Genomic DNA, 144,179 nt, shown 5'->3' on the forward strand with positions numbered 1-144,179 from the left:
CACCTGATCACAGCGTGTACACAAAGAAAACTAATCTTAGTTTACTAAGTTTACAGCTCAAATTGTTCTGCGAGTCGTTTCCACATGCATGCTGCACCGCTACATGGTTCTCCCGGTGTTCTTAGAGCCAGCCCAGTCATAATTTGACCCCTATATTCTGTATGTGTTAGGAGGTGCTTAGAATAAAGAGGAGGCAAGGCTTTCAGTTTTTGCAGAATTCTGCAGAACACGGCCTCAACACGGCAGATTACTGATCAACAACTTGTTGTTGTTGTTAATACCTGGCAAAGTTTTGCAGTAGGGCTAAAAGTGCTTCCTTGTTCTGATATTGTTTGCTCTACAACCATCAAAGTACAATGAATCACACTTCTCCCACTTACATGTGCTGCACGTGACACCTGACATGCCAGGTAAAGATAAGACCATACAGATTCCGCACAGTGGAAAAAGACAATAACACCATTTATCTTGGAAAGCTTCCAGGGGCTTTTATTTATTTTCTATTTATATAGCTGGGACTCTGGAAAGTACTGCACTCTCTGAGTAAACACTGGTAAATCCCAAATACTGTAAACTGAAACTTGAGAACACTGCACGTAGTTACAATCTATTAAATTATCAGAAAACATAAACATTCCTCCTTCCGGTGGACTCTGGTCAGTGATTACACAAACTCTATAGTGAGGAGAATGGCCTCATGGTTACCAGTAAGTATGAATGCATAATTACCTTTTACTTTTGCTTCGGACTCAGCTGCCCCAAGATCAGAGTAGTAAACAACCTCCACCTGTACCTCCATCAGCACTGCAGCGTTTCATTTCTGCCCTCTGCTGGTGGATACAGGAAAAAGAAAATGATATCGAGGGAAATTTAAAGGAGAAGATGTTTATGTCAAATAAAAATAAGAACATGTCCACAGTTTGATAATCACATTAACTAAGATAGCAACAAATGTTATAAGCAGCCCTGTAGTTATGAAAAAAGCATTCCTAATACTGAAACATGTGTTTAAGGTTTAAACCAACCTCTTGATCAAATGAGTCACACAAAGATCCTTTAATTTATTTTAATCTTTAATTGCAATGGAGGAAGGGTTATCCTGTGTGGTATATATGGTGCATTCACTGGATTTAACCAAAACCTGCTGTTCAAATATAGAAAAATGATTTTGGCTTTATTTTATTTTATTTTTACAATACAACATCATATGCTACTATATCCTTTGTCTCTTTTGCCAAATTTGTTGAGCATTAAAAGAAAGGACAAAAACCATATTTTTTGCTTGTGTTTTTAAAGCAGACGTTAATCTGCAATCACAAACAAGAAACAAATCACCACTGAGCCCAATATAAAAAAATAAAACTGAACTGAGGAAGAGTTATCGGTGAAGAAAAACCACAAACCAGGTCAAATAATAATAATAATAATAATAATAATAATAATAATAATAATAATAATAATAATAATAATAATAATAAAACAAATAAATACATACATACATTAGAAAACAAAGCACAATAAAGAATCAAAACAAAGATAAAGAGTAGAAATGATTACCAATCCAAATAAAAGCCAGGAGGACTACCCCTTCTGTTCTGACCTCTGTTTTTCACGCGTTGCACAAACACAGCTTTTCACCCAATGACTCACCCCATGAATACAGTGTCTGAACAGCAGTGACTTTAAATACAGGACGGAGACACTTTTCGACAAAAGCCGGTTTGATGAATGAATACGTCTTATTAATGACATGGCGTTTCACGTTTTCAGAAATAATTCACGTCTCTCAGTTGCTTGCACTACCAAGAGAACAAACCTTTGATGCGCTTCCTGTCCTGTTTGAATGCTAAACCTGTGGGTTTTTAGAAAATTTGTAATTATTTTTCATAATTCTTTCAAAGGAAGGAAACATTGTCTCTAGGAACCAAGTTTCCATTTCGGTTTCTATGGGAAGGGTTTCTTTGAAGCTCCCCACCTAAAGTTTGAGGAAGCGTAAACATGTATTTGTGGTGAGAAAAATCAGTCTTTTACTGCCGTTTTTGAGGATATAAGCAAACACGGTAAATCTTTAACCTTTTATTTTTCACTATTTTTGCTAATATGTGTCATTACTCTCTCAAACGGAACCGGCATTACTTTAGCAGAGTGTTTGATGCGCTTAGTTCACGTTTTGCTTTGTGTGAACGGAATATTTCACTCAGATAATTAAAACACAAAATGACTCATATCTGTTTTAGCTTTTGTCACTAAGGGTCTTGAACTCATTGTGAGCAGACATGCCCCGACGAACACAAATGTGAAACGACAACAGTACTTTTATTTTGAAACGTAAGCGGAATTGCTTCTTTTTTCAAACACTTTAAAAGGCTTTTCTTTATTGTACCAGACATCAAGTTCTCAGTATATATAGCTATTATTAACTCAATACTTACAAGGTAGGTAGGTAAAGACAGTTTTCCGGTTCTGTAGGAGTGTCTGCTGCTTAACGAGTTTATAGTCAGTGTGAGACATGTCAGAGCATGTTTGATCTGTGTGGAACAATAATCAGCGATTGTCAAAGGAGCTTGCAAAGAAAAGCGTCTGGACTTCTTTAAGTTACTTGAAGACGTTTCACCTCTCATCCGAGAAGCTTCTTCAGTTCTAAGGTCAAATGGTGGAGAGTCCCAGATATAAACCTAGTGGGAGTATCCCCCCACAAACCATCTGTCCTCTGTGTCCAAAATGTGAACATTGGCATCCTTGAAAGAGTGTCCTTTATCCTTAAGATGCAGATGGACAGCTGAGTCTTGTCCTGTGGAGGTGGCTCTTCTGTGTTGTGCCATGCGCTTGTGAAGTGGCTGTTTGGCCACCTCCACAGGACAAGACTCAGCAGTCCATCTGCATCTTAAGGATAAAGGACACTCTTTCGAGGATGCCAATGTTCACATTTTGGACAAAGAGGACAGATGGTTTGAAAGAGGAGTGAAAGAAGCCATCTATGTCCACTGTGAGCGACCATCTTTGAACAGAGGCGGTGGTTTACGACACCAACTCTCTGCCATCTATAATCCAGTTTTGAGATCCCTTCCCAGACGCCTTAACGCCCACTCACATCCTGGGCCATCGGACCTCAGGAATTCGCATGATAAGGGGGGGCCAGGTTTCACAATGAACACACCCGAAACTCTGGCTGATTGGGACCCACACCCAGTTTCACACCTTGGCTCAGGCGATTAGAGTATCATCAGGGGGTCCTTTTGTCCCTCTGTGGGGGGTTACTCCCACTAGGTTTATATCTGGGACTCTCCACCATTTGACCTTAGAACTGAAGAAGCTTCTCGGATGAGAGGTGAAACGTCTTCAAGTAACTTAAAGAAGTCCAGACGCTTTTCTTTGCAAGCTCCTTTGACTACGATGACCTGGATGACTGAGAACCTTCACAGACAAATAATCAGCGATTGTGCACCTGTAAACTTACAGTAGCAGTTAAGTCATTTTAAAATTTATTTTTACCCACAAGTATTTAGCAGTGGTTTAAGTTGATTGCTTATTTCTGAATTAAGTTTTATTTTGTAGTTGAGCTAAAAAAAAAAACTACAAAAAACAAGTTGTTAAAAACAAGTTGTTCTATTGAAAGTGAGAGAGAACAAATTATTATTATTATTAGCAGTAATATTATTATCATTATTATTACAAATGTGTTTTTATTTCAGCAATGTATTGCGCTTTTATAGTCATGCTTTATTCCAACTTATACCTTGGCTTTATATATTTGCTGATTTCAAGTACCAGTTAATACCGCTATCACATTAACATACTATTTCTCACTGTGATGAGAAGATGTGCAATCATTTTTTTATCACATGGTAGCAAGTGCATTTAGGCATGCACGCATGGTCAAGGTGACCTGCTGGAATTGAAACCAAGCATGGTAGGGTTAGAATTTGGTGAGGCCATGAATTCATCCTGCCTTGTACCAGTGGTTCAAGCTGGTGCTGATGGTGTAATAATGTAGGGGATATTTTCATGGCCCACTTTAGGCCCCATTGTTTAAACTCCACAGCTTATCTGAGTGTTATCACTGACCATGTCCATTAGTGATGGGCAGATGAAGCCCCATGAAGCACTGAAGCTTTTCATCCAATTGGTTCACCCCAACGCGAAGCTTCATGAAGCTTCATTTGCTCTAGCAGGACACCTACTGGACGTAAAAATAATAGCTGGCATGAATTTGAAGAGTGTGGCATTTTGCACACAGCCTGTAAATGTCAACAACAAAAGGAGTGTGTAAAACATGTATATTGTAGTGGTGGCAGTATACTGTGTATATTTATAGTGGCAGTATGGGAAATGATTATTTGGAAATGCTTAAAATGGAAATGATCATTTTACTGTGAGGTGAGGTGTGGTTGGGGTGTGGACAGTGGTTGTGCTTTTGTAACGTTGAGGTATGGACAGCTACACACTGAGCCTCAGTCCTGCCTGTTCACATTTTATTCTGTAAAAACTAAATTTTCACTGCTTTTATGACCTTTTTAGTGGGGAGAACATAGCTAGGATTTAATGATTTAACAAATCTTTTGAATCCTTTGTCCTCCACAATGCTAAATGGCTGGGAGTCCTCAATCACCATGCTAACCAGGTCTTCATCTATTTGAGATTGTTCTTCTGAGGAAAGACAATAAAGACAAAGCACAAATATAAATATCACACACGTAACTTATAACAGTTGTATAATATTGTTATATCATTTAGTAACATTACTGCATGCTATATTATCATGGCATTTGAAGGCTCACCTGGTCTTGCTCCACAATCGGTGTTCCCCTTATTCTCATGCAAAGCTCTGTAGTGCCTAAGCATGGATGAGGTTTTGTTGTTATATCCCAGCTCCTTGGCACATAGCAAACACTTCACCTTGTACAAAAGTAAAGCCGCTTAACATAAATTGTATTGCACCATCAGTATTATGAAAATACATCTTCTGTAGAAATTTACATACCTTGTTGGGAGGAATAAAATCAAAATGTTCCCACACAGGGGAGGACATCCTCCTCTTCTTAGCTGGCTCCATTCTCTCCTGACTTTCCTCACTCTCATAAACCTCCAAACGGTCTCCAAACTCTCACTAACCGCAACTCTCCATCAAACACCTACATTTTTGAATGAAGTCTGAGGGGTTTATATCGCTGTCATATCTCGCGGCAAAGTTCGAACCACTTCATGAACCAGTCACGTGGTACAGCCGGGCAGCGAGGCTTCGGACGTCATCATTTTGAGCTCCTCCCATAAATGAAGCAAGCCTCGATACGCGCTTCGCGGAAACGCCCCCTCCATTACTCGACACACGCTCCGAAGCCTCGATACAGAACGTCCCATCACTAATGTCCATCCCTTTATGACCACAATGTATCAATCTTCTGAATGCTGAATGCATCATCTCCAACTACTCAAATTGCCTTCATAGTCATCAGTCCCATCATGGATGTGCAGCCAAGAATTCTGTGATGCTATCAAGTCTAAACATGTTATCATAGCAAGTGCAAAAGATCTTTTAACTTTTGATCTTTTACTTTAATGACGAGTGGTGTAGTAAACATGGAATACCACAGGATGAAATGGAACAGTTTGGCTCATTATCACTGACATTCAGTGTTTTTTTTTGTTTTTTGTTTGTGTGTGTGTGTGTGTTGGACTTGTCAACATCTAGTCTAGATACTGGATTGTTGCGCTCCTGAGCATGTCAAGTCTTGGCTTCATCTTGTTTTGTCTGAATGTCTAAAAGTATATATTCAGCTTCACACAAAATGGGGAAAGCATTAAGTCCTCACATGTGGTACCAGATTTAATTCCCTCTTTTAAAGTTGTATTATTAAAAGAATCTGTTTCTTTTTGTTGTTGTTGTTGAATAACTAATTTCTCAAATGACTCATTTAATTTGTTAAATGCTGGTAAATAGAGGAATTCAAGGAAGGGCTAAACTGAGCAGACTTTTTCTTTCTTTTAACTGGTCTTACAGATTTCACCATGGACAGCACTTCCAAAACTGATGCTTCCAGTCAGTTATCTGTTGCTTCTCAGGTTCCTTTCCTTCACTTGTGTACCACATTAGAAAAAATTCAAAAGTCCAAACTCCGTCCAGAGAAATCCAAGATCCTTGGGTACTTCGTTGAGAAATGGCGGGAATTTCATTCTGCCCTCCACAAAGACAACTCCAAAACTACAGACTCTTTCTATCCTGCCATGCGCCTCATAGTCCCGCCTTTTGAACGAGAGCGAGTGGCATATGGCATCAAAGAGAGCATGCTGGCTAAACTCTACATTGATGTATTAGGCCTCCCAAAGAATGGCCCTGAGGCTAATAAGCTGTTGAATTACCGTGCACCGACCACGTCCCAAGGAGAAGCTGGAGACTTTGCTGGCATGGCGTATTTTGTGCTGAAGAAACGATGCACCAGCCAAGGAAATCTCAGTATTAAAGAGGTCAACGACTTCCTGGATTCAGTAGCCACCAGCAATGCCACCAAGCAGAAAGATCTTGTCAAAAAGAGTCTGCTGCACCTCATCACCCAGAGCTCAGCTCTTGAGCAAAAGTGGCTCATTAGAATGATTCTGAAGGACATGAAGCTCGGGATCAGCAAAGAAACCGTTCTCCAAGTTTTCCACCCAGATGCTGCTGAGCTCTACAACGTCAACACAGACTTGAACAAGGTGTGCCAGCAGTTACACAATCCAGCCGTGTCCTTAAGTGAAGTCTCTATTGGACTTTTTTCTGCTTTCAAACCTATGCTGGCAGCTGTGGCTAACATCCGCAACGTGGAGAAACAGATGGGAAACAGCACTTTTTACATTGAGACAAAGCTGGATGGAGAGCGCATTCAGCTGCACAAAGATGGGGATGTGTACAAGTACTTCAGCCGAAATGCTTTTGAGTACACGCAGCAGTTTGGAGGATCCCCGTTGGAAGGATCACTGACGCCTTATATCCACAATGTTTTTAAAAGCAATGTGGTGAACTGCATTCTTGATGGTGAGATGATGGCATACAACCCGGCAGCAGACACCTTCATGCAGAAAGGGAGCAAATTTGACATCAAGAGGCTGATGGATGACTCAGAGTTGCAGACATGCTTCTGTGTGTTTGACGTGCTTTTAATAAATGATCAGAAGTTAGGCAAAGAAACTCTCAAGAAGCGACATGAGATTCTTCAGACAGTTTTCACTCCAGCCAAGGGAAGGCTGCATCTGGTGCCAAAGGCTGAAGCCAGAACCATGCAGGAGGTGGTGAATGCTCTTAATGATGCTATTGACAGCAGAGAAGAGGGGATCATGGTGAAGGATCCTTTATCCATCTACAAACCTGACAAGCGAGGGGAAGGCTGGCTGAAGATAAAACCAGAATATGTGGATGGCTTGATGGATGAGCTTGACCTGCTGATTGTTGGTGGCTACTGGGGAAAAGGGAGAAGGGGTGGCATGATGTCCCATTTCTTATGTGCTGTGGCCGAAGCTCCAGAGCCTGGCGAGAAACCTTCAGTTTTCCATACCCTTTGCCGCATTGGCTCCGGCTACACCATGAAAGAATTGTATGACCTTGGTTTAAAGCTCACCAAACACTGGAAGGTCTACCGGAAAAACAACCCACCAGCATCCATCCTGTGTGGAACAGAGAAACCGGAAGTCTACATTGAACCCTGCAACTCCGTTATCATCCAGGTTAAAGCGGCTGAGATAGTCGGAAGCGACATGTATAAAACCAACTGTACTCTGCGCTTCCCCAGGATTGAGAAGATTCGAGATGACAAAGAATGGTACCAGTGCATGACACTGGCAGAGCTGGATCAGTTCCGCAGCAAGGCGTCTGGGAAACTTGCCTCTCGGCACCTTCACATTGACAACGATGAACCGCAAAAGAAGAAGCGCAAGCTCCCAGTCAAACCCAAGAAAGTGATCGGCGTCATTGACCAATTTAAGCCCCAGGACCTTTCCGGGGTGACCAAGGAAACAGATATGTTTGAGGACGTGGAGTTCTGCATCCTGAATGGCACCGAAGATCATCCCAAGTCTGAACTGGAAAAGGGTGTGGCCAGGTAACAGAAGTTATTTTTTTCTAGTAAAGTAAATGTTAGTTTGGTATTTTAGTTAAAGAAAAAAATATGACTGAATTAGAAATTTTGGGCAGACAACATTTTTCTTACGTATTTAGTATTTTAATGAAATTTTTATGATTAAGTCAATTCTATCTTAAAGTAAAGCGCTGATATCGTGGCTGAGTTCTCACTTTAATAAAGTTGTTAATAAATACATTTTATAATGTGTCTACAGGATGAAGACACATTGTAAGAAAATGTAAATGGATAAACTTTTAATAAATGTAAACATGTGACAGCCCTGGCAGAGATACAGCTTTACTGCTTTAGCTAACAGTAGGGACTTTAATGGTGTGTTAGCCAAGCCCTGTGAAGAAACAGGGAACATCTGTTTCAACTTTTGTTATTATGATCACTTTTTCTGTGTTTATGTTTGAGTAAACAACATCTGGATAAGTAGAACTGTGGCGGTGCAAGTGGCACTGGCATTCAGGAGGCACTTCCTCGCTTTCTTAAATGAATTGTAATTCCAAAAGGTTCTCAACCAGTTAGATGACTCCAATTCGACTATCTTGGACTATAGCTGGAAACAATATCATTTGTTCTGCTCTACAGCCATGGTAAGCTATAGCATAGCAGCACTAGCTTTCCATGTGTTTTAAGTTTGGTTAGAGAGGCAACAACAGGACAAGGACTTTCATTATCCACTGGATTCCAAGAGTTGGAGTCTATCCAGCTGTTGGAGGAAAGTCTCAAATGTTCTCTTTATATAGCGCTATATCACAACAATAATCACCTCAAGGTACTTTAACCCTTTCACGCATAGGGGTCACTCTTTTTTTCATGCCTAAAGATGAATAAAAATACTCAAGAAAAAAATCCTGATTGAGGTTGTCATAATTCATGCATGAAAGGGTTCATTTGGAAGCCAAAGACCCTAAAATACAGAGAATAGTGAGAACCCCGACGACCCCTTGTGAGCAAGCGATTGGTAAAACTGGTAAGGAAAAACTCCTTTTTAACAGGAAGAAACTTCAGGTGGTGGTTATGACTGAGTGTCTAATAATTAATAATTTTTTATGTAATTCCCACTTTAGGTGTGGAGGTTTTGTAGTTCAGAACCCTGGACGGGACACCTACTGCGTGGTTGCCGGTGTGGAGAACATGCGCGTGAAGAACCTGATTTCATCCAACCAGCATGACATAGTTTGGGCCACCTGGCTGCTGGAGTGCCTGGACCAGAAGGAGGTGGTTCCATGGCAACCCCGCCACATGATCCACATGTCGCCTTCCACCAGGGAGCACTTTGCCAAGGAGTACGACAACTATGGTGACAGCTACTTTGTTGACACAGACGAGCAGCAGCTGCGGGAAGTGTTCAACAGGATCAGCAGCGCAGACGCAGCAAACGAGGTGAATGTCACGCAGGTGGAGGGACGCTACGGCTGGGATGACCTTCCAACCAGCATGTTCAGACCGTTCACAGCATATATGGACAGATTTGCTGACATAGGAGACCCTAAAAGTGCCATACCTGCCACCTGCCTGGACACCAGGGCATTGGAGTTTCGTTACCATGGAGGAAAAGTGGTGGAAGAGCTGGAGGAAGGCGTTTCACATGTTATTATTGCAGAGGCAACAAGACTTCTGGATTTGAGAACTCTGAGGCGCTGCTTTAGGAGGAAGTTTAAGATAGTAAAAGAGACATGGGTGACTGATTCAATCAAAGCAGGGCATGTGATGAATGACACTGAATATCTGGCTTGAAGAGGCTCTAGTACATTTAAATGGGCACTCAGCATTTTTAATTTGTTCCTAATACGATTAGGAATAAACTCTTTAATAAAATCTACAGCATGAAAACTCCAACGACACTAATTCTCAGGGTTTTCAGTTTCTGTGAGTTTTGTCTTTTGTGTTCTTAACGAGACAGCTTATTATTAATTTTAAATGAATAGGCTGCTGACTGGTTTTTCAATTTCCAAACTCAGAATCATTATGAAGGGTTCAGATGCTTTTTGGGAGAATGGGGATGGGGGTCGGTCCTTCCTTCTTTCAGATTTTTAGCCAAGCAGTTATTAAAACTGTTTCTGCAGCAGAAAGGAGACTTGCCAATTAACCAGAAATGGAAGGTTTAATTCTGACAGTAATTTCGGTGAATGATCCACATTAGAGAGCAGCAGCAAGGGAATGCTCTGCCATAATAATCTGTCCATTGTGAAGGGGCGCTCCAGTGGTTTCATGTTTCACTTTAGCTAAGCTGACGGACTTGTGAGAGAGAGATTAAGAAAATAATGGTTCAAATTGAACCTGGAAAAACTGACTCGTGTTTCCCATGATTCCACAGTGTACTTGATTTGATCGACCTTAGCCTCTAAATATCCATTTTCTCCAAACCCATTGGGAAAACATCAAATCTGAGGTTGTTTAGCCAGTTACGTTTGGAGCTTTCCCTCCAGAGCCTAAGAAGACACTCAACATGATCATAGACTGTAAATGAAAGATGTGCATGGCCACTGCGATTTTTACTCATTGGTATCTAAAGTTCACAGCAAGCCACATTATTTTCCAGATAATAATATTGCTCCAAAAGGAACCAGCAGCAGGATTCTTTCAGTTACATACATGAATGAAGTTTTTGGCGATAGCTATATGTGTCACGTCTTACCCATATGGCTGGTGAGTTACTGAAACATTTACCTCCTGTTCAGTTGTCATAGAGGGAAAGAGTATCCATAGAGACCCAAACACTTTGTGCACCAGGCTGAAAGCATGATTTTTAATAATGTAGAGTTATAAATTTTAGATTTGAAGTTTATGGCGAGTTACCAAGAGGCAACATCCAGGGTTTAAAGATTAAGCTGGAGTGAAAATGCCGAAAACTACAGTTCCTCTAATGGCCATTTGATGCTGGCTCCAAAAGTCCACACTGACGCCCATGTTAAAATGCCCAACTTTACAGAATTACCACATCCTAGTAGAAAATTTTTATATAAATTTAATATAATCAATTCATTTGGATACTTGAATTAGAGGTGTCCAGATACAAGCCATCTGCTACCGTCTCACTTTCATTAATTGGACTTGTGTTTGCGTGTTACTGTCTGTGCCCTTTGTAATAGAAAGATGTGACAGGTAATACAACCTGCTCTGTGGTGCAAACTATCAAAGTTTGTGCTTCGGTTTTATTAGCCTGCTACTTGTGTGTTTGTGAATACAGCCTGCTACCATTAGCTAAAAACGTCTTCCTTTTGTCCAAGTACAGTAACTTCTGGCTCCACAAAAGTGATAGCCAGATGCTAATGTTGAGGCATCACAGCAGCTATATTCATCTTTGGGATTGATTTGCTTTTGGAACAAGTGCCACGTGGCTTTAGAGGAACTGTAGTTTTTGGCACTTTCACATGGCCTTCAATTTTCACCCTGGAGGTCGTTGCGTGTTCATGACAAGTGAAGACAATTTCACGTGGTGTCCTTTAATGTAAGAAAAATGTCTTGAACTGTTCCTGTTTTTTGTGCTCTTGTGTCATTATGTATGAAGTACGACTCTAATAAATAATCCTGAAGGGGTTTGAAATACAATTTGTTAATAATTTTCTTAAAGACAACATCTGTGTGAAGCGATGGCCTTTGCCTCAGCTCTTCAACAAGGGACCACACGGGGGGTACGTTAAAATTGGCTCAGCTCAAGGCCCTCCAACAAAGATGTGGCCATGTTTTCCTGCCTTCAAAAATGTCACTGATGAGTCTTGGGAGTCTTTGATATGTTCTAACCTTCATTAGCATCATCTCTAAGGTGCAGGCAGCTGCCTGTGGCGCCCTGGGCTTTGTTATGTGTAAATGCCGCATGAATACATTTTTAAAGTATAAGTGATGAGACACCTCTTCCTAATCATATACTGTGAATAATGGCCTGTTGTTAACACGTTGTTAGATTCCCTGTAGAGTTGTTGCATAGTTTTGCGATTAAAATTCTATGCTTAAGATATTGATAAAGATTAAGGCATGTTTTTCAGCAGTCTTCTGCCAAATTTGTCAAAATAAGAGATAAAAACTGTCTTCATTAGTAGTTAAAAAAATATTATGTACTTCAATGTGCACTCTGTAACCCAACGCCCACTCTGCACTATTTCCAGGTGATGCTGAGTGAGCGTTTGAGTGACAGGCTTTAATTAGAGGTACTCAACCAGCTCTTTTTCCTTGTGCAGTTTTGTGAGTACAAAGTGCTGCCGTTGGTCCCCTAAAAGGACTCACAGGAGCAGATTATCAGTCCCGACGATCTGGAGATGCAAACATCTGCTGTAAATCCAGCATTGCTGAAATATGATGTCCCTAATGGGATAAATGCTCTCATTAGGCTGGCTGCAGCTTTTGGAGAGCTGCTACCAGCAGCAGCACCCAGGACAGAAGCAGAAGACAAATGGTTTGGAAGCAACTCCTGGACCACCAGTACTGCACGCACTCAGGGGAAGTTAATGAGCTAGTAATAAGACCAAACAGAGGTTCACGGCTGCAGGGAGGGTTTGTATGAGTCTGCAATTAGTACGGCCTGCCCTCAGTGAAAGTAACAGCCAAACACGGCAGTAAATCAAGCTCGGGTTGGTGCTTCCTATGGATGGCATTTGACTGCTAGTAGGTAAATTAGGAGACACGCCTTGTGTCTGGACAAAGCATCCAGTGTAAAAGTCTGCCCAATCAAATGTGCACTGTGGTGAATCCTTGTGAATAAGGGAGCAGCCAAAATAGGTTTGGGTAAATACAAACTATAGAGCACAGAGTAATGTGTGGTTTGATTAAGAAGAAAAAAAATGTAGACACATGCGTATGATGTCATAGAAAGCAGATCCCTAATATGGTCAGGTCAAGCACACATACAGCTACAGCTGTGAGCACAGACGGTTTGCTGTTCTGACCAGGGCTGGACTGGGACAAAAAATCGGCCCGGGCATTTTGACTAGAGACCAGCCCACCAGGAAAATTATAGGAAAAGCCATAAAGCCTTTGAATGAAAACAGACGCTGTTGTGACAGTCATGTACACTGTCTTGTTGGTATATGTATGACTTCTATACATTTTATGTCAGATAAAAACTTTGGTTGTAAGATTCAGATAATTATTTAATAAAAGCGAGACATTTTAAATGAGAATAAGAAAGAAAAGTATTTCCTTGTGCCCCCCTTTCCCTGTTAATGCCCTACATGGCCCCCTGACAGAACTTTGCTAGACCCACCCCTGCACAGTTACCAGCTGTCAGCTACACCGAAAAGGATCTTGGTGTTATTTCTCAGAAACAGTTCATAACTTCCCTTAAACTCATTCAAACCACCTATAAAGGTAAACCTGTTTCTCCATCACCTGTTCAGCTCTGATGATTCAGTAAGGGCATCTCCTGGTTTCATCTTCATGTTTCCCTCTCATCACATATCCAAACTGATACCATGACCAGCAGCTTTTACAGCTGTGGCTCCAGCAAACATCAGCTGATACTAGAAATTAATATCAAATAAATTCTAACAACAGCTGATCAAGCTTAAACGTGCTGCTGTTGTTTAGCGCGACATCCGCTGGTTTCCTCTTTCTGGCGCAAAGTGGGTGATAAACAAACAAGAGAGAAAAGCCGATCAGCTGATCATTGATCAGTTTCACGATTGAAGTAGAAACAGGAGAGGGAGGGGGAGAGAATGAGAGAAGAAGAAACAGCTGACAGCGTAAAGACGCAGAATAAATCCAGCTTTGTGTCTTTTTCCATTCTAGCTGAAGTCCGGGACAAACTGTGCTCCTTTTCGGCTCAATACGAAACCCGTAATATTTTCCCTGAATACCGGACGATTCCATTTTTTAAGGGACGGTTGGCAACTCTACTAACTAACCTTATGAATGAAATAAAGTTCACTATCAGTAACATCATTGCACCCACCCAGCAGCTCTATGTAAGCTCTGTCATGCTAGCTAGTACACAGTACGAGTTATTGTAACTGACTGTAAAAAGTCAGCACAACGAAAATAAACTACACCTAAAGTTGGTTTATATCTGACCCAGATAGACTGCAGGTCATAACTTCTTACCTGAAGTTCAGTTCACCTGACACTCGCACCGGCAGCCGCCTTGGCTCTCTCCTCCTCCTGCCTCCCCTTTCCCTCATCCACCTGCTGGACTCTGTTGAAGCTCTGCCATAGCCACCACCAAACAATTGAGTTATTTTTACACATCTGCCAGCATCTGGCACCTTTCAGCACCTTTCATTGTTTATACCGTTACTACAAAAAAAATCAAAAATCATTGGCCCATAAAAACGAAAAATCAGCATTTGCCAGGGGGGCCGATGGCCAGTCCAGCTATGGTTCTGACCTGCTTTTTGCAAGAATTGGCCAATCAGAAGAAAGTTGGCAAGGGATTGAAATGCATTGAGGACTTATATATAGATGACAAATTTGTGTCTTTCCTTCAACTTCAACAAAAGTTTCAGTTACCTCAATCACATTTTTTTCGTTATCTTCAAATAAGGAATTTTGTTCAACGAAACTTTTTAGACTTTCCACTGAAGCCACTAAGTCATACTTACTTTGATATAATTCGGAAAGCAGACTTTAAACATCTGATATCTCAGTTTGTCAAGTGCTTTATAATCCCAGTTGATTCTGATCGAATTAAGAGTACATGGGCTGAAGACCTCGGTGTTCCTCTGTCTGAGGACCAATGGTCAAACTGTTTGTCCACTATTCAGAAAGGCTCAATAAATGCCAGATATAAATTAATCCAGTTTAAAGTCATTCACAGATTACATTTTTCTAAACTTAAACTTAACCGGATCTATAATTCTGTATCCTCCTTATGTGATAGATGTAATATCGGTGAAGGTTCCCTTGCACATCTACAGGGAGTGCAGAATTATTAGGCAAATGAGTATTTTGTCCACATCATCCTCTTCATGCGTGTTGTCTTACTCCAAGCTGTATAGGCTCGAAAGCCTACTACCAATTAAGGCAAGGCAAGGCAAGGCAAATTTATTTGTATAGCACAATTCAGCAACAAGGTGATTCAAAGTGCTTTACAGAGACATTAGAAACAAAAACAAAAAAAAGCATGATTTAAAATTGATTAAAACAAGCAAACAAACTAACTAACTAAACACACACATTCACATTCACACCTGTTCGTGCGATCTGAACCCTTATCGTAAGGGGAGCTACCAGTCCTTCTGTGGACGAGCTACTTTCTATTTTAAATTCCCTGAATTTAAAATACTCTCTAGACCCAGTCTAGACCCAGCTGGGGAGCTACCCAGAGCTCTAAACCCACTTAACTAACTAACTAACTAACTAACTAACAAAACAGTATATAAAATCAAAACAGATAAAATCAGTAGTTAATGTAAGTTTTGAAATTTAAGCTTAAAAGTGTGGATTTGGTGCTTTATTCAAATGCAGCTGAGAACAGGTGAGTCTTCAACCTGGATTTAAATAAACTGAGTGTTTCAGCTGATCTGAGGCTTTCTGGGAGTTTGTTCCAGATATAAGGAGCATAAAAGCTGAATGCAGCTTCTCCGTGTCTGGTTCTGACTCTGGGAACTGATAAAAGACCGGATCCAGATGACCTGAGGGATCTGGAAGGTTCATACTGGGTCAATTAAGCATATTAGGTGATGTGCATCTCTGTAATGAGAAGGGGTGTGGTCTAATGACATCAACACCCTATATCAGGTGTGCATAATTATTAGGCAACTTCCTTTCCTTTGGCAAAATGGGTCAAAAGAAGGACTTGACAGGCTCAGAAAAGTCAAAAATAGTGAGATATCTTGCAGAGGGATGCAGCAGTCTCAAAATTGCAAAGCTTCTGAAGCGTGATCATCGAACAATCAAGCGTTTCATTCAAAATAGTCAACAGGGTCGCAAGAAGCGTGTGGAAAAACCAAGGCGCAAAATAACTGCCCATGAACTGAGAAAAGTCAAGCGTGCAGCTGCCAAGATGCCACTTGCCACCAGTTGCAGAGCTGCAACATCACTGGAGTGCCCAAAAGCACAAGGTGTGCAATACTCAGAGACATGGCCAAGGTAAGAAAGGCTGAAAGACGACCACCACTGAACAAGACACACAAGCTGAAACGTCAAGACTGGGCCAAGAAATATCTCAAGACTGGTTTTTCTAAGGTTTTATGGACTGATGAAATGAGAGTGAGTCTTGATGGGCCCGTGGCTGGATTGGTAAAGGGCAGAGAGCTCCAGTCCGACTCAGACGCCGAGCAAGGTGGAGGTGGAGTACTGGTTTGGGCTGGTATCATCAAAGATGAGCTTGTGGGGCCTTTTCGGGTTGAGGATGGAGTCAAGCTCAACTCCCAGTCCTACTGCCAGTTTCTGGAAGACACCTTCTTCAAGCAGTGGTACAGGAAGAAGTCTGCATCCTTCAAGAAAAACATGATTTTCATGCAGGACAATGCTCCATCACACGCGTCCAAGTACTCCACAGCGTGGCTGGCAAGAAAGGGTATAAAAGAAGAAAAACTAATGACATGGCCACCTTGTTCACCTGATCTGAACCCCATTGAGAACCTGTGGTCCATCATCAAATGTGAGATTTACAAGGAGGGACAACAGTACACCTCTCTGAACAGTGTCTGGGAGGCTGTGGTTGCTGCTGCACGCAATGTTGATGGTGAACAGATCAAAACACTGACAGAATCCATGGATGGCAGGCTTTTGAGTGTCCTTGCAAAGAAAGGTGGCTATATTGGTCGCTGATTTGTTTTTGTTTTGTTTTTGAATGTCAGAAATGTATATTTGTGAATGTGGAGATGTTATATTGGTTTCACTGGTAAAAATAAATAATTGAAATGGGTATATATTTGTTTTTTGTTAAGTTGCCTAATAATTATGCACAGTAATAGTCACCTGCACACACAGATATCCCCCTAAAATAGCTAAAACTAAAAACAAACTAAAAACTACTTCCACAAACATTCAGCTTTGATATTAATGAGTTTTTTGGGTTCATTGAGAACATGGTTGTTGTTCAATAATAAAATTATTCCTCAAAAATACAACTTGCCTAATAATTCTGCACTCCCTGTATTTTGGCATTGCCCTGTCTTGAAAACTTTTTGGAGCCAAATTTTTACGTGGTTTTCAAACCAATTTAGGAAAAAGGTACCACTTGATGGTACACTGGCTATGGATCATTTGCATCAATCGAATCTTTTTCCTTTTCACAAAAACAGATAGTTAAAACGGGTATGCTGGTGGCAAAGAAACTTATTCTTTTACAGTGGCGGTCTTCTTCGGCCCCGTGTTTTAAAAGGTGGCTTAATGAGATGGTGTCTGTGGCCAGGGGGGAACAGATAAGATTTGATAGAAAGGGGAACCTGGCGAGTTTTTGTACAATTTGGCAGCCATTTCTAGAATTCTTAAAAATTAACTGATCATAATTCATGCCTCACACCCCGCATGAATTTTCTTATTTTATTTTATTTTACTCTTTATTTAGTTAATATTGCTATAATTCTTTTCTTCCTCTTTTTTCTTCTTTTTTTCCATGCTTATAAGTTCACAACTGCTAAATGTAGTAATTGTCCTCAGTTGAATCTGTATAAGCATGATGTGTTTAATTTAAAAGCAAAAAATAAAATAATTTAAAAAAAAGAAGAAAGTTGGCTTACAGGAGAGTAGCTACAAGACAATAGATGAACCACTTGCTTTGATGCTTAATAATGCAAAGCTACTCTAGTGAAGTAGAGCATAAACATACTGAGAACAAAGGCACCAATAAGTCATCGATAAGTTAGAGGTTTAGACAAAAAAGATCAGTTATTAATGTATTCTGAATTAAAAGCTACAACCAAGTTCAGTTAGCTTTTTTCATTATTTGTTTACTGTGTGTTTTAGTAGGCTTTAGAGTTTTTTGTTGGCGGTTTAGCCTTAAGACACATGTCAGCGGGTTCTTGTCAGAGGATAAAAACCACGTGACCAACCTGTCTGAAACGTCCAGTCCAATAAGAAATAAAATAGTTTTCAGAAAAGCTTCTGAACGACTTATAATTGATACAGAACACTCACACATAAAATGCTAAGTCCCTATACTTATATTTATTTAGTTACATTCCTATGAATTTTATGCCCAGCAATATTCTTTTCTTTAAAGAGTTTCATTTCAGAGCTTTAATTCTGAAGTCACACTTCGAATATTTCTGGTGAAATTTTGGCACGGTCTGTTTGACTTGATGCGCCCTTGCACAGAGAGATGCGGCGACTGTGGTGCGCGCGCATAACGTCAGAGCTGAAGATGTTTGGTCAAATCGCGTTAATTAAGTAGCACCATACCGGATGTTAATCGAAATTACCGACAAAATAAAACACATGCTAGGTTTCAACGTTTAAATGTGATATTCTGTATTTGTAATGTACTACTACTAATAATGATAATAATAATAATATGATTGTGCCTTGGTTTGTTAAATAACTTTTCAAATTATTGTGTTATTTTTTTGACTTTCATTATTTTGCTTGAAACATTCTTTTCCTGCTTCATTTCATTTAAATAAAGAGGTTGGGTATTGGTAGTTTAAGATTTTCTGAATAATAATGGAATATTTTACAATTCCACGATTCATTCACTCTCACACACTGGTGTAGGCAAGCTACAGTTGTAGCCACAGCTGCAGCCACAGCTGCCCTGGGGCAGCCAGACTGACAGAAGCGAGGCTGCCATATCGCGCCATATCGGCCCCTCACCAGTAGGCGGCAGGTGAAGTGTCTTGCCCAAGGACACAACGACCGAAACTGTCCGAGCCGGGGCTCGAACCGGCAACCTTGCGATTACAAGACGAACTGCCAACTCTTGAGCCACGATCGCCCACGATCGAATGTGTGGTTGAAGGCTTCCAGAATAAATTTAAAGTGGATCCAAGGCAGAAGACTTTATTTTTTAAATTAATTTTACTTCTTTATTTCTTGTTTTCATTCATTAATTAATTTATTGTTTGGGTTTTTTTTAAGTTGTGTTGATTTATAAACATTTTTTAAAAAAAATCAGTAGCCTTAAAAATAAAACAAAAAACCCTCATTTTGGAAGCATCGCGTGTCATGAATGTCTAAAAAGCGGGAAAGCTGTTAAAACGAATCACTAGGAACGACTAAAACGAGCCTTTATTTTGAGCGGCGTGACCGGAAATGCCGCCCGTTATCGTCGCCGCCTTTATCCAGCTTCCAGCAAACACACAGCATCTCTTAGCGAACATGGCGGCAACTTGACAACGGCAGCGAGCTGAGGATGGTGAGGGCTTGAAAAAGAAAAAAAAAGAGGTCTGTCACAGGCTGTAGGCCCATCCGCCGACACAAAGGCATACAGCTTCGCCATGTTGGAAGAGGATAGCGCCTTTGTCCCTGCACGACCGAGGCCGGGGGAAACGTAAACGCGTCGGGAAGTGTTTCTAAAAACGGAGTCGAGGCTACGCAGAGGAGCGGAGCGGCGCGGCGCGGAGGAGAGCTCGGGGCGGGCGGGCGGGAGGACAGCGGCTTCACCGGTCAGCCATGGAGGATGCGGCCCGTGGTCGCCAGCGTTTGATTTCCCAACCGACCCACGCTCCTTTTAATGGGAATTACCGCTGATAGCAAAGGCAAGCCGGGACAACCCACCGCCCGACACTTGAGGGGAGGAAAACGCGAAGCGGACCCGACGTCAATGACTGTTGCGGCAGAGGAGCCCCCACGGTGGAGTCGGCCGGTTCCCAAAATATGACCAGGGGTGCTGGGACGTGTTGGCAGCAAGAAGATGACGACGGCTTCCAAATCTGGCTAGAGCCCCCCCGCGACAACCAAAAGCCATTCACCGACTCAGAGAGGGCGCAGAGATGGCGACTGTCCTTGGCATCCCTCTTGTTCTTAACCATCCTCCTCTCTGATCACCTGTGGTTCTGCGCCGAGGCCACGCTGGCCCGGACCCGGGACAAGTTCGCATCCACCCACCCTTTGTCACCTCAGACATACTCAGCACACAGCAGCCTCAGAGGAAACCCAGATGATATTTTTATAGGAAACTCTACCAAACATTTGTGGCGGCTCGAAACTTGCCACCGGGATAGTTTATCTAACGACTGCTTTACTTTCTTGGATGCCGACGAGTTGTGCAGGGGCCTTTCCGACAGAGAGGGGACGCGGGCTGTAAATATGAGCAATTTGTACCTTTCCTTTTGTAACTCCTACTCCCTGCTGGATTTGTTGTACGGCTCGACGAGTCCGGACAATTTGAACTGCAGCCTCGACGCGCTCGGCGACGGCGACGCGAACCGCTGCAGTCTGTGCGTCCAGGCGTACCAGCGCTACGACCAGCACGCCCAGGAGAAATACGAGGACTTTGAGCTCCTCACTCAAAAATACGAGCCGGGGGCATATTCGGTGAGGACGTGCATGGAGCAGTGCAAGGTAGGCTGCAAACAAACAAATAAAACCTGCAAGAAAAGAGAGGAAACAAACAAACAAACAAACAAACAAAAGGGATGGGGTGGGAGGGTGTTGGGGAGAGGGGGGTGATGTGGTGGTGGCCATCTGTTGATTTGGGCCCGGATAGATGCCAGTTTGTGGTCCTCCTCCTCCTCCTCCTCTTGTCGCCATGGAGACGGGTGACAGATTCAAGGAGACTCCCGGCTCCGGGCCTCATGTTCATTCATCTCCTCATCGTGTTTAGGCCCCATGCTAATGTGCAGATGGAGGCCGTGTGTGCGCGCCCCATCCCCACAGTCCTCCCTTTTACAAGCTTGTGCACTTCATAATACCGGAGAACGCATATGGTTAAGTAAGACCACTGGATAATTTAATGCAGTGGTCCAATTTACCCACCCCTCCAAAAACAATGTGTCTGCTCTTTAAATGTACAGGTGCCCTTGTAGCTCACCTGGTTGAGCAGGTGGCTCAGTCCGCTGCTGATCATTGTCTTCTGGTCTCCCTTATTGGCTCCCCCCCCCAGTAAATGCACATTTAATTAGTCCTGCGTTTTCTAACAGCCCAGGTTGTCTTTGTCTGTTCTGTTAATCAGTTGAAATCAAAATCGCGTAAGTCTTTGGAACTACACAGCAGTATTTTACTACTTGAAGTCTAGAAGTGCTTTAAATTTCCAGATGCTGCCAGCATGTTTAGCAGCTCATTTGACCAAAAAATTGGAGTAATTATGTACCAGCCATCAAGCAGGGCCAGATCAGACCCTTCCTCGGCCCTTTTTTGGCCACTGTGCCGCATGGTTGACACTCCAATTTTATGGCCTTCTAACACTTTAATGATCAGGAATGAGGCAGGCACCTTATGCAAACAACTCTAGGATCCCCGTGTGTGTGTTTGTGTGTTGCTGCAGTCTGCCAGGTGTTCACCACCACTGCCCCACTCCATATCAAGAGTGTTTCATTACAGTCAAGAGGTGGTTTCCCTGCCTAATGTGCCGGAAGTCTCCTTCCCGCTGCTGTTTGCTTATCTCCATATCCGCACACACACACACACACACACACAAGCAAACGGCCTCGCGTTGGCTCTACTGTTTGATCGTTTAACATCTCCTGACAGAGCACGGCGAGGTTAATGTGGGCTGTAATGGGTGCCCGGTTAAGAGCTGCCTCTGACAGTCAGTCGGTTCAGCACCATGGAGCTGTCCACAGTGCTGAATGGCGCTCCCCAGCTCCATTCACAGAAGCCCTGGCCAATCCCAGATGGCCTCCATTCACCCAACCAGCGGCAGAGACACAAGCACAGGCGTCAAGTGAAAAATCTAACCAGGCCATCTGCCTGCTTATACAGACCCAATGTGTGGCATGCACAGGAGCGGGGCCTAGTTTGGAAAAAGTAGCTAGGATCTAGGGGAAGGAAATGTGAAAAGGCAAACCAAATCCCTTTTGTGTGCATTTGCAGTCAGCAAACTATGATTCACTTTCTTCTTTATGTCTCTGTTCTATTGAATGTCTTAATGCTGGTAAATACAGCAGCCTTTTTTAGGTACGATAATGCATATTGTTGCATATAAACACTCTGATTCTTTGAGTGCAGAAAGGCGTTGGAGGAAGCTGCTCTTGAATTTATCTCCTGCACAACAGTGGATCAGGATTTATTTTCTTTCTTGACAGTTTTGCTGTCAGTGTTTAAAGCCAGGCTCCATATTCAGTCTGCTGTTACATGTCTCTTTATATTTCGAGTATTTGTGGGATCTTGATACATATTTGGATTAGCTACAAAAATACATACAAAAAATGGATCTGATAGATTTTTTTTTTGCTGAGCAAGACACTTAAAGACACATTGGATAAAAGATACAAGTAGCACAGAGACCGATTCCAAGTCTCAAAGCCTGTATCAGAGGCTAATTTATGACAATATAAGAACAAACTGAATGGATTTATTGTTCTGCTTAGTATTTTTAGCTGGACAAAATTTATGCATTTTTAGTGCACGTGAGGATCAACAAAAGCTACACACAATTGTTTGACAACAAACATCTCGAGGTTAACCACACTGGAATGTGATCCAAGAAAAAAAAAAAGTCAGGTTTCATCATCTGCAGTTAAAACTCTTACAATACTTACAATAAGGGGAACAATGGCAAACGTGCCTAAAAAAACATTAGTACGAAGCTGTTCATTAAAATATATTTGAGCAGTTTGTATAAATAGATGTACAAATGTACAATAAATGCAAACTCATATACAGAATAACATTCTGACCCTGTGCAGTCAACCGAGTCTATACGAGTGAGCAAAATGCACAATGTTTAAATTGAATGGCATCAAATTTAATCCGTGAAAGGGGCATCCATAAAATGGAAATCCCAGTAGGCGGTTATTATAATAGGCTACAGGAAGCAGCTCAACATTCATTCTTCAATTCTTCAATTTCTAGTGTATGAATCCAAAATGCTCTTCTTTTTAACAGTAATCTGTCTGCATTCCCACCACTTTTAGGAGTAATTGTAACCACTATTTCTATTTCTGTATGTATGTTAGGTAAATGTACCAGGGTACACTGAAAATTTTACAATGTGTGAAAATTTAACCATTCACACATGGGTAATAACTTAGTTATGTAAAATTATACTGTTCTTGACTCTTAACAGCCAGTGGAGTGACTTTTCTACAAAGGATTCAGGTCGAACTTCCAAAGGATGCAAAACTTATGCTCATTACTAAGTGCCCTGCTGCACTGCCTCTTTGTTGATGCCAGCATCAACAGTGAGCGTTACTAGCTAATAGTAGCGTAGAAAGAGTCCACTAACCTGAGTGACAAATGGCTGACTCGCAGCGCCAACAATTGGCTTCAATGTGCTACTGACAGTATCAGTTGCTAAGTTGGGTATCAAGTCTGTGTTAGCAGTCAAGCTAATGTTAGCTACAGGGATGTGCAGAACTAGTTGACTAAGCGACTAATGGTTGCTGTTGTCAGTAGTCGGGACCAGACGTACTAGTCGTTAAATCTAATTGTTAACATTTGAATTGATGCCCAGTCCTAAATGTTATGCAGCCAGCTGCCACCAGATAGAGCACTTAATTTAAGAAACACCATGAATGGATCTTTTTGTCAACAGTATTAGAGATCACAGATACAAGCGGTGAAAATGAGCTTTTTCCGAAGGGTGGATGGGCTCTCCCACAGCGATAGGGTGAGGAGTTCAGTCAATCGGGAGATGCTCAGAGTAGAGCAGAGTAGTCCTCCACATTGAAAGGAGCCAGCTGAGGCTGTTGCCTCCTGACTTTTTGTTTTTTTCAAAAGATATTTCAGTAATACACGAGCATCTTTTGTAGTAATATCTTTTCATATCATATTTAACATCAGCTTATTTTATGTGTTTTTCTTCTTCCCTGTCTGTTTGGAGTATTATGTACAACACTCATAATGGGCCAGTCGCATAGCTCATTATTGAAGAAGTCATATATTAATGGATTCAAATGCCTTTGTTTAAACAGTTTTTGGCATTAAATTATTTTCAAATTGAACGTTATATCTGAATGTTTCTTAGTGTAAGACTAGTCGTTTAGCCTAATTGATTTTTTCAAGTAAAAGATTAGTTGCCAGGATTATCCCTAGTGATCTAATATTAGCTAAAAGAAAGCCAGCTTTATCTACCAAAACCGGTTTGACCTAACCGGCTAAACCCGGCTAAACCAACAGCAACATCAGCAGTGTGTTTCATTCATATAGAATTTTTTTTCTCTCCCGGCTCAGAACCGACTCAGTGCTGTTGTTTTTCAGACTAATGTTAGCTAAAGCTAGTGTGCTTGCTCACATGCAAAAATACTGTCTTGAGTGGACAAAGCTAGCTGTTTTATCCAAACACCCAGGGCTGATCTGGCATCTTGGCTGTCCATTTTCACATTACTTTATGAGTTTAATGTTACTAACCAACCATCACCAGATTTGTGCAGTGTAGATAAGTTACAGCAGACTCACTGTATGTCACTAGCAAAATCATATCTGAGTATAAAGGTTAGTTGACTAGTCTGCCATATTTGCTTCATCAGCCAGGCTGTGGGTGTCATTGATAATACGAGTGTTAAGGAGGTTGTTAGGTCCACGAGTTGGACTAAATGATATCTGGAGAAAATAAGAATGTAGAGTCACAGTGTAAAGGAAAATAAACAGCTGATCTTGCACACTTATGGCAGGAAACTTCAATATTCCAATATTGAAGTTTCCTGCCATAAGTGTGAGACGGCTGTGCGTTTTACTCCAGCCGCCATGTCTGACATTCTTTCTTCTCCCCTGCTGAACTGAAGCCCTGCTCATGATTTCATGTTTTAGCCACTGCCAGTCTTCAGGCCCATTCTTCACACTCACCTCTTGGCATTTGAAGGGAAAACAGTCATTTAGTCAAGCTGCTAATTTCTTTAACAATGACCCTTCTCAGTCACCTTCTAGTTTATAGGGTTGCCCGAGTCCTCCGTATGGTACAGAAAGAGCAGCATGACTCAAAGGATAATATCGAGCTCTTGTTGAGTTAATGGCTGCCTGCCTCGGAGAAACCTAGCGGTTCAACTTGTGTGCCCGCTCAGATGGAAAAGTGTGAAAACATTAAACAAACAGAGGCCTGAATCACTGTCTGGTGCACGGTTAACAGTGCAGACAGGTACAGCAGGCGTTTGCTGCAGGACAGTCTCTGACATTTCGAGCGAGGATATTTGAGAGTCGCGTTTGTTGTGCAGGAGTGTCTCCAGTGGTCCGCAGGTGGTGCTTTGATTCCTCTCGCCTGAGGTGAAACATCACACAGCAGACACGGCCAGTGTGCTGTTCCTCACAATGGGATCCTCCATCATCGGACTCTGTGAAAACCCACCATTCATCCTGACAGCAGGGCGGGCTTAGAACATACAAACCGGGGCAGATGCACTGAGCAGCGGTATTTTCCAGCTTTTGTTTTTTTCTTTTTTTTTTCATCCCGAGCGTGAACCAACATGTCAGACTCAGTCAGAGTTTTACAGGAAACAGCGAAGCTCTCCAGAAAGCATTTGACTGGAAAATGACTGTTAGCTAACAAAGGCAAGGGGTCACAGTAATTAGGGTGTTCCCTACTCTGGAAGCAGGTGCACGAAACTCACGGTTTGCTATGAGCCTTGTTTTTAAAGTGGTGTTCAGTAAGTTTTGTAAAAGCTGGGAAAATGAGAAGACCGGTTGTCTGTCTCTATGTTAGCCCTGTGAGACTGGCGACCTGTCCAGGGTGTACCCTGTCTCCTTCCCTCCCAGTGCTGGGACACGCTCCAGCCTCCTCGCAACTCGATTCTGGACAGTATTTAAAAGAAATCATGCTATGTTCAGTGAGAGTTGAAACTAGAGATTGACTCTGAGGTCACAGTTTGAGGGAGCCAGAGACTCATTGTAACCATAGATCTCTATAAAACCAGACTTCTTATTGAAACCAGAGGAATTCTCAAGAAAGTTCATTTGTGTGGCATATTTTAAATGACCTCAATTGACCAAAGTGCTGTAAAAGCTATTCAGAATGTACACTGTAAATATATATATATGTATATATATATATATATATATATATATATTAGGGGTGGGGGAAAAATCGATACTGTGTAGTATCGTGATATTTTGTTTGCTAATAATGTATCGATACAGGGACAGCAGAAATCGATATTTTGTTACAAAAAAGTTTTTGTGGACTGGAACATGCTCCGACTTCAGAGCATGTTGATCCTTTTTCTGAGCAAGAACCCTGACATTCCTTCACTGTCCAAATGTGTTTAACTTTTTTTTTTGCAGCAATAAACATGACAGTTTACTTATCCATCCATCCATCCATTCGCTACCGCTTATCCTTTTCAGGGTCGCGGGGGGCGCTGGAGCCAATCCCACCTGTCATAGGGCGAGAGGCAGGGTACACCCTGGACAGGTCGCCAGTCTGTCGCAGGGCTCACAGTTTACTTATTTTAAGACATATTTTATTTTAATTAAGTTTAAAACTTTTTTATTTAATGTAAAATTATATTTTGTTTTAATTTACTTTCAAATTCTTCAGTTGCTGAATGGGCTGCATGGTTTTCATAAATTGCATAGTTCAGAATAGCTATAATTGTACCAGATGGTTGCATTCAGTTAAGTTGGACTAGACTGTAATACAAACCGTTCAGTTTGTCAACAATAAAACTGACTGAAATGAGAGAAAGACTGAGTGTGAGACTTTGATATTAGATAAAATGAATATTGATAAAGTTTACCTTTATGTACAGAATCTGAATGTTGCAAAATATTTTTAAAAAATTGCAATAACATCGTATCGTGCGTTAAGTATTGTGATAATATCGTATCGTGGGATGTATGGTGATTCCCACCTCTAATATATATATATATGTATATATATATATACATATTAGATGGGTTTTTAAAAGTGTTTTAAAACGATTAAGAGACTTGGCAGCTCTTATGTGAAAAGATAAGTTGTTCCAAAGATTAGGAGCCACCACCGAAAAGGCTCTCTCGCCTCTGCTTTCAAGCCTGCATCTAGAAAGAGCACAGACCTCGGTGCTACTGCAGGATTGTATGCCTTCAAAAGTTCTGTTAAGTGAGGGAGCGCCAAACTACTGAGATCCTTAAAAACAAGCAATAAAAATTTAAACTGGATCCTGAAATGTACTGGAAGCCAGAGGAAGGAGGCCAGTATAGGTGAGCTGCTGCTTGGAGGTGATAATGACTGGATTAGTCTCTCAAAATCATGTGGCACGACGTAGGTAAAGGTAACCTCACTGAGGAGCCTGAACTTGATATAGACTTCTGCAGGAAATCAACGTCTTTCTCAGGAAGTGCACGAGAGGTTATTTGGAAGTTTACAGCTTTACAGCTAAAAGGAGTTTCCCGTTATGTCACAATTACAGTACAGTTTACAGTTAAAGCATAATTCATGCATTAGTTGAAAGAAGCTGAGCTTAACAAGAGAGCTAATCTGTTTATCACACTGTCAAAAATCACAACAAGGTTCCTTGCAACCGGATGACAGCAATCGGCTAAGGGTGTTTCCTCCAAGTTTGTGTTTTGCATTTGTTCAGATTGAGGAATTTCATCTTCAGCCGTCATTCTTACTTTTGATCTTTTAAAAAGATTGCAGGTTAGCAACACTTCTGTATTGGCATTGCTTTAGAGGCTCAGAAGCTCCAAATATCTTTCATGGATTAGAGATATTTCGGGTTCTGGCTTCACCAGTTATGGCCAATTACGTTGTTTGTTTAATCAAATACGGCTGGACCATATCATACTGTTCACGGTAATAATGTTGGGCAATGATAAGAAAATGAAATATCGTGATAGAATATGGGTAAAACGCTCATGCGCAGTGCCTTTGTTTTCATACGCACATGGCGGAAAAAGCATGGCGGCGACGGAGAATGAGAAGGACGGAAGCGGATCATTGAATGAAACAGATGAACCAGAATTGGTTTGTCAAAATGCTGCAACTACAGTGGTGTGGAACTGGTTTGGCTTTCTTCCGTCAGATACACAACAAAGCACTATTTTTGGTAGAGCATGCTAGCGAGCCGTCGTTATTACCGTGTTTTTCGGAAAATGCGGCACAGTTAAAATCAGTCCTTTGATTTTCTGAAAAATCGACCGTGCCCCTTATAATCCCGAGTGCCTTATTTATGTAATTCTGGTTGTGTTTACTGACCCCGAATCAATTTTATGTGGTAAAAAAATCTGTCAAAAATGTTTTAGTACGACTTTGCTAAGCTACAAAGCCGCACTGCTTGATGGATTGTCGGAGCATTACTGCTACCATAGTCGGGAGCCTCGCGGAGTGATACGTACTGTGCTTCAACATAATATTACCGTATTGTGTGTGTATAACCTCTTTTTAAGTTTTGTGTATATTATACATGGTTAGGATATGCTCAGGATATGATGGCCCATTTCCCCTGGAAATGTCTTTTGGTTAAATTATCAGCAAGGAATTTGCATTTGCACTGTTAAATTTGTATATAGCTTTAATTTACATAAACCAGCTGCTTGTTTAAGTGAAAATACATTGATGGGATTTTTTTGCACTAATAAAGTTGTGAAGTTGTAAAGTATTTTGTCTTGCATCAATTATATCGTCAGTTATATTGTTATCGCAAATTTGCAAATATATATCGTGATAAATATTTTTGGCCATATTGCGCTGCCCTATAATCAAATTTGAATTCTCCTTACAATGTCCTAACAAGCATCATGTTGGATTCAGTAAGACTGCAAACTTGTGTCTGAGCCCATAAACATTTCACTGTAAACATCTATACAACTTTTTGTAATAAGAATGCTGGTTTTAGGCATTTAAGTTTCTTGAAGACGTTTCATCTGAGAAGCTTCTTCAGTTCTAAGAGCAACTGGTAGAGAGTCCCCGATTTTGATCATCTTCCTAATCACACGAGCCAGGTTGTGAAAACAGGTGTAGGTCACAATCAGCCAAGGTTTCGGGTGAACCCATTGTGAAACCTAGCCCCACCCTATCATGTGAGGTCAAATGGCCCAGGATGTGAGTGGGTGTTAAGGTGTCTTGGAAGGGATCTCAAAACTGGATTATAGATGGCAGACAGTTGGTGTCGCAAGCCACCTCCTCTGTTCAAAGATAGTCGTTCACAGTGGAAATAGATGGCTTTTTTAGGCACTTTCACAATGGCTTCACTTTTCAGGCCTTGATCCAGAGGCTAAAGTTGGCTCGAACGTTAAAGATGTGCAAATTACTGTTGAATGCATTCATTTTAATGAGCCTAGCCTTATTTCCAGTTGCATGGAGTTACTTGCTCAGTAATAAGAAAATAATACCCACAGCATGGTTACACACTTTTTCCCCCTTCTCATCTCTGCGATGCCTTCATGGGGCAGATGTAAATAAAGCTGGAGTTGTGGTATTCCGCATGTAGCCTGGAATATAGAAGAGGAGCAAGCATTAATGGATTAGTGTTTTCTTAAGTGGCAGGTCATTTCAAATGTAACATTTCAAACAGCTCAACAAATAAATCACCAAACACACATACTCTTTCTGCGCAGTGTGTCTGCTCAAAACGTTAATGTGCTCCACTCTAAGAGATAAAGATGCAAGAAAGCCAGGACAGGAGAGGAAGAGGAGATTATTTTCAAAGCTTATGGAGTCACAGCAAGTGAAGTTTGATAAACTGGAAAATGAAAGCTTACAAGCGACGTATTATTTCACTTTGGAGATTTTCAATTCAGATGTGTTGTGGAATTATTATACAAACTCATACTAAGCTGGAGTTTTATAAAGCTTGCATGGATATAGTGTACCGTGCAGTTTTGTGCAGGTTAGTTTGCAGTACTGTGGAGAAGTTTACTGCAGTGACTGGTACAGAGCTGGCTGTGGTTCTCAGGTCAATGCTAGGCTACATCAAGGGTAGCGGACACTAACTTATATTTAAGGTGGTGATGTTAATTAGATTCACCCAGTTTTTATAGAGCTTATTAATTGAAAAATCAGCAATGCGATTCTTGTTGAATGCAGCTGGCTGAATGCACAAAGAGCAGTGAATATTGCAGTATTATAACAGGTCAACTGATCACAGCCCAGACAAAGAAAAATCTACTGGAGATCACAAAACAAATTACCGTATTTCCCGGACTACAAAGCGCACCTGAATATTAGCCGCACAAGCTAAAATCAGGGGGAAATCCTGTTTTGTACATACATTAGCCGCACCTGACTAAAAGCCGCAGGTGTTTCAATGTTGACTTATCATATGTAAGAGAATATGCACAAAGGGAATTGTCAGGAAAGAGATGGCTGTTTGGAGACACACCCCTTTTATTAATATTTTGAAAAACAAGTTATGGGTACATATTTGCACAGCTTTTTAGGTATATGTAAAAGTAGCGGTAATTACAAGTATGAAACATGTACTGTGCTTCATAAATGAGTAACAAATGTAGTACATAACAATAACCTACAGCACACCAGAAAAATAGATTCGGACTACCTTTTAGGCTCAGGTGCAGTGACACGGCTTTAACAAGAAGAAAAGTCAGTCATTCACCACCATCTTTCTCTTCTTCCTGCGCACTGAAACCACCAAAGTCCTCTTCTCCAGTGTCGGAGACGAACAGGCTCAGGATGGCTTCGTCATCCACTCTCAGCTTCTTTCCTTTGTTGTCACTTTCAAAACCAAACAAATCCTCGTTGTCAGTGTCAGAGTCGAACACCCTCTGAAGGGCCGTGGTGTCCTCTCCATCATGCAGCAGTCCAGCCCTTCGAAATCCGTTGGTGATCATGGATGTTTTCACACTTTTCCACGCTGTCAGATTCCACCGGTGGAGTTGAGCATGACTTGCTTTTCGCAAGTTTATTGCCGCTCGTCATCCACGACTCCCGCTGAACGTGTAGCGCTACTTGTACGGCACTATGTTGCCTGGCAGATGGACATGTGACCAACATACCACTCTTGAACCCCGATACTGTGTGTCTGATCACATGCCCTTCCGCCAGGCAACGTAGTGCCGTACAACAGCGGAACAAACAAAACAAATCGTCTTACGATATGACAAAAATCATGGATAATCCATAGAAAAGCCGCACCTGACTAAAAGCCGCAGGGTTCAAAGCTTGTGCAAAAAGTAGCGGCTTATAGCCCGACAATTACGGTATTATGCGACTTACTTACTTAGAATTACTACTAAGTAATTCTTTGCCCCACCTGATGTAGGGTTCCCCCACCTTCCTATTTGTTGGTAGTCAATGATTTCACTAAAACCACAAAGGGCTACATCTACATCTTTTATACACAGTGTTCAAGTCTGGATTTGGCACTGTTTGAATTTGGTGATATGTGATGGGTTATTTTGTCACTGTAAGTACAGTCTGGTTTGCCTTAGACGTGTTTAGAAGTTGTTTTTCACCTTTATAGCCACACAGGGGACGTTAAACTGGGACTTTAAACAGTAAATGTTGGCATTTTTGCTTAAAATATACTAACATAATGATAGGATGCATGGTTTGATTCAGAATCCTGATGTTTTGCTGTTTGTAATGAAAGGTAATCCAACTGAGCAAAATAGGAAGCATCCCAGTGGGGCTGCACACCTCTCGGAAGGGCTCTGTTATCTTCATTTCCAGCTTTTATACATGTTTTTAATCTTCAATTCTGCGATTTCCCACCAGAAATGATGAGCCTGCATCTAAGTGCATAGTTTAAGCCAGAAACTTAAGTAAAAGGATGCGTTATATTCACCCAAATAATGCTCCATTAAGAATTCTTTAATACAATTAAATACTGCTTTTCAGGTAGTTTTAATGTATTACGTTGAACAGTGCTGGAAGTGAAAGCAATTATGAACCATAATGATATATCCACCGGGCAGCATGGTAGTAGCACGGTGGTTAGCACTGTTGCCTCACAGCAAGAAGGTCCTGAGTTCAATTCATAATAACAATAATAATGTAATTGGATAATCCAAATTGCCACTAGGTGTGAATGTGCGAGTGAATGTGAGTGTGAATGGTTGTCGGTCCTTGTGTGTTAGCCCTGCGACAGACTGGCGACCTGTCCAGGGTGTACCCTGCCTCTCGCCCTATGACAGCTGGGATAGGCTCCAGCGCCCCCCGCGACCCTGAAAAGGATAATCGGAAGCGAATGGATGGATGGATGAATAATAATGTATACTTTATTAATCCCATAGGGGATTAGTCCTGGGTCTTTCTGTGTGGACTTTGCACGTTCTCCCCGTCATTGCGTGAGTTTTCTCTAGGTACTTTGATTTCCTCCCACAGACTAAAGGCAAGCAGGAAGTGAGGTTAGGTTAACTGGTCATTTGGAACTGCCCAGAGGTGTGAATCTGAATGCGAATGGCTGTCTGTCTCTGTGTTAGCGCTGTGACAGACTGGTGACGTGTACCCTGCCTCTCACCCTAAGACAGCTGGAATAGGTTCCAGCCACCCCATGACCCTGAAAAAGAGAAGAGGAAGAGCTTCAGGGAACAAACTGATGGCTGGACTTTCTCCTTGATTTTCCGGTAGAGTGCAGAATAAATAGTTCCATTCCATTAGTTAAACTAAGTCCTCCAAGTCCTGAAGTAGCAAAGCAACCACCATGTTAGACTGTTAGTCTGATGTTCTTTTTATGAAATGCTGTGTTAACTTTTTACCAGATGCAACAGGACTCAAACCTTCCAAAAAGTTCAGCTTTTGTCTCATCAGTTTATGGAATATTTTCCCCAAACGTCTAAAATGTGAGACGAGCCTTTGCGTTGCTTTTTGGTCAGCAGTGGTTTTCACTTTGCAGTCCTTTAGATGTTGTCCTGGGTTCTTTTGTGACCTTGTAGATGAGTCGTCGCAGAGTCCTTGGAGTAATTGGAGATCGGTCACTCCTGAAAAAGTTTGCCAATAATCCAAGTTTTTTCCATTTCTGGATTTGTGGCTCCATCTGTGGTTTGCTCGAGTCCCAAAGCCTTAGAAGTGGCTTTGTAACCCTTTTAAGACTGATAGATGTCACACACTTTGTTCCTCAGCTTCTTCAGATTGTGGTGTGATGTGTTACTTTTTGAGGCCTTTCTAAATGTTAACAGATGTTTTTACCTGAAAACCATAAAGTCATGCACTTCACACATCTGCAATGGAAAAGTTTTTATCTTTTATTATTGAGCCTTATCAGCTCACAACAATAACTCAGTCAGCTGGCTAGTTACACACACTCAGTAGTCTGTTTGTGTTTTTTATTATTACTGTAATCACAATCATCCAAAAAGATGCAAAAATGTGTAAGTGATAAATGAAATAAAAATTTCTTGAGGAGGCCCTCAATAAAAAAGCCCTTAGGCTAATCTCATCTTAATTTGGACCTTCAAAATTTCTTCTGTTCTTGACACAACGACACAAAAATATCTGCTGTTTTTTACTGAATCGCTGGGAAATATGCTTCAGGAAGAATAATGAATTAACGGCACAGGTGTCTGCACCGTTGTTCCTCCTGGGTAATTTTACTCATTTGTGGATTTGAAAGCAGAACTCTCGGCACCTGCATGGAAAGTAATCACAGAGTCTGTGGAAGTAAAAAACTTTTCCTGCTTGTATTAGGGTTTCTGTTATTTCTCTGTTGCTGCTGGTTATTTGGCTGCTTTTTGTACTACACCTCATCATTTCGGAACACAATCCCTGACCAGTCCTTCCACAAATTCATCTCCTCCGCCCCTCCCTTCAGGTCCGATTGAAAGTCTAATCTTAGCCGGTGTTGTGTGCAAATGGAAAGGAGGACAGCATCCACAGCATCCTCCCTCTTTACATCCTTGTCAACCGCACACATATCTGCATTGATCTCAGGGACGGGTGGCAGCGATATCAAGAGGTTGATCCCTATTGATTTGAGCCTAGCGCTGCATGTTCACACGTCCTTCATTTGATAGTGGGCAGCTCCTCTGACCAAAATAGGGCAGCTGCTGAGCTCAGTGAAGACATCACGTTATTATCTGAACCTGTCTGATTGTGCCATTCGATCTGGGAACAAACGTGTGTTTCAGAGGAGGGCATGTACAGTTTATAAAGAGACCGGTGTTAGAGTATCAGCCACCTCATCTGTTATCTCTCAACCTGCAACATGGACAGCTATGCAATTGTGCAGCAAATGATGTGTAACAACAAGGATATCAGCTCTCAGATGGGGGGGCCTTGAAACTAAACCTAAACACAGATGGAGCTCAGTGAAGTAATGTGTTTTCCTGTTAGGGTTTGGAAAAGGCTTATGCACTACATTTTGAAGAAGAAATCAGCAAAATCTCATCACAGTTGAATATACATTAAAACCAGTGTGATACTTTTACTTTACTATATGTTGGATGGACTTCTCCTTTCACACAGTCATCTGATTTTAAGATGAGATTGTCCTGTAAAGACTGTCCCACCTATCTTAGCTGTTGTTTTTCATAATTACCTTGCTCAATTGAGAATGATCCATATTGCATGTAATTTATCATATTATTTCTCTTGATTGCAGGCATGGTTGTAAAAGTATCTGGTCAGCTGTGTCCCTGTGTTAGCCCTTAGACAGCAAAACAAGACCAATTTCTCTGCAGGCCGATAATATTAGCTGATCTTAGCTATTTGCCAGTTTATTGGTATCTGCATTTACACCAGTGAATACATGAAAATTAAAGAAGTGACAGGATAAACACCCTTCAACTATGTTATGAGTATTGACTTTACATAGTTTGTCCACCAGAGGCACTCCTTTTAGCAACATATATGTTTGGACAAACACAACCAGCTGATCCAGGCCGAGCGTAAATGAGTATATAAATAATTACATTTATATGCAGGAAAATCTTTTTACTTTTTGTGCATCTGAAAGAAAAACAAATGTTAGTCAATATATTGACATATCTAATTTTTAATCACAAAATTTGGATTAAAAATCCTATATCGATCAGGATCTAATACAGTGTAACAGATGGATGTAGATTCCTGTTCTGAAAGTGAAGCCATCGTGGGAGTCTTTAAAGACAGCATACTTTTTAATGGTGAACAAGGGCGATCCAAATATTCCCTTCCCTAGTGCTCAGTCGCTAGTTTCAGGTCATGTTGAATAAAACTTGATTTGTTTTCTAAATCCTCAGAGTCAGAATGGAGGGTTATTAATGTTATGCTGAATAGCCAACAACTTGACTCTGAGCTTCGCAGTCAGATCCTCTCAGTTGTCCTGTCCGGTTTCAAAATAAGAAGATGGTGACAGCAAAGCAAAAATGTTGACTGACTACTGCCTCTGCTTTAGTTGGATAACTGGTGGACAAATGAACACATGGACTAAGAATGCTGATATTTGGAAAGGATATTCTGATCCCAATCCAGAAATCTCAATATGGGTGATAACGGATTGCTAGCACTAGCACTAGCATTGTATAGTGAAGGCAAAGTAGAGGATCGTTGTATGTTTGCAGCAGAATCTGACTTAACCGCTAAATCTGGTCATGTGAGTCGGCATGAATGAAAGGCTCCGTCGGTGCCTCTACCATTGACGTCTCTTGCTCTGCCTCACTCACGTGTTGTTGAGTGGCATTTGTGCATCTGTGTGAAAGCACAGACAAGACAAACTAGCTTGCCTAAACGACAGCAGCGTGCAAAGTTAAGACTCTCACACTGAGCTGAAGCGAAACTGGGGCAAATAAAGTAGGTAGAAACTGTAAAAGCAAGTTTAAATTATTTGCTTTGTTCCCGTTGGCATTTATTATTTAGAGTAACTAACATTTCAGTGGAATTTGATGTATTTATTTGCTGCATTGTACTGTGCAAAGTGGAGCCTTTCTTGAACAAATGACCCCTGGAACTGGCAAAAAAGATGCATTGCTATCTTTCCGAGGATGGCTGGGACACCAAGACATCTGTGGGAAAAAAGGAACTATTCTTTACTGTGCTTATTATTTTCTCTTCTAATGAATTACTCATTTAGTCTTCAATAAATGTGATAAAATGTCTGATGCAGTTTCTCAGTAATTGAGGCTTGGGCTGGGCCATATTATACCCTTCACGGTAATACCGGTATAATGTTAGGCAACGATAAAAAAAGAAAATATCGCGATAGAATATGGGTAAAACGCGCATGCGCAGTGCCTTTGTTTACATACGCACGTGTTCCGAAAAAGCATGGCGGCAACGGAGAATGAGAAGGGGGAAAGCGGATCGTTGAGTGCAATGGCTGAACCAGAATAGGTTTGTAAAAATGATGCAACTTCAGTGATGTGGAACTGGTTTGGTGTTTGTCCGTCAGATACCCACCAAAGGACATTTTTTTGTAGAACATGCAAGCGGCCGTCGTTATTACCATATTTGTCTGACTAAGGTGCTCGTAAATCTGGGAGTAATCTGGGTCCCAAACTCCGTCCACTTCAGGTCCCAAAGTCAAACGAACACTGTGGCACATTGAGAGTTCAAAGCTGTCTAAATTATTTCACCTTTAATAAAATGATCAGAACTGCTGCTTTACCAGGTGTAACAATTAAGTTTAACATCCAAGCATCCATGAAAACAGAATTTATTACATTTAACGGAGTTAGAAGTTAGCGGAAGTTAGCTCGCTAGTTTCGCTAGCTACCTAAGCATGATATCCAGTTGTTCAGTCTGACGTCACTAGCCGTGTCTGGACCTAAACTCCACTGCAGGTCCATATATCAAACGATCACTATGGCATTACTGAGAGTTGAAAAACTGTCTAAAGTCTTTCATCTTTAATAAAATGATCAGCGTTCTGCTCTACCAGGTGTAACAATTGAGTTTAACATCCAGGCATCCATGAAAACGGAATTTATGACATTTAACGGAGTTAGAGGTTAGCAGGGAGTTAGCTCGCTAGCTTCTATCTAAATACAATATAGCATGTCCTGACTGCGGGGTTTTGGAAACAAATTAAAACGTATAGCTCTGTTATCACTTCCAACATAAATGAACACAGAAAACTAAAAAGCAGTGACGTTTGTCGGGTTACTGAAGTTGGGCTAGCTGGTATATAATGATGTGCTACGTGACCGCTAGCGACACAGCTATGTTAGCATAATATAAACAAGCTAACTTTTTTTCCACTGGATAAAAGTTAATGTGAGTGTTCTCGGTGGTCAGGAACAAATGTAATCGCATGGCAGGATGCTGTAAAAGGACCAAACTTCAGCCAGGAGAACAACTGAGATAATCCATCCATAATACGAGGTTAGTCATTCATATACTGCTGCATGGGCTGGGCTGTAGTTACATCCTAAGGTTTTAAAAACTGAGCTTAAATAAATGATTAGCGGTAATAAAAGCCGAGGGAGGTCAACAGTGATCGCTGACTGTTTTAGGAGCTTTTTGAGATTAAATAGAAGAAAATACATAACATTAAACATGTTAACAACACAAATGCCATATTAAACGCAGACTACTTTAGGCCCGGAAGTAGGATTCGTCGCGTCATCACTGAACAATCGGATAGCATGTTCTGACTGAGAGATTTCTGAAAAAATTAAAATGTACAGCTCTGCTATCACTTCCAACATAAATGAAGACAGGAAACTAAACAGCAGGTACGTTTGTAGGGTTACTGAAGTTGGGCTAGCTGGTATATAATGATGTGCTACGTGATCGCTAGCGACACAGCTATGTTAGCATAGTAAAAACAGTGAAGCTGCAGGATGAACGCAAACACTTTTCCACTCGATAAACGTAAGGGTTTCTGATGGTTAGAGACAAATGCAATCGCATGGCAGGATGCTGTAAACGGACCAACAACTGCAACAACATGGGAATAGAGCAGCTGTGATAGAATACAGCATTAGGGAATCAATGGTACAGAAGTGGAGGAAGCAAGAAGTATGAGTTGAATAAAGTTTGATTTATCTGACTGCTTTGTTTCGCTTAATGTGCCTTATAATCCCGTGCACCTTGTGGTCCGAAAAATACGTATTTGACTTTTTTATTTGGCACACTGCAGTTAAATGTTGCAAAGCACCTCTTTTTAACTTCAGTGGATATTGTACATGGTTATGCTCAGGATATATCCACCCATTTCTACTGGAAATTTCAGTAAGAAATTTGCATTTGCACTGTTAATTTTTTATATAGCTTTAATGCACATAAAAAACAGCTGCTTGTTTAAGTGAAAATAAATGGATGGGTTTTTTTGCGCTAGTAAAGTTGTGGAGTTGTATTTTGTCTCCCATTAATTATATTGTCAGTTATATTGTTATCGCAAATTTTCAAATATATATCGTGATAAATATTTTTGGCCATATCGCCCTGCTCTAATTGAGGCTGTCTCTTGAATTGTCTTATTTTGTACAAAATAAGATTTTACAGAAATATGGGGAAAAGGGGGCAAACTCCAGCCAGACACTGCATCACCTGTCACCTAATTTTCTGTGAAAAATCGTTATCCTTTCATCAGGTAAGGGCCAGTATCACTGTGCAGATCCCTTACTGTGTTGGCTTTATTTTGAAATCAGCTTACAGATGGATTCTTTGTGTAGCGGTGACTCTGTGCGTATACATCAAACCAGCAGTGATTATGACGGCTCTCGGAGTGGAAGTGGCTCACATACGGGTGCTGCTGCAGCTCTGACTCGCTCTCTCGCTCAGCCCACAGTACCTCCTACTTGACAGCAAGACATAGATACAGACTCTCTCATCCACAGATCTCTCCCTTATGTTGCAGTGTTAATGTGCTTTAACTCATCTGCATGAATATCCTGTGATCACACATGCTTTTTTTCCCCTTTGTTAGCCTTTATTTATTATTCATATTAGCCAACACGGTGCGTGTGAGTCTGTTACAGTCTCACTGAGCCTCCTGTGCATTGACGAATGATAGACTGTTGCAGTGCATTGCATTGTTCGCCTGTCTAGGTTGCAGTAAAGCCACGGATGGAAGCGCTCACGAGTGATTTCTGCCATTGTGCCTTCCTGTGGTGGTTGTGAATGCTGACCTTGGAGAGGTTTTGTCCCTTCAAGATGCCTGGCCCACTCCACGACGCCCCCTTTTATGAATGGGCTGATCCCTGAGCAGAATGCTAATGAGCCAGGGAGAGGAGAGAGGGGAGGCCAGCTGCTGCAGTGCACGGCAGCGCTTCCATATTGTTTTTGAGTGTCCAGGGAGCAGATCTGATGAGATCACAGGAGATAGCGGCAGGGCTGGGAAAGAGGAGAAACTGCACTGGGCTAAACAGGGCTCACGTGGATTACCCACTCAATAGGCCTTATTCAACCTCTGTGGCATTTCAATTAGATATGACACATGGAGTCATTTCTCTGACATAACCTAATGTTGTCAAATCAAGGGCAAAGGCTTAAAGTAATCATAGCTAGATCATGTTTGATTACGGGAGTGGAAATTTAAATATTTCAGTGCTTTGGTTTGGAGCACTATAAATTTACTATAACACCAGTTCTCGTTACACCGGCTCTAGCCCCAGTTTGGACCCCTGGCATTTAAAAGGGTCGTTGAACAACACCTGGGTTCTAATAAACCTAAAGGGTGTTGTAAATATTTACTGTTGTTCTGAAGGCATCGCCCATGTCGCTTACAGATCCCTGTTACTTTTTTAAATGTATTTAAATTTTTTGTAATTTTGGCTGTAAAATTACAAAATAATTCTGATCTTTCAGGAACAATTAGAATTTTCTCTCAAAAGAGTTGAGGAGTTACAGTAATCTGAGACACACATGGTAAAATCTAGGCAGAGCTGATTTTTCTGTTTATCTGTTCAGATAAACATACCTTGTGAATGCTTTGTGGTACCATGATACACCGAATATCCCTGTAAACCTCGCCTTGTCTTTTTTCCCGAAACATTTAATTTTTGACTCTAGCACAAACAGTACTGGAGTTAATGCCAGTTAAAGAGTGCTTGTAAAATGAGCCGCCCGCCCATGGTCAGTAGCTTAAAAATAAAAAAGGGTTAACAGTCTTTTGTCAGTCTCATTGATGCTCATTTTACATTGTGGGCCTCATGCTGAACCAAAGAAAGACCCCTTTCTGTCGGTGTGAAGATGTTTAACTACGCATTTAATCCCATTTAATATAAAAAGAAGTGCAATTTCAGCAGTACATATCAGTAAATGCTGCTGTAGTAAGTGCAAAAAATCTGTCATAAGTAAATAAATACCTGTATTAAACTACAGATAAAGTTCTGGTAGTTCACTGCCCAGAAAATGTTCTTTATCTCTAAAAAGCAGAAATTTCTAAATCAGAAACAGGAACTTTCCTGTGATTCCATTGTTTTTGTTTATCTGTTACTTAATTGTTTTGGTGTAGAATGAATGGTAATGGTGGAGGTCTTTATCAGTAGGAAACACTGTAAAACTTGTGAAAATATAGTTAACTCATTCACTGCCATTGACGTCTATAGCCGTCAATGGCAGTGAATGAGTCAATGGGTTTAACTCATTCACTGCCAGCCATTGGCAGTGAATGAGTTAAACCCATAGTCCAAAATCTATGTCCGCTATATTTTCCATACAAGGCCCCGGAGGTCTGATTCTGGCCCCGGGGCCTCGTATTTGACATCCCTGGTCTATCTTAGTGCAAAGATAGCAAAAGGTAAAAAGTTTCTTTTGCTGCTTGTGTTTTCTGTTTTGACTGTGGGCAGGTCGCCATCTTTGTTTCGACTTTCAAAGAGAGACTCAACATGATGCATAATAATCTGAAAGTCCTGCTGTGAGCGGTTGGGGGTTGAGGGGAAAGAGAATATGAGGTTTTTGGAATGATAGTTTGAAAAAAACAAAACACATCTAACCTTTTATTTATTTAATTAAATGTAAATATAAATGTAAATATTCAAGGAAGGAACCACAGCAGCCACAGTGCACTAAATGAACACTGCATGCTAGCCTATTAGCTTCAGTTAGCTTATTTATAATGTAATCAAATGACAGACTGAAGAGACTGGAGTGCACCTACCCACAGAGGCAGCTTCATTTTAAATTGGGCCAACGTCCCCTTTAGAGTCATCTTCCCATGCACCTCTGGATTGATTTCAGTGCTGCTCCTGTTGAAATCCCATTTTGCCTGTTTCCACTTGCACCTCTGTGGCGAGTGTTGGATTTCTCCCAGTGTGTCAAAACATCAAAAGGGATGGAATTTTGTTTTTGTGGCTGCAAAACCCATTTAAAGTTCAACATGTGCTGGGTCACAGCGGCACAATGGTCACTAAGATGCCTTGGCACTTGGATGATCTGTGCAAGAGAAATTCACAGTGCACAACCTCATAAATGTGGAAAACATCTGCCTGGTCGCTCTCCTGATCTGATGAGCAATCTTCGGACTTGGAAAGTGTGAACTCTTTGAATGCATCCATTTGCTCTCTGGGTGGTTTCCAGAAATCCACCAGTCAGGTCAGTTTAACAAAAAGGCTGATATTTTCTCTGCTCAGCTTTAACATCCATGTTACATTTGCAGATCACACCTACAAACCATTCAAAGTCCCAAGCACCAAGTTGTCTGAACATCCTAGCGATGCTAGTCTGTTTTTAGATGATATGTTCGTGGTTGATGCCCTGATACACAAACTGGTGGGTTCTTTTTGCAAAGTTTAGACTTGATATTTTTTGGTTGTCTGTTTTAACAAGATGCAACGAGCAACTTTTCTGATATGGTGTTAGTGAATTTTGAGCCAACCGTGCAAAGCTTTAAGTTAGAAGTTAAGGTTACTTTAAGGGTATTGGAATATGTGGGGGGGTTGTAACAGGTGCTTAGTCTCTTCCTCCCACTGCAAAAAAAAAAAGACTAAAGCTTGGAAAGCTATTAATGTAATGGTTTTCTCCTGTATTCTAATAAATAAGAATGATTTCAGATCAGCACTTATTGGCCAACAATTGACCAGATGACCTGGAGCCCTAGTTGTTTGGTTATAGTCAAGTCTGGATCAGATGGACACTTTGGAGTTATTCAATGTGAAAATGATCTGCTACTTCCAGTTTAAAGATTAAAAAAAAAAGTGTATGCCCCAAAGAAAAGACAGATGCGTGTTATAGTGACACATCAAAAATCCTCCCTGGAGATGGATTGCATTTACTTGCCAAGCTGTTCTCCTGATTAAGCAATAATGGAACAACCAAAATTTAATTATAGTAAAAACATTCATTAGTTTGGCTAAGTAATTATGAGAAAATGAAGACATTTCAAGCAGGATGTTCTTTTCCTGTGAAACACCTAAGGGTCAGGCAAATGCCTCCATTCATTTAAGCGCATGGCATCAATTAGTCTAACAGAGCTATTGTCTGCATAGGTATTTAAATGGATTATTTTTACAGGGGCTGATATAAGCCTGAATGCATATCCCAGTCCCTTTGTGCTATATTACATTATGGTATTTAACTAATCTGGAAAATGCCTGTTTGGTGCAGGGTGGTGGGGGTGGTGGTGCCCTTGTTTATGAAGCACTCAGCGGTGTTTTCTGTGGTGGTGTCATATATGAAGACTGATGACAAGCGATCCTGAGTGCTGCCTTCAGATGATCACATCTTAAGTTCCCCACCACTTGGCACTAATGGAATTATCTGCCTTTCCCTTTAGTCAGGTACTGCTCTCTTTAGCTGCCACCCCCCCTTCTTTTTTTAAAGCCAGGTGTGCATGTATATACAGTACAGTGAACTGGGTAAAAGGCTTTGTTAAGCTCTGTGTGGCCCATTAGGATGATTGAGGATCATGTCTGTCCCGGTAAATGAATTGTCAGTCTCTGGACATGAGTTTTGTTTATTAGAGCATAGTGTGACAGTGAGCAACAGTTTCTCTTTTTCTTTTTTACAGTAAGGTGATTTACAGTATCACAGAGTACACTGCCAGCCTGTGAGTTATAGGATTGCATAATGGTTTTTGTGTTTTTAAAAATGCAGCCCTGTAGGATACAGTGAAACCTAATTTACTTAGCTTTACTATCTGCAGTGACGGCACATGCCATTTTCGGAAGAACCAGCAGCTTTTCATTCAGGATTTGCTGCAGTGGTGATTTCATCAGCTTCCCTCGCTGCTCTGAAATGAACTATATTATGCACAGTACAAAAGGTGGCAGAAAAGCCAAGGAGAGGCGGGGAAAACACAAAACAGGAAGTGACAGAGGGGGAAAAAACGCTTTGGCAGAAATTGGTGGATGTGGGCATGAGCAACTGGCCATAGAGTCCTTTTTATCATGTATACTTTTTCAAGTCTACTTGGAGTTTGCTGCAAAGGGTGCATGGGTAGTTGGTGCACCGTGGCATAGTGTGTCCGTGGACGAGTCAGTGAATTTGCAAAAAAAGGTGGGAGACGTCCGCTTGGAGCCTTTGATGACGAAATTTAGGTCGCTCAGACTTAAGCGGACCTTTGCATACTTGCGCGTGTGGAAAGCATAACATGAACCCAGCTACATTCAGACTGACAGCTCAAAGAGTTTAGTGAAGAATCCTGGACACTTCTCACCCTTAATGGACAGTTCGACGGATGTGCAGGTCGCAACTTCGCATTAACAAAGTACCATCCTTCGCTAAAAGCACGCCCACATACGATAAGTATGTTTTAACCTAAATTGGACCATAATTAACAACATGAACATGAGAAATCTCGACCTTATTAGGGATATATTTAATAAGGTTAGTGAGAAACAAGGTCATTGCTTTTTATACAGTTCAACCTCTTTTAGCAGCCAGAACAGATGCCATCTGCTGGCCACTCTGAAGGATGCAACAGACTTTTTGCATTGGCTTCACTTTTTACACGTGGAGGTGTGAATATAAGTGTGAATTGTTGTCTGTCTCTGTGTGTTAGCCTTGCAGTAAACTGAGATTTAATCAACCTGAGATCTCTCATCAATGTGTTCTTTTTGAACTGATGCTTTACCTGTTAGGGCTAATATTTAGATATGGCACCTGGACTTTGTGTTACACATTTAACAGTGTGGTGCATTTAAGGAGGTTTTTTTAATCATTACCGGTGAACATGTTAGAACTGTTCTTTTACAGTGAAGCCTGTCTAATGTCAAGGAATACCAGTTTAAGGATATGTCAAAACAAGCACAAAACATGTGAAATTACAATTAATCTATTCAGTCAATATAACATGTACTGGTTGAGGGATGGGAGCTTTGTTGTGAGACTTTAGTGGGACTCAAACAAATCTTTGTAAGTATCTGAAATAGCATTTCATATTTCACTGTATAATAGTACTGTCTGCAAACTAATCTGTTAAACTGGTCTCTTAGTAAAAGCAGTATCTCCTTGACATCAGTGGTTTTCACAGAAAGTATTTTCTGTGGTCTGGTTAAGATAAGGTGCGACTGATATCTTGTCCTTGGGTGTTGCACCCAGTGATTGAAAGAAAAGGCTATCTATGGTATCCCATCCACAGTTACAAGTCCACTTAAAACAAAACCGTCTGTAATCAAACATCCTCCATCCATTTTACCCTACAAAAAAAGCCCTGATGATTCTAATATGAGATAAATCTCCTGTAAATGTGTAATGACACCATTTTGAAACTACCCCAAGTGACTTTTCATGTGTTATAATTCATAATGATGCACAGCCAGTATGGTAATTGCCAAAAACAATCCTGCAATAAACCAATATAGACAGGTAATATAGGCCAACCAGTGTCTTCTCTGACTACATCTATCATTCAGGTAAATGTAATTTGCTATAAAAATTCAGTATAGTTGTTAAGAAGTACAAATTCCATTGATAATTCTGTTAATCTGTGTTTCTGTGCGCTAATAGTTAATCTGTCGGAGAGAAATAGAGAATTATTCGTTATGGATGGTTAATAACAGCTTTAACATTCAATTTCTGGTTAGAAATACTACATTTTGACTTGAAGTTCACTATAATGTCAAAAAGTTAAAAATGTCTGCAAATTCCACTGTTAAAACTCTAATTCTGAGATTTTGGTCCAATGATAGCATCACAGAGTTACAGCAGATTTGTGCATGATACAAATCTAATGTTCCACCACATCTCAAAGGTTCTCAGTAGCACTGAAATGTGGTGACCGTGCATCCCATTTGGTAACAGTGAACTCATTGCATTGTTAAAGAAGAAGTACTTTAAGATAAGCTGAGCTTTGCGACATGGTGCATTATCCTGGGAGCAGCCGTCAAAAGATGAGTACACAGGTCACGAAGGGATGGACACGGTCAGCAACAATAGTGTTGCTGTTATCATTAAATGATAGTGCCCAAAGTGAACATCTCCCCCAACACACACACACACACACACACACACACACACACACACACACACACACACTAATAGTATGGAATCGAATTTCCCAGAGGAACCCACCCGAGGGATTAATAAAGTTCTATCTTATCTTATCTTATCTTATCTTATCTTATCTTATCTTATCTTATCTTATCTAGTATGATTTCATACTATATACTATGGTGTAATACCCCCTTGAATCATTGATGCAAGGAAGAATGGATAGATCCATGTGGCAGAAATTACCAATCATCAGACTAGGCAGGTTTTCCAAGCTCCTGTGTTTTTTTTTTTGGTTTTTTTTGTTTGTTTGTTTGTTTTTTTGAGAACTGGGACGTTTTTCTTTGTTTGACCAGAACAGATCTCTGTAAACCTTAAACAAGGCTTTGATGCAAAATCCCAGCAAATCAGAAATACCACAGATCAGAAATACTCAGACCAGCCCATCTGGCACCGCACCAGTACCTGGCTACATTCAGCGTTACTTTACATCACCTTTCTTCATGAATCTGGTGCTTGGTTTGAACTTCAGCAGATGGTCTTGAATAGGGTTTTCAATACTCAGGTACTAATCAATACTAATAATTGCTATCAGATTAGAAAGTCATTTGCAGTAGCACTGATACAAACAGTACTGTTTGTGCCTCTTCCAACTCATGCACAACTTCATACAGCACCACTGCAGAGAGTCTTGCACACAGCCCTTCCCATCACTACAGACTAAAGTAGTTGACACTCACGTCACTGAATTTTGGTTCAATAACACTGAAACATTAAACTGTTATAAATAAAGTTTATAATACATTAATGTTAACTGCTTAACTCTTAGCAATTACGTGATAGCTGCAAACTCTTCCTCAGGGGGTCATAAGCTAGTGTAGTGTGGTCCCAAACATGCGTAATTAGGAGGGTTTTATCAGGAAGGGCATGGCATCCGTCATAAAATCTTGCCAAATCGACCATGAGGATCCATCTGCTGTGGAAATAGAGAAGTTGAAAATACTTTTATTGGATAGCCACACTGGCTGTCTGTTAAGTTATCATTAAGGTAGCGGCTAGTGGCTATGGCTAATAGTAAGAGAAGTAGGATTGTCTTTAATTACTTTGTGGCAAATTTCCAATCCAGGGATGGAATGAGAAAGATCGACCGATCGATTAAGAGAAATGGAACAACTTTGAAAGCAGTTAAATGATTATATTTAATGTAAGAAAGCGTGTCGTTTGAATTTTTGTGTTCATTTAACACTAAAGATATTTTAGTCAGTGGTGTTAAATTATTTTTTTCAGTTGGGTTGTTGATTTTTAGCTCGAGTTTAAAAGCATAAGCACTAATGAATGTATTTTTTTGCGAACTGTTCAGGAAGCAGTGTCATTAATTGTTTGTTTAAACTCGTGTCTCAAGGGCCAAAATGTGTTGTTTTCACATAAAAATTATTCATGCTTTTCTTTTTCTTTTCACAGATCTATGCTATATACACCTACAAATACAGGTCTCATATAAATCCCTTCATGACCTTGTGCTGCCTACTCACTAGCCTTAGTGCAAAGCAGAAAATATTTTATTTATATTTTATTCGTTGAAAGATGAACATGTGCTGCTGTAATTATTAACGGTAAAAATAACATCTGCCCTCAGATACACACCAAGATTATGAATTAATGGGTATTCTTTACTGAGTAAAGACCTGTGGCATAAGCAGTATGAATGTAAATCATGTGAGTACAGGGATTTTATTCCGGTAAATCACAAACAGTTGAAGCTGCAGTTTGTAGCCTCCGTTGACTTTCTCACTTCATTAAGTCCAGTAAAAACACAGAGCAATCCCACAGTCTCTACCTGTTTTTCATTAGTATTCAAGGCACAGAATAACAGCCTACAGTAATAACCCACTAATAATCCTCATTGTCAGTTTTTATTTTTACTTTTTTGGGAGCGCTTGGTGTCACCAGAGACCATAAATATACATGGGAAGTATTAAAACTCAGCCAGTCCTGCTGTCAGTCACCAGAATCTGATTTTCCCTCATTGTCTTGAGCAATGAGCTGGTGATGCAGGATGATGTCACTAAATCTCAGCTAATTATGATATTTGTTTTCTAGTATTTTTCATCCTTTTCATGTATTGAAACTTCCTGAAAATGTATCCCAATAGCCACTGTGTTATTTTAAAATGAACCCCAATACTTCCCCCTTAGACCGTCATTATCAAAGGGAAATAGCTATAGCTGGATACAGTCCAGATCAAAAGTTTAAGAGCACTTGAAAAATGGCAACAAATCATATTTTGCATGATTGGATCTTAACAAGGTTCCAAGTAGAACTTTAACATGCAACAAGAAGAAATGGGAGTGAGACAAAACATTTTTTTGTTTCTCAGTATTGAGTAGCTCCACTGTTATTGTTGATCACTTCAAAAATTTGTTGCTTGATATTTCCATGAGGTGAGTGGGAACAGCCGGCCGCATGAAGGGCATCTACTGTCTAGAACTGTTGTCCATTTTTGTAAACTTCCCTTGCCATCCATCCCAAAGGGTCCTCAGTTGGATTTAGATCAGGGGAATACGCAGGATGGTCCAAAAGTGTGATGTTATTCTCCTGGAAGAAGTCCTTTGTCCTGCGGGCATTGTGTACTGCAGTGCTGTTCTGTTGAAAAACCCAGTCGTTACCACACAGATGAGGGCCCTCAGTCATGAGGGACGCTGTCAGCAACATCTGGACACAGCCAGTGGCCGTTTGACGCCCCTGCACCTCCTGAAGCTCCATCGTTCCACTGAAGGAAAAAGCACCCCAGACCATTATAGCGCCCCCTCCACTGTGGCATGTAGAAAACATCTCAGGTGGAATCTGCTTGTTATGCCAGTAACGTTGGAAACCAACAGGACCATCAAGGTTACGTTTTTTTCTCATCTGAGAATAAAATTTTCTTCCACCTTTCAATATCCCATGTTCAAAGTCCAAGTGGTCAGTTCTGTGGCGCTCAAGCAGACGAGGCCTTTGAAGACATTTTTTGTTTTTGAAGCCCTTCGGTCTCAGATGCCGTCTGATGGTTACAGGGCTGTGGTCGGCACCAGTAACAGCCTTCATTTGGGTCGAGGATCGTCCAGTGTCTCGACAGACAGCCAATTGGATCCTCCAGCTCAGTGCTGGTGACATTTCTTGGGTCTTCCACTCGACTTTTTTTCCCCATAACACTCAGGATCATTTAAGAAATTCCAAATGATTGTTTTTCTGCGTCCCACCTCAGCAGTGATGGCGTGCTGCGAGAAACCCTGCTTATGCAGCTCAACAACCCGATCACATTCAGGAAACATTGTTTTGACTTTGCCATCACAAGGTCAGTGTGACTACCTGACAGAAAATGACAATGAATCCACATTTTTGCACAGACCTGGCCTTTTAAAGGCATGAGGTCCTAAACTTTTGATCAGCTGTAAAACAGCCTGTATCAGTTTAAGCGCTGTTTTCAATAAATTGCATGCTCCAAAAAATGTTTTGTCTCACTCCCATTTCTTCTTGTTGCATGTCGAAGCTCTACGTGGAACCTTGTTAAGATCCAACCATGCAAAATATGATTTTTTGCCATTTTTCGCCTTTTAAACTTTTGTTCTGGACTGTACAAAGCACTTTTTTTTTACCCCTTTGGGATCCCCCCCCCCCAAAAAAAAATTTCTTTAAGAAAACTGCACCATTGTTAACCACCTAAATAGCTACCTGCCTGTCTACGTGTAAACATGTTTACCTGTTGGGGCTGGGTTTGTGTCTCCTCCCACAAACCAGGAATCTTTCACATGTAGGGTGAAATATGTTAACTGCTACATCATGCTCATTAATGAATATTAGAAAGGCACTAAAGACAAACAAATAGCACTGCAACATAAAACCAACTCGGGCTTCCTCCTTGATGTTGAAACAAGTTGCATCCATTTAAATTTGCATACAAAAAACCTAAAGCAATACATTTGATCATATTTCTAATTTTTCAATATTATTTTTCATTTAGCTGTAATCCTAACCATATCATTAGCAAGGGAGTTTCAAACTTTATTTTTCAAAGTATTGCAGGATTTTGCAAACTGCTCCAGTTTGAGCATCCTTGTCTGGCGATAGATCAGTGCAGATCATGCACCTCTATCTAAGAGAGCTGCTCCGTTTAGCACGAATAGAGAGAATGTCAAGCCATTATCAGAGGCACCTGGTACACCCACAGTCCCAATGCCGTTCCCATGTGACCTCCCCTCCAAATCCTCCCCTCATGTAAACTGCTAAGTGGCCACCTGAGTTGAGAGCCACTTTGGTGCGTTTCGAGGAGCTGCACACTGCTGTGAAGACCCTCTCCCACCTCTTCAGCAGTGTTCAGCTCTGTTAGAACAATAGATGTTAAATGGGAAATCGCGCTCCTCAGCTTTGTCTCATTTCTAATAGATGCTCTTTCGCACTCGACTGCTACTGTAATATGTCCCAGAGATATTAATAAATTTCTTTCGTAGTTAGCTCTCAAGGCTGCAGAGATGGCAGGAGGAGGGGGTGTATGAACGCAGGAGCTTGTGTCAGGCTCCTGGTGTGGGCGGAACGGGAGGCCTCTTGGACATTTAACTTCCATTTAGCTGTTATATACACTAATAAACACACATACAGTGCATACCTTTAGTGACATTTCTGTGTGTGCTATACCAGAGGTCTGTAAGCACTCATTTTTAACTTTATAACATCTTATTTTTTGATCAGCAGGTGGATTCTTTCATTTTTCCTCATAAATTCTATGCCTACAACACTTTGCATCAGTTATCTGATTTCTAGTTACTTAAGAGACATGTATGTCTTCACTTTTCTCTGAGGTCTCTGGGAGATTAGAACAGTAACACAGTTAACACACACTTAACTTTATAATGCATTCATAACAATGTCTTCTACTCTTAAGGGGCTTGAAAATAACCAGAAGATCTTGTTTCTGTAATAATCCTGTAATAATACTGCGAGGATGCTGCTCTACTAGCATTAGCTTTTAGTGCAACACATCACCATGTCTACATACTACATCGAAGAGCTCTTAGCATGGCTTTTGGTATTCATGTTCTAGTTACAAAGTTTTTTTAAATTATTAAATGTCTTAGAAGAGGAAAGGACAATAGCATGATAACAGCAAAAAGCTGTCTATCTGATAAACTAATCACATTATATTATGTAACTATAGTGTGTGTGTGTGTGTGTGTGTAATAGACAAGCATTTATATAGTTACAGGTTGTTGTGTTTTTTAATACAAAAATACATGTCTTTTGGCTAATAGCAGGGAGTTAAAAGTTAATGTTAGCCTAGTAAGCTTTTTGTTTTTAAAGTTAACTTTATTTGCGGCTTGCTAGCTTGGTTAACGAGGTGTGTCCATAATTCACTGTGATATTAAATGGCGTCTTAACGTTCAGTAGCGAAAAACAGGAAAAATTAGCTCTGGAGACTCAAGATATACCAGTGGGTTGGTTGTTGACTGGAGTAAGTTGGTACATTTACCTGTTATTAAAGTTTACCTATGTAGAAATGTAATTACATATCAACAATACAACACTTAATGTTTGTGCTGTTAGTTGAAATTCTTAGAAAGTTAGACAAAATTAAAATTGGTGATCTTAAAAACTGGATTTAATAAATTGGAAATGTAAAGTAAATTGGAATTGTTGCATCTCAATATAGCGCAAAGGGCAGCAAACGACACTAATTGATCATCAACATCAACAACTTTGTGAACATGCTAGCGTTTAGTCTAAATCTGTACTCTGTCTTAATCGAGCCATAAAAAGTGGGCAGAGTGACGACAGACTGTGGGAAATGTATTATATGATGAATCTTTATTTTGTTTTCTTTTTCTTTCTTTGTTTTCTTTTTTCTTGCGAAAAGTAAAAGGTACATATTTGCACTGTTTCTTATTTTTCTTAGATTTTAGGGGTTTACTAGGCAGAGGTTAGAATCTTCTTACAGACATGTGATAGGTAATAAAAACAGAAATGAACCAACTTTACACCTTTTCTTAAAAAAAATCTATTTTTGTTGCTTTGTTGTAGAAAAAAGAAAGTACAAGGGTCAAAAATACGGTAAGCAATTTACCCCTAAAGGAGTAATACTTTTTTTTTCCTGACTGTGTTCAGATTACAGTTTTAACATCTATATGCTGATTGCTCTCCTCTCGCACACTGGCCCTTCCTTCTCATTCCCTCTCTGTCATTATTCCCAACACTCGGATGTGATGATCACCGTTTACACTTTCTACCTTGAAAAGCGATCATCTGTGATGACGTCAGTCACCTTGAATTTATTTTCTGCAGACCTCAAAAACTTAGTGTGTAGAAATGGATGGAATCCAGAGATTAATGTTGCCAACTTGTATTAGGTGTCTGGATATTTAATGATCTGTCTGTCCCTTTTTTCTTTCCAGTATTCCCACCTTTGAACCTTGTCTTTTTCTAGAGTCCTGTCATGTTAGTACTTACCTGGACTCCAGTTCTTTCATCCTCATGTTAGCGTACACATAAACAACCAGGTGTTTTAGATGTCATGTTTCATTGCTGATAAGAGTGATGTAGCCAAGCTCAGTTTTGTGGTTCCTGTGTGTCACAGCGACAAGGTCCCTACTCAGCATTTATCCCACTGTGTTTATCATGGAGCGCCATCTCGGGGGTTGGATGGTTCAGTCGATATGTCCCAGGCTTATGTCAAGCCACCTGCAGTCAGCAGGGTCTGCATCGATGAAGAAAGCAGAGCCACACTGACCTATTCAGCAGCCTCGCTGTTCTCTGATCCAGCTGAAAATGATTTCTTTAAAACTTGGGAGAGGAGAGCTGCAGAGCTGGCTCCAAGCCAAGAGGGATTCTTCGACCAGAGCACGGCTTAATCTACTCACCGTGAAAACCAAACCTGGGAAACAACCTCATGCCTAAAGAAATTAGGTTTGTTTTTCGCAGCAGATAGCATTTTTACATGGGCTGAATGCCAATTGTTAGACCTGCCTGCTTTGTAAATGGAGCCAGGCTGAAAACAAATCCCGCCATGCACATTCATGATCATGTTTTCTCAGAAATGATGAACAAAACACGGTTCAGGGAAATGATGCTATGTTTGCATCTACGTCCTGATAAGTGGATCCAATCTTGCAGCATTGGGTGCAAAGCAGGAGCAGATAGCGTTGAGTCGGATTGTAAAAATCTTCCCGTTCGTGTCAGTCAAGCCTAATGGGTCAGACGTCTCATAAAGCTGTGTCCTCTAGAGAGGCTTTCCAGCTAAAAGGGTCAAGATTTCTAGAAGCCTGTCAATATGATTGATCTTTAAAGCAGGCCCGTGTTTAATGTTTTCACCTTTAAACATTGTTCTTTTGGGCTTGTTTACTTCTGAGAAACTGGAAAACCGACAATTTGTCAGCATTTACACTCGGTTTCAGTTCAGAGGTTTATCAGAGCTGCTTTACTGACAAATGTTGACATTTCAAAAATAATAAAATAGATTAAAATCTCATTTTTCGTAGATTTTTTAAAATGTTTTATTTGTTGAACAGTTTGAAATGATTGTATAAAAATAGACAGTACTGAGCAAATGTTGTGAGCCAACCTTCATTTCCTTATATTTTACTTTCAAGGAGCCAGCCTTTCTTATTCTTACACTTTTTCAGTGGACTTGAGCATTAAGTCTCCAGCCTTTCTGAAGGTCTTTCCAAGCTTTTCACTCATTTTCAATCTAGTTCTTGTACCTGCTCATTGTTGTTTTGGGTTTTTTTTTTGTCTTTGTTAAGCCACTTAACACTGACCTATGAATAATTCCTGTGTGAAAAAGGCCCCTAACTAGACGGATGAACCAGTGTTGTCCCTTCACATAACAGACAATTGTAAATTATATCTTTAGGGACTTTGTTATGGGCAGCCTGTAACAGAAACACAGAATTTGTTTCCGTTTCTTTGGTTCAATCCACCAAAAATGTCAATGGTAACATAGTTTGACAGGCATAAAATAGTATTTTTGCAACACCGAGGTGATTGCCAAAGAGCTATTAGCTGAAAATTTGGCATATCTTGACATAATTCAGCAAAGACCTGACACAGGGTCTAAGAAATATATGTGACCTAGACCCGTCTGAAATACTAGTAATAACTTTTTTTTGTATAGCACTTTTTAAAACACACAGTAGTAAAGTTTCTCACAGTTATAGAAGCCACACATTAAATACAGACACAATCAACATACTGCTTGGGTCCAGCTGATCACAGGCTGAGAAGGCTTTATAAAAACGAGATCACCTCTGGTTTTAAAATAAGGATGTAGGAATGTTAAGAGACCTGATGATCGGAGAGGCTAGCTGCTGTTACAAGTTATTAGTATTTCTGCTATATAAGCAGAGCCATGTATCTATGTAAGTTAATAGAATTTTAATTCTGAATTTTGCTCAAAGGTAATGAAGGGAAGCAAGAATCGGGGAGATATGCGGATGTCTGCTAGTTCTTATTGGCAGCCTAGATGCTCCAACTGCCTTCTGGACCAGTTGAAGTCAGGCTAAAGAAGACTGAAAGACACACGTTGAATAGTTACAATAATCAACACAGTCCTAACAGAGATGACGTCCTCTGAAAGTCTCATTAGGAAATTAGGAAATTAAGGTTCTTTAATATATCTGTGAATTGCTGTGTATTTATTTTTATGCTTTTATTCTTTTTTAAGTCCTTACTTGCTGTCATCTTGGTGTGATGGTGTCTTGGGCTTAATTTCTCCTCTATGACATTGACTGCTAGCATATTGTTATTGAAAAGTAATGGAGGTATAGTATTTAGTCTTTATGTGGTTAAAAAAAAATTTTTTCTTTGTTCACTTGATTTTTCCCAAGTGAGCGCTTGTCGGTAGAGGCTGACACGGTCAAGGTAGGAACAAGGGTCGCACTGAAATTGCAAACCATCTAATTTGGTGAGAGCGCCCTGCCTCAGTGTCACACACAGAAGCTCTGCCTGGATGTGTTACATCACCAGAGGATGGGATGCAATAAGTGCACACGTCAATGCAGGAAAACAGGCAACCGTGTGTTTGCCTGTCCTGCTGGATTATCCAAGTGTTGCATCATTGACCCAAGGCGACCGCTGAGATTTAAGCTTTGAATGATCAAAGTCCTATCAACAAAATTTTGCCAGTATTGATGGTGTCTTTTTTATGTCCTGCTCTGTGTGGTTTATACAATTCTTTTTCCTGAATGAAACAGGTCATATTCGCTTGTTGATTTCCACTTCAAATGTGAGCTCTTCAGTATCGTGAATCTAGCCCTATTTTGCACACTGGGTACAGTACGGTACTTAAAAAAAGCCTTGTCAAACCGCGAAACACAGCAGAAAATAGCACAGGTAGTGTAAGAGCCCCTTCCTGTTCTAACGCAGCCATGATTTGTGTGAGTGGTAATGATCTGTGTCATTCAGCTTCTAACTGGGATCTCACTCTGCTGCTGACTCATATGCTTTTTATAGCCGTCTCTGTCATTCCACTTTATAGCCGCCGCGTGTGTGTGCGCGTGCGCGTGTGTGTGTATGTGTGACAACACCGTCCTGCTGGGAAAGAAACAGAGTGTTGATACTTCACAGCATGTTGAGTTAAAGTTTTTTACATACCCGGGAGCTTTAAGCCAATATGAGTACAGTTAACGTGGCACTTCATTTATGAGCCAGAACTTGGGGATACACTCGTTGTGGCTCAAGACATCATTTCATGGCCTGTGTTTAGTATTATATTAAGGCTAATAAAAAAATATGCACACTTAATGAGTAATGTTTGGAGCTTCCTACTCAAAAGCAGCCATTTTACTGTTTTATGAGCCCCATTTTAGAAAACACACTCATTCACTTCAACAAGAGTTGAAAAGATAAAAAAATTAACACATAATATCTTCACATATATACACATAGTAGTATAGCATAAAAACCTGAGACAGGAGAAGGGGCTAGCTTGACTCTTAACAAGAACTAAAGGGTATGGGATAAAACATGATATAAGACAACCGGTATTTGGTCAGTTCTTTAGTAAATTGGTAAATAAGTTATTAGTTATTAAGAATGAATTAGAGTAGTTGAAAAACAGCAGTGCATATGGGAGCTGCTGTAACAGGCTGCTGCTCAGGAACAAAATAAATAGATTATTTACTCTTTTCAAATATAACATAATTGACTATTCAAACATGAAGCTACATTAGCTTATCATACAATCTAAAAAGCAGCTCTCTTGCTTTTTTGTTCTTTTTTTTGGAAAGAAGAAAATTAACAGTTTAAGTCAATTCTGTAACATAAATAGTAATTTAGCTTAGTTTAGCATCACAGCTGGAACTGAAGCGGGCTAGCTTGGCTTCTTTTAACAAAATTAAAACAATATTCTTCATCTTTCTAAGATAAATGTGAAGTTAGATAATGTTAGCATATGAAACAGAAAAAGGGGGGAATCTAGCTTTAATTTTTCTGAATTTAACAATATTAACACAATTTATTTCATGTCTCTAAATTAAATATGAAGCTAGATTAGCTTAGCATTAGCATAAAAGCTAGGACACAGGGAGGGGACGCTAAATGTTAGCTACCTTTCATGTTTGAACTATTACCAGTACCTGGAATTTTTTGACACTTTCTTCACGTTAATAGTATTGTATAATAATACATAATAAACAAATTATAAATAATAAAAAAATACATCAATAATTCTTGAATGAATTTTTTTATTTTGCACACCATAATAGCTGTGTTGGTCACTGTCTGACAATGTCTGTGATGTCAACACCACTGTCACAGTGTCTGCGTACTTCATTATTAAATAATAATGTTAGATTATTATTGGTTATGGTTATGTTACATAATATGTTTGTTTGCAACAAGTTTCTCTGACAACAACTTATCCCACGGCCTAATTAAAATTACTAATTAAGGATAAAGAAATTAACAATAGCAATGGATAGACATGACAACAATTTAGTTCCCTAATAGTCAGATTTTTTTTCATTATAAAGAAGCAGAATTTAGTGTCTTCTATATTTCACAAAGAATACGTACAGCCATTTATTTCTTTAGATCATCATAATGTAGCCCCACATTTTTTTCCTCTTGTTGGTCTGCACTTGAAAGTAGAAAATAAAGGCACAGTGGGGTTTTTTACGAGTGCTAGTTTGATGTTGAACGTGTTTATATATTGTTGATTTTTGTGCTATGCTACCAAATGAGTACCGAGCAAACAATTACATGTGTCTGCAATTCAGCAGCTCCTCTTGTCTACAGACAAGCTCTCCCACAGTCCTCTCTGTGTTAGATGACAGGCATGCGAATGGGAATGGTGGGGGAAGCCCTGCAGCCCGGGAAAGCAGAATGGAGGATGAGCTGCTTTGCATGTCAGATTTACAGGAGCTGTCAACCTGAGAGCCGCTTCTTGTGAACAGCTCTTGGTTTTGGTGGAATGACCAAAAACTGACCCTTTTTTACAATACAGAAGTCACCAGGAGTGTGTGATATCCATTTGAGCTGAGGAGTGGATCCGCTTTTAGCCAAGCAGAGAGAAGTTATTTGTAGGGTCTTTTTATTACATCGTAAATGTGACTTTTTTCCTTTCTGGCTGCTAACTTTTGCAGCATGTAGCACCAGAATAGCTCCGTTAATCTTTATCTTTCAATATACAGCACAGTTGTAACGCTACCTGCTGGCTGCAAAACCAGTGACACCCCCCCCTCCCCACATGCATTCCCTGCAGAGACACAGTTGCTCCGCTGTTTGATTTGAGAGTGTTTTTTGCTATCCAATTGATTGATGCTACATGACAGCACACAGGCAGAAAACCTCCCCTGAAGGCATCAGATGCACTTTTTTCCAACCTGCCAGTTATTTCATGTGGCAAACAAAAGCATTAGAACTAAAATCATTAAAATCAAATTGAATTTACAATTAAAATACACATTATATTCTCCCTTGGCTTTGAATTCCATTCAATTCAATTTGATTTTATTTATATAGTGCCAAATCGCAGCAATAGTTACATCAAGGCACTTTATATTGTAAGGTGAAGACTTTACTATAAGGCTGAGAAAACAGTGAAAACACCAACTATCAGATGACCCCTATGAGCAAGTGCTTTGGCAACAGTGGGAAGGAAGAACTCCCTTTTAAGGAAGAAACCTACGGTAGAACCAAGCTCGGGCCATTAGGCTTGTGTTTGTTAGTTGCGATTGTAGATGCCAGTTGTTTGTAATTATTCAGTAGTAAATGCATCCCTGCATTACGACAGTTAGCTCGTCGGCTATTAAATGCCTTTAACACATCTACAGTCTTGATGGTTGTGAGGTCAGGACTCCACAATGAAGTTCTGTCATTGTTAGGTTGTAAAAGCTGGTTAGTCAGTAACAGACAGGAACACTTCTTCATCATCCTGCTGTCCATTGTCTGTGTTTTCTATTCCCTGCATTACAGTTTTTCAAGTTTCACTACAACTTCGAGAGCAGTTGGCAAGTGGCTGCAGACATGCCAGCTTTTCAGTGACTGATGGTTGCCAGATGGTCGATGGCTGCTCTCTAGACCCGTGTGACCCCTAACAATAGTTGATCCGTACTTTGCAATTAGGAGCCTTTACCCAGAAATAGTAGATAAAATAGTACTTATGCATTGAGTCTCATTTACCCAATCACACAGATTCATGTAATGCTTTTATCTGTACCTAGGCACTTTGATCTAGCATTCATGCTCTCAATAACACTCTTATTGATACATCTGGAACAGTTCGGGGTTCAGTATCCTTCCCAAGGACACTTCGATACATAGACTGTAAGGACGTTTTCCCAAATATAGTTTGTTTCCTCTGGTCCGAATAAGTTGATGAATTTGTAGCTTTTTCCTGTGGTTTGGTTTGTTTTAGCACAGAGAAAAATCCAAGTCAAGTCCAAGTGAACCAAAATGTGTTGAGAATTTATGTTCATTTCACAGCTAGTGCTTACCCATACTGACCCTTGCACTTTTATGATAACTTGCCGCATCCCAGAATACAAAGCATATGTGGTTACGAGACCTCTTTTTTTTTTTTTTTTTTAGCTCACACTTGTAAGGTAGACCTCGTAGTAAGTTTGGATCAAGGTCGGATCACATTCACACCATAAACAAACCGCTCTGGAGTTGAAATCAACGAAAACAACTGCACCAAGACTCTTTGGAGGAGGTGGTCGCGGTGTGGTTCTTTTGGTCCACATTTCAGCGATTACTGTATTCACACCTGCACAAACAAACCGCACCGAGCTTGATTGCAATGGACTAAACACCAAAGGTATGAAAAGACCTTAAAAAAAACCTAAAATCCTATTTTTAGACTGCCCGTTCTACCACCTAAGTCAACCTTAAAGAAAGAAAGAAAAGCTAACTAGCTTTTCCCAAGTGAATGTGCACCATGAAAATGGACAGGTGGCCTTACTTTTTTAAACAGCAAAAGACCAAACCCACAGTAGTCAGTGCTATAGAAGTTAAGTGTCTTGTGTAATAGTTAACAAGTTGTGAAGTTTAAAAACAATTAATGCACTGCATACTGTAAACAACCATTGGTTGTTCTAGCATTAAACCTCAACCTGTCTCATATAATAGTCATCACTGCTGACACTTATCTGGCAGAACATTAGCACTTAAATGGGATTTTTATTCTTATTTATTCTTCAGCTTTAAATAATTGGCTTGGGAGAAAATTACTTAAATTTCTAGAGTTAATACCCAAAACACAGCGACTAACCGACACGTGATGTGTTGTCAGGTGTGGCATCTAAACAGGACTGAAGCTCTTTGTGCAAATAGATGGGCTTTTGCTGAAATCAGCTGCAGGGAGTAAAGCCCTGGTGGAAGCAGTTGCCAGCTTGGTGTCTTTCCTGTCTGTGTCTCTGGGCTTCAGTAAATTGTACGAAGCAGACTAAGCTGCATGGCGACAGAGGCTTTTTGAGTGCCAGGTTCCCATTCACACTGATCACACATTAGACTGATCAAATCAGACTCCAGGCCTGCTTCCTGACTAACTCAATTTGCTCTTGTACGTTTCCCTTTTCACGCTGAGCATACGCACGCACACATTTACACACACACGCAGACACACATAGACCTGCTTGCACGCTTAAACATGTGCACACAAACAGACAAACCGACAGAGAGTGGGGCAGTACCCATTGAGCTCTAATGAAAAGCAGAAAAAGCCGTTACCTTGGCAACTGCCAGCATACATCTTCAGGAGGACCCAGATTTCCTGTCTCACTGCGATCGTATTGTTTTGGCTCTCTTTTGATAGCCGCGGTATCCCTAGACGGATTATCTCACGGCGGTGAGAATTTATATAAAATGATCGCAAATTAAACAGCAGCATATGCGCAGACAAGAAGCCGGCACAGTGAAAATCCTCGGTCACGGATTTTACACGTCACACTCCAACAAACTCTTGAAAGATAAACCCCCATTCATTGATCTGTCTGATTTTTATCTTGGCCCTGAGCTTGTTTTTTCCTCTGTACGTTGAGCTGTTGAGCCACTTCACCGTAACAACGCTTTTACCAAAAACAGAGAATCATGGGAATTACACTGTTGGTGTGGTCTATCTAAATTACCCTCCAAAAAACAAAGAGGTGTAGTCACTATAGTCCACAGCAGTTTGTAGTTGTTTTTTGCAAGTGTGAGCTTGGATTTAAACAGAGACAGATTTTCCCTCTAAATCCCAAACAGCATTGACTTTTTTCCCCTCTCCTTTTGCTTTGACGGATGAGTGTATTTCCTGGAAATAAGCCCAACAGTACAGTATGTTGCAGATGCATGTAGAGTGAACATGAAGTCATACGTGTCTGGAATATATTAGATTTTACAAAGCACATTGTTCTCATCATTATGATTCCCATCATCCTAATCAGATTATTATAATTAATATAATTGCCTGTGCACTGTTTGTTATCTTTGTATATTGGCATAAATAGGAAATGAGACGCACATGTGGGAGGCCAGTGCTAGAGGTGAAGATTTACCTGGGTACAATTTAAACAAACATCTAAAACCACGAGGAGTCGAACCACAATGACAGCCCCGCCTCCAAAGCATGGATGTCTCTGTGTGGTTAAATAACACGGAGGGATAATTAACTGTGCCTGCACCGTTTTGTCTTTCCCTTTGGATTTTTTTGTTAGTTTTGTTTGTTTCATTTCGGAGGTTTATGACTATCATTACACATACAAAATTTTTGATTTTATTCACATCTATTATTTAAAGGCCCCATCACTTTTGTTTACTTTTGAACAGTTTTGTATTTATTTAGTTTGCCTAAATTGTTAAAGTTGTTTACTTAGTTTTTCACTTAAATATTTAAAATCAGATTCATTTTCATGATTAAATTGAGTTTAAGTAAGTTAAATTTTTGAAAAAAGACAAAAAGCTAAAGTTTGCTACTTTGTTATTTATTAAAGTCTGAAGGTGGATGCTTCTGGAAACTGGCCAATCATAATAGAGGAGGGGGAAGGCCTTAAAGAGACAGGCACAGGCTTACATTATCACACGTATCAAGGGATCAATTCTAGATTAAAAATCATTTCGTAAATTCAAAAGATGATGGCGCAAAAATCAATATATAACACTGCCATATTATTGGATTGTATTGATACTGGTGAGCATCTACACGGTAACTGACAGTTTTAAGGTTAACAATAAAGAATAGTTTTAGTGCTAAAAATATAAAACCAAATTTTAAAAAATGATTACAATAGAAATAAAAGAAGAAGGCAGTGATTTGCAAATCTTATTAACTGACAAAATGTACAATTTGAAGAAAAATATATGATGCCAGAAACACACTTCAGAGAAGTTGGGGCAGACCCATGTTTAACACTGTGTAGTATCACCTCTTCTTTTAACAGCAGTAAAGCTGCTGCAGCAGTCCTGAGTCTTCTTTGTCATGGTTTTTGTCTCATGATGCTCCAAATGTTTTCAACAGGTAAATGGCCTGAAATGCATGAAGCCCAGTTCACCACCTGGACTCTTACAAAAGCTACAAAAGCCATGCTTTTGTAATAGATACAGTATGTAGTTTGACATGGTCTCCCTTGAAAAAGATTTAATTTGGATGGGACCATATGTTCCTCTAAAACGTGTATATACCATTCAATTCCATGAGCACTAATGCCCCCCCATGCATTCAGCGACACAGGTTTTTTAAGTGTGTGCCAATGACAAGCCGGATGGTCAACATCCAGTTTGTCTGGCCACAGGGTAGTTTTTTTGCTTTGCATTAATCCATTTTAAATGAGCGTTGGCTCAGAGAAGATGGATTGTATTCACATATTGCATAATAGAGTTTTATTTTGTTTGCCTACAAAGCGGGGTTTTCAGCATGCACAAGCATGTTCCCGTGCAGTCCTCCAAAAACGCAACATCGTGTAGCTAGAATGGGCATAGGTCGAATGCTGATTGGTTGAGAAGTGGGTTGGAACGGGGAAGAGAGCGACAGTTTACCAGGAAAGGGAGAAGTGTGAAGCAACATTAAAGATTAAAAAAAAAAAAAAAAGCATATCACAGGCTCCACCACGCCCAAGATGGGCTTTTATTTTCATTTTCCCAACTTTAAAAGGCTTCATACTAATGTGGAACATTGGTGGTGTTCCCCTTAAAACTCAGATTGCGTTATTGCAGCATTCATTAGTAAGTGCAAAACTTGGCTCATGGCAAGATTTTAGCATTGTACTATTTGGTAATTACATGACTGTTGGTAATGGTTTGTTTTGTCTTTGATTCATCACTTGAAAATTGCTGTTGTACCTCTATTGCTTAAATGTGTCAGGCAGCCTAATGACTCTTTTAGTGGCTTTCATCACTTAATAGCAGCACATTTCCGCTGTTATTTAACTGACACAGCTTTTCATTGCATGTCTTTGTGGCTTCCATGAGACAATAACTGAAAAATTGTGTTGCCAACTCCAGGTAGAGCAAAGAAAGCTGGCTCATAGGAAGCATGTAACATTGTAAGCAGTCCAAGGAAACAAAAGCATCCGGTGTGTGTCCCATCATGCCAACTCTTTTTTTTTTGAGGCATAGGTTTATTCAGCTTAAAGGTTCCCAGCTAGCTACAAAGGTAGATGGGATGGGGGAAAGTGCCTGTCCACCTTTAAAGACTGTGTTAGAGGGCACTTATCGAACTTACAGTGATCTTTGGTCCCACCGGGTTGGCGCAGTAGGCGGTGGGGTCCTAAACAAATCTGATTTCAGTCTCTGCTTGATATCGTCTGTGCTCTTTCCCCTCTCCTGTGTTAATCCCAATAAAACACACAAAGAAATGGCTAAGAATGAGAATGAATCCAGACTGTGGTATGCCCTCGGTTCATTTAGTTTTGCTAAGCTTTCCAAGCTCGAGGCTTTGGCTATTACATGTCACCATCTGTCTCCTTATGCACATAAGTCTGTGCGTTGTGTATTACATCCTGCCTCACAGTGAACTAAAGCAAATTTAACTTGGAAGAAGACGCAGGATGAAATGTGGTGAGTTTATTTTGTGCCATTTGGTTTTGATTGCACTGGCATGCAGCAAGCAGCCAAACACACCACAGCAGATTAAAAACACCCCTTTGCTTTGAAATAAAGTCTCGTACGTTTTTGTCATGACTGTTTTTTTTCTGTTAAACGATTTTCCATTTGGCTGTTTCAAACACGCAAAAAGTCCCTCAGAAGGGGGCAGATGTTAACCAAACCCTGTCCCTAATCCTAGATGAGTCACTGATGACATCGTGGATATTAAGATATTTAGTGCCTTTAATGGCTTTATTGGAAAAAAAGTCCTGCCTGCCAATGATTACTCTGTATTTGGCGTAGCTTTGATTAGCTAATCTTTGAACAGTAACCTCTAATATCCCAGTGGCTGTTAGATTGATGTGTGAAGTGTTGCTGTTCTATTTTGGTGGAAAAAACATGTGACGCTTAGTGGACCTCTAGATATTTATTTGTTATTGTGAAGAAAGCTATTTGAACCAAGGGGAGGGCCAATACCCAGCAGAGACAAATGCAGTAACTTCCTCCAATCCTCTTGTGGACCATGAACCTGCATCTATTTATGTAATTTTCTTGCCTAATTCTTCTTCCTCCTCCTCCTTCTCCTCCTCAGGCGGCCTATAAGCCCTGGCTGTGTGCTCAGTATTTCCCCACCACCCAGCAGTCCTGCCAGAAGAAGGTGCCGTGCCACCAGTACTGCCTGGAGGTCCAGCAGAGCTGTCCGTTCATCCTGCCCGATAACGACGACCTGATCCACGGTGGCAGCCCCAGCTTCATCTGCACAGGTTAATACCCACTTCCTGCCTAGTGCCACTTCGTGTATCCTGGAGATGAGTGCAGATTGTGTGTTTGCATGCGTGGGTGTTCATGGGGCCTTGTATCCTCTTCACAGAAAAACCTTCTAATTTAATTTATGCTAGTGAATAGCTGGTGAGTAGCATTTTGCAAAAGGACAGACAGTAATAAATCATCCAGTGTGTGTTTCTCTGTATTGACTGAATGGTGTCTCACCAGGAAAACAGTGAAGTGGTTCTAAAGGCTTTCTGATGACATCTAGTGGTGTTTTTGAGCACTGCAGTCCTCATGCAAGGACGTTTTAACAACACATTTAGTCCTTCTCTCAGTATCTGCTGCAGATTTGTTTTATTCTGTAATAAAGGTCAGCTTCACGGGTTACCTGGATGAGACTGACAACATAAAACATTTCAACACCTAAAGGCTTAGAGGTTTGTGCATGCTTATAATGGATGGAAGTCATGATTTTATTTTTAGTCACCTCAAATTTTGATTTTCAACTTTCGCTGTGTGATGATTCTATGAAAGTATACTGGGGTTAAACAGCTGAAAACAATTCCTGCAGTGCTAAATGAGACTGTTGGGTCAACTACAACCAGATTCCAAAGTAGTTGGAATGCTGCGTGAAACTAATTAAAAACAGAAAGCAGTTATTTGCTTTTAAAGCCTGTATTGAACTGAAAATTATACAAAACACATCTTATCAAATTATAGCAAAAAGTTTTCAAAACATTGTGACAGAGGCATGTTTCCCTTTTGACAGCAAATTTTAATTAAGTGTCGTCAAAATTTAGGCATTGAAATTATTTTAGTTTTAGTTGACTAAATATCATTAGATGGTAAATGGCCTGTATTTATATAGCGCTTTACTAGTCCCTAAGGACCCCAAAGCGCTTTACATATCCAGTCATCCACCCATTCACACACTGGTGATGGCAGCTACAGTGTAGCCACAGCCACCCTGGGGCGCACTGACAGAGGCGAGGCTGCCGAACACTGGCGCCACCGGGCCCTCTGACCACCACCAGTAGGCAACGGGTGAAGTGTCTTGCCCAAGGACACAACGGCAGAGACTGTCCAAGCCGGGGCTCGAACCGGCAACCTTCCGATTACAAGGCGAACTCCCAACTCTTGAGCCACGATCGATAGACTACATCCAAAGTTGATGAAGCTGAGTAAAATAGAAAGTCTGAAAGTTAAAGTGTTAAAGCGTCTGCTCTTCTCTTCCTCCCAAGCGCTGACATTTGTCTCGTTTTCTACCTGCTCCTGGGGGGAGATCAGATGTGCGTATTTGACCTGCACAAGAGTATCCAGAGTATTTTAATCTTGCTTTTATTAGTTGATGAAGGTGTCGATGCATTTCATCGTGTGTTAGTTTTTATTCAATTATCGTCTTGTTTCTGTTATAAAAAAAAAGGTTACTGAGGAAAACTGTGATGTGAATTATTTTTGGTTTTTACAAAGCTTTTCCTGCCCTTTTGGTGTCCCTTTCCAACAATTTTTTAAAAATACCATTTGGGCATTAGCACTCTCACCTCTGAGCAGGAACGTTTGACGTCCTGTTTGACCGTGTTCCCTCCTGTGAGTCTCCGTGGATTTCCAAAGTTCAAAGACATGCATGTTAGGTTAATGTGAGTGAATTAAAGAATTCCTGATGGTTATAATAAGTTAGTTTGCCATAAATTTAAAAATATGCCATCAAAAATATTAATGGCTGCTGTAAGCAAACTGTGAGCCACAGTGAAATACTTTGTGAAGAGAAAGGGGCAGGTGCATGCAGGTGTTCTAGAATCAACAGGAAGTTAGTCATGCTAGTTTAGCGCCTGATTTGTGTCGGTAACAGTCAGCAGTTTCAGCAACACGGCTGTCTGCGGCGCTCAGCTTTTGGAGCCAATTAAGTGACTTCCAATCCTCTTTGCCTGCCCTTCCATGTTTTGCTTTAAAAAACTGCTTTAACATCTCAGCTAAATGTAAACACCCAGCGGTGATACTCACATTTTTAGTGTGGCTTGCACTATTCAAACATATCGATATCCTAGAACTCCTTCGTAGCTACAATCTAGATATTATTAAATTTCTAAGCCATCTTCAGTGTTGAACTAATCCAGCGCTACACTATATTGCCAAAAGTACTCACTTGTCTGCCATCAAACGCATATGAACTTGAGTGACATCCCAGTTTAATATGATGTCACCCAGCTTCAACTATTCTGGGAAGGTTTTCTATAAAGTTTAGGAGTGTTTATAAGAATTTTTGACCATTTTCCCAGAAGCATATTTGTGAGGTCAGATACTGATGTTGACCTGGCTCAGTTTCCACTCTGTTTCGTTCCAAATGTGTCCTGTCGGGTTGAGGTCAGGATTCTGTGCAGGCCAGTCAAGTTCTTCTACACGAAACTGACTCATTCATGTCTTTGTGGACCTTGCTCTGTCTACGGGTGTGCAGTCATATCCTATCACGGTACCACGCTAGAATTTACTGAGCTCCTGAGAGCGACCCATTCATTTATGTATGTTTGTAGAAGCAGTCTGCATGGCTAGGTGCTTGATTTTATACATCTATGGCCATGGAAGGGATCGGAACACCTGATTGAAATGATTTGGATGGGTGAGTGAATCGGCAATTTAGTGTAGTCGTCCATAAACTTATTGGTGCATTGCAACCAGGAGCTGCTAAAATCAAATTGGCAGTGCTCTTTGCAACAACAAATAGGGCTCACATTATGGCATAAATCTATGTGAATCCACCATAATCCAGTCTGCATCTTTCAATGCACCATGGGAGCAGATCCAAAAAGATAATCCCCCAGTTCAAAGTGACAAAAAGCTACTTGTGGTACACTTTAAATATTTTACCTACACTACCAGCATGGCAACAAAAGCAGCATGACCTCTTACATTAGTGGAATATCGACGTAGGAAGGGTCGATACCTCAGGTTGGAAGGGCTGCAGGTGGAAATGAGTCGTACCAATGTAAGATTCAACAGCAAACTCAAACCTAATTGTTTTCATAATGTCTCTTAAAGATGATAAAAGGGTAAATCATCTCACTTGTCACAGGTACAACAGACGAGTCAGGTGAGGTGTCAGTCCACACAGAGAAGGGGTCTAATCCAGCAGCCCCATCAGTCCTCAATCTGCTCTCATCATCAATCACATGCTCTCTACTTATGCTTTGCTTTAGTTAGAACTAAGTGAGCTTCTCTCTCTGCAGTTTAAGCTTCCCCGTGCAGATGATCACAGCAGCCATGGTGTTTTTGTTCTTTCTTTCTTTTTTTTTATAAACATGCTGGCAAGTTAAGACTTCCAGAACCATCAACTGATGCAGCAATGCGCTCCCTCTGTGCCGTGGTGAGCTCTAATTGGAGTTCATTTGAGGGTCACCGTGTCTGGTTGTGATTAGAGCCACACGCTGAGGTCTAGTGCGTTTGATCCGTTTACCGAGGCAGCAGATGAGCAACAAGGTGGCTGGTGTTAGACAGATCATTGTCATTTGTGCTCCATGTGAGCTGTTTATTGCACGGTTATTTTTTTCAACTTTTTAAAATTATTATTATTAAGCAACTTCACAGAAAGCCACCATAGAGATGTATCAGATTTAGCTAAAAAGGCTAAATGGAAAACAGTCTCTCTTTACTCTTTTTGTCTCTTTGTATTAGATAATTACTGTTAGCGTTTGACACATACTGATAACATTACCTACAGCCCCTAAAAATAACCAAAACATGCTGAGGACTCTCTTTGCATCCTTGAGCAATCAATAAAAATTTCAGTTCATGTCCTTCTCAGCTAAAAAACCTTTTTTCGCATCTTGTTGTTACGTTGGTTTTTCTTCATGGATCCAGTATTGATGGGTGAAGCTGAACTGTCTGATATCACTGGCTGCAGTTGGAAAATCGCAGATATTAATGGATTAGTGAGGTATGCTGACCCTAATGCACAAATTTGACCCCCTTTTACATTGGCTGGTTCATTATAACTTGGGCTGAGCACATTACTTTTATTGCAGGAGCCCTACAATAAGCCGCAAATGCGTAAATATGTTTTGCACAGTTGGAATAACAGCAAACAAAATTGTTCATTTTGTCAGCTCATTTATCACCAAGAAAAATCAATCAGCGTAATTCATTTGTCTTTGATTTGGAAAGAAACGAACTCCTTCACCAGGCTACAAGACGGCGTGAGACCGGTTAGCTTAAATGTTTAAAAGTCACATTAATGATGTTAAAATGTGTTAGTGTCACATCTTGAAGCAATTATGGTGTCACGACTTTAGTTTCTTGTGTTTCAAAGTTTGCAAAGCACTGAATGCACTTTTACATTTAATGGCATATTTATGTATTTATGAGCCATTTCTTATTTTTGGTTTGGTTCCTTCTGGCCTTCCATATGAGCGTGTGAACAGCTGATTGTGAAGCAAAACAGTGGAATACAGAACACAGTTGGTATATCTGCTGTGAGAACACCAAACTACCAGTGACCCCCTGTTATAAATACAAGTGCACAGCAGGGGAACCTCAGCTTTTTCATCCAGTGTCTTCTCTTTCTCAGGTCTCTTGGGAAACCATCCATCAGACAGTGAGGCGGAGTGCTGCGACGTCCGATGGGACTCCAAAATGGACAACCCTTCAGGGGGCACGCTAAAAAGAACTGCTTCTTCCTGCCAGCCCGTGGGGGCTTCGGTCACTTCCGCCGCCACCCCGAGACTGTGCAGCGGGCGACTGAAGATCTGCCTGCTGGCCCTTGTCCTCCTACACACTGTCATTATCATTTCAGCCTCCCATAATTCTTCGTTGGTGGGCGTGGCTGCCATTTTCTCGCCAGAGGAAAGTGCTTCTAATGAGGAGTGAACCTTGGGGTTTAATCAGGGCTGGAGCTTGCGTAGAGCGATTGTTGACAGGGAGGAAGACGAAGGCTTGTCATGGCTGCCAGGGACACAGCTGGTGAGATGTGCTGGAAATGCCTCCACAAGCCTGCTGCCGATGAACCGCCAACCACAGGAAGTGGGAAGGTTTTAATTGGAGCGGAGGGTGCTGGAATTGGACATCAACCGGAGAGAGATGTTTGAGAACCACCACCCCTAAAAGAACTGACCTCTTGCCACTTGAAACCTGCTCATTGTTTCTATTCCATCCAAATGTTTTCTAGCATATTGTCCCCCCCCCCCCCCCTCCCCTCCCCTCTCTCCACCCTCCTCCATCTGTTTTCGATGTGTGTGTACGGATAGCATGTCAGAGGAAAAAATGGACATCGATGAGGTGTGCACTCTCATTCGTTACTTTTAGATTTTTGCTGCACTTTCTTTCAGGTGCCAGAATGTTTTTGACATATCAGCTGTTTCCCACTTCTTGCTCTCCATCACCTTAGACGGATCTTCTTTACTACCTTGTATGTGATGTTGCTCGAGGGCCGGCTGGGACCAGCTCCATCTATCACTTGTGGATCTTGTTTCCCAGAAAACAAAATGTATGTGATTCTGTATTCTGATATTCAGCTTGTGTTTCTGTCAGACCGGACCTTTCCTCAACCCCTTATGACAGTACATGCCTACATATTTTAGGACCTTAAGTGCTCTGAGACTGGCTCACTTTCTCCTCTAGCTTGTTGGGTTGTTAAGCAAGTTAGGAGAGGTGGAGTGGTTACAAAAAAAAAGAAAAGGTGGTGACAACTCAGCTCACGATTGCATGGTGTTGCAGGAACAGTAAGCTCAGATTAGTCACCGTGTAGCGCTCCTGGGCGGGGGGAAATGGTGTTTTCTGGTTTCTAAAGTGTTCAGTTTACCTCATACAGTGGTGTTGGTGTTGCAGACAGGCAGCACGGCGAGTACTTAGACTTGCAGGGACAACCCAGGGACACTAGAGGACAGTTGCATGAAGCCAAAACACCAGGGGCCTCATTTATCAGCCAAGCGTAAGCTATCAAATTATCAGTTACACTTGTCAAGACCTTAGTGCTAACCTTAATGAGGGACTACATAACAACATGACTGCACTTAAGCTTAGCCTATGGACATTATAAACTGTGACATCACCACAGCCCTGTATCCATTTACTGATGCTCAAGGCACGCCAGACTCACTGTAATATTCTCCTGAGCGGCAGATGTTGCCTCTCAGGGAAAAATAAAGAAATCATATCAGTGCTGGTGGGATTAAAAGAAATCCAAACTGGAATCAAAAGGATTGCAGACTTTGTTTTATAGAAAGTCTCGCCGTTTCCAGCTGTAGTAGTCTCCGTCTTTGTAATCTCGGAATCACAGCACTATTCCACTGATATATCATGGAAGCGACCCGCTCGTACAGCAGGTTACAAAAATCAAGAAGTACACGACAATCTGAAACACCAAAGTGTAGCGCACGCCGGCAGTTTTGATGTCACTTTTACTGCACACAGTTGTTTGTGAGGCCAACAGCAGGCTCTATTCTAATAGGCATCAAGCTTTTCTCCAGGATGTTTGGGTTACTTGTCATTAATTATGACCCCAAAAAAGTTCAGTTTTATCTTAGTACCTCCTAAAAAGTCATTTAAAAAATAGAAACAGAAATTTCGCTGTCAGAATTGTTATGTAGCATTATTTCTGCCATTGCACTTACAGTTACAATTATGACGGGTAGCTACAGTAATATTATACGTGCATTGTGGACACAACTACTACGGTGGTCCCGAGTGGTCAAATGCAAATCAACTTTTGAGAGAACACCAGGAAATAGAGAGACACTGCAGAGGAACACAAAATACAACTAAAGTACAAAAATAACACTTTAAAAAAGAGATACACTTCAAAGATGTTGAGGGTTCATCAGTGTTGTGAGGAAGAAAAAGATGCAGATGAAGCGTTTTAATAGTGAGTCATATAATGCTGTAGCTACATTTTTGCTGTTTAATGTTAGCTTGTCACTTCCGCCACTGTTCCGTGAAGTTATCGTCTCTTTTTTCTATTTACATTGTTTTTTTTAATTTAACTTCATTGGTTTTTGTGAGATTTTGCAGCTGCTGTGTTCTTTTTTTGAGAGAACATGAAAAAAATTCAAATGATAAGTTTTTAAAATTTATTAAATAGTTGAAGGTTCAAGTTACACATGGCGCCATAGGCATCCCTCTTTCCTGTATTTGGTCTGGTGTCCGGCTCATGCTTCATCTCTGCTCCAATCACAGGTCTTCTTCCTGTAAAGGAAAACTCCTTCCTATCTCCCTGTTGCTATGCAGTCTAGTAACTTTCCACGGCAGCCTCTCAATGACTTCACATGCATGTGGGTCCTGCGCCACACCCTACACAAAGCACAAATGTGTAATTTAAAGATAAAAAGTAAATTCCTGACACATAATTTTTCTGTTATGCTGTTTTCTTAAGTTGCAGGGCCACCGTACAATACCAACGTTTACTTGTGAAATATTGGTGTAAACAGTTCATGGTTATTGCGACACCCATTGTGGGGAAAAAGATTACCGTTTTTATAACAAGTCTAAGCTAAAATCAAGGAGAATGGCACTGATGTTACTAGCTAGCTGGAAAACAGAAAATTAAAATGACAAGCAAAGTGTACAAAAGTTCAACAGTGCCAAATGCCCCTAAATGTTCACAAAAATCTTCAGTCAATTGGTTCTAAAATCTTTTTTCTGCACATTCACATGCTCCTCGGATGGTCCGAGTAATTTAGATCTGACATCATTCTTCAGACTTCAATGTGCAAGAAAGATGTTGAAAAAATGGAAGCGCTGAAAGCATTTAAACACATTGCATTATTGATCATTGTCAGTATTAACCAACAACAATATGGCGAGTGAGCAAATGTCTCCTTTCTGATTTTCAAGTTAGTTGTCTATTAAATTACTACAGAAAACACTAACGTGCCTACAACTCTGTGCTGCAGGCCCCATTCCATGCATCCCACAGAACGTCATTTTTAGTTCTGATAAATGAGGCCCCGAGATCTTTGAGTGCCTCTGCTGCATAAATCTAATGAGGCAAAAGTGCAATATAGGAGGGAAAAAACAAACAGCTGGGGTTAGTGTCCTACTTTGTGACATCTTCACTACTGATGGCTCAGCTTGTCAGTATCACAGAGTTGGTGCATGTGACTAGCCAGCCACCCAATCTATCAAACCGTTGACTCTTACATCACCCTTAGACAAGCTGATCAACCGCTATCTTTCACAGACTAGCAAAGGGCTGTGTTACTGTCAGCGTGTGAGGAGTGTGAGGAGTTTTCAAGGGCTGATCCGTGTGATTTTCTTTCTTTTTTCCTTTTTTTTTTTTTTTGCATGGCTGCTGCTAGTAAAGTGCACATTTACATGAGGATGGATCATGCAGGGATTAAGATTAGTTTGAACTCGCCTATTAGGCAGCAGAAATAGGGATTTGAACCACCCGTGAGCAAATACTGACAAAAAACGTATACTAAGTACACCAAATCTAAATGAAGACATTCTTGTTTTGCTGATGGTGAACTTTGTTTCCAGATTGGCTTTTTCCTCATTTACAGCCTCACATTATTTACCACCCATCGATTTGCTCTTCGCTCACATGTCAGAGCGAAACGATAAAGTCCAAAAGTAAGTCAGGTTTTTAAGATGTCCATAGTTTTTCCCCTACGTCTACCACCGCCACAACCATTCCACATTGGCTCTATTTTTTATTTTTATTTTTTGAGATTTGTTTTGATTTCCTTGACAAACTCTGTTGACAAGAACTTACATTCCCTTGAAGACAGCAGTGGATGTAATAGACCCACACTTTGTGCTCCCTCCTTCCTTCAATCTCTAGCTGTTCATGATATGAGTCCTGTGGATCTATGCAGATGAACCCCACCCCGAATCAACATACCACTTTCCAGCACCGCCCCCACGCCAATCCATCCACCGGCACCCTGTCCTTTATGTTGTAAATATGTCCTGAGGATGTGGAATCCCAAATATCTTCCCTAATCTCTCCCTACTTCCCCCACTGTTGGAATCTCACTGTGTTTTCTGTTTGGCTCCTTGGTTTTTGTCTGTTTTTTGAGACCTTTGCTGCATTTTTCTGTTGTCTAAAGCTGTGGTGTGAGTTGAGGAGATGAAAGAGGTCTTAAAGGAAAATATACAAAAAATGAAGCTTGGATTGAGAAAGGGTTCAAATATAGAGGAAAAAAATCTGATAAAGTTGTCATATTGTCATACTAGAGATGCTTTAGTTTGCTAATTTACTTTCTTTTTTTTCTACAAAAGACTTGGATGAAATTATTTATAAAATGCGTCCCACGAGTCATGACCTTTTTTGGACGTAAAACAAATACATTTATTAACATTTTGTTCAAAAGAAAATAAATATAAATTATGTTAAACATTACTGCTGTTTGTGCTTTTTTCCCCAGTGTCTGTATCATTGATTATTGAAGAGCTGCAAAGCATTTAGTAATGAGAGGAACCAAGAGGAGTGGGTTAAGCAAAAACTGGAGTATGGGAGATGTTTGGTAGGACAGTGAAGCAATGCTTTGTACAAACTTTATACGGTGGGGATGAAGTGCTGCATCTGACGAGGGAGGCAGCTTGCCTATCAGTGGAGCAGAGGACACTGAGGTAGTTAAAAAAAAAACACTATTTGATGCCCAAAGCCCTCTACATTGATGGATTTGTCCTGAGTCCCTCAAGGTTCTGGATGTTGTGTGGTGGTCCCAGCTGACGTACCTCTGCAACATCAAACCAAGGTTGGGTACAGTGGCTCTGGAATGTAAATTGGGGCCGTGGTTCCCCCTTTTAACGTCCACTAGGCCTCTAACAAACTAGAAGTTGTTACCTAATAGATTCTTTATTGATCCCAAGAGGGAAATTATAGAGTCACAATACTACCTTTATTACCAACTAGAAAGTGCATTTTCTGAAGAAACTGCAGTGTGAATGCTTGAATCTGAATGTATGCATTGAAATGAATTAATTGCTGAATTTTGAGTTAAAAATATTGAATGAGATAAAAAAACAAAAAAAAACAAAACAAACGAATTTAACCTGAAAACAAAGGTGCTGAACTGCTAAAAGCTGAAGGTTACACAGAAGAAGGAGTTGGAAAAAAACTGAAAATGTTTTAAATGTAAATTAGAAAACCCTAAGAAATGAGAAAAGAACATTTAGAGTCAGAAAACATCTGAATGAATATTAAAAGGTCATATTCTTTGAATCACTGAATGACTAAAATGTGATCCCTCCACTTGGACCCACACAGTTTAAAAAGTTTACATCTCTGAGCTTTGAAAGACAAGATGTTGGAAAAAGAACAACGATGGCGACGTTTTGAGGGTAAAATGATGGCTTTAACACTGTGGACACAGCAGCAGTTGAAAGAGAAGTGTTTAAGATGAATCTTGGCAGAGAGAGAGAGAGAGCTCGTTAAGCAGGCAGGTGTGAGCCTGGTTGCTATAGTGACCGCACCCAAGGGCTCCATACACACGTACACAGACATGCGCCTCACTTTTGCTGCTTAAAATGAACAGAAAAGTCAGGCCGAAACAAATCGTTCCCATATGAAAAGTACAAGTCGTATTGACAAAATTCTTTCACCGTGAGCGACAGCAATGTCTAGTCTACTGAATTCTCAGTTTTCATGCCTGTGGAGTTTATTGTATGGACGTGGTGACAGTGGAAAGACACCATGCTCTTCTGATTTTCAAAAGAACCTTCTGAGCCATTTTAACATTAGAGTCTATGGAAGAGTTGGAGGGAGGAGGCTGTGCATTGGTGACATTTATGAAAGAACCATAACACCTAGGACAATAGTAAACACATTGGATGAAAGAGGACAGCCATGGCTACGTTTTGATGGTAAAATCATACCTGTAGAGCAAACGCTGCGGACACAGCAGCAGTTTTAAAAAAGATTTTAAGATTAATTTTTTTGCTCCTCTCACTCTAGCAGTTGAGCTGTCTCACTCTAGCCCCAACATTCCGTCCCATACACACCCATTATAAACTCTGAAACGGGTGAAAAAACATCATGAAACTTAAACTGGAACTGAAGACAAAGTATAATAGATATTGAAAAGATAAATACAAGTTGAATAGTTGAATATCTTGTCTTCGTTTTAAAGTTTGAATGGTGGCTCTATGTCAACGTATGTGGAAGTAGTAAGAGTTTAAAAATGAGTGAATTGAATGAGAATTTGAAGGGTCTCCCCATTGAAATACATGGGAAATTTTTGTTGAAAAAAGTTAAATAAAATTAAAAATATAAATGTTAAAAATGAGAAAAATAGAAGCACACCATTCCAAAAGAAGAGGAATCTAATGGTGTTTGAATGGTTTTTCTAAGTTGAACGGTTTTGAAGGAGATAGTCGGCGAAAAACGTACGGAATAGGAAAAAATAATAATAACTAGAAAAATTTGCATTTCCTGCGAAAATGCAGTGTGGATGCTTTAAAGCTGAAGCTGTATGCAAAAAGTAGCTGAAAAAGCTGAAAAGTTGTAGAAATTGTAAAAACTTTGCAGAAGCAAAAGAAGTTTGCTAAAATGGATTAACTTAGCAGAACTGCAATATCTTAGAGGAAACATAATACTTGGCAGAGATACAATAGCATAGCAGAATTTAGCAGAAATATTGTAACTTACCAGAAACATGATAACTTCTCAAAAATACAAGAATTTAGGAGAAATAGTATAAGATAACAGAAAGAATATATTTAGCCAAAAATACTTAAACATTACAGAAACACTATGATTTAGAAAAATAGTACAACAGAGCAGAAATATTGTGATTTACCAGAGACACTGTGATGAACTATGAATATTGTAATTTTAAATTAAGACTATGTTTTAGCACAAATATTATAATTTGGCAGAAATACTATAATTTAGCAGAAATACTATATTAAGCACAAATCCCATAAAAAGCAGAAATACTGTACTATGATTTAGTAGAAAAACTATAATTATTCAGAAATACTACATTTAGCAGAAATACTATATTAAGCACAAATCCTATGAAAAGCAGAAATAGTATGATTAAGCATAAATACTACATTTAGCAGAAATACTATATTAAGCACAAATCTTATAAAAAGCAGAAATACTATATTAAGCACAAATCCTATAAAAGCAGAAATAGTATATTAAGCACAAATCTTATAAAATAGCAGAAATAGTGTGATTTAGCACAATAGTAATAAGTTAAACAGAAAAATTGGAAAAGCAAAATGGACAGCTGAAAAAATGCTGAACATGCTGAGGTTCCCTCAAATATACTTGTTAAATGACAAAAATCAGCAAAAAAATTTATGACTGCCACACAATTACAAATATGTACACATGAGGAAACACACATGCACAGAGAGACACACACACAAGATCCAATTCAGTCAACCAGTCTAAATATATTGAATTTGAATCTTACAATGGGATCATCCCATTAAAAGGCTTTCTCTCTCTCTCTCTCTCTGTCACACACACACACAAACACACACACACACACACACACACACACACACACACACACACACACACATACACACACACAGGGAGAGAGAAGTAAGTTTCTAGGTCAGCCTGGGAGCTGGTGAATTTGAATCCACCAATCAGAGAGGCTGTGCACTTTTCCCCACCAAAACAGGTGCATCTGTTTACACACGCAGCAGCACAGAGAGACACAGGATTTTTGCAGTCTATTTCTCATAGTGACGACTCCCCTCAAACAAATGACTGTAATTTCCTAACCGTAGGGGCTAGAACGGTCATTCTTACACCGTTTTGTTCAGAAGAGATGGGGGAATCTTCAAGTGTTGACAATTTAATATTAAAATATGAATTTTTAGAGATATATGACATGGATGACTTGTTGACTTAGAAGCCACGAATTCCCCAATATGCAAATTTGAATGCCTGAGACCACATATGTGATTGGCTGGCTGGGAAGCCGTGCAGGCCCTGATTTGTGGATTTGAATTCCTCAGCCCTCAGATATGATTGGCTGGCTTAGAAGCCACGAAGGCCCCAATATGCAAATTTGAATGCCTCAGGACACTTATTTGATTGGCTGGGAAACTGTGCAGGCCCTGATTTGAAAATTTGAATGTCTCAGTCCTCACAGAGGATTGGCTGCCTGGGGACCTGGCAGAAATATATAGAAATACTATTATTAAGCGTAAATACTACATTTAGTAGAAATACTATGTTTTAGCACAAATACTATAAAAAGCAGAAATACTATAATTTAGCAGAAATACTATATTAAGCACAAATCCTATAAAAAGCAGAAATAGGATGATTAAGCATAAACACTACATTTAGTAGAAATATTATGTTTGAGCAAAAATCCTATAAAAAGCAGAAATACTATATTAGGCACAAATCCCATAAAAAGCAGAAATAGTATGATTAAGCATAAATACTACATTTAGTAGAAATACTATGTTTTAGCACAAATAGTATAAAAAGCAGAAATACTGTAATTTAGCAGAAATACTATATTAGGCACAAATCTTATAAAATAGCAGAAATAGTATGATTTAGCACAATAGTAATCAGTTAAACAGAAAAATTGGAAAAGCAAAATGGACAGCTGAAAAAATGCTGAACATGCTGAGGGTCCCTCAAATATACTTGTTAAATGAAAAAATCAGCAAAAAAATGCACAGGGAGAGAGAAGTAAGTTTCTAGGTCAGCCTGGGAGCTGCTGAATTTGAATCCACCAATCAGAGAGCCTGTGCACTTTTCCCCACCAAAACAGGTGCTTCTGTTTACACACACAGCACAGAGAGGCACAGGATTATTGCAGCCTATTTCTCATAGTGAGGACTCCCCTCAAACAAATGACCATAATTTCCAAACCGTAGGGGCTAGAGCGGTCATTCTTACACCGTTTTGTTCAGAAGAGATGGGGGAATCTTCCAGTGTTTACAATTTATCATTAAAATATGAATTATTAAAGATATTTGACTTGTAATGCACCATAACTGAGTAGAGCGAAGCAAAAACTGCCTTGACTTGCCCTCAAACAACGCTTTGTGACTTGAAAGCTATTTGGAGTATCGATATCATTCTTTCACCGTAAGAGACAGCAGGCTTTGGTGAACAATCATGGAAATTTTCAGGTCTCTGTGGAAATCCAAAAAAAAATTATGACGAGAGAAAAAAGTGGTTCATTTCCAGAGTTTTAAATCTGAAGAAATCTGAGCGAAGGACGAATTTCCTACCCTCAAACAAGTCCAACTCATTTCAGAACGGTAATAGGTGAGAAAGAAATTCTTGAATTGTGAGCGTCAGGGGTGTCTGAAGATATTCGGGGACAAGCCTCATGTCTTAAAGTCGCTTCGTTAAGGAGATATGACGATTCGAATATGCCTCTCATTACAGAAATCCAGCGATGATTTTGAACAAGCTCTCCATTGACTTTATATGGAGAGTTTTGAGACCTTGTGTTGGTCTGAGGAGATTTGCAAAAATTCTATAAATCCCACAACAATGATAGTGACATTTTCTGAAAGCCAGCAAAAATACCTACGTTTTGATGTATAATTTGTGGAAGTTGAGTGAAAATTGAGCAAGTAGCAAGAAGTTGTTCGGACATGAAGTGAAAATTGCAAAACCTTCAGTGGCACACTGGAAGCCAAGAGCATAGCAACCATAACAACGCATGTATTTTGTGAAAAATCACAATTTTGCAACTCAAAACTTTAAGAGGCATAAAAGTAAAACAGTAAAACATTTGAAAAAGCTGAATCATACCTGAATAGCCCAATAATTTGTGAACATTTTAAAGTTTGAATGGTTGTTCTAGGTGAAAATATGAGGAAGTAGTTAAGTTTCAAAAACAAGCAAATTTTAGCAGAATTGCAGAAGTTTCCCATTCATTTCAATGGGACAAATTAAAGGAAAAAAGCTTAATAGTTTAAAAAGTATAATAGTTAAAAATAGCAAAAATCGTAGCGTAAATTAGCAGAAATAGCAGAATAGTTTAAAATTTGAACGGTGAAAATCGGCTGAAAATTGTGGAAGTAGTTAAGTGCCAAAAAGTGTACGGAAGCAACTAGAATAATAATAATAATAAAGAATAAAGAGAAACAGGAACTCAATAGTGTGGATGCTTAAAGCATCCACACAACTAGAAAGTGCATTTTCTGAAGAAACTGCAGTGTGAATGCTTGAATCTGAATGTATGCACTGAAATGAATTAATTGCTGAATGTTAAGTTAAAAATTCTGAATGAGCTGGAAAATACAGAAATTTTCACCTGAAAACAAAAGTGCAGAACCTTTGAAAGCTGATGTTCACACAGAAGAAGTTGGAAAAAAGCTAAACATGTTTAAAATGTAAATAATAAAAAGATGAGTAATGACAAAAGAAAATTTAGAGTCAGAAAACCTCTGAATGAATATTAAAAGTTCAAATTCTTCTAATTGAAATGAACTTAAAAGATGAACAAAAATTCTGGAGAAAATACAAACTTTAATATACAGCATAATGTTTTTCAGACATATACACATGTGTATATCATGTTTAATAGTATTACATACATCAATTTGTTTTGTATGTCATAGAAAATACCATAAAAATCTTAAGTCATATTTTACAGCTTCTTTCTGAAAAGGACTAGTAGAATAAATAAAAATAACTAAATTAAATAACTAAATAAAAAATAATAAGCAAGATATGAAATACATGAAAATTCAACTTTTAAAACCACAATCCTGAACCTTTAAATTGTGTTGGTTTCTTAGAACATGGCTGAACAGCTGTTTCTATCGGTCTACTTAATCTGTCTACACATCTTTTTATTACTCATTCTTCTTTATGTTTTAATGTAAACAGAGTCCACACAGTGGTAAAAGAGAACTGTATAGAGACTTTTGAGTAAACTCAAATGAAAGCGTAAGGTGGTGACACAGTTTAACACATGCAAATAATCAAATAAACACATTAGTCCTTTTTGTGAACATGGATAAATAAGTATCAATACAGCATTGTTCAGCCATGCCACTAAATGCTTTTTTACACATTGTTTTAACCTGGGCTCAGACACAAAGTCCCAAAATTAGTTAGTCCCTGACTTTGAGTTGTGGTTATGACTAATTATTATACACAAGGCTTTATCTATCTGAACTCTAAGGACACAAATATGAAAAAAAAAACTATACTTACCAGCTGATACCCCACACTACACACTAGGTGTGCCATGTGACCTGAAACTTTGGTACAAAATCATCATAATCATTCTGTTAACACTGTTTTTTAACGCTGTTTGTGTTGCTGTTCAGCAGTTTAAAATGTTTTAGATTGGATTACATGGAATGAATTTGAATTTTCTTGGGGGGTTTTGTGTGTGTTTTGTTCTTAGCAGATTTTTTCTTCCATACTGTTGAATTCCAGTTACCACATTTCTGGTCATATGACATCCCGAGTGCCCACTTAAAAAAAATCCCCACAGTTAATTCAACATTAGAACAAAATAAAAATATCCATCCATCCCTCCATTCGCTTCCGCTTATCCTTTCCAGGGTCGCGGGGGGCGCTGGAGCCTATCCCAGCTGTCATAGGGCGAAAGGCGGGGTACACCCTGGACAGGTCGCCAGTCTGTCGCAGGGCCAACACACAGGGACAGACAACCATTCACACTCACATTCACTCATGCATTCACACCTATGGGCAATTTGGATTAATCAATTAACCTATCCCCACAAATAAAAAAATAAAAATATGTTAAAGAAAAAAAGGTTTGCTCTGTGATGAAATACTAAATAAGCATACATTGTACAGAGCACTAACAATGACAACAATCCTTTAGCCTGTTGATCAGAGAGAGGCAGTCATTATGTCCATTTAAAACCTGTAATCACAGAGCACATCGTTTCTGTGAAACTATAAAGTCCCATATGATCCTCATCATGTCCAGTGACTTCAGAGTGGATCCTCCCTGTCATCCGGCCAGTGTTTGATGTGTGGCAAGCAGCACAGAAGCAGGATAGCTGAGGACTTTAAAAGAAGAGCAGAAAACAGGAATATGTAGTTGTAAATGTAAATATCAGTGATACTTGTCTTGTCAAAGGGAATAAAATAATGAAAATGTTAACTTACACACTCATTTAGGGAGGATCTTGACACTGCACAGAGGAGGCACAGTCAGTCTGACAATGATGGTGATCTCCAGGGATGTTTTCCTGCAGCAACATTCCTGCCAACTGGCCATATGATCCAGAGTAGTGGGTTTGTAATGAACAGAAAGGTGTATATGTTAGGTAGTGTGCACTCAGAGCTGGTCCTAAGAAACAAACACATCCTGTAATAAACTGAATACCTGTAGTAGTGCTGCTGCAAATATGAAGCCCTTCTATCATGAGTGGTTTCAAAGAAGGTGTTTTGGAGGCTCAGTCACAGAAACTGTGCCGTCTGTTCAGTCCTGAGTGTCTCAGCTCTGAAGGGGATGGATCACAGAGGGAAACACCTGAGTACAGACATTACAATACACTCTAACACTCCTAAGGTCAAGTGAAAACACAATTTAAACACTTCACAAAGAATGAATACATGTTTTCATGGAAATTATGTCATTAACCCTTTTTGTTGTGAGTAAATCTCACCGGCTGCTTGTGGGACAAGCTAGAAGGAGGACTTATCACAGAATCTCTCCTGTGCTCCAGATGTGAAGTCTCACGCTCTGATCGTATGGCGATGAAGATGGTGATCATGAAGTTTCTCTGATCTGTGGCATTACAGTTTCTGGCTGCTATGTGCTTCACATTGTTGGATTTTACATGTGAAGCTTGGAGAAGACACAGGAGGACTGTGTCTTGCTTTAAAAAAAAAAAAGGAAAAAAAAGGAAACCTAACAGGAAAGGAAACCCCCCCCCCTCAACTCCCACCGTACCCTCCCCCCCCCTCCCACTCAACTCCCCAACCTCACACCATCCAATGTCTATACAAATGTAGGGTATCAGCTGGTAACAGAAAGCAAGTGTAACATATGCACTACATATGTAACACTGCTGAAACATTTCTGGCCAGAAATGTGCAGTTATCAACCCAGACCCACCCTGATGATTGCACTGGCCAGAAACATGATAAAAGCTCATAAAAATTTATGTTTCATAGTAAAATTGGTCCAAAAATATAATTGTGTACTTTTGAAAAAGTTTAAAGTTTATAACAAACCAAAATAATAATATTTTTGTAAATAGTATTTCAAAATAGAGGCACACATAAAGTGGCTTAACTGTCATTATTGCTGTAATTAGGTTTGTTTGTTTGTTTGTTTGTTTGTTTTTTTAAAAAGCAACCTTTAGTCATTATTGTTCTCTCAGAAACAATGAAGAAGCTGTTGAACATTTATGTGTTGTGTGGGCAATCCTCTGGTCCACCCTCCCTCCCTCCCAGCCACAGTGAGACTGGGGCAGCCTGGCAGGATGTTGAAGCCTGGCTGCAGAGAGGATATGCCTACACTATTCATTTTAAACTGCTATATTTGATTTTTCTGACATTTATAGGTTACTGTTAGTGAATTTTAGATTTTCTGTAATAAATAAAATTGTCATCTTTTACTGATATCATTACTTAATTCATGTAATTGTATTTTATGTAAACAATTCAACCATTATACTGCAATGCAGGGCGTCAACTTTTAAATAGCGCTCTACTTTCTTAAGTCATTCAAAAATATAGAAATTACTTACTGTATTCAAAGATCTAGATCATGAATCATCACAGGACAATACACAGTATACTGGGTCATGGTAACTATGGTATGTCTTCATGACTCCAGAATGGAGACATCGATCTGACTGAGAAATGAAAATAAGGTCAAGCAGTGTGTTCTTCTCTGTGGTAGGGGCAGTGATGACCTGTGCGTATCCCCTAGACTCAAACAACTCCATGATTGGTTTGTTTGCACTGGATAAAACATTCTCATTAAAATCACCACAAACTATGATGGGATGACAGTCCATGATCTCCAATGAGTCTAATAGGCTTACCAGGTTTTTCAGGAATGGCCTCAGAGTGTAGTCTGGAGGTCTGTATACAACTGCAATCAGAGCACTGACTGGTGCTTCAACCTTTAAAGCCAGAAATTCAAGGTCAGTTACATTATGGATGTACTGTTTTTCATGCACTTGAATGTCACTTTTCACATAAACAGCAACTCCACCACCACTTCTGTTAGCCATCTGGGGAAAGTTTGTGTAGGACAGGTGTCTGTTGCGTTTGAACAAATTATAATTTTCCAAGTGGAGACTCTCTGCGACAAAAGAGCCCCGCAGGTGTGTTTCTGTTAGGCACAAAACATCTGCTAGACACAATTCATGGTGACTTTTGATGTCATTAATGTGAGCTGGCAGTCCCTCTGTATTATGATGAACAATGGTGAAAACCTCTGACCTGCTGAGGGTTTGTCTCACGTGTAGAAGAGGCATCATGTCATCAAGGTTGGCTTGTCTCATGTTCTCAAGTGCTGCAGTGATTTCTGGGTTGGTGAATATTTTTTTCTCCTCCATATCAAGAAGATACAGTCCACTGAGAGACGTCACTCTACTGACAGCTACGTAGGCCATGCCGGGCTCAAAAATGCTCTTAAGAGAGACAACAGCTGATGTGGTTGTCATACCCTGTACCTTATGTATTGTACATGCAAAGGCCAGCTTCACTGGGAACTGTCTTCGTACCACTCCTTTCTGCTTCAGATTCTCCTCTGCTCTCTCAATGTACACCATGTCGTCTGCTGGTGTGCGGTTATTCTTTCCAGATGTCTCATTATCCATTTTAAGTCCAAGCTTGATGATGTGTTGGTCGTTTTCAGAGTAAACTACTCTAAGTAGTTTTCCAAAAGCTCCATTAACCAAACCATTTTGTATGTCAATGTTTCTGGTGAGCATGACACGAGCTCCTTCTGCAACTTTCAGTGTGTCTGGTAACTCGTTTTTACCTCCTTTGAATGGTCTGTCTTGAAGTGCCATTCTGCCAGTTCTAGGATCTTTTCTAAAATCATCTGCATCGATGTCAATGACATGAGTGTGGAGCAGAGCCAGTGTTGCAGAGTTGTGTGCATCCACTTCTTTATTAGTTGCAAAAATGTGCAATGCATCAGTCGGACAATGGGCTGGTTCAGTTATGGCCTGTAACAACAAATCTCTATCTGCTTCGCAAAGCTCATCCAACTTTCCTTTTACACGAATTCTGTTCAGCATCTCTGCAAAGACAACATCATCTTTCTGACGCATAATCTCAGTCAGAGTGATCATCTGAAAATGCTCCCGCCACAGGTCGATCTCGGATGGGTTGTGCACACAGAGAGGTTTAGACTGTCGCACTGGGGGTAGCTGATAGAAGTCTCCGACAGCAATGACTGACATGCCTCCAAAGGGTCTCCGAGTCCCTTTGATCTGTTTGAGTCTTGCATCTACATATGCAAACAGATGTCTTGACACCATAGACACTTCGTCAATGACGATTATTTCAGCATTCATAAGTTCTGATCTGACTTCATCCAGCTGATTGCCAAGTCCCTGAATGGGAGGTTTTAAGCTTCTAGGCAGCTTGAGAAGAGAATGCAGTGTTGTTCCAGAAATGTTAAATGCTGCAGTCCCAGTGAAAGCAGTTAACAGGACAGTGGGTTTTGATATGTCAACGTCGTCTGCATATCTGGGCACTTTGCTCAGTATCTTAGATGCTTCTGAGTAGATGCATTTGATAAGATGTGATTTTCCTGTTCCAGCACCACCATTAATATAAAAGAAAAACTGCTCTGGATTTAGAGCACAGACTCTTTTAATGCACCAGTCTCTAACTGCATAAAATATGCAGGCTTGCTTCTTATTCAGATTTTGAAACATCTGACGTAACAATGTGGGATCAATAGCAGGGGGTTCCCTGATGGCTCTGACTTCTGTTGAAGCATCAGCCTGACGGCTGTAGTCGGGCACATCTTCCTGTTCATTTTCATTGTCTCGCTCTCTTTCTTGTTCGACAAGTGGCAACCTTACGAGATCTGATTCAGGTGCCAGATTACACCATTCGTCAGTCACACCTCTGTTCTGCTCATATTCCTCAACAGCGCTCTCGATCTCCTCACTGTTTTTCTCATATTTTTCTCTATTTCTTTTGACAATGTGTTGCACGTACTCAAGACGATCAGTACCTGGTAGCTGTACACAGCCAGCACCATAGAAAGCCTGATAGGTTGGCAAAGATGGTGTTTTCAGTTCGTGGTCTGAACGATGAGGAAGGTACAGTTTAAGCAGTCTTCCATAATATTGCTCTGGATGTTTTTCTTGTGAGCAGCGGTGAAATCTGATGATAGCAGGCTTATTGTTTTTGCGCCTTTGCACAAACCCCATCTCATTGAGAAGGGGCAAAACATCTTTACCTTTTTTCTGTTGGCCATAGACAATCCTGCAAGTAGCAGCAAAGTCTGCCATGCACATCTCCTCATACTCTGGTGTTTCAGGTCTGGCTTTGTATTTGTCATTCAAAGATGTCATCCAAACATTGGAAGATTCAGGTGTTGTGTTGTCCAGAACTGACAGGGGACGACTCATTTTCACAGGATTATCATCAGTTGGTATGAATATTACAGCACGTGAACATTGCTTCATGTGAAGACCACATGCACGAGCAACACACTCCTGTGCACTGATCTCTCGCTTCTTTGAATATGCCTGCATGACGGCTCTCATTTCATCGCACTCATTTACACTGTCCTTATGGGAGTTCTCAATGACAGTTTTCAGGTACTCAGATAGCCCGCCCTCTTTTTTTGATATATATTTCATTAAATAATTTGCAGCACCAAAAGCATCTAAAACAAAGCTTATGTCGATATTACTGTTCCAGGCTTCAAGCAGATGTGGATTATAGCCATTTATCCAAGAGTCTTTTGGATCACGCTTTAGTATGATCGTACTCCTTGTGTTCATTTTATTCAGGTATCTCTGATATTCTGCATGTGTCAAGTTGCATCTTGCCAAGAGCTGCTCTAAACTCATGGAAGCAGTTTCAGGTTCATTCAGCAGCTGGTTCAGTGGTCTGAGCTTGTTCTTTGCCGTTTCTACTTCCAGTGCATCATCCTCACTGGGTCTTGTGATCATTGTCTCATTGCAGGGTGGTTTGGGAAAACCAAAACGGCACCCGGAGCTTAAACTCCTAAAGCACGTCTTTGTGTGGTTCTTACTGTGTTTTTGCACTTCTGTTACTTTTTTGTACAGTTCAGGTTGTTTATGTGGATCAGGCAGCTGAGCTGTGATGTATTTGTTTATAAAATCAAGAACAGTTTGCTCATCATCCTCCTCAAACACAGGAGCACCTTCTACCCACAGGAGGCAGTGTATGTGTGGGCTTCCTCTGTGCTGAAACTCAACTCTGTAAAAGTAGTCAATGACTTTGCCAAGTGGCTCTGCGGGAGATAAGAGTAAATCTCTGAATAATGCTTCAACTCTCTTGTCAAACATGCGCATTGTTGTGACAGGATTGCTTCTCAGGATGTCACACTTTGCTGACCAGTCGAGTCCTTCAAAATTCACTTGTTCACCTTGCTGCCTTGTTATTGCCTCGATCACTTCAGGCCAGCGCATTTCAGCAGCTGAAAATGTGCAAAAGAACGTGGGAGTTCCCAACTGTCTGATCATGGCAAAAAGATCTCTTGTTGTTTTCTCCCAATAGGCTGGGGTTCCTCTCAGAGGCTGCATGAATCTCACTGCATCTTTATTTCGCACCAGTTTCTCCACCTCATGTTTATCTTGTAACATGCCTGAGGTTATTTTTCTACCATCTCTGGTCAGAGGCTTTGCCTTCCTTAACTGTACTGTCATGCTGGATGTAGCCAAGTGTATTTCAGTCACAAACTGTGCAAAGAATAAATAGTTTGTGTCTTTGGCAAAACGATCATCAATGCAGAAAAGTCTTGATTTGAAATACCCACTGGGGGATACTTTGATCAGCCTTCTTTCATCAAGTGTGTTTTGGCCTGTAGGAAACTGCACAGGGAAGGCCATGGCCTCCAGTTTAGGTGTTTTGAAAAAACTTATTGGATTGTTTCTCTCTGCAGGAGCAACAGAGTAGATTCCTTCACTGAAACATAATATCTCCTCAGCCACATCAGGGGGCTGCAAACAGGACTCGAGTGCAAAACCACCATTAGTCAGTCCATCTTCTTGCTCTGAATCATCTCTCATCTGTTCATGTGATTGTTCACCATCACAGGGTAACATGTCAATATCCTGTTCATTTTTATTTTGTGCTTCACTCAGTGCATTTTTCTCACAGCTGTCAATTTCCATTAAATCAGCCTCATTATAATCGTCCTCATTCATGTTTTCATCATCCTCATCATCTTCATCAGGAAGAGTTGGATCACACAGCTCAGCATCATCTCTGATGCTCACATCCTTATACTGTGGATGAATCTGCTTGAGTTTATGCAGTGCTTGCACAAGTTTAGACCAGCTTACAGTCTGAAACAGCTGATGACCTTTGTAAGACAAGCGTCTCTTCAATTTTACTCTGATCACCTGAGAATTAATTCTCAATCGAGGTAGTGTTTCAACAGTTTCCTGTACCTCTGATGGGACACAGACCACATTTCCTCTAATTGCTCTTTGTCTGCCTTTGGGAAGAGGAATGATCTTGGCAAATGGTATGCACTTGGCTATGAGATGTCTCTCCAGTATGTTGAGATCAGAAAGTTCAGCTGGAATATCAGCAAGATCCAACTTATTGGCAACAGCAAGTGCTGGCATGGATCCATTTTTAAGATGATCGTGGCAGGTGTGACATATCCACTCTCTCTTTCTCTCATCAGGCACTTTGCACTGCTCATTTCTGCAGTTTTCATCACAAACATGAACAAACTTTCCTGTCAAACATGTTGCAACTACATGTGGGTTTTTGACATACTTTGACCTTGTGCAGGGTCGCACTTGGTTTGGAAATGAAGCCTTGAAGCATACAGTACATGGGTATGATGGTCCAGCTTTGATTTGTGATTTGAACACAGATATGGCCTCGTTGATCACACTGTTGTCACTCTCTTGGGTTTGTCTGTTCACCCATCTGTATTTCCTTTTTATTTTCATTGCACATCTCATGTTGTGCATAATCCTGAATGCAAGATTACTTTGATACCTGTCTCGCATTAGTTGTTTCATTAGTTGTCTGTGTCTTACTCTGAATGCATTGTCACGTGCATAACGCTGAGTCACTCGAGATCTCTGTCTCTCTCTGAATTCAGGGTTTTCTTGATACCTTTTAGTTATATAGTTTTTTTGTTTTTGTCTAAATTCAGCATTGTCACAGTAGCGTCTTTTAATATATTGTTGTTGTTTCTTTCTAACTGTAGCATTCTCAGAAAAACGTTTTTTAACATATTGTTTTTGTTTCTTTCTGAATTCATCATTTTCACAGTAACGTCTTTTCATATATTTCTGTCTGACTTCAGGATTGTTTTTATATGCCTCGCTTGTGCAAGACTTTTTCTTTTCTTTGTACTCTTTGTTTGAAGCATACTTTTGTCGTTCTTTCCTTTTTTGGTTTTCTTTTCTCTGATTTCTGGGTTTCTCTGATGCCATTAATCTTCTTCTCACTTTTTGCCTTTGTTGTTTATTAACTTTTTTCACTTTTTGTAAAACTATATCAGAAAGGTCACAGGCAGCAACATTTGTTATGGCAGCATTTGATTGACATGAAAAAGCATCACTTGATGGAAGGAAACTTAATTCACTGCATAGTTCTTCAGTTGGTATATTAGGAGGTTCATTCTGATCTTCATATGATGTGAACTGAGTCACGTGGACTTCTTTTTGTTTCACCGGTGGCGTACAAATGGACATTTGACAAAAGATGTTCTCAGTCAGATCAGTCGTTGTGTTTCTCCTTGGAGTAGAGGAGTTTGCTTCATCAACAGTTGTATCAGAGTGAGTAGATGCCACAGCAGTGGCAGCTGTTGGTCTGCAGACTGTGTCTGTGATAGTATCACTCAGGTTGACTGTGCTCATACTGTAGAACTGCACAGGCTTCAGTTCATAGTTACAAGAGGGTGATATCTCCATCATTTCATAAGAATCTTGGATCCTCTTAATCATGTCACTGAGGAGTGTGAATTTCAGCATCACTGCTGTACCACGATTACGTGACTGTAGTAGTAGAGGAAGACCACTGGGTGTTCTGGAGTGTGGATCAAAGAAACCATATTTGCCTGATGTGGATCTGAACACTGCGATACACAATCCACTCATAATCAATAAGGCATACTGCACATCTGACAACAGGCAGCTCAGTCCTGCTTCTAAGCTGAGAAAGGTATCTACTGCTTCCTCTGGAGGTTCTTCAAATGTCCCATACCGGGAAGGCTGTGTCATGTCGACATCATACATAGACCAGCGAGCATCAACTTTGTCTGGCAGCTCATCGGTTGCCAAATGAATATTTTTAGGAAATCTTTTCTTGGCCTCTTTGTACATCACATCACCTTTATCCAAGACCAGATTAAGGTCAGCTGTAGTCATGTTATCATTCTCATGAAGGAAAGCAAGAAATGTGAGTGAGTTACATGTGCACTGCTTGTTTCTGGAGTCTCCATATTTGGGATGAGCCTGGCTGTGAGATGCACAGATATGTGTAACAGAGGGCTGGTTTTCAAAGTTCACTCTTTCTGCATGAGATGGTCCTGCCACATCACTGTGACGGCCTCTTTTTACAATATCAGCATAACCCACCTGTGGGGCACTTGACACCTCAGGTTGGTCTCTATGGTTTACCTGATGATCATTAAATTCATGCTGCAATCCAATCTTTACAGCATCTGCATAGGATACCTGTTGTACATGTGCAGGAACATGTTGACCTGCCTGTTTGACACCATCAGCATTGGTCTTTGCAGACACAAAGTCTTCTGCAGAGCTCTGAGGAAAATCACACTCAGCTTGTTCACATGTTGGTACTTCATGAAACTCATGGAACTTCTTCCAGCGTTGTTTTGCAGCTTGTGACTTTTTCTGCTTCCTTGGCATTTTTACACAAGTGTTTCTCTTAGTCTTTAGAAAATATGTTTATAAAATAAGAGTGGCACAGAGCAGATGTTTTCTTTGTCTTTATATTTCAGTTTTTATTTCTCAGAAACAGATGTCTTTGTTTGTTTGACAGTTTGTCAGTCGAGAGAATAATATGCACTCTCTTTATTGGCTTGGCACAACTTAGCAGCAAGCGCAAAGTGAAAAACAGCTAGAGAGAAAATTTAGAAGAGAGAACAGACAGAGCAGGAGAAACACGGCTGGGAAATCACAATCAAACCGTGAATTAGAGTTTTCTTTATTTGTTCAGTTTGTTCTCAGGTAGAGGCAATATGCACTCTTTATTGCTTTAATGGCTTGGCATTTTTCAGCAGCAAGCCAAGAGTGAAAAACAGGTAGAGAGAAAATTTAGCAGAGAGAACAGACAGAGCAGGAGAGACACGGCTTTAAATCAAACCGCAGAGTTTTCTTTGTTTGTTCAGTTTGTTCTCAGGTTGAGGCAAAATATGCACTCTTTATTGTTTTATTGGCTTGTGCATTTTTCAGCAGCAAGCCAAAGAGTGAAAAACAGGTAGAGAGAAAATTTAGCAGAGAGAACAGACAGAGCAGGAGAGACACGGCTTTAAATCAAACCGCAATAAGATTCTTGGTTTGGCAAAATTTCTCACAAACCACAGGGTGAAATACAGATGGAAAGAAGGCAGAGACAACAGGTGGAGTAGGACAGAAGATAGAGGGGTTGGGGGGTTGGGATGTGAGATAGAAGACTGGAGATCTGGTCCTTGTTCTTCTTCTGCACACTGTGAACAAAAAACAAGAAAAAAAAATAATTTTAATAAAATTATATCACATGGTAATTGTATGAACTAATTGTGACTACTGAAAAAGGACAAAACAAATATTCAAGCTAAACTGTTGTCGGCTGCCATGTGCAAAAAGTTGCACAATTTGGCACTTTTTAAAAGAATAAATATTTAATTAAATTCAGCAATAATATTTTTAAATACAAATATGATTGAGTGAATTGTTAACTAATCACATGTAATGTGCAAAAATGTACGAAAAAAATATTTTAGCCCAATTGTTAAGCTGAACTTATGTGTATTTATTATAAAAATGTGTTTAAAAGGTCTAGCACAAAGTTTGAACCCATCACTTTAAAGCTTATATTAGTCAGACTCTTTTTTTAAAAATTTGGTGTACTTCTCTAACAGTATGTGCACACCTACCAGGCAAAGCACAGATGTGAGTCAAGTTCCTGAAAGTGTAAGACAAGAAATAACATGTTAGTTGTCTGTACAGTGTTATCAGACTAACAAAAAAACAAAGCCCACACGACATGATACACTGAACTTATAGTCAGCAGGGTAATTATAGAGTAATATAGCACACCAGCTGATACAGCAGCCATTTTATAATTCAAACTAATTAACTGAAGTATTTATTTAAGTACTTATATAAGGCTACTGTTAGACTGTTACTAGCCTTAGCATCGCTGCTAACGCTAGCATTCCTGCTAGCGTTAGCACTTCAGTTAGTGTTAGCACTGCTGGTAGAACTAGCACTCTTACTGTTAAAACTGAGGCACAATGGCAATAATAAAGCTCATTTGTTACTTTTGTCTCACTGACCGCCAATAAATATCAGAGGAATATCACAGGAATATTCTTTTTGTCAGTTAAAAACTGCTAAGGCTAGTGTTGGCACTATAGCTAGCGTTAGCATTGATGCTAGCATTAGCATCGAAGCTAGCATTAGCACTGCTACTAACAGCAAAAGTCATAAAGTACTCTTACTGTTAAAACTGAGGCACAATGGCAATAATAAATCTCATTTGTTACTTTTGTCTCACTGACCGCCAATAAATATCACAGGAATATCACAAGAATATTCTTTTTGTCAGTTAACAACTGCTAAGGCTAGTGTTAGCACTATAGCTAGCATTAGCATTGAAGCTAGCGTTAGCACTGCTGCTAACAGCAAAAGTCATAAACCTATATAAATGGTAGCAAAGGTTATTCTTTTTTTGCTTTCTTTATTCTTTGAACTCTGTTGAACTTTAAAAAGACTTGATATGTGAGTTTAAATGTCAAACATGTATTTTTACCATCATAAAATTAAAACCGTGCTGTACTGAGTGTATTGTACTTACCACAGCAGAGAGCAAAGCGGAATGACGGCAGTTGGTGCAGTGATTAGTTAAAGACTGATGAGGCGTTCAGGTGGTGCTTGGAAATTTGAGCATCAGTTTGAACATCAATAATGAGCATATATATTTCTCTGTCATAGAGAGACAGAGAAAAAAATACACAAGACTCACCAGCATACAAATTGGTACTTTTTCTCTTTATGTCACTCATTCGCTTATACTCAGGAAAGAGGGCAACTGGCATTAAATTAGCAAATAAAAAGTATGTCATCTTGAACTGTTTTATGGATTTTATTTTAAGACTACTTTGAGCGTATTCGTGGGGAGATAAACTATACAGACTAAAAACAGAGACATTAAATGAGATTCGATTATTTAAAATGTGGGAAAATACACTACAGACAGGTAGATGCTGTGAGCTTTAATTATCCAGTCAGAAAAGATTATTTTAAAGTCATCAACTGACTAAAACTGCCGAGGTATGAAAAACCTGTGTGGAGAAGACAAGTCCACCAATACACAATCAACTTGAATTTAACAGGGCAATAATTCAGGGCTCTATTCAGTTAGCCTATATTAACTACTGACATACTGTTAATCTGTGGCAAAAGCCTGTCAAACCTGTCTTATTGTACCTATTGAAAAAGTTAATCTTACTACAACTGCTTAGATGTAACACACATTTTTGATTTAATCTTGGCAGAGTGAGAGACAGAGCTCGTTAAGCAGGCAGGTGTGAGCCTGGTTGCTATAGTGACTGCACCCAAGGGCTCCATACACACGGACACAGACATGTGGACTGAAATGAATTAATTGCTGAATTTTGAGTTAAAAATTTTGAATGAGATAATAAAACAAAAAAAACAACCTGAATTTAACCTGAAAACAACAGTGCTGAACTGCTAAAAGCTGAAGGTTACACAGAAGAAGAAGTTGGAAAAAAGCTGAAAATGTTTTAATTGTAAATTAGAAAAACCTAAGAAATGAGAAAAGAACATTTAGAGTCAGAAAACATCTGAAAGAATATTAAAAGGTCATATTCTTTGAATCACTGAATGACTCAAATGTGATCCCTCCACTTGGATCCACACAGTTTAAAAAGTTGACATCTCTGAGCTTTGAAAGACAAGATGTTGGAAAGAGAACAACGATGGCGACGTTTTGAGGGTAAAATGATGGCTGTAACACTGTGGACACAGCAGCAGTTGAAAGAGAAGTGTTTAAGATGAATTTTGGCAGAGTGGCAGAGAGAGCTCGTTAAGCAGGCAGGTGTGAGCCTGGTTGCTATAGTGACTGCACCCAATGGCTCCATACACACGACACAGACATGCACCTCACTTTTGCTGCTTAAAATGAACAGAAAAGTCAGGCCGAAACAAATCGTTCCCAAATGAAAAGTACATGTCGTACTGACAAAATTCTTTCACCGTGAGCGACAGCCATGTCTAGTCTACCAAATTCTCAGTTTTCATGCCTGTGGAGTTTATTATATGGACGTGGTGACAGTGTAAAGACACCATGCTCTTCTGATTTTCAAACGAACCTTCTGAGCCATTTTAACATTAGAGTCTATGGAAGAGTTGGAGGGAGGAGGCTGTGCATTGGTGACATTTATGAAAGAACCATAACACCTAGGACAATAGTAAACACATTGGATGAAAGAGGACAGCCATGGCTACGTTTTGAGGGTAAAATCATACCTGTAGAGCAAACGCTGCGGACACAGCAGCAGTTTTAAAAAAGATTTTAAGATAAATTTTTTTGCTCCTCTCACTCTAGCAGTTGAGCTGTCTCACTCTAGCCCCAACATTCCGTCCCATACACACCCATTATAAATTTTGAAACGGGTGAAAAAACATCATGAAACTTAAACTGGAACTGAAGAAAAAGTATAATAGATATTGAAAAGATAAATACAAGTTGAATAGTTGAATGTCTTGTCTTCGTTTTAAAGTTTGAATGGTGGCTCTATGTGAACGTATGTTGAAGTAGTAAGAGTTTAAAAATGAGTAAGTTGAATGAGAATTTGAAGGGTCTCCCCATTGAAATACATGGGAAATTTTTGTTGAATAAAGTTGAATAAAATTAAAAATATAAATGTTAAAAATGAGAAAAATACAAGCAATGTTGTCCAAAATAATAGGAATCTAACGATGTTTGAATGGTTTTTCTAAGTTGAACGGTTTTGAAGGAGTAGGCTTTCAAAAAACGTACGGAAAAATAAAATATAATAATAAAGATTAGAAGAACAATACTGTGAATGCTTTTCAAGCATTCACACTAACTAGAAAGTGCATTTTCTGAAGAAACTGCAGTGTGAATGCTTGAATCTGAATGTATGCACTGAAATGAATTAGTTACTGAATTTAAGTTAAAAATCTTGAATGAGATAAAAAAAAAACCCGAATTTAACCTAAAAACAAAAGTGCTGAACTGCTAAAAGCTGAAGGTTACACAGAAGAAGAAGTTGGAAAAAAGCTGAAAATGTTTTAAATGTAAATTAGAAAAACCTAAGAAATGAGAAAAGAACATTTAGAGTCAGAAAACATCTGAAAGAATATTAAAAGGTCATATTCTTTGAATCACTGAATGACTAAAATGTGATCCCTCCACTTGGACCCACACAGTTTAAAAAGTTTACATCTCTGAGCTTTGAAAGACAAGATGTTGGAAAAAGAACAACGATGGCGACGTTTTGAGGGTAAAATGATGGCTTTAACACTGTGGACACAGCAGCAGTTGAAAGAGAAGTGCTTAAGATGAATCTTGGTACAGTGGCAGGCAGAGCTCGTTAAGCAGGCAGGTGTGAGCCTGGTTGCTATAGTGACCGCACCCAATGGCTCCATACACACGTACACAGACATGCACCTCACTTTTGCTGCTTAAAATGAACAGAAAAGTCAGGCCGAAACAAATCGCTCCCAAATGAAAAGTAAAAGTCGTATTGACAAAATTCTTTCACTGTGAGCGACAGCAATGTCTAGTCTACCTAATTCTCAGTTTTCATGCCTGTGGAGCTTATTATATGGACGTGGTGACAGTGGAAAGACACCATGCTCTTCTGATTTTCAAACGAACCTTCTGAGCCATTTTAACATTAGAGTCTATGGAAGAGTTGGAGGGAGGAGGCTGTGCATTGGTGACATTTATGAAAGAACCATAACACCTAGTACAATAGTAAACACATTGGATGAAAGAGGACAGCCATGGCTACGTTTTGAGGGTAAAATCATACCTGTAGAGCAAACGCTGCGGACACAGCAGCAGTTTTAAAAAAGATTTTAAGATTAATTTTTTTGCTCCTCTCACTCTAGCAGTTGAGCTGCCTCACTCTAGCCCCAACATTCCGTCCCATACACACCCATTATAAACTCTGAAACGGGTGAAAAAACATCATGAAACTTAAACTGGAACTGAAGAAAAAGTATAATAGATATTGAAAAGATAAATACAAGTTGAATAGTTGAATGTCTTGTCTTCGTTTTAAAGTTTGAATGGTGGCTCTATGTGAACGTATGTTGAAGTAGTAAGAGTTTAAAAATGAGTAAGTTGAATGAGAATTTGAAGGGTCTCCCCATTGAAATACATGGGAAATTTTTGTTGAATAAAGTTGAATAAAATTAAAAATATAAATGTTAAAAATGAGAAAAGTAGAAGCACACCATTCCAAAAGAAGAGGAATCTAATGGTGTTTGAATGGTTTTTCTAAGTTGAACGGTTTTGAAGGAGATAGTCGGCGAAAAACGTACGGAATAGGAAAAAATAATAATAAAGATTAGAAGAACAATACTGTGAATGCTTTTCAAGCATTCACACTAATAAAGATTAGAATAACAATACTGTGAATGCTTTTCAAGCATTCACACTAATAAGTAAACAACAGAGGTAAAGTAAAGTGCCACAGGCTCAGAGTGAGGACTGTGAGACAGTGCAAAGAGTTTACAGAGTTTCCGTTAGTTTGGCGTGGTGATTAGCACTGTTGCCTCATAGGTCCTGAGTTCAATTCCACCACCTGGCTGGGCCCTTCTGCGTGGAGTTTGGATTCTTTCCAGGTACTCTGGTTTCCGCCCACTAACTGCACAGTCTAAAGACATGACTGGCAACCTGACCAGGTTGTTCCCTGACTATCGCCCTATCATAGCTGGGATAGGCTCTAGTGTTCTTTATGGCACCAAGGTTGGATCAGTCTGAGAGAGAAGGAGCTCTGTTGCCTCAGTAGTGTGGACTGGAGCAGGGTTAGATGGCTTGTGATGGAGAGCAGTTTGTTCAGTTTGACTTCCTGCCTCTTGATGACTCCAACGCCTCCAAATTCTGGCCAATGATGGTTCCAGCCTTGTGAATCAGTTAGTTGATCCTGCAGGCATCTCTGGCACTGATGCTGCCTCTCCCAGTAGACGACAGCAACTTGGATGCACTCGCTATCGCAGACTGTTAGAAAATCTCCAACTTCTTGCTGCATGCATTAAAGGATCTGAACTTTCTCAAAAAGCTCATGACTGTTGGTCCTCCAGTCCAGGCTGTCATTCAGGTGATCCTGTAGCTGTCCACTGTTTCCACCTCCTCACCCTCGATTTTAATGGGCCTTATAGTTTATAGGTTTTCTGTTGAATATTTTCATTTTGATATGTCAAAAATAAATAACACATCTGCTAGTTGTGAAGTTCAGAAGAGGGACTGGATGGTGACTGACAACAAGGGAAATCGCACTCCTCATTTTACCTGGGCAAGTACTGGAGAGGAGATCTGCCCTTTAATCTCAGATTCAGGAGAAACCATGCAAGATGTTTTTCCCCTTGGTAAGGGAACACTGGACCAGCTTATCATCCTCTTGAAGATACCAAAGGTACCCATGCCCTCTGGGTATGGGTGTAACGGCTACATTTAGCCACTTTGATATTGCAACATCACTGATATCAGCGCTCGCTGGATAGGCCAAGTATAAATTGTTGATAACGGGACTCTGCCCATTATGGTGTAGCACTTACGTGGAGTTATATACAGTACCAGTGGATAATTACCAAGGTAATGAGTAATTTGGGCTAGTATCAGAAGATTAAGAACGACTCTTATGGTGTGTTCACACCAAACGCAATAGACGCGACCAGAGCGTCAGGTTTACATGTACAGTCAATGGAGAAGCACGATGATGCGCAATTGAGGGTCCCGCGAAAATTCAGAAGCAGATTTGCGTCACGAAAACGCGTCAAAGTAGCGTGTCTGGCGCGATTATTTATTTATTTTAGGACAGTGCATGTTAATGAACATAAATGTAAAATAAATTACATGAATGTAAACATGCCAGATTATAGCCAAGGGCTAATTTCCATCCGTTGTCCGTAAAACATTAAAAAAATAGACATAATAATTCATAAAAAAAATTCACAATTCATTTATAATAAAAACTCCATCACCAAACTCACACACACACCATTCTATTCCCAAATAAAACATTAAAACTATACAACTTATACATGATCACACACTTGATTTGTCCATAACCAGTTTTTAACCTGTGCCTTAAACAAGTTGTCGAGCATTCTCTAATGGATTGAGGACGACTATTCCACAGATGGCCACCCTGGACAGAAAGGACGTTCTGCCCAAATGCTGTCCGTCTGTGGGGTATAAACAAGTCTCCTCGGGTTGTAGCTCGAGTGGTCCTGTCTGAGCTTTCTTTATGCCTAATGAACTGCTTTAGTGGTGGTGGAGCAAGGGAGTGTAAGATTTTATATGTTAAACACACTCTTTTAAGTTTCACTAAGTTATTGAAGTTCAGTAATTTATGTTTTTTTAGTATTTAGTATTTAGTATTTATTTATTTATTGTCATTGTCAAGAACAATGAAATTGCGTTTGGGGCTTCCATACAACCCAAAAAAAAAGAAGAAAATAATAAATACCCCTTAAAACCCAAGTGTACATATTTAACCCAGTGTGACTCCAATGCAATAAGACAATCCTTAGCAATAATGTTCGTAGAAATTCAGACAAAGACCTGAGAAACATGACAAAATACAACAATGCAACCCATTCAATATTATTGTACTGTGAGATATGATATCAGATATGATAGTTATCTATTTAAGAAAGGGGGGGGGGGGGGCAGGAGGGAGAAGAGAATAAAGATATGATGCACCAATGCAGACCAGTTCATTGCTATTAAGAAGTTGGATATGGTTATTGTCCGTGAGAGGGGGGCAGAGAGTTCAGGAGCCTCACAGCCTGTGGATACAGGCTGTTGGCCAGTCTGGATGTTCTGGCCTGTATAGACCTGTACCTTCTCCCTGAGGGCAGCAGATGGAAAAGGTGGCGCGCAGGGTGATGTTGGTCCCGCAGGATACTGTGCACCCTCCTCAGACAGCGAGTGGGGAAGATATTACTGATCTCTGGCAGACTTGTTCCAATAATTCTGCCAGCTTCTTTCACCACCCGCTGGAGTGCTTGCTGATCGGCCTTGGTGCAGCTGGGGAACCACACTAGAAATCCATACGTCAGAACGCTGCTGATGGCACAGTTGTAGAAGTTCAACATCAGAGATCTGGGAATGTGTGCGCTCCGCAGTCTCCTCAGGTAGTAGAGGCGCTGTTGGGCCTTCCGTACAACTGAGGTGATATGGTTGCCCCAGGACAGATCCTCGGTCACAGTTACCCCCAAGAATTTAAAACTGCTCACCCTCTCCACCACCTCACTGCCAATGAAGAGAGGCAGATGGTTGTTATGACCCCTCTTCCGGAAATCTACAATGATCTCCTTGGTCTTTTTGGTGTTTAAGACCAAGTTATTGTCGTGGCACCATGACTCTAGTTGTTGCACCTCTGTCCTATAGTTTGTCTCATCATTGTTGGATATAAGTCCAAGCACTGTAGTGTCATCTGCAAACTTAACAATGAGATTGGACGCGCAGGAGGAAATACAGTCATGGGTGAAGAGAGTGTATAGCAGAGGGCTCAGAACACACCCCTGAGGGGCATCGGTGTTGACCACAATGGTGGAAGAGGTGTTCTTACCCACTCTGACACTCTGTCTACGGTTAGTGAGGAAGTCCACAATCCAGTTGCACAGAGAGGAGTTAAGTCCCAGTTGGTGGAGTTTGGGACGGAGTTTGTATGGCCGGATGGTATTAAAAGCCGAGCTGTAGTCTACAAAGAGGAGCCGTGCATAGGTGTTCCTGTGTTCCAAGTGCTTCAGTAATGTGTGCAGCACTGTGGCGATCGCATCCTCGGTTGACCGGTTCTCCCTGTATGCAAACTGGTGCGAGTCCAGGGATCGTGGAAAAGCAGCTCTGATGTGTTTAATGACCAGTCTCTCCAGGCATTTGGCGGGAATGGGGGTGAGTGCCACAGGTCTGAAATCGTTCAGACATGTGACATTTGACTGTTTTGGGATGGGAACGATGGTTGCTGCTTTGAAACAGGATGGTACCAGTGAACAGGACAACGAGGTGTTATATATAGAGGTGAAGACGTCCGCCAGGTCCGCAGCACAGTCTTTTAGCACCCGGCCCAGCACTCCATCCGGCCCGGCCGCCTTCCTGGTGTTAATGCTCCGGAACACACGCCTCAGCTCATGAGTGCTCAGGACCGGAGCAGGGTCGGTTGAGGGGAGAGGGGACAGGACAGGGTCGGTGTTCTCCCTGTCAAAACGGGCATAAAAGAGATTTAGATCCTCAGCCAGAGTAGAACTGTCGGCTGAGGGTGATGGTGTTCTTCTTTTGTAGTCCGTGATAGCCCTGATGCCCTCCCAGACCTGCCTTGGGTTTGTGTTGTTCTCAAACCTGGCCTCAATACGCCTCCTGTGCTGCTGCTTGGCAGTCTTGATGCCTCTTCTCAGGTTGGCCCTGGCAGCACTGTATGCCTCCTGGTCCCCGGATTTGAAAGCGTTGTTCCTTGTTCGAATAAGTTGTTGAACTCCGTGTGTCATCCAGGGTGGATTATTAGGGAACACACGGAATCGTTTCCAAGTTGTTACATTGTCCACACAGAAACAGATGTAGTCCAAGACAGTGGAGGTGTAACTGTCCAATGCGACACGATTGTCAGTGTCCTGCACCTTGAATACATCCCAGTCTGTGCAGTGGAAACAGTCCTGAAGCATCGGAATAGCATCCTGCGGCCATGTTCTCACGGTTTTGGTTGTAATCCCAGTGCTCTTGATCTTTTGTGTGTATATTGGGTGTAGCAGAAGGGAGAGATGGTCTGACAGACCCAGGTGGGGATAAGCCTGGGCTCTGTACGCATTCGCCATGTTGGTGTACACCTGGTCCAACGTTCTATCTCCTCTGGTAGCACACTTCACATTACGGTGGAAATTGTGAAGTACAGATTTCAGGTCCGCGTGGTTAAAATCCCCAGCCGCAATAAAGACACTGTCCGGGTGTGCTACCAGGCTGTTATTGATGCTGCTGCTCAATTGTGCTAACGCTAGCTTAGCATTAGCATCTGGTGGAATGTAAACAGCGCAGATGTAAACGGCAGAAAATTCCCGAGGGAGATAGAATGGACGGCACTTTAACACCAACAGTTCTACCTCTGTACTGCACAGTTTTTCCGTTACCGTGACGTTCGTGCACCAAAGGTTGTTAACACATGACAGTGGTGGTGGGAAGTCCGTTTTTAGTCAAGTACTTTTAAACTTCTTTTATAAATGTTTTCAATAGTGTTGTTGGACAAGCAAGTGACCAGGACGTCAAACAATAGTCCATATGAGAGATGATCATTGAGTAAAAATAAGTTTTTGCAACATTCATATTTAAATTATTACATATATGATTAAAATTTCGATTATTACATTTAAGTACCTGGGACACTTTATTTGTGTGACTCTTAAAGGATAATGTGGGGTCTAGAATGACCTCAAGATATTTAAATTCTGGAGCTAATTCAAGCTCTACTCCATCCAGGAATATGTTTGATTGCTTCAAGTTTAAGGGGCATTTTGAAAAATACATGCAGACAGTTTTTGAGGTGTTCAACATTAGGCATGAGTCCTCCAGCCATTAATGCTAAAGCAGCTGTAAGATCTTTTGCCACCTGCTGAACACTATTTGCTTGCGTATATATAACTGCATCATCCACATACATTTGAGCAAATATATTTGGACAGACTTCTGGTAAGTTATTGATAAAAAAAATTTTTTTTTATCAAGTTACTGATAAAAAAAAAATGCACCACACCAACTTAGTGTGGTACATTTTGTGTATTTGCACGTATCGCGTCTACAGTCTCTCTGTAAATAGTTATATTTTATATATTTGTGTTTAATGTTTTAACAGAACCAATGGATAATAACCAAGGTAATGAGTAATTTGGGCTAGTATCAGAAGACTAAGAACGACTCTTAGAGCTCTGGTACATGAACGGCAGAGGAACCAGACAAACACAGTTGTGTGGCTTAAAAGTACTTTAAAAATTCTTTTAAAAGGCTTAACATCACTAAACAACACAGAATTACACAGAACTTCAAGCAAAAAATGTTGACCCAAAGTAGCAAAAGAAAAAAAAAAAGAAAAAAAAAAGAATAAAATAAAATTGTGCACAAGTAAAGAATTAGTCTTGGTCCAAATGGTACCGGTGGGGCCAATGACAAACGGGTGTATTGCAATAGAGTCCATCCAATGAGGAGTGTGTGTGTGATTGTCTGTCCTACCGCACTACTTGTACAGTAGATGATTGGAGTCCATCAATGTGCGAATGAATGTGCGTGTGTATGTATATCGTCTCCTAGGATCTTGGGTTGGCTCGCCGTCCAGTGAACACTGGAACACTTTGGGTTCTGGAATCGCTGACCTGGTCTTTGGATTCGTCCCATATAAAAACCTGACCTATCAGCTCTCCCATTAGAACTATACACCTATAAACGTAACCCTTTGTTGTATGACTCGCTCAGAATCTGGGTGCAATGTAGGAAAAGGTTGGGGTTACACTTAATGTCAATTAAAGCACCTATCTGCTCAAATCATATGTTCCCATCCTCCATGATGGACTCTGCCTTTAAAATATGGGAAAGTAATGGCCTTAGAAATATCAAAGACCTTTTTGTAGATGGGATTTTTGCCTCATTCACGCAGCTCCTGAAGCAGTTTAATGTTCCTCGGCAACATTTTTTCCGCTATTTACAAATTCGTCACTTTGTAAAGAGTCGATTTCCTTCATTTCCGGAACTACCTGAGGAAACTTCTTTGGATAAAATTATTAATATAAACGTTCATAAGAGAGGGGCGATTAAAGAAATCTATGCTATACTATTAGATCTTCAATCTCCTTCTCTCTTCATCCTTAAAGCACAGTGGGAGAAAGACCTTGGGATGACTATAACAGATGAGCTCTGGCAATCTTTTCTCCAGAGGGTACACTCTTCTTCGATATGTGCCAGGCATGGGCTCCTTCAATTCAAGGTCCTACACCGATTACATATCTCCAAGGAAAAGTTAGCCAAGTTCTATCCAGGAGCTGACCCTCTGTGTAACAGATGTAAAGCAGAAACAGGTTCGCTCCTTCATACCTTTTGGACATGCCCCAATCTTCATACCTATTGGGTGTCTATATTTAACACTCTGTCAGAGATGTATAACGTTAAATATGATCCTTCTGCTCTAACGGCTATCTTTGGGGTGATACCTCAAGACATCACTTTGCCAAAATGCTAATCGAATTCTATTGCCTTTGCTTCACTTATCGCAAGGCGCCTTATACTTTTAAGATGGAAGCAGGAAGCTCCTCCCACACATGAACAGTGGCTTGCGGAGCTCATGAGGTTTTTACATTTAGAAAAGATGAGATATACACTGGCAGGTTCAACCACCAAATTTCTTAAGGCATGGCAGCCATTCCTGATGTACATGGAAACATTTAAAATGACCACCTTATCATGACCAGATACCATATCTCTATATCGCTATCATAGCTAACTGTACACTGAATGTCCCTTATACATTTTATTTTTCTATTTGTTTGTTGTTGTTTGTTTGTTGTTTGTTGTTTTGTAGGGGTTTCTTTGGTTTGTTTGTTTGTTTTTTCCTTCTCTATTTCTGTTATCTTTTGGGGTATTGTAAATACTGAACAGCAAACTACTGTATGTTCAATGTTTTGTTGTTAACATGCTGCTGTGACTGAAAATAAAATTTATAAAAAAAACAAAAACAAAACAAAAAACCTGACCTATAAACAATGGTCAAATATATGTCACGAACAATTTAAGAATAACTCCCACAAATTAAACTAAAGTAGTGTCAAATTGCAGTGACTACTATTCAGATCAGCTATTGTAGCCCAGCTAGAAAAAAAAAAGAAAAGAAAAAAGAGCAGTGGAAAGTAGTTTTTTTTTCGTGTATGATGTAAACAATTTAGTAATTTCTTTTTCTTTTTTTGTTTAAAGGAAGATGTGGACAAATAAGATTATCTGTTGTTGTTTAACTTGGCCAATCAGCAATGAGTTCCCAGTGACCCTTGCTGTTGACCTTGATCACATGATTTCCTGTGTTGCCATTTCGTTCCTGTTCATACAATGCCATGTGCCAGAGAAACTAATGTTCCCGAAGTTGAATCGCTAGGAGTCAAGCAAGTCTGCTGCAGTTTTTGGTCGTTCAGAGTTTCACCCTGTCATCGGTCAGGTTCGACACACGGACCCGGTCTGAAGCAAGCTCTCATTGAGGAGCGGCGATTCCGGTTCCGGTTAACTGGATGGCGAGCCAACCCAAAAGTGAACAGGATTTGCTGAGGTTTTATTAAAGCCAAAGTTTCGTTCCCATTGAAGCTTCAGATACCTGCAGGACTACGAACTTTCTTCCTCCATCGGAGTGTGGTAGGACAAACGTTAAACAAACTGAATGGGCCCCAACGATCCATCAGTTACCAGACATTATTCACTCATAGATTTGACTCAGAGAAAGCTGTATGCGCGCACTTTTATTTAGTTTGTTATTTTGGGGGAAATATTTTGTATTTTATTTTATTGCTTTCATTACATTTGTTGCAACTGCTGTGTGTCAAATATAACAAATTTGTGAACAGTCTATTGTGGTGTGGTCTCTCCTTATTGGTCTTTATACCTTGGGCTCCTGCCGATTCTAGATCTTCTGATACTGGCTAATGGGAGTTCAGTCATTCTTAATAATAATTCGTAAGTTGGGTTACACTATCACCAATTCATTCATCATCATTAGTTCAGTCATGTTGTACAACATTAAAATAGCAGGGTTCAAAGTATCAAGGTTCAAAATTTCTCTGTATCAAGGTTCAATACTTGTTTGTAACCTGTGTGACCAAGTGGTCGGCGGGGTTATGAAAGAAATAATAAAATGACAATGCCACCTGGGGGAATTCTAGCCCCCAGGAAATATGAACTTTGGAAATGAAATGTAATTAAGAAGAACGTTTGCACAGGTTCAGGGATGCACACTGAGGCCGGCTCAATGTATTAACACCATTTTATTTATTAAAAAAAATAAAAACAAAACAACAAAGACAGCGCACTAAATGTAAGGATGTACTTAGAGTAGAACTGAACTGTCACCGGCCTATGGCTCTTCACCCTTTTCAAAGACGAAGCAGTCATTTAGATAAAATATTAGATATTGTTTACCTGTAAATGCACAGAGAGAATTTAGAAATGTAATTATTGTCAAGAGTGAACAAGTACTGATAGTGTAATCTACAGCTGTGGCCAAACGTTTAGAGAATGAGAAGTGTTGTTTGCTTATTTACAAAGTTTGCTGTTTCAGTGATAGTTGTATATCATATCATATCACTTCAAACAGAGGTGATCCAGTAATGCTGCACTAATGAATTAGACTAACTATTCACTTTAGCTAAAGTTATTAAGTTAGCTAAAGAGTTGGGATGCTGTGTAAGCAGTGTTGGGAAGGTTACTTTTAAAATGTATTCCATTACAGATTACAGAATACATGCCCCAAAATGTATTCTGTAACGTATTCCGTTACGTTACTCGATGAGATTAACGTATTCTGAATACTTTGGATTACTTAATATATTATCATGCTGCTTACAACTACGTGAATGTACTATTGCTGTGATTTATTACTGTTACTGAAGGTCCGCGTCTCCGAACTGTAGTAAAGGGACCTCTGGCTAATACGGCGGGGTCCGTGTCGGCTCGTAGCCGAAAAATAGCTTTACTTTGTTGTCTGGGTCAACTTTGCTTGCGAGAGACAGACAGAGGCGTTGAAAGGCTGCTCCAACGGAACTTATTGTTTCGAAGGAAAACATGAACACAGCATACAGTCAAGTCTTAATAGCGTACTTACACCTGGGCTCGTCAGGCACTCTTCTTGGCTGCAGTGGTTATTATTATATTTACATGCTCCCAGCTCCCGTTTCTGCTCGATGACAGCTCCGACTTTTCCTTTTTCTCCCTCGCTCACAGACACATAATGGGTATGGCAGTCCATTCTCCCTGCAGCACGGACTACACTGCCTATGATGCTACATTCTTTAGAGCTATACCTGTAGCATTCTGCCTATTAGCCTAGCACAACAACAACAAAAAGGCCTCTCTCACCCAGGAAACACGCAGAGAGAGAGCGTCCTGATGTAAATAAGTCACTGGAGTTGATATTTTACACCATGTAACCATGGCAACCGTAACGCTGCCGCCTGGAACAACAGAACGTAGCTGTCAAACAAAACCAAACAGTCCTGACCCGCCACAATATGAAACAGGGAAACAGTGTAATCCATTTATTTCAACAAAGTAACTGTATTCTAAATACCACCTTTTTAAACGGTAACTGTAACAGAATACAGTTACTCATATTTTGTATTTTAAATACGTAACGGCGGTACATGTATTCCGTTACTCCCCAACACTGTGTGTAAGACATAAATAAAGCTAAAATACAAAGGTTTGGACACCGTTTTGCATGTTTCCCTACTGTATGGGTCTCTGCAAGCATACAGAGGGGGTACTCTGAGAGGGTCCAAGATGACAACTTTGGAATTCTACTAGAAACAGTCGATCATATTTGTTTGTCAAAGCTGAATTCAGGGCAAACTACGCTAAATTAGCGTTTTGAGCTAACAGCTACAATAAGCATAACAGTTACCTTACGGCTATCATTTGTTAACATGACGCTTGTCCTTATACATGTAATACATTTATTACCAACCTGAGAGTTTATCCGCTGGTCATTCGATCTGACGAATGACTTCTTAAGTCTTAATTCAGCTCAAGACGCTGTAGATTCCCATCAGTAACACTTTCGGTCCGCTAGTAAAACGTAATTCTATTAATCTGCGCTTGAACCAGAACAGGATGTAAGTTCCAAAAAACTGAATTTTGGAACTGAAATTGAATTCTAGAACTGAAACTGAATGGTGAGAAGTGAAACTGAAATTATTCGAGAGCTGAATTTTTAAAGGATAAAATGCAGTTTCAAAGCAAATCAATTCATTTTCAAAATATAAATTCAATTTCAATTTAGTGATGATCATTTTCAAATCAAATCAAATCACTTGTACTTGCAGGTACATTGATACAGCACATGTGAGTGAAATTCTTGTGTGCGAGCTTCACAAGCAACAGAGTTGTGCAAAATACAATAATGTAAACAAGCAAAATACAAGAATGGCTACATCTGAAACTAATGAATATATGTACAATATATAATAGTATATGCATTTCTGGATGTGTACACTAAATATTTTTCTACGTGTGTGTGTGTGTGTGTGTGTGTGTGTGTGTGTGTGTGTGTGTGTGTGTGTGTGTGTGTGTACACATATTTTACAAATTAAATAGAGTAAACAATAAATAAAATATATAAAAATATACAGAGTTGAGACATGTGCAAAACAGTGGCATTACTGTACAGTATGGAGTGCATAATGTTAAAGTTCCAGTAGTGAAGCTGAGGTGTCTATGACGTGTTCAGCAGTCTGATGGCCTGGTGGAAGAAGCTGTCTCTCAGTCTGCTGGTACGGGACCGGATGCTGCAGAACCTCCTTCCTGATGGAAGTAGTCTGAACAGTTTATGGCTGGGGTGACTGGAGTCCTTGATGATCCTCCCCGCTTTCCTCAGGCACCGCTTCCTGTAGATGTCTTGGAGGGAGGGAAGCTCACCTCCAATTATCCGTTCAGAGCACCGCACTACTCGCTGGAGAGCTTTGCAGTTGTAGGCGGTGCTGTTGCCATACCAGGTGGTGATGCATCCAGTGAGGATGCTCTCAATGTCACAGTGATAGAAGGTCCTGAGGATGCGGGGGCTCATGCCGAATCTTTTCAGTCTCCTGAGAAAGAAGAGGCGCTGCTGCGCCTTCTTCACTGTTTTGTTTGTGTGTACTGACCACGTAAGATCCTCAGCCAGATGTACACACTCTCTCCACAGCAGCGCCGTTGATGGTGATGGGGGTGTGTACTTCTCTGCACCTCCGGAAGTCCACTATCAACTCCTTTGTCTTTGTGACGTTGAGGGTGAGATGGTTGTCTTGACACCAGTGGGTCAGGGCGCTGACCTCCTCCCTGTAGGCCGTCTCATCACCATTGGTGATAAGACCCACCACTGTAGTGTCGTCCGCAAACTTCACAATGATGTTGGAGTTGTTAGTGGCTGTGCAGTCGTAGGTGTAGAGTGAGTATAGGAGAGGGCTCAGTACACACCCCTGTGGAGCACCAGTGTTCAGTGTGATGGGGGATGAGGTGATGCTGCCCAGTCTGACAACTTGGCGTCTGTCAGACAGGAAGTTAAGGATCCAGCTGCAGAGGGAGCTGCTCAGTCCTAGATCCTGCAGTTTCCTGTCCAGCTTCGAGGGAACGATGGTATTGAATGCTGAGCTGTAATCTACAAACAGCATTCTCACATACGTGTCTCTCTTCTCCAGGTGTGACAGGGCAGTATGTAGTGTCAGGGCTATGGCATCATCAGTGGACCTGTTGTGGCGGTATGCGAACTGTAGAGGGTCCAGTGAGTCGGGTAGTGCAGAGCAGATGAAGTCCCTGACCAGCTTCTCGAAGCATTTGCTTATGATGGGGGTCAGGGCTACAGGTCGCCAGTCGTTCAATGAGGAGATGGTGGAGGATTTGGGTACAGGGACGACGGTGGCCATTTTGAAGCAGGCTGGGACTACAGACAGAGAGAGGGAAAGGTTGAAGATATGCGTGAACACTCCAGCCAGCTGAGCCGCGCATGACTTGAGGACGCGGCCGGGAATCCCGTCCGGACCAGTAGCTTTGCGTGCGTTCACCTTCCTGAAGCACTTCCGCACATCCTCCTCAGACACAGTGTGCGCACTGACGTCATCCGCGGTGCGCACACTGTCCGGTCTCATGGTGTTCGCTGTGTCGAATCTAGCGTAGAATACGTTTAGATCCTCACACAGAGAGGCCGTGGTCTGCGGTGTGCTGGTTTTCCCTCTAAAGTCTGTGATCGTGTTTAGTCCCTGCCACATACTCCGAGGGTTGTCAAACTGTTGCTCCACCCTGTCCCTGTACTCACGTTTGGCTGCTTTGATCGTCTTCCGGAGTTGGTAATGTGCGTGTTTGTAGTCCGATGTGTTCGCGGAGGCAAAGGCGGTGCTCCGTGCGGCCAGTGCCGCGCGAACATCTCCGTTAATCCAGAGTTTTTGATTTGGGAAGGATTTAACTGTTCTGGATGGGACGACATCTTCCACGCATTTCCTGATAAATCCGCAGACTGAGTCTGTGTACTCATCAATGTCCCTAGCAGCCACGTGAAACATTTCCCAGTCCGCGTGATCAAAACAGTCCCGCAGCGCAGACTCTGATTGGTCCGTCCAACAGTGCACCGCCCTCCGGGTTGGAGCTTCCCGTTTCAGCTTCTGCCTGTAGGCGGGCAGGAGCAGGATGGAGCGGTGATCTGATTGGCCGAATGGGGCGCGGGGGAGGGCTTTGTACGCATCCCGGAAAGAGGTGTAGCAGTGGTCGAGTAGCCCATCCGGCTACATCTACCCCCCCTTTTTTGCATTGGCGCCCCAACAATGACTCAAGAAACCTAACACCATGGCCTGAATATGGCAAGCTGAGCATTGGCGACCGGTACAGACTCAACAGGACGTGGCAAGTGATGTACATTCGAGTGCTGACCAGCTGTCGAATGTGCTGTTCTCCGCAAGTGTGGCCCACTCACCTCAGACTGTTCAACAGAGCCTGAGGAAGAACCTGGGGGAGCAGAGGTCGAGGGTGCTACAATCACACTGGGAGTAGACCTGAGCTCCACCGATGGAACTCTAGAGGCATCAGAAAGTGACACCACAGGTGCTACAGGGTGTGCGGGTACCTCAGGGACAAGGAGCCACAACTCGTCGTCACTCAGAGAGGTCTGCTCTGAGTCAGCAGGCACAGGTGGGGGTGGAACCTGTGGACCAGGTGTAGGAGGCCCTAGGCTGACCTGTGCCTTCAACATGTCGCGATGGACATGTCGAACCTTCTCCAAGTCTCCCACGGGGGCAATGGTATAAACAGCCCTGTTCTCTTGGGGTGCCCTCAACACCTGATAGACCACAGAGCTCCAAAGGTCCTGGATCTTGTGCCGGCCACGGGCGCTGTGATCTTGAAGATACACCAGCTGACCGACCTTTAAAGGAACAGGGTGGACTCTCTGGTCATGCCGCTCCTTGCGACGGTCAGCGGCAACCGTGCCCGAGCTCCCTCAAAAGCCACCATTAACCTGGCTTGGTGCTGTACCCAGTCCTGTACCTCTCCAGGCACTGGGTCCTGAACGCGGCCTAGAAGGAAATCAATAGGCAGCCTAGGATCCCTGCCAAACATCAGGAAAGACGGCGACTCTCCAGTGCCCTGATGCGGCGTGCTATTATTTATTTATTTATTTATTTAGGACAGTGCATGTTAATGAACATAAATGTAAAAAAAAAAAAAATTACATGAATGTAAACATGCCAGATTATAGCCAAAGGATAATTTCCATCTGTTGTCCTTAAACATAAAAAATAGGCATAATAATTCATCATTCATTCATAATAAAAACTCCATCACCAGACTTACACATACACACCATTCTGTTCCCAAATAAAACATTAAAACTATACAACTCATACATGATCACACACTTTATTTGTCCATAACCAGTAGCAATTATAGCAAAAGAGCACATGCGGTAAGCATGCAGCCCAGTTACGTTTCCAAGATGATGGCAGGGTCCGGAGGAGGTTATGGAGGGTTCGGTTAAACCATTCGCACTGCCCATTACCCGCTAGGTGGTAAGGGGTTGTACGGGACTTGGCTACCTGATACAACTCGCATAGCTGTTGCATCACCAAACTCTCAAAGTTTCTACCCTGGTCAGAGTGGAGGCGGCTAGGAATGCCAAACTAAAAAAAAAACAAACAAAAAAAAAAAACCCACTCTGTTAACAGGGCCTGGGCCACAGTAGAGGCCCGCTGGTCCTGGGTAGGGACTGCAACAGTGTATTTGCTAAAAACGTCAGTCATTACCAAGACGTTTTCAACTCCACTACGGGAAGGTTCCAACACCGTGAAGTCTATGGCCAGGATTTCATTTGGCCTTTGCGACCTGACAGCGTTCACAACGCTGAACCCATTGCTTGATGTCAGAGGACATCCCGGGCCAATAGCAACGCTGCCTGACCAGTTCAGTGGTACGCTCAATACCTTTGTGCCCATGGTCCTGGTGCAGCTGCCTCAAGGTCTCAGGCTTCAGAGCCTCTGGAAGAACAAGTTGGAGGGCTTCCTCACCTCCACCTGGACGCAAAATATGGCGATAAAGGATGCCATCCTTCTCCACCAGACGATCCCACTGATGCAGCAGAACCATGACTGGTTTGGGGACCTGACTCCTTTCCTCCGAAGAGGGCGGGGTGTGCCTCCTCCAGTATACCAAGAAATCCTTGAGGAGGGGTCAGCCTCCTGCAAAGCACGAATATCCCCCAGGGAGTGAGATGGAAAGGCCCCAATCTCCAACTGAGTAACAGAGGGCAAAACGGCTGGACGCTGAGCCTGCTGAAGTGATGTTGGGACACGAGTCCCAGGCAACACATCCTCGGCCAAGCTGGAGCTCGTCTCATACTGTCGAGAGAGAGCATCAGCATTCCTATTACTGCGGCCTGAGCGATACTTAATCTCAAAATCGAATGCCGCCAGCTGGCAGGCCCACGTCTGCTCGGTGGCACCCAGCTTAGCTGAAGAGAGGTAAGTGAGTGGATTGTTATCGGTGTAAACCACACACTTCTGCCCCAGCAGGTACTCCCGGAACTTCTTGGCCATGGCCCACTTGAGCGCAAGAAACTCCAGCTTCATGGAGCTGTAATCGTCCATGTTGCGCTCATGTGGCTGAAGACCTCGACTAGCATAAGCCACTGGCCTAACAGCACCTTCTACATCTTGGGAGAGAACTGCACCCAAACCACTGTGGCTGGCGTCAATCTCCAAGATAAATGGGCGCGTAAAGTCAGCATATGCTAGCACAGGTGCAGACACAAGCTTTGCTTTCAGGGCCTCAAAGCTCTCCTCACACTGAGGGGTCCAAATAGCACTCAAACTCTGTCCCGAGCCCCTCTTTGTCTTGGTGCCAGCCAATTTAGCCACCACTTGATGCAGGGGAGCCGCCAACGTGGCAAAGCCCTCCACAAAGCGCCGGTAATAGCTGGTGAAACCCAAAAAGGATCGCAACTCTGACATGGAACAAGGACACTGCCACTTGGCTATTGCGTCAACCTTGGCTGGATCGGTAGAGACACCCTCACAGGAGATTACATGGCCCAAGTAGTTAACCTTCTGCTGGAAAAAGGCACACTTTTCTAACTTAGCCTTGAGCCCCTCTTGCTGCAGCCTTGCCATCACCATCTCTAGCCGTTGCAGGTGCTGAGAGACAGACGAGGAGAACACAATGCCGTCTAGGTACAGCAGTAGCGACTGGCACTGCTGATCCCCGAACATCCTCTGCATTAGGCGCTGGAAGGTACCAGGAGCATTGCACAGCCCGAACGGCATACGATTCCACTCGAACAGGCCAAACGGCATGCAAAAAGCGGTCTTGGACTTATCCTGCTCAGAAACTGGCACCTGGTTGTACCTGCTGGCCAGGTCGATGGTAGAAAACCAGCGTGCGCCAGCAAGGGCATCCAGACTTTCTTCGATGCGAGGTAAGGGGAAGGCGTCCTTCCTTGTTTTGCTATTCAGCAAACGATAGTCAACGCACAGACGGAGGCTTCCATCCTTCTTGCGGACCAACACGATGGGAGAGGCATAAGGACTGCTACTCTCCCTAATTACCTGGGCCTCCAGTAGCTGGTTGATATGGGCCCTGACAGCCTCATAATCAGGAGGAATTTGCCTGTACCTCTGCCGGACAGGTGCGTCATCGAGCAGCGGTATGTCATGCAAAATGTGGTTTGTGCAGCCCAAGTCTCCCTCATAAGTGGAGAAAACAGAGCGGTACTTCTGCAAAAGTAACCGTACCTCATGTTGCTCTGACTCAGCGAGAGCAGACAGGTCAATAGTGTCCACCATCTCTTGAGCAGGGCTGCTGGTTGTATGGGAGGAAACTGTAACGGGAAAAGAGTGTTCCTCGCTAACACCAGCAGGGAGGCTAACAACAATAGCTTTGCTTATCACTCCCAAACGGGTCCGCGGGTGGAGAACAGCTTCAGCTGTCCCCACATTGGTGACTGGGATGTAGGCAACGCCCTTATCCACCTGGACCAAACATGGAGAGGCCAGCAACCCACTGGCAACCCGGACTCAGAAGGCTCAAAAAGCACAGCCTGACCTGACAACTGCTGAAAAAAGGTGGTAGCCACCAGCTGCATGACGCCACCAGGTATCCGCACAGCCCGCGAGCCCTGTACCTTAACGGTACCGACAGGGTCCTCTGGGGCTTGGGCTGCAGACTGGTGACACTGATGTAAGGCCTCCAAAACTGGTCTCGGTGCCTGTGACACAGAAGGAGAATTAAACAAGGAGTCACCAAAAGCCCCAAACAGCTCTTGATAACAGCGACGGATTACATTCATTCCTAAAATACCAGGAACAGAGGGTGTGGCACCAGGAGGGTCCTTCACTATAAGGATCCCACAAGAGGGCATTTCCTTGCCACATAGGAGTACACTGAGCTCCAAATAGCCAATGTAAGGGATGGCAAGCCCATTGGCAGCCCGAAGCTGTAACCAATGGCATGACTGAAGGCGTTCTTGTCCCCAAGGGGCAAAATGTGCCAAAAAGAAACTTTCTGTGATGGTGGAAATCATGGACCCAGTATCCACCAAACAAGGGACAGTTACCCCACTAATCAGCACATCTATCTTTGGACACGATAAAATTAGCCTGCCAATCCTATCTTTCTGTGAGCCAGTGAACTACCCACCTGAACTGTGACTCTGCAGCTCAGAGGGCTTTAGTTTTCCGACTGGGTAGCAGGAAGATTATTGCCAACTGCGGCATAAGGAGGGCCTGAATCAGAACCTGCTCTGGGGCGGCGTGAAGCCCGCTCCCCAGTGCACTCCCTAGCAAAGTGTCCTGGCTGCTGACACCAGCGACAAATCACCGAGCCAGCCCGTGAAGGCCGAACACTTCTTCGGGGGTTCTGTAAAGAAACCACTGTCTCAGTGAGCTGATTTAACTGCTCTTGTTGGCGCTTAAGGAGTTCCTTTAGCTCACGCCACTCGGACTCGGGTGTACCAACAGGAGCGAACCTAGGGCTAGTGTGCACTCCACACTGGAAACCATATGCCGATGGGTGAGAATAGCCACGGTCGCGAACACCGCCTGAAAACCCTTCTCTTTCCCATCTAATTGCTTCCCCGCGCACCTCTAACAAGGTGGCAGTAGGCACACGGCGAACGTATTGTTTAAGCCAGGGGTGCCCAATCCCGGTCCTCAAGAGCTACTGTCCTGCAGCTTTTAGATGCATCCTTGTTCCCACACACCCGAATCAAATGAATGGCTTGTTATCAGGCCTTTGCCAAACATGATGGCATGCTGAAGAGGTAATCAAACCATTTGATTCAGCTGTGTTGGAGTAGGGATGCATCTAAAAGCTGCAGGATAGTAGCTCTTGAGGACTGGGATTGGGCAGCCCTGGTTTAAGCTCTCTGCGGAGAGCACTGTCAACAACATGTTCTACAAACTGGTCTCGGAGCAACACCTCTGCGTTATGCATGCCATCAGGTGCACTTTGTTTTACTTGCTCCATCAGAGCCATTAGCGCTAAGGAAAACTCCTGCAAAGTCTCTCCCTCCCGCTGTCTCCTCGAAAAGAAAGCCTGCTGCAGAGTGACATAGGACTGCGCATTACCATACAGTTCCTTTTAAAATAGTCAACACCCGAACAGGATCCCCTCGCTCTAAATTAGGGCGAAATTTGATCTCCTCCCTTGCTTCTCCCTCCAAATGGTCAAAAATAAAGAAAGCTTGATCAGCAACAGACAGGTGCCGGGCACGCATGCACGCTTGAACCTCTTCGACCCATTCAGCTATATTGATGCCCGTTCTGCCATTGAACATGGGACATTTACGGTCCCTAGGCACCACCATCAAACGCTCTGTAACGGCGGCCTGGCTACCAACATTTGGTATGCAACCAGCAGTGTTGGAAAGGTTACTTTTAAAATGTATTCCAATACAGAATACATGCCCCAAAATGTATTCTGTAACGTATTCCGTTACGTTACTCAATGACAGTAACGTATTCTGAATACTTTGGATTACTTACTATATTATCATGCTTTTTACAACAACGTGAATGTACTATTGCTGTGATTTATTACTATTACTGAAGGTCCGCGACTCCGAACTGTAGTAAAGGGACCTCTGACTAATACTGGGTCCCTGTCGGCTCGTAGCCGAAAAATAGCTTTACTTTGTTGTGTGGGTCAACTTTTCTTGCGAGAGACAGACAGAGGCATTGAAAGGCTGCTCCAACGGAACTTATTGTTTTCGGAGGAAAACACGAACACTGTGTACAGTCGAGTCTTAATAGCGTACTTACAACTGGGCTCGTCAGGCACTCTTCTTGGCTGCAGTGGTTATTATTATATTTACATGCTTCCAGCTCCCATTTTTCCTCGATGACAACTCGTACCTTATTCCATTCCCCCTTTTCTCCCTCCTCGCGCTCACAGACCCATAACATGTATGGCAGTGCATTCTCCCTGCAACACGGACTACACTGCCCACGATGCTACATTCTTTAGAGCTATGCTTGTAGAATTCTGCCTGTTAGCTTAGCACAACAACAACAACAACAACAACAACGAAAAGGCGCTCTCTCACCCAGGAAGCACACAGTCGCAGAGAGAGAGAGCGTCGCCCTGTAACCATGGCAACCGTAATGCTGCCGCCTGGAACAACAGAACGTAGCTGTCAAACAAAACCCAAACAGTCCTGACCCGTGACAAAATGAAACAGGAAAGTACCGCAGTGTAATCCATTTATTTCGACAAAGTAACTGTATTCTGAATACCACCTTTTTAAACTGTAACTGTAACGGAATACAGTTACTCATATTTTGTATTTTAAATACGTAACAGCGGTACATGTATTCCGTTACTCCCCAACACTGGCAACCAGCTGGTGCGAAGGAGGCCGACGCGGCACCACCACCAGACTCGAGAACAGCGCCCCCATCCCGGCGCAATTGCTCATTATCTGCCTTTAACTGCACTACCAAGTCTCCAAGTTGCTGCAATTCTTCCTCCATAATAAATTTTGACCAAAAAAAAAAAAAAAAAAAAAAGGAAAAAAAACAGCAAGGTGCTAAAATCCTATTACTCTTCCTCCTACCTGGATACTGCTGTCTTGTCTATAATCACACTCTAAAACAAATAGAGCCTTCAAACAGGTGAACTGTGATCTTTGCAAAAAATAAAACAATTTAAAACATCTACCTCAAATGTGCATCCTGTCGACCAACGCCAAGTATGTGACCAAGTGGTCGGCGGGGTTATGAAAGAAAGAATAAAATGACAACGCCACCTGGGGGAATTCTAGCCCCCGGGAAATATGAACTTTAGAAATGAAATGTAATTAAAAAGAACGTTTGCACAGGTTCAGGGATGCACACTGAGGCCGGCTCAATGTATTAACACCATTTTATTTATTAAAAAAATAAAAACAAAACAACAAAGACTGTCTAAAATAGTGTCCTAAATTACAACAAAATAAACATACAACTGGGATTTACCAGCAGCGGTGGACCAAAAGAAAACCACACACAAAAAAAAACAAAAAAAACAACTATAGTCTCTTTACCTGGTGCTGTACAACAAAAGTGTGGAAAACGACCCGCCACCTAAGGTCCCACGGCCGCTGGTAGATCCTCAGTTCACTGAAATAAAAGCACAAGATATACACATTAAAAAGGATAAAAACATGGGACATAAAAAGGCTCTCTATATACTAAAAAAAGAAATTAAAAGAAAAACGGAGACCTGCAATAAAACACACCCACATATACACCACAGAGCACAGATTGGAAATACTCGTGCTCTGCGAGCCAGCCCACAGCTGGTGCTGGTTCCGATTGTCCGTAGCCCTACTCTGTCTCGCGCAGCTCTCCACAACTGGGAGAGGGAAAGGGAGAGGCGGTACCAGTTTTTGTAACACCAGCCCAATATGCAGCTGAAGATCGCCCCGACCAGCCGCGAAAGCTGGAGTAAAACGATAGTCCAAAAAGGGGCTTAACGTGAGACCCGAAGCCTCCAGGGGCGAGGAGAGGCCAGCAGCAGGAACAAAACTGGACGGCCAACAGATCGGAACACAAGATAAAACAGGGCAAGACAAGACAGCAGCTAGGCAGGCGTCTCGACTCTTTGCTTAAAATCAGGCGGTTGGTCCCTGAGAAGGTGCAGCAGCAATCAAACCCTACAAACAAAAAAAGGCAAAGATAACCTTAATCGTCTCTAATTTACAAATACTAGCAGCTATAATATAAGCGGCTTACCCCAAGACTGGAGGCGCTGTACTGTACGGTGGACGCAACTCGCGTCTCTCCACCACAGCTGGAGTAAAGAAAAGAGAAACAGCCGCGCTGTAGCGGGCCGCAGAATTATGACTACTAGTTATCGACTTTTGAGAGAAATCAGAGGTCGAAAGGAGGCCTACCTGTAGCAGTCACACAGTGCGATTGTATCGGTAAATTAACCAGTAGGCCAGCATTTATTGCCGTATCGCACCAGAAGCTCGGGAGGAATGATCCAACAAAAAAACCGGCTTCCCTTTATACAGGTAAACACCACCCTGTAATCAATATGCAGGTGGGTTCCTAATTAACCCAATCACACGATACAAGGAGCGAGTGCAGCGGAAAGAGAGTGAGGGTGGTAGGGCGAGCGAGAAAGAGAGAAAAAGAAGGGCGAGTAGCCCATCCGGCTACACCTGCAGTAACATTAAAGATTATCTACAAGGCTTCAAACATTCAGGAATTATAGTCACCATATAATTCACTTTTCATGGTAACATGATTACATCCATCAGATATAAACTCACTGCATATATATAAAATCACAAATAAATAAGTATATTACCCCTTTTAAGAGATGGAGCAATACACAAATGCTTATCAGAACTGAACAAAGTGCACATAATTTCAATAACATGTAAACACAAGGACTCAGTCCATGAATAGGAGTATTAAAATAGATGTGCTTAATCCCGCTTGTACCATAGGCCTACAAGTACAAGTGGGAATACACTAAAAATTACCTCCAAGTATTCAATACTGAGCATTGTAATATAACTGAGTGACATCAAAAAATTAAGCAGGAAGCAGCATGAAGTCTGCTTACAATATCTCTCATAAACTTATTTTCAGCTGCTTTAACCATTTACAGCTTTTCACATGTTAATGACTTGGTTAACGATATAACTAGCACAACAACAGTGCGTTTCAGAGACACCCAACAACTGTAACCCACTCGATACATCACGTGTCTAATTAGCCACATTTAGCTTACCGCTGTCAAGTGGATGCTCAGCGTTTCCGGCTTCGCTCTGTCCTCTATGACAACAAGTGCAAAACCATACTTTGTGAACAATATCAGTTTAAAGTTGTTGTCCTTTTTTTTCTTTTTTTTTAAAAATAACTTGTGAGAGATTAATTTAACAAGAGATTAATAACAAAGTTTTAGCCCGGCTGCTCTGTTCGGCTGTAGAACCAAGAGACTGAAAACTTGGGAGCTGGTACTAAGGAGGGACAAGAGCTACCTAGAGCTTCACCGATTGGCTGACACGCGAGGAGTGGAGCTCATCAATCCTCGGAGAAACTTAACCCTTGTTTAACCAGAACAAATATATAAATCCGTGTCCCTTTTTTTGTTTAAGTAAATATATTAATTTCACTTTCATTATACAAGGACAGTAAGAACAGAAACAATGAACATTAAATGTTTTACTTTTTCTTCTTTTTTGTTTGAGATGATTTTAGGAACTGGGTTACAATGGGTTTTCTGCTTTTCTCTGAAAAGTGTAAAAAAGTGTAACCAGATCATGTCAACTACTTTTACTAAAACTCTTACCCCGAATGAAATAAAAAGTTTTTGTCCTGCCTAGCATGGTGGTATTATGTCAGCCTTGCTAACCTTCCATGTTTAGTTACAGCAGCCTCTAGTTGATGGAGTCAGAAACAGAAGGTTTGACACCCAATCATAACTAACTGAGTGGAAGTAGCTTACAGGTTAATTGTAGTAGCACCTGGACATGTTGAGCATGTAATATTTGTCACAAACTGGCTCAAAGTAGTTGACAAGTAGGGAGTTTGTGACCAAGGGTTATACAATAAAACTAATTGAGATTCAGTAATTTCCTGTATTATTTTGTGTTGTATAAAAATTGAAAAATGGTGCTTTATTGATAATATGGTTGCAGGGATAACTGGGACAGTTTCTCAGACTGACCAGTAGAGGGGAGTACAGCTTCACATTTGGGAGTTTCACGCCACAGTGAACGCAATCTTGAACCTACTATATGCCTCGTCACACCTCAGCCTGAGCATCAGTCACGTTTCACTTCCACTTGTTCTGATGAAATTTTCTATTCTTCAGTCTACCTTTGCGCACGGGGGCATTTTCTCCCCCTCAGTGTAACATCAAGTGTAAAATTCCAATTTTTCCACTAGTGTCAGAAACAGGTTTCTCACTTGTGGGTTTTATTAAATTTAATGAAGCCATTATTCTCAAAACAGGCAAAATATCTGAGATAAAGTTAAATTATGTCATGATATTGGCAGGCTTTACAGCCCACTGAGAAAAGAAACAATGAAGAACTTAAATGAACTCTCTCAGCTCTCTGTGTTTGGGTCAAACAGACATTTTAAAGAGGGAAAAATCCAATGGAAGAGTACACAGTCTCACTGGTAATTCAACACCAGTCCAAGAGTCACTTTGAGAAAGCACTGGGAGAATCACATTGTATTATGCATGTATTACCCTGTATTAGCCACAAGGGGGAACCATAGCACCAAGTTAAATGAGCAGCTGTCAGTGAACTGCCTAGCAGAGTTTAGCCATTGTCAAGCATTGTAATGTGTGAGATTGGAAAAATACTGTAACAGAATAATGAAATATGTGTTAAATATTATGAAATAGGTGAAAAACTAGAATCCAAAAGAATCCAAGTGATGCATCACAGAATTTGAAGATGTAAGATAAAGCATCCCACATAAAAAAGCAAACACACGGAATAGTGTGTCTACATCAAGTATCTACTGTACATACTGTACATAACGACATGACATAAAAGCTGCTACTTCATCTTTACTGTAGCTCACTTCCTTATTCAAACAGATGATTCCAGCAGCAGGTCTGACTGTTATTGAAGTTTCAGGCCAGTTTTGTTCCTTAGCCTTTTCATGTGTTCTCCCACAGCAATGCTCTCTTAACTCCCACTCATTTTTTCCCTCTGAACCACATGTCAACTGACATTTCCCCTTCTCATGGGGTCAGATCTACTGCCCAGGTAGGAAGACATTCATATAGAAGCTGGGAAAAGAGGATAGACTTCTTGTGCTCTGAGCTCCTGTTGAATCTAATCAAGAAATTTGTGTACTTGTTTCTTCAATGTATAAAATGCATAATTGATGCAATTCAAAGTAGGTTGCTAAAGTCATAAATACTACAGCTGCTGTGGACTTAGCCGCCATGAGATTATCCATTGGCCTTCTTCCTCCTAGCGTTTTTCCCGCTCGGTTGCAGGGTCCGCTTTTCTGCAAAGTCGTCTCCACTTGGGTCGGTCAAGGGCGTCGGTCAGATCGGCTTCGATCTTCTTCACGTCGTCCTTGATTCGGTCCATCCATCTCCGCTTTGGTCTGCCTCTAGGTCGACGTCCTTGGGGGCTGAGCCGCAATGCTGTTCTCACCACTGAGTTCTCATCGCTCCGTACCACATGTCCGTACCACCGCAGCCTCGCTTCTTGCATCTTATCTGTGATTGGCGCGATTCCCATCCTCTTTCTAACGTCGGTGTTCATGACGTGGTCCCATCGTGTCAGGCCTAGGCACCATCGCAGCATCCGCATTTCCATCGTGTGAAGGGCTTGTTCGTGCTTTGCGGTGGCTGGCCAGCACTCGGATCCATAGAGGGCGACGGGGCGCACTACACTCTTGTAGATCTTTGACTTGAGGCGATTGGGCATTCTTCGGTCACACAGGACGCCGGTGACTTGGCGCCATTTCATCCACGCTGCGTTGATCCTGGCTCGTACATCTAGTAGGATATCGCCGTCATTGCTGATCATCGATCCGAGGTATTTGAAATGAGGTACTTTCGCCAGATCTTCTCCATCGACGCTGATCGTGCCGTCGGTCTGGGGGCCAGCCTCTAAGTATTCGGTCTTGTTGGTGTTTAGATTATCCATTGGCCTGTGATGAGCATTTTCACCATCGCCATCTTTAGTGTTTTGAAACCAGATGAGATAGGTCAAGAAAGGATCTCGCTTCCTCTGATCCGCACGCTCGGTGGCTAATGAATTTTCACAAGTCATTAGCCAACAAGCATACCCTGAATAATCCTCGTCTGTGGCAGTTAGAATGACCAAATCTGGTAAATGGGCTTCAAGTAATGCAGTATGACCTGAATCGAGTGACTGACCCCAACACTTGCTTGCCAAGCAAGTGTTTCTATTAAAGTCAGGGATTTTGCATAATAAAGTTAAAAATTAATTTAAATCCATCTGTTACATCTCAGCTAACGTTGGCTGCACAGAGAAATTCTTCTGGTTTGCCTGCTGTTCAGAGCCTAATCTTCAAAAAGCTATGTGCAGACAAAAAAGTGAACTGTTCATGCACCAACTCTGGACAGTATTACAGGTTAGAAGAGTGTATGACTCTACAATAATAGAAAGAAAATCCCAACAATCAGATATCCCCCTATAAAAAAGCACTTAATGATGAAAACTCCCTTTTAACACAACGAAGCCTCTGGCCAAAACAGATTCAGGGAGGAAAGCTTAGTGCACCTGGTATTCCCAGGCTATCTCTCATCCAAGGACTAACCAGGCACAACCCTACTTAGCTTTCAAGATAGGACAAAGTCTGGCATGTTTATGGTGGTATGGCACGAGACCTCAGGAGGAAGTCTCTCCAAATGTATGACAAGCACCCTTTGATCAACAACATTGGTCATTTTAGTTTAATTTAATGCTATTAGAGACATCATAAAAGAGAGAGAGCTGAGTTTAAATCAAAGGGGGATTCTATGTTTTGTTCTATGTTTTGCTTGACTGATAAGTCTTTTAACTATACTGCATAAATAACATGAATGTTCTGATTATATAACATATTTAATCTCTTAAGCCAGTATCCAGCTAGATTTTTCTAACTACAGTTTATTAGCTCAGGAGTTTATTTACAGATCCTTTAGCTAACTGTTGCAGACCATTGTAAATATTCTTACTATCATTCTAACTTTTGTTGTCTTTCATATATATATAAACATCTCCAATTTTTTTTTAGCTATTTCAATTAGGATTAATTAAACTCCCAAAGAAGGGTGATCTGGGCGACTATAGCAAGTTGCGAGGAATCACAATGCTTTCAGTTCCTGGAGAAAGTATTCTGTCTAGTCCTCCTGAACCGATTACAGCGGGCAGTCAACAAAATGTTACGTGACGAGCAGGGCGGATTTCGATGTGGTTGATCAGGCGTGGAGCAGATCGTTACTTTGCGCACCATCATCGAACAGACCCTGGAACACCAAAGAAGCTCTCGATCAACTTCATTGATTTTGAGAAGGGCTAAAACTATTAGAACATCTTCTTTTTTTTGGCTAACTAGCTAATGCGTTTATTAGGCAACTATATTTAGATACATTTAAGCTATTTAAGACAATTTAAACTCTTTCAAACAGCGTCTGATACTATTTAAGGGGTTAAAAAATTACTTCTTCTTTTCCTTTTAGTTATCTTTGCTAACTGTTCACACCATTGCTTTGCTTTGATTTCTCCTGCATTATGCCCCAAATTTATTTGATCAGATGCTATAGTTCAATATCCCATGATCTCTACTTCATTAAATTACTTCTAGGTACAACATGGAATACAAAAACTCTGCACTAATACTGCCAGGCTGCTGTTTCTAAATAAAAATGTAACTACAGTCCCACCTTATAGTGTTAATTACAACAATATTCCTTTTCTATTTTTGTAGATAAAAATATGTGTTTAAGAAGTACCATTAACCCAAGTGAGAATTCCACAGCCACTATGGTCGGGGTTGTGACATTGCACTCTGTATTGTGATTTACATATTGTTAAATGCTTATTGGTATGCTGAAGTCTGGCACTTTTTTCAAATTGTCTCATTTACTCAAAAACTGTATGAGGAATATACACCTGTAGAAAAACAATCCCATGTAAAAGAACCCTTTCTTTGATATAAAATACTGTTTCTCTGGATTCTCACTGAAGCAGGACTTTTCATCTACACAAGTATAATATTTCTTTTGTACTACTAAGTGCATTTCAAAAATACCTTTCATCTCAACACTAAAGTTGAAAAACTTGCATGTGGAAGACACAAGAACAAATAGTAAGTCAAATATTGTTCTTTCTCTTTTCTGTGTGAGTAGATCGAGCACGTGTGTTTTTCTTGAGCAGCTCATCACTAACGCTAAAAAACCCAGTCTGTGTTCTCGCTGTCACATGCTCAAAATGAATCGGAGATGCCAGCCTCCCTCCCACATCTTGTCCTCTTGCTGCCCACTCTTCTCTCCAATCGCAGTTTATTCACTTAAGAAACTGGCATCCAGGCTCATTCTTAGCCACTTCAATAACGTGACACCTCAGCTGCCGGTGACCAATAGACTGCCCAGTGCCTGGGCTCATCTGCATCAAAGGCCTCACTGCGACTGCAAGTTGGCAAGGTTACAAAAAAACTCCTGGATTTGTTACTGCAGGTGCCTGAGGGAGAACAGCTGGTGCTACGAGTGCGATGCTCTCCTTTGAGGAGTTAGTCAGTTTGACATCAGAGTGAAAGAGAATAATGTGTTTACATGGTCTTTTTGTCTGAAAGGAAAGCAAAGGAAAAAAGGTGCAACACAAACAGCAATGCTGAAGTCCGGCAATTCTGTAGTCTCGCATTGTGCCCTCGGGACACACGTGTCACTTCCCATCTGTCTTGTGCACTCTTGTCGAACAAGCTCCCAGAGCCATTGTGTTTTCAATCTTGGTTGAAAGAGCAGCTACTCTATCTTGTACAGCACATTAAATTTTAATGCTGTCATATGAGTTTCTTCATGTGTTTTGTTGTGTTTAAAGAATCGCCTTGTGGTGCTCATGTGTCTTCAGCAAAGGCGAAGGGGAGTTTATTAAAAAGTTGCGACATGTGATCTAATAGTTTGTGCTTCCTGACGCTAATTTTATTTCTGTTTACAAGAACACGAGTGTTCAGTAGACCAGACTCATATCTATTTATCGGTGTTGATGCACAAAGTTTGACAGTTTTCAACATGTGTTGAAGACACATTCTTACTATTGAATTACAGTACATTATTTTTAATGACTGCCACAAAACAATCAGTAATTCATGTAGGCTAAATAGTCAAAGTTTTTGGTGTTTCACTTTAGTGTTTAGTGATTTTTTTTTTGTCTGTGTAGGTTCTCAGTCATCCACGTCATGGAAAGAAAAGCGACTGTACTTGTTAAAGTTTCCTAAACCTCTCATTTGAGAAGCTTCTTCAGTTCTAAGACTAAATGGTGGAGAGTCCCACGTATTTAAGCCCTAGTGGGAGGGAGTAAAGAAGGTCAGACAGTCCCAGGGACTAAAAACACAAACACAAACTAAACAACGTAGTGTATGCTGTATTCAGTACTCAGACCTCTACATTGGAGAGACCAAACAACCACTTCATAAGCGCATGGTACAACATAGAAGACCCGGCTGTCCATCTTCATCGCAAGGACAAAGCTCATTCGGTCAAGGACACCAATGTCCACATTTTGGACAGAGCTTACGACATCTGTCACCTAAAATCCACCTTTGAGATCTCTTCCTGGTCGCGTCAGATGGCCGCCCCTCCCTGAGCCTGGTTCTGCTGGAGGTTTCTTCCTTGCTCATAGGAGGTCATGTGATTGTTGGGATTTTCTCTGACTGTATTATTGTACGGTCTACCTTACAGTATAAAGTGCCTTGAGGCGACTGTTGTTGTGATTTGAAGCTGTTTAAATAAAATTGAATTGAACTAAGTTGAATTCCCAGACGCCTTAACGCCCACTCACATCTTGACAGTCTGTTGATCTCAATAGGTTACATGATAGGGTGAGGCAATGTCTCACAATGGTTTGACCTGAAACCTCTGCTGATAATGACCCAAACCCTTTTCCACACCTTGACTCGTGTGATGCGGCACACGATCAATATTGGGTTGACGACCCTCTTAAGGGATAACTTCCACTAGGGCTTAAACACCTGGGACTCTCCACCATTTGGTCATAGAAAAGTGTTTCACATTTTGTCTTGGCTGGTTTCCTTGTATGAAAGCACATAAAAGTCTTCTTCTAATCTCTGAATCTTGTCAGCAAGCAGCTACATAAATGCAAAATTTCTAAGAGTAATGTTCAGAAACTTCTTGTTAAAAATGCCACAGATGGTCATTAGTGAACTGCAGGCAGTATCCTGTTGCTCACATGAGTACTCACTCTCTGTAGGAAGGCGCAAACGAACATCCTGGCCATCAACCAAAAGAGTGACATGAATGAAGCTGTTCTCATGCATACGCTTTGGAAAATGTGGGGAGAGTCAGGCTGGATTTTGTTGAACGTTTTCTGTTGTGGTGTGTAGCGCTTACCAGAAACTGTTACATTTCGTTAAAGAAACACTGGTTTCAACAACAATTCAACAACAATCCTGAACATGAACTCCGGGAGTCATTCGTCTCCACAGAAGTCCTTGCCGTGGTGGTCTGCTGCTAGCTAAATATTTACACTGTTTTTGGCCACACAAACCCTGAAAGTCACTTTATACTCTCGCAAGAATCAAACTGAACACAATGTTACTGAATAACATGCTAAATGATGTTAAGTTAAACAGTCCTGTGAGGCTTTGAATTTACCATTGCACAAGTATTCTATTAGCGTGCAGATTATTTATTTTAAACAAGCAGGAAAAGGAGTAGAGGTAAGTCAATATTACCAAAATTGATTCAAAAAAGGGTTTTTGTTTTGTTAATATCTCGTCTATGTAATCTCAGTGTGGCAGGGTGTGGTTTGTGGCTCAGCTGCAGGGTATCACAGACTCTCACACTCAGGCTACTGCGGTTTCTGTGGGATTTATTGCACTTATTGATAGTCACGCTCTTTGACCATGGGGAAAGAAATAAAACAGGGAATCAGGCTGTGATTAATTGTCTTTCATTGGGAAAAAGAAGGCGCACAAACTGATGCCTTTCCTTAGCAGAAAACAAATATTTTTTAAGGTGTTGGCAGAAGCTACTGAGGCAAACTGATCAATGCGAAGAATCTCCATTCAATAAACTGACAGTATTAGAGGTGAGTAATGTAGGATGGACATAAATAAACCCAAAACACACACACACACACACACACACACACACACACACACACACACACACACACACACACACACACACACAGACTTTTCTTTTTTCGCCCCTGTGTCCAAGAATCTGTAAAAAGTCACAATTGCCAGATGGCTTGAGAGACGTTCCCGGCTGAACCAGCATTGAGCAGATATCACTTTTTGTAAACCTCCTCTAGCTTCTTGCCTCTGTGCTATTAGATCCTCTCACTGCATGAATCATTCATAAACACTAAGCTGAGCTATAGGGGACTGTTATCAGGGGCCTGTTTTTCTTCAGCACATATTAACCACCTTGTTTCATGGCCTGATGCACACCCAACATCTCCCTTGCTTCTCATTCCACAGACTTTGGAGCTCAGATTCTGACATGCGTCTGAGGTCAGCGCACCTCACACTGGGAGTGTGGACAGCAGTGAGGGATGCCAACACACTGTGCAAAGTGACACTTGAAAATCCCAGAGTGGACACATAATGAAGGCCTTTGACATCTTGGTTAATTAAAATCAGATATTATCATCATCATCATCTAACTCCTACTCAGGGAAAGCAAATCTCTGCATTAAGAAGCAGAGCAGTATAATCACAATCAGGATGCTCAACAAGAAATGCACTGTAAAGGTCACTCAGAAGGAGGCTGAAATGACAAGCTGTACTTAATTTGTTCTAGTGATGATTTTTCAATGTGACATTAGTTTGGCTTGCAGGAGGCAGGATGTACAAAAACCCACCAAGTTGAGTTACCTTTTTATTTTTTAAGAGGTCTTTTAGTAAAAATCGATGTTTTGGCCTCTCGGTTAGAGTCAGTCATAACCAGAGACCCCAGATGATCTTTGGCATCTTTTCTAAGTGATCAAACAAAAGCTGCTGAGTAGGAAGCATACACACAACCTTCATCGGGGAATCAGGCAGTTTAAATCTGCTAAAGGTCTGGATTCATTACAGGCAGAGAAGACTGTGCTGTGATTATTCAGCAAAGTGAACTGAAGGCAGCTCGGTAGTCAAGCGTCCTAGCCTTGGCTGATAATTTCATCCTCTTTTCCAAATATGGCAACATGTTGTTTCAAGAAACTAGCATGGAAGCATACCAAATGCGCATGCATATCATATCAGTCAGTATTTGATAATCAATATATTATTAAGTCTCCGTGCAGGTTTCTGCCTCTAAATGCACAAATGTTTTTCTTAAAGTAGCAAATGATAGATAGAGTGGAAATGTCACTAGATTCAAAATACACTCATAAGACACAAGACACAAAGCTCTATCTGTGAGCACAGAAGTCCAACCCACATCCCCTTTAAACCATAATATAAAACATGGGCTCTCACTCACCCTGATTCTTCTGGAGGTTTCTTCCTGTTAAGAGGGAGTTTTTCCTTCCCACTGTCACCAAAATGCTTGCTCAGAGGGGCTCATATGGTTTTCGGATTTTTCTCTGTATTACTGCAGAGTCTTTACCTTATAATAATAATATAAAGCACCTTGAGGCAACTGTTGTTGTGATTTGGTGCTATGTAAATAAAATTGATTTAAACTGGATTGAGCACGGTGCACGGTGCTTAACACTGTTGCAGCACAGCAAGAATTCCACGATCACGATCATATAGTATATTTCTAACTAACTAAGCAGATCATTCTCTCTTTTTTTGGACAATACTTGTAAAAGTGAAATCAGAGGTCAAATGTGGTAAGAAAAGGAAACTAAAGGTTGTGTATGTAAGGTTGTGTAAAAGTATGTAAACTGGTAATTACTGTCACTTTATACTCCTTGGAGTAAACTGGAAAAAATGTAAAGAAAAAAACAAGAACTCAACTGCTATTAAGTCTCCAAAAAAGCAGAGGAATAGGTTTGAAAAGTTCAGAGACATGCTTGAAATATGTGAATTTTTTTGCTGTTTTGTGGCACATAATTACAGCAACGCACCTTTTTCAACATCAATGTGTTCTTCCCACACAGCCAGTGTGACGGCATAAAGGTTGGTGAGAAGTGGGAAGCCCAAGGCGAGCCGAGGCTGTCAGCTACCCAGTTACCTGCAAGGGATGGAGAAATGAGGGGGTGCAAACACTTAAAAACCCACAGCACCCACACACATTGATTGTAATCAGTGAGCTGAAACACGGCGAGCAGATGGAAGTGTTTGTTGTAGAGAGACAAGAACAAAATCCAGGACTGCATGAAAAAAACAAAGTTTCTCTGCATATCTATGACTCAAGTAGCTCTTATGAATCATAACCTCAATGCTGTGTTTTTTTGGTAGAAAATGAAGGCAGTGTATCTATTGTGTATTTTAATAGAAGTGTGTTTCTGTGCATTTACTGAAACTCTTCAGTCCTTACAATTGTAAGATTTCTCCTAAGGAACACTGGTGGTACATTATTAATCTTGATGTAATTTGAATTTCCTTCCGGTGCTAAAATTAATTTGACCTCAGATCAATCATGAACTACTTTGGCCTTCAGGCAAATAAAGGAGATTGGCTCCAAAATACATAATAATTGCTGCACCCCATTGTGGCACTGTCAGATAGCTCATATTTTCACTTTAATAACAGTAACACAATGGAGAATATTAATAAAGGATATTTTACCGTGTTAGGTAAAGTAGTTAAGTTAGCACTGAAGTTTGGATGGAGTCTGATGGAGTGATGATAATGAGCTGTGATGGCATGAACATTTTCACACTTTTCTCTCTTGTCTAAACACTCTCAAAATTCAAACCATGTAGAAAAACAACTCCAGTATTATAGAATGAAACCAAAGGCACCCGCAGATGACGACACACAGTACAGCACTTCAGAGTCACACTGCTACCAATCGAAGATTTATGTAAATTTGACAAGCTGAACGCATTCTGTACTGCACAGGAGACAGGGCACAAGATTGACTGACAATGGTCTACAGCCAGAACACAATGCGCTGTAAAAAAACCCAAAAAAACCCCCCAACCCAAACAAACAAAAAAAAGCATGCAAAATTGAACACAAAGAAATCTGCAAAACAGTGAGGCCGCGAAAGGTGAATCACAATATAGAAGAGATGGCAAGTAAATTTAGCATTCCTATTTGAAGCACGGTGAAACTAATATACAGATATAATATCTAACACTGAATCACTATTTTTTTGTCTTTTGTCTTTTTATACACAATGCAGTCATACGGCAACATCAGGAGGGGTTACTAATTAATTAGGATTCATGCTATTAGTTTAGGATTCCGCAGTAAGCTAATCCTAAACTAATAGCATGAGTGCTAGTCAATAACTTTCCCGTATAGATCCCATGGAGATCACCAGGATCTGATTTTTCCTTTGATATGCTATGTTAGGCCTTTTTTGCAGCCAACTTCCGTTGTTGTTTGTTTGTGGATCTTTCTGCCACTGGGTTGACATAAAATGACCAATCTGGACAATAATTTGGTCAGAGGGCCCGGTGGCGCCAGTATCCGGCAGCCTCGCCTCTGTCAGTGCGCTCCAGGGCGGCTGTGGCTACAATGTAGCTTGCCATCACCAGTGTGTGAATGTGTGTGTGAATGTTGCACTGGCAGCCATGTCAGCCCATGCTATAATATTGCCAGGACTGTTTGACAAATAACGATGGGACGAAAACTCTTCCCATCTTTCTGTTACTTCTTTCTTCCTTTTTCTGCAGACTCTTTTTGATGTTTTCTGTCTTTTTAAAATCTGCCCTCCTTGTTCTTCAGTGCATCCGTTGGTTTGTACTTTGTTGTAAACTGGAATTTCATTACATTCACGAAAGCATCTCAAGACTGTACTGTAGCAATTGAAAGAAGTCTGCAGTTCAGTTGTCTTCTGTGGTATTTCAGACCTTGCTGAGTTAGCCAGTGCATTCCTTCTTTCAAAGAATCCACCAAATTGCTGAATTTTTGCTATTTTGCTGACTGATTGAGTTTGTTTTTTCAGTGTAATGATGGCCTCTGTTCCTTGCATCAACAACTGAGAGTACCAGGTAAAGGTAAAGTTACCAAATGCAAGTTCAAAGCTGCAGACTTTTTTTTTAATCATGTCGCCTCGTCATGAGTGAAAAGAAGCAGCCCTCACCTGACCACAGAAACCGCTTTCCTGTAAATTGTGTAATTAATTTTGAGCCACTGAAAAAGAACAGAACTGACATAACTGAAATAAATATCTACCAAATCTCACAATCATTTGTCTTTTAACATACATAAGATCAGCTTATTGCTATGTGCAGGCTACTTTTAACCACATGACTAAACGTCTTTTTACTTAGGGCATTTTTAAAGAGTTCAAAATATATTTTTTTCTGATTACATTTCTGTTTTCCCCTTTTATTTCCCAAGCAGTAGCTAGCTACTTGGATTCACTGAATGCTAACAACAAGCCAACAGCTTGTTATAGCAGCCCTGAAGGACTGTTAACCTATTGGAGAGAACAGATTGGACCAGGACTGCAGTAGTAACTAGACTATGAAGGGGAACAGATGGATAGTTCTGCACTGATGGCACAGCCTTGGACCTTTCTGTCTGGCGAAGAATTCAGAAAACACTTCATTTCTTTCATAATTTTAGCTAATACAAGAAAAGGCACGTGACAAAACTTCGGGCACCTCAGACAGATTAAATAATACATATTACATCCATTTACACAGTGTAGTATATGAACACTATAGTTCATATACTTCATCAGGTGAACAGTGCAGAAAAAAGTACATACACGCATTTAAGCTGGATTAACTGATTTTACAGGTGTGTTAAAATTACTTTTTTTCCCAGCACAGGGATCAGTAGTAAGCTACTGGCAGTGGTGATGGCATGCATGCTCAGAAAACAGCAGTGTTTGGTGTCTAATGAAGTACGATTCTCTCCAAAGAAGCTCTCATAAATAAATCAGTGTCTAAAAACACCAAAAGAGTGGGATTAAGTCAGTAGTTCCACATGTGGAATCGGATGTTCTTCTGAAGCCCTCAGTGAATAATGCAACTCTACTAAAGAGAATGATGTGAAAACAGGCAAACCTGATAGATGAGAACCTAGAAATTCAAGTTACAGGATTAATAAACTGTTTACGCTCTCTTTGTGTGAGCTACAACAAACAGCGTTGAATTTTACAAGAACAATCATGAATACTGCTGTTTGTGTGGAGAGAAGCACACAACCTGGTGGCAGACAGACAGACAGTTAAACAGACAGAGAGAGGGGGGAGGCTTGATGGAGTCATAAGGCTTAAGAAACTTTCAGCTGAAAGTATTTTCTTTGAGTGGAGTGTAATTCATTCACACTCAACTCTCAGACCGCAATTTTTCATGGTTAGGTGGAGTGATGGAGCGAAAACCCTTCTCTGCCTCATTTCCATAAATCGGCTGTTCTAGGCTGTTTGAATACATTTAAGAAAAAAGCATTCTTTGTCAGGCTTTGCTGAATGATTGAACTTTTAAGTGTGTTAGCAACACTTATTTCCAAAAGCTAAAGATGTTTTACTAGTGGGGTCAAAACCATAAGAGGTCTGAGCAGAGATTGCCTGAAATGGTGCCTCACAAAACTGCCATTATGATGATATGAAGACAATTAGCATTGTAAGGAAGTGTCTCTCACTATAGATGGAAGTTGGCACCTCACTGGCAGTGAAGCCAAAGTATCTCAAACAGGCTGTGAAATGGTTGCAATATAGGTCTGAAATCCTGCTCAATTCAGCCTGCAGGAGTCATGGAGGCGCCTGCAGACAGGTCAGAAGTTGTACATAGGAACGTGTGGTTTATTGACTGTTTCAAACTATGAGGTGAGTTGTGCTGTTGAAGGATCGCTGGATTTTAGCAGTTTTTTATTTGGCAAATTAATGCTAATCTGACCTTTAAGAGCTAAAGATGCTTTTACACAGGATGCAACACACACTGCAGGCGAAGTTCAAATTAAACAGCTCTTATGCCCAATTGAAATGAGCCATCTAGCCAGCAGCAGGGAGTTTATGTTGAGCGTTGTCCACCTAGGATCCTAGTGCTACAGATCTATCAAAGCTCTTACGGTAATGAGAAAAAGAGCCACAGAAAACAGACTTCCTACTCTGCCCTCTGCAGCGCCCCCGAACCTTGAACTAGCTAGGCTGCTAGTACTTAAAACTAGCAGCCTAGAAAACTGATAATTTTCAAACTACAATTAGCAACTAGCTAGTTACAGTAGCAGGGTGTAGGACTTAATGGCTGAATCGATAGACCAAAAAACAATGCTAACAGGCCTCTGCATTAGCGATGTATGAATACCACAGACTGTTTTTAAAAGATGGATGTAGTCGCCATAATGTCAGCCATTGGTTCCAAGTCCCAGTGTGAAGCCTCATAGTTTCACCATCACTGTTTTCGAGTTTTGAAAGCGGCTTTGGCTGACAATCTGCACACTCATTTGCTAACACATTTTCTAAAGCACGTCCACTTTAGATTTCACTTTTCAGACTCGAAACTTACAGCCATCTTTTAACTGGGGGCTATAGAAATAATATTTAATTCAATTCAACTTGAATCTAGTCTATGGTAAACACAGATGACTATTTGCTAACCAGTGGCTTTTACAATTCAATTCAATTCAATTTTATTTATATAGCGCCAAATCACAACAAAAGTCGCCTCAAGGCGCTTCATAGATACAGATAAAAAAACCAACAATCATATGACCCCCTATGAGCAAGCACTTTGGCGACAGTGGGAAGGAAAAACTCCCGTTTAACAGGAAGAAACCTCCGGCAGAACCAGGCTCAGGGAGGGGCGGCCATCTGCTGCGAGAGAAGGAAGAGGGGAGAGAGAAGTAAAACAGGATAAAAGACATGCTGTGGAAGAGAGACAGAGATTAATAACAGATGTGATTCAATGCAGAGAGGTCTATTAACACATAGTGAGTGAGAAAGGTGACTGGTGCTCAACCAAAAAAGGAAAATTTTAAGCCTAATCTTGAAAGTAGAGATAGTGTCTGTCTCCCGAATCCAAACTGGAAGCTGGTTCCACAGAAGAGGGGCCTGAAAATTGAAGGCTCTCCTTCCCATTCTACTTTTAAATACTCTAGGAACAACAAGTAGGCCTGCAGTGTGAGAGCGAAGTGCTCTAATAGGGTGTTACGGCCCTAGCTGGGCCTCCTGATACTGCCCTTCTTCTTCTTCTTCTTCTTTGTGTTTAACGGCGGTTGGCAACCAACGTAAAGGAGCATTACCGCCTCCTACTGTTCCGGAGTATGGGTCAGACAGTGAGTTCACAAGCTGCTGATACTGCCCTTGTGTGGGCGTGGTGTTTTTCTCCGCCTCCTCCTCTCTTGCTCCACCCCTCTGTCTCTCTCTTGCTCTTCTCTCTCCCCAGAACACAGCTGCTGCTCATTGGACTCATTTACCACCTGGGCCCAGTCAGCAATCACCTCTCTGAGGTCATATAAGCTGGGAGCATGGTGGGATGTTTCTCTGGTGTCTTCTGCTTTGTGTTCTTGGTGTGTAGTTATCCTGCCTGAAGTGTGGAGTTGTGGAAACAGTATAGCTGCTTTACGTGAGTAGTGTGGGCTTGTGGGCCTCGGCGGCAGTAAAGCTAGCTGCTACTAGTGACAGGGTGAGCTTGTGGGCCCCTGGAAGTGCCTCCTCGTGGTGTGGAGTTTTTGTTTGGTTGTTGTGTTCTTTGTTGTTGCAACCTTTGTTTTTCCTTTGTTTCTTTGGCATTATTGGTAAAACGGCATTGCCGGCTCTTTAAGTTAATGTCGTTTGTAAAGCTATATCATTTGTAATAAAATATATCAATACAGAACAACTCTGTCTGTTTTCCTTTTCATTCTGTTTCCGGACTCATTTGTTACTGTTCCCCTCACTCGCATGCCTAGACCCCTTTGGGGGGAACGTAACATAGGGTGATATGGTACTACAAGGTCATTAAGATAAGATGGGGCCTGATTATTTAAGACCTTGTATGTGAGAAGCAGGATTTTGAATTCAATTCTGGATTTAACAGGAAGCCAATAGAGGGAAGCCAAAACAGGAGAAATATGCTCTCTCTTTCTGGTCCCTGTCAGTACTCTTGCTGCAGCATTTTGGATTAGCTGAAGGCTTTTCAGCGAGTTTTTTGGACATCCTGATAATAATGAATTACAGTAGTCCAGCCTGGAAGTAATAAATGCATGAACTAGTTTTTCAGCGTCACTCTGAGACAGGATATTTCTAACTTTAGAGATGTTGCGCAAATGGAAGAACGCAGTCTTACATATTTGTTTAATATGTGCGTTGAAGGACATGTCCTGGTCAAAAATGACTCCAAGGTTCCTCACAGTGTTACTGGAGGCCAAGGTAATGCCATCCAGAGTAAGAATCTGGTTAGATACCATATTTCTAAGATTTTCAGGGCCGAGTACAATAACCTCAGTTTTATCTGAATTAAGAAGCAGAAAGTTAGCGGCTTCCAGGTCTTTATGTCTTTAAGACATTTCTGCAGTTTAACTAATTGGTGTGTGTTATCTGGCTTCATAGATAGAGCTGGGTGTCAGCTGCATAGCAGTGAAAATGTATGCTATGTCTTCTAATGATACTGCCTAAGGGAAGTATGTATAATGTAAACAGAATTGGTCCTAGCACTGAACCCTGTGGAACTCCATAATTAACCTTAGTGTGTGAAGAGGACTCTCCATTTACATGTACAAATTGGAGTCTATTAGATATGATACAAATCACTGCAGCACAGTACCTGTAATACCTACAGCATGTTCTAATCGCTCTAATAGGATATTATGGTCGACAGTATCGAATGCTGCACTGAGGTCTAGCAGGACAAGCACAGAGATGAGTCCACTGTCAGAGGCCATAAGAAGATCATTTGTAACCTTCACTAAAGCTGTTTACAACATACAAGTTGATTTTTTGGCAAAGTGTTTCACACAATAGGTAACAAATTAGCTATTGTTGGTTTAATTTGCACCTTTGCAGCCAAAAATAAATTCAACTTCAAAGTCAACCTCAGTGCCCGCCCACTCTCTCGCACACTCACATAAACAGTCATATACTTTTATATAAATGACAATTGCATAATTATTAAACATATGTGGCAGCTTCAAATTATGTTAATAATGCTTGCAGCCATAGTCACACATGGAGAACAGATGGCAACAGCACTTACTGTGATTTCACCTCACATCTTTGTCACAAAATCTCTCTGTGTTTTACAGTCAGATGGTAAGAGGTAGGTGTTAAACAGTGTGTAGCGAACATAAACAAAAGAGGAAGTCCACACATGCAGTGTGCAAAATTTCACATATTGGAAGAAAAAAACCGAGAGTCTGTACCTGTATACTAAAGAGGAACGAACATGTAAAAGGTTGATATCCTGCAGTTTTGAATTGTTGTGTAAGTCAGAGGTTAGCAGATGTTAAGGTGGTTTGATAAGATACAATGGATATGCGTTTGTCCATTAATATCAGCATTATTTTAGAAAGTTACAAGTTTTTTAATGTGGCCTTGTGAATTGGATAGTGGGGTCATTTTTCAACATGTAGCTTGATTTTCAGTCTAAATTTGTTTATATTTTGAAAAAATTGCAACCATTATTTTTTTTTCATCAATTTGAATCTGCATTCTTTTGAAATGGCCAGCAGGGGGAGACTCCTCTGGTACAAAAACCAACCAACCAAACAAACAAACAAAAAAACTTACCAGGCTTCAAAAGGCTTTAAGTGATCAGTGAGGCTAGAAAGGCAGGGTATGAAGGCAAGCGCAAATACATTATGTCATAGTGGCTATGACGTCCATGTTTCATATACAGCTGAATGTGGCAAAAGTTAAAGATAAAAGTTAAATGTATGTAAAAGTAATCTTTGTGAGCTCTGGGGTTTTCATCTTCTCCTACAAGCTGTAAGAACACCTACAATATAAAGGCAGCCTATCACAGTGCTGGTGTGCTGCCCCTCAGTAGGCTTCAGAAAGCTGGCCATTCAGAAGAAAGTGGGCTTAAAGAGACAGTAACTTAGACTGCTTCCCAGTAGAACATAAGGAATTATGCAGATATGCACTAATGAATAAATAGCCCCTACAGATCCAGATATCAGCATTTTTAGCTCCCCATAAAAACATGATGGTACTACAGTTTCTTTGTCATTCATCAGTAATTAAGAGATAGTCATAAATACCAGATAAGGTCTGTTTTAGAGTATTAGTGATTAACGACTGCATCTTTTTCCACAGTGCTCTTCTTACTTAACTAAAAAATACCTTAAGAAAACTTGCCTGATTACGTTTTTGTCAGTTAAACAGCGCAGTAATATGTAGCCTACCTGTTTTATCAGAAAAGGTCGAGTTTTGACTCAAAATTTAGAACAACTTCTTTCAGAGACCTCGGATTCGCAGAGTAACCAAATGACAGTAAAACAAAGCTTCTCGCTCGACTGGTTTGTGCTTTCTTTCAGCAGACTGAGTGAATATAATACAGCATGTTTTTAATCAAAGTGAAATGCCATGTGCTTGGAGAAATGAGAGACTGAGGGAAAGCACGAGAATGCAGGACCTCTAAATCGTCTAGTGGCTACTTAATCCAACACTGCACTGAAAGAGTTTGAGGATGCTCATTTATGAGGCTGTGAAAAGCCCAACCCCGTCTGTTTGTGCCTGTCTTCTCTTTCTCCAAGAAAACCACGAAAACATTTCGAGCCATTATCTTCTCTTTGAGACTTTGGGAAATGATCATGTGTTCGAAAGGAGTGGGTTTCTTCCCACAGAACTGTACATGGTCTGAGTTTGACAGAGAACATGTTCCTGTGCATATGGTGCTTCCAGCTGGAGGTTTGAACAGTGATGCACTTACAGTATGCAGATCTGGACGTAATGTACATGACCACGTGGACTATGGCTAATTTCTTATAATGGCAAGGTGATACATGTATATACACTAAATGATGCTGAATAGGTTATATAACAATTCTTGCACAGCCTGCATATATATTTTAGTTATTTCTACATTTCTAATACCTAGATTTGCTTTTTTTCGCCCATCACTGTATTCTATCAGCTCAATTTCCCCACAGAGATTGTACATTGCTTTTTCTTGGCTCTACATATTGAGCAGTTTTTGAGCATAATGTTGCATAGGAGAGATGTGGAGATGAAGACAGTCTTGCATTAAAGCGATACCACCCTAATTTTATGCTTTTTACATTTTTTTTAATTCCCTGATTGTTCTTTCTCTCTAGGAGGACTGCCTTCGTCTGTGAAGTTGTCAGACCGCAGTTCTTCCAGATCTACTAAAAAGCTCATTATGAAGCCTGGGTTCATTTTAACTCTGACCTTTGCTCCATTGGGGGCCTGTGGCACAACCCAACCATTTTCAGAAATAAAAGTGTAACTTATTGCTCATGGAGTTAACAGACATGGTGGAGCTTATTTGGGCTATGCAAATTGGACAGAATTTAAAAAGCACAGTTCAAGGGTCAATATTTGCATGAGGCAAGTAGATAAGACTTGAAAGTAAGCAGATCTCAGAAGTTTCCAAGGCTCCCAAAAAGCATAAAAAAATCTTTTAGGCAAAGACTAAAATGTAAATACATTAACACCTTTATCTCTGCCTGTATGTAAGGAAGAAATGTGAGCTCAAGAAAACAGTGCAGACAATAAAAACACAATTTACCTATACGTTATATAAAAGACCATCAAAGTGCTAGCATTTTGCATACTTCTATTTATGGTTCCTTTTTTTCTTTTTTCTTTTTGGCGGGAAGAATGTGCATTGCTAAATCATGCCAGTAACATTAGCATGCGATTACACAGAAAATGTCCAAAAAAGAATATACTGGAAGTGATACTGCTTGTCTGATTATTCCATTATGAATTCTTCAAAAGTCACCAACATGGCAGAGAGGTCAAAGTACTTGAAAGAGCGGAGCTGAAAGCCCTAAAGGTTGTTGCTTGATTGAATATGAACAATACCGTGTGGGAGAAATAATCTTTTAAGCAAACTGGAACTGTTGACTTACATACTGTATGACTTGTTGAATAATAATCTAAATCAAATATTTATAGATTCCCACATTACCGTTACTGTGATACTCATCAGGAGGAAATGACTAAAGCATTTATACAGTGAAATAAAGCATTTATGACAGCTGAAAAACACCTGAAATCAGCACACTGAGAGAAAAGAAGTCTTTTTAAAGCTTAAATATTAGTATTATGAAAAGGGAGGGGCATCCTCCCCTCCCTCCTTTTCCTCCTCATCCCCGGCTACCTCCCTCTTCCCGCTCCACCACACTCACCCACACAGGTAGGGCCTTGGGGTGCGGGTGTGTCACAAGGGTGCAGGGGAGACATCCCCCCCCCCCCCCTCTGTCCCCTTCTGGCCACCTGTGCCTCAATTTTATCTCACAACTTAGACATCCACATTACTTACACTCTCATATCACACACCATGAATCCACATGGTAGGATTTGTAAAGAATTTATTCGTAAATCAGGGTGGAAAATAAGTATTTGGTCACCTCAAACAAGGAAAATCTCTGGCTCTCACAGACCTGTAATGTCTTCTGTAAGAAGCTTTTCTGTCCCCCACTCGTTACCTGTATGAATGGCACCTGTTTGAACTCATCATCTGTATAAAAGACACCTGTCCACAGCCTCAAACAGTCAGACTCCAAACTCCGCCATGGCCAAGACCAAAGAGCTTTCGAAGGACACCAGGAAAAGTACTGTAGACCTGCACCAGACTGGGAAGAGTGAATCTACAATAGGCAAGCAGCTTGGTGTGAAAAAAATCAACTGTGGGAGCAATCATCAGAAAATGGAAGACATACAAGACCACTGATAATCTCCCTCGATCTGGGGCTCCACGCAAGATCTCATCCCGTGGGGTCAAAATGATCATGAGAACGGTGAGCAAAGATCCCAGAACCACACGGGGGGACCTGGTGAATGACCTGCAGAGAGCTGGGACCAAAGTAACAAAGGTCACCATCAGTAACACACTACAACGGCAGGGAATCAAATCCCGCAGTGCCAGACGTGTTCCGTTGTATTTTTGTTATTGACCAAATACTTATTTTCCACCTGATTTCCGAATAAATTCTTTACAAATCCTACCATGTGGATTCATGGATTTTTTTTTTCACATTCTGTCTCTCACAGTTGAAGTGTACCTCTGGTGCAAATTACTGACCTCTGTCATCATTTTAGGTGGGGGAACTTGCACAATTGGTGGCTGACTAAATACTTTTTTGCCCCACTGTATATATAGGGCCTTGAGGGTGGGCACGTTAACGGCGTCCAGTGGACGGTCTGTGTACTCAAACCTACCTCTGGCGCTGGTGCCCACCTCTCAATTTTAAATCCATGTAGACATTGAGGGTTCTCGGGAGGGGCCGTGCTAACACCTGCTGCTCTCTGGCAGCAGCACCATGTTCTCCCTTGTTTTAAATGCACTTTAGAACAACATGCAGCAACACTACACATGAGCGGGAGGAGGGAGGTATGGGGTCTTCACACACCCCCGTTCTCTGCTAGCCATTGGGGCGGGGGGGCTGGGAGGAGATGTTAGCTATCCGATTGGCCTCCCTGCTGCTGCGGAGCCTGGGACGGTCTGCTTGCCTCCACCCCGGGGGGAAGGGTAACATCTCTTGGGTCTGGGTTCTGTTTCCCCCTCTGGGGGCGAGGGTACCTGGACCCGGGGTATAGAGTATGTTTGGGGAGTGTGATTGTGTGTACATGTCCATTTATGTCAATCCTTACGTTGGGTGAGTGCTGAGTGTTTGTATATGGTGCATGAGGGTGGGAATGCATGTTTGTGTCTGTGTGTGCCTGTTTGTCTGTGTCTATATGTCAGGTCGGGTCTTAGACTCCACCTCTCTGGGAACTCCCATGCCCTCCAAGGCCTATCTCCCCTCACCACACTCCCTGCCGGTGACTGATGCCCTCAGGGGTCGGTGCATTGGTGGTTCTTGGTGTCCGGGGCTGGGCGCTCAGGTATGTACCGGCTCACTCCCGGTGGCTACCTGGCGGGGCCTGGCGCCTGTTGCTCGGTCAGGCCTCCTCCGGGGTACGGGGGGCCCTTGGGCCTCTGGGCCTGTGGCTTGGTTCACTCTGGCACAGCTGGCTGCTGGCAGAGCCGGCGGGCACGCCGGTACAGCCCCCTCTAGCTTCTGCTAGGTGGCTACTGGGTGACACCTCGTCTGGGGATCCTCAGCCCTTCCCATGAGGGTGGCACGGATGCCCCTCCGGTGGTCCTCCTTGGGCTCTCGCACTCTGAGGCCTCTGGATGTCTGGGGCCTGGATCTCCTCCATGCCTGCTTCATGCCCTGGGGGACGGGGCTATGGCTCGCTACATCCTCTTGCAGACCATTACATGTGGAAACCATTTGAATACAAGCGCGCTGATCCACACAGGTATGCACACGGGTGTTCACTGCTCGTAGACTTAAATTACACCTTTCTTGGCTGCTACTTCAAAGCACATTGTGCGCTGTCTGTCCTGCGTGCTGCACAACAACATTGAATATTTAGTATTTACTGCTGTTTACACTTAGCTAGATTAATGCGAAAAAAAAATATTATGAAATATGATTATCTGCTTTCAATTGAATATAATTTATGTTATTTTGGGGCACTATTAAAACTTGATGTAATCTTAAAGTGTGATAGTGTTATAGAGCAGGGATTTTTCTGGAGTGACTGCACCTGGAAACACTGGAAACACAGTCCATTTGGAGTGATTTTATTCAACTGTGCACATAGAAGTACTTATGAAGACCATTATGATAATTGGCATACTTTTGTTTCCACCTCCAAGAACTTCTCCTAAATTGCCCCTTCTCTCATTTTAGTGGGACTGACAGAGATCAGCAGATTTTTACTGCTTCAATTATTACTCTGTCATAGTTCTGTGATAGAACATTTTCATTACTGTAACCATGGTTTTTATTTGCCTAGTAGAGTATTCAAATTAGAAATTAACCGTCTTTTGTGACAATATGGCTCTGCCGAGGCAACATTTTTCAGTGCAATTTGAGCAACAACTGTCCTAAACTGTTGAATTGCTCTGCTGGAGAGAGCGCTCCTCTTTGTTTCATGAAAGCTTCAGGTGTTATGAGCTCAGTCTTTTGTCCATGTGATTTTCCTCTCATTTTCAGTCACTTTGGCCTTGCGCCTGTCAGGATGATTGAAAGCATCCAGCCTGGCAACTCAAGTCAAAACCTTTCTGCTGGATTAGTCACAGAGTGAGGTTTTGCCCAGAGGAGTTAAAATTACATTTCATATTTTATGTGGCGCTCTCATAGGACTGTCAAAATCTTTTACTCTGGGTACAGTGCCATATTTGTGACATTTTACTTAAGCAGTGAGCAGTAAAGGTGGGTATAAATTCTGAGATGATGGAAGACATGTTTTATCTCCCTCCCACACACACACACACGCACGCACGCACCCACACACACACACGCACACGCACACGCACACACACACACACACACACACACACACAGAGAGAGAGATGAGATAACAAAGGAATCACAACTACAGCAGGTTTAACTTAAAACAAAGCACATTTAGCCTGTTATTTCACAGTGCACACCAGGCTGGCTCCCAAAAAAGAATTCAGCTCTGTCAAAAATTCAATCAACATTTCCCTCCACAATGTGCAGTAACTGCCTTTAAATCAATCCTAGAGATTTTTATTGATTTTAATTGTTCCAATTAGGATATCACAGCTACAAACAGCCAATAATTGAATACTGTCTTCATATGTTCGCCTAACACGAGAAAGATCTCCAAATCTAGACTGGGAGTAGGGTTGTGTCAGGAAGGGTATCTGGTCTGTGCCAAATCAAATATGCATATGTGAATAATGATGCAGCCAAAAGAAGCTTTTAATTGAATATTGAACATTCTTCTGTGAGGTACAATCATTGACCCTTTTTGTGTTTTTTCATATTTATATTCAAATACTCATGCTGCAAGAAGTTTTTTTAGTTTATGATTGAAAATAGGAAAAATATAATAGTGCATGGGATCATGACATCACTGGTATGGATACAAGGTATTATTTTAGCATATTGTAGAATATTACAGATTATATTCCAGGTATTGTAGAAACACTAATTAACCTAACCCTAATTACTGCATGACTTTTAACTATGGCGGGAAACCAGAGTACCCAGAGAGAACCCACTGCAAACTTGGCCAGATTGCAGATTTGAACCCAAGACCATCTTGCTGCGAGGCAACAGTGTTAACCACTGCGCCACCGACCTGTCAATCTAGACTTCAAAAAAAATAGGGAAGCAATGATTACAAGGCTTGATATAGAATTTTCTGTACGTTTTAATCCTTTACAGGTTAAACCACAATAAATAGTGAAGGCATATACATAGTGTGTGTATGGTTGTCTGTCTCTTCTGACCCCAGTGATTTTCCTGTGGTTTGAACTCTTGTGTGATCTTATGAATTTTGTGAGTTGAGGTAACTAACCACTTTACTAGATTGTATCATGTCATCTCAACAAGAATAAATTAAGTTGCTGAATTTCATGCAGATTCTACATGATTTAATTACGTTCACCACAGAACCATGAATTATTTTGTTCACAGTACAAGTTTGAATTTTGTAAATGTGACAACCACCCAATTTCATTTTTTCGAGTGCTGATCGAAGGTTAACTGTTAACATTTAAGGACATTTATAATATCATTTTATGTATTTACAAACAGTATTTATCATAATACAAACAGCAGTCCTACCTCTTACTCAATGTGCACTACCACCGATTACATGGCGATTGTGGCTCAAGAGTTGGGAGTTCGCCTAATCGGAAGGTTGCAGGTTTGAGCCCCGGCTCGGACAGTCTCGGTCGTCCTTGGGCAAGACACTTCACCTACCGCGATATGGCAACCTCGCTTCTGTCAGTTTGCCCCAGGTATGGCTACAACTGTAGCTTGCCACCACCACCAGTGGGTAGATGACTGGGTGTATAAAGCCCTTTTGGGTCCCTAGTGGGGACTAGTAAAAGCGCTATACAAATACAGGCCATTAATTCTTGTATTGCACCTGGCTAACTTGTACATATCTGTGTAGATACTTACATTATTAAGTTTAATTTTTTGGTTTCTCTTGTCCTAAAGGAATTTTAATGTAAAAATCTACATGCTGCTATTGGAGAGATGCCAAACTGTGTTTCGTTGTTCTTGTAACAGTGACATTAAAGATCTATTCTATTCTAAAAAGGTTGGATCTGATTGTAAAATCAAGTCTACCAAGGAAAGACCACTCTTTGGCTAACAATTTGTGGCTGGCAGCTCATTTAAACCCTTTGTCTCAACAAAAATACTAAAACAGATCAGAACAATAACAATTTGAACCTCATGTTGTATCTAATGTGACATGAAATTAGCCAATAAACCAATTAAGTCATCAGTAAAGTTGTTACTAAGGTGACAGATGAACGCAGCTGAGGACATTTTTTGAGGCTTTTGCCCAGAACCATTTATTAAAATCTTTATTTAAGCCTGTGGCAAATTCACCTAGGGGAAAAAGTAAGCAATCCACATTCAAGTGCCCACATCACAGTGATCTGAGTAATCCTTTGGAAGCCAAGAAACATATGTGGTATTTTCAGCCTCTCTGCCTACAGTAAGAACGTCTGTGTTTTGTGCTTAGCAGCCAAAACTTGCGTCATTTCAGCCTGATTTAGAGTTTAAATGTTCATGTATGTTCACGTTTTCTTGCTCTCCTCTGCCAGTCATCCTGTCATAACACACTCATGAAGAGGCCAAGGAAGCACCCTCTGACTGCCCTGCTGGCTTACAGGATGTCTCAGAGAACAGAGCCAGCAGGCGACCTTGTGCCACAGTGCCATGTGGCGTGGCCTCCTGAGATCACCATTTTCATAATTAGGTGTCAGCGAGGACGACGGATGATGTCTCTTCTCCTCCTCAGTTTGGATTCCAAGGTGCAGAGACTTGATAAACATCACCAGGAGGAAATCAGAATGCAGAGGAAATGTGGGAGATGTGGGCAGCATGACTACATGTTTTTCCATCTCTCTCATTAATAGAGACATCAGCTGTGACGCAAGCGCCGACAAGTGCCACAGTCCCAGATATTACTGCCAGGACTACTGATCGGCTGATTTCTTTGGGCTTAATAATTCGATTTCCTCTGAAGCATGGGTGTTGATCAACACTCTGAAATGCTATTATGGCTATTTTGTGCTGTGAGCCAGTAAAATTGCATTTATTGACACTTTAAGCGTCAGCTGTAAATCAGGTTACTCCTCTCTGCTCTCCCTCACTGCCTTTCTTTGTTTCACTCCATGATCTCTAAATGTCTGTAAAGACAGAAAGTAAAGTTTTCACTCTTTGCTTCCATCACTCCTTGGTGGAAAACTCATTTATGGTTGGGACCAGAATGCATTTTGTTAGCATTTTTGTTTGCTTCAGTTTGTCTGCCATATCGCCATATTATCAGAAAACAGAACAAAAGTCAGCCAACATCCAAAAAAGGATTTCAGAATAAATAATGATGACTATGTTTATTAATGAATAAACATAGTCATACCAAATATTAACATGGAAGTTAGTACAGAAGAATTCTATCTGGTCTTTAAGTGATGATGTATGAACTCTGCTCTGCGTTTATCAAGGCTGTTGTGTTTTTAACTTGTTTTAATGCTTTGTATCTTGTTCTA

General features: G+C 41.0%; 3 protein-coding genes and 1 long non-coding RNA gene across 7 annotated transcripts; 2 read left to right on the plus strand and 2 right to left on the minus strand.

The window, feature by feature from the left end:
- Positions 1–1,935: 1,935 nt before the first annotated feature.
- Positions 1,936–13,001, plus strand: lig4 (ligase IV, DNA, ATP-dependent). Its single transcript, XM_085265565.1, has 3 exons — positions 1,936–2,060; positions 5,999–8,069; positions 9,167–13,001. The coding sequence occupies exons 2-3, from the start codon at positions 6,007–6,009 to the stop codon at positions 9,834–9,836; spliced, it is 2,733 nt and encodes a 910-aa protein (XP_085121691.1). The 5' UTR covers positions 1,936–2,060; positions 5,999–6,006; the 3' UTR covers positions 9,837–13,001.
- Positions 13,002–19,574: 6,573 nt separating this feature from the next.
- Positions 19,575–68,672, plus strand: nalf1a (NALCN channel auxiliary factor 1a). Its single transcript, XM_085265293.1, has 3 exons — positions 19,575–20,480; positions 63,305–63,476; positions 68,039–68,672. The coding sequence occupies exons 1-3, from the start codon at positions 19,794–19,796 to the stop codon at positions 68,335–68,337; spliced, it is 1,158 nt and encodes a 385-aa protein (XP_085121419.1). The 5' UTR covers positions 19,575–19,793; the 3' UTR covers positions 68,338–68,672.
- A 10,103-nt stretch (positions 68,673–78,775) lies between these two features.
- On the minus strand, positions 78,776–83,575 carry LOC146547687 (uncharacterized). 4 transcript variants are annotated; one of them, XR_014890845.1, is made up of 4 exons: positions 82,411–83,575; positions 80,739–80,855; positions 80,519–80,622; positions 78,776–80,416 (listed from the first exon to the last, which is right to left on the minus strand). XR_014890845.1 is itself a non-coding variant. In XM_085265788.1 (2 exons), exons 1-2 carry the CDS (start codon positions 83,386–83,388, stop codon positions 80,850–80,852), a joined length of 984 nt encoding a protein of 327 aa, XP_085121914.1. In that variant the 5' UTR covers positions 83,389–83,575; the 3' UTR covers positions 80,667–80,849. The 4 variants fall into 4 exon arrangements, 3 of the variants coding, with proteins under 3 accessions (XP_085121914.1, XP_085121913.1, XP_085121912.1); XM_085265788.1 differs by lacking the exons at positions 78,776–80,416; positions 80,519–80,622 and having other exon boundaries at positions 80,667–80,855; XM_085265787.1 differs by lacking the exons at positions 78,776–80,416; positions 80,519–80,622; positions 80,739–80,855 and adding an exon at positions 81,354–82,214.
- Positions 83,576–89,500: 5,925 nt separating this feature from the next.
- On the minus strand, positions 89,501–92,437 carry LOC146547688 (uncharacterized). The gene is made up of 3 exons (XR_014890776.1): positions 91,586–92,437; positions 90,663–90,691; positions 89,501–90,233 (listed from the first exon to the last, which is right to left on the minus strand). It is a non-coding gene; the product is annotated as an uncharacterized LOC146547688 (long non-coding RNA).
- Positions 92,438–144,179: the final 51,742 nt, after the last annotated feature.

This window comes from Mchenga conophoros, linkage group LG23, assembly GCF_057382185.1.
Source record: "Mchenga conophoros isolate Kocher_MC1m ecotype Shallow Benthic linkage group LG23, M_conophoros_male_GT1.1, whole genome shotgun sequence".
Classification (NCBI taxonomy): Eukaryota; Metazoa; Chordata; class Actinopteri; order Cichliformes; family Cichlidae; genus Mchenga; species Mchenga conophoros.

Bases quoted from the DNA above. Each gene is read 5' to 3' on its own strand.
- LOC146547687 (XM_085265786.1), bottom strand. From the start codon at position 83,388: ATGGCACTTCAAGACAGACCATTCAAAGGAGGTAAAAACGAGTTACCA. The intron at 82,219-82,410 runs GTAAGCCTATTA...TTCATTTCTCAG, and splicing joins GGCCATTCCTGAAAAACCTG to TCAGATCGATGTCTCCATTC.
- nalf1a (XM_085265293.1), top strand. From the start codon at position 19,794: ATGACCAGGGGTGCTGGGACGTGTTGGCAGCAAGAAGATGACGACGGC. The intron at 20,481-63,304 runs GTAGGCTGCAAA...TCTCCTCCTCAG, and splicing joins CGTGCATGGAGCAGTGCAAG to GCGGCCTATAAGCCCTGGCT. The intron at 63,477-68,038 runs GTTAATACCCAC...TCTCTTTCTCAG, and splicing joins CCCCAGCTTCATCTGCACAG to GTCTCTTGGGAAACCATCCA.
- lig4 (XM_085265565.1), top strand. From the start codon at position 6,007: ATGGACAGCACTTCCAAAACTGATGCTTCCAGTCAGTTATCTGTTGCT. The intron at 8,070-9,166 runs GTAACAGAAGTT...TTCCCACTTTAG, and splicing joins CTGGAAAAGGGTGTGGCCAG to GTGTGGAGGTTTTGTAGTTC.